The sequence below is a fragment of the Seriola lalandi genome, unplaced genomic scaffold (assembly GCF_002814215.2).
Source record: "Seriola lalandi dorsalis isolate HSWRI2012SDOR001 ecotype SW California unplaced genomic scaffold, Sedor1 jcf7180002054585, whole genome shotgun sequence".
Classification (NCBI taxonomy): Eukaryota; Metazoa; Chordata; class Actinopteri; order Carangiformes; family Carangidae; genus Seriola; species Seriola lalandi.
The window spans coordinates 4412683-4530261 of record NW_019525138.1 but is presented as its reverse complement, the minus strand read 5'-3'; the positions used below and the strand labels follow the sequence as shown (position 1 = coordinate 4530261).

Genomic DNA, 117579 nt, shown 5'->3' with positions numbered 1-117579 from the left:
CCCCCCCATACAATAGCAACACCCCCAGACTGAAAGAGACACAAAACGACTACTAACAGATTTAGAATTTGCAGATATGTTTTGCATCTCATTCTGCTCTTTTTGTCTCTCTTTGAATTCATTTTGCATCATTTTATGTTCATTTTGCATCTCTTTTCAGTTGGCTGTGTCTCTGTTGTCTTCTGTGGTCATTAGCATCTCTTTCTCATTGGTTTATGCATCTCTTTGTCATTGTTTTGAGTCTTTTTGCATCTTTTTGGAGTCATTTGGAATCTTTTTGTAGTTGTGTCTCTTTTGGAATAATTTTGAGTCTCTTTTTAGTTGTTTTCCGTCTTTTAGTGGTCATTCAAATACTTCATACTGGGCTGTTCAGTAATCCATCCATGTGTGTAACCAAGCTGTTATCATGGGGTTTGATCAGGCTGAGAGCATAATTAGAAATCTGTGTTTTGTTGAGTACCGTGGCGCTGCAGGCTGAACTGCAACTTTTTCAGCCATCACTGAGTAGCACGACTTATCCCTTTTTAAAATATCCTCCATTATATATGCATTATCTAAAATAAGCTCTTAAACGACCAAAAATGTCTGTTCTTGAAGAAAAAGAAAGAATCTTCAATCATGAACTAAGGTGCAAATTTCAGGCACCTCAGTCTGAAGAGATTCAAGCACCTACTCATCTTGTGGGCAGAATTAATAGAGACAAAATTCTCACTGAAGTACACTGTGTGCTTTGTGCATATGAAAAACCCTGTCCTCACTTCAGCTTGTTAAAAGTGTTGGCATGTATGAAAGCTGAACTGTGCCACTGAAGTAATTACAAAATTTTACAGTGCTTATTTCTAACCATTAATAAATGAATTGACTGTAAAACCCCATTATAATTGATTAACTAAATATGAATTTAAATAAAACAGAAATAAAAAGAACAGAATAATTGGTATTAATTCAGTTTCCTTGCTCTGTGTTAAGAATTTCATCACATTAAAACCTTTTTTTTCTCTCTTGTTTAACTTTAATCAACCAGGACTGAAACTTAAGTCTTACAACTTTAGTATCAAGTGACTATATTACAGCCTATTTAGTTCATTCACTTCATTTAATTCATTCATTCTAACTATTTGTCTTTAACGAAGTGCTAGTGTCAAAATGTCAACAATGATGAAAATCGTTATTTTTATAAATAAAGAGCTGAGGTAGGTTTTGGTGTTTAAGGGTGGTGAATAAATCATTGAGTTTTGAAATGTAATCCCAAAATGTATTATATCAAATGATTCTTTTTGTTGGTTCATTGACTTGTGTCTGATCGGGTCTGTTCAGAGTCGACCGCACCGCAGGAGCTCTGGCAGGCTGCACCAGCATGCTCACAGCGGCAACGCTAATACGTCAATGTAATTAAGTTTCGCAGGTATTTAAATTGAAATTTTGACCTGATGATGGCACTGGATGAAAAGTCAAGGAATCAATAAAGTATTAGAATTCATCCCGAGGGGAACGCGAACACCTGAACCTAATTTCACAGCAATCCGGCCGAGAGTTGTTCCAGATACTTCAGTCCTCCGTTAGACTCGTTCTGACTCTTTGTGCTGTTAAATGTTTTCTGAATAACATTTCTGTGAGAGAATGCTCCCGCAGCCTTGTCCTCACGTCAAGTATCCTCAACATTAACAGCTTCCTTAACAACCTGGTGCAGCTCAAGAGCTGGAAACAAAACTTGGAATGAAAAGGAAGGATCATCACGTCCTGAATTGTTTCCTAACAAGGTCACCGTGTTTGTCTACCTCTGAAATAAAATCCATGTTGCAGAGAAAAATGCATATTATAAACCATTTATAAACATCTCAGGTGTTTTCCCCCGAGCTCTTCCTTTGCCTCCTCTGACATCACTGGTGCAAAGTATCAAATATTTAATAATGATTAATAATGAATTCATACTAACAATACACCAAAAAGATATTTGGTAACAATTCTACAGAAGAATTTCATATTCAGAGCAAGTGAATCTGCCTTAAAGTTTCATAAAGTAAACACAACATCGTCCTGTGTCCTGAACTCTTTTCTACTATTGACCTTCGCTGGCACCGTCAGCTGACGGGAAGTCTTTTTTAAGCTTTTAGGCTACGCTCGAACAGAGATTATGTTAATCCTGAAGGTGAAATGAACCTCGCAGTGTCAAATTACTAGTGAGCTGCGGCTGAATTACAGCCCATCTCTCTCTCTCTCTCTCTCTCTCTCTCTCAAGTGGCTCCTCTGGATCCTGTGGGGGTTTTAGACTTTAAATTACCAAGAAACACATTTGCTTTTATCTGGTAAATTTACTTAATTGTATTTACTGTGTTGGTAGTGTTTGTGTTACCTTCAGAGCGCTGCAGTGGCCTAGATAGATACGCATCACAGACTACAGACCCCTGTGTGATAGGAATCACTGCCAGGAAGATATTTGGCGGTGATTTTATACCACACTTTAAAGGATAACTAACTTAAATCCACATTTTAAAGTCTGACTTAAATCACAAAAAGTCTGGGTAACTGCAGATTTTTGTTCCTGGGGTGTATTCAAATCTAATATTAAGTTGGTCTGGTTGGTTTTACCTCTGTTTTCACCCATGTTTGTTCATTGTCAGCAGAATTACGCAAAGAGCACTGAACTGATTTGCAGTGAACTTGGTGAAGGGACGGGACGCAGGTCAGAGAGAAACCTTTTACATCTTGAGGCAGATCCAGACACTTGACCATGAAGGTGTACAAGATCTGCGCCCTCTGAATGCCCTTCCAGTTTTGCATTACAGTTGTGATTTTATGTTTATATTTATAATTCTGATTTTGTAACATATTTTGTGTTACAGCTGAAGGATTTAGTTAATTAACCTATTTGTAAATTGACAGAAAATGAATCACCATATAAATACACACAACCGGTAAAAAAGTTTTACAATTCCTCCATTTTTTAGGTGGTACTGAAATGTACACAGTGTATTGTCTCAGTGTTTCTGTAATTAAGAGAATAGAACAAATTTTGCTTTTTAAAAAGAAGATATCTTAAATCCTAAATTCGATCTACGTTTTTTTTTTTTTTTACCCGTCCAGCAGCCAAACAGACCTGTGATGTTCTTTCTACAATGGAAATTAAATACTGTTCCCAAAGTTTGTCCCAACACTGTTGCAGAAGTTCTTAGGAATGTGTTGCACTCCAGTCCAGTTCATCCCAGACCAGTTCCACGGGGTTTAGGTCTGGAGACTGTGCTGCTCTTCCATCATGTTTTGGGTCATTATTTTGCAGTAGGATTAACCTCTGACCAACCACTCTGTCTTCCTTTGTTACTCTCCTCTTCCCCACCGCTCTGACAGCAACATACAGCCCTACTGTTTGCAGGACGGTATCGTCCTAATACTGCATCAGAGCGTGTAGTAACACAGTTTGTTCCAACACTGTCTTTACACAGACTGAGAGTTTGTGCGTCATCAACCTGTAGGAATTGTTTGCATTAACTTTAAAGGCTTCGTTTACTTCATTTGCTGCAGGAGATCTAGAAGTTAATCAATTTCTTAATCCCTGAAAAAGGTCTCTTTTGACTCACCATCTCATCCTAACAAGAGAAGACCACACAATTACCAGAAGGCAGAGGCATGATGACATGGGTTCCACCCATTGGAAGACATTAATGTCACTGAGTTACGTGGATGGTGTTATTATCAGTATAACAACACTGTGCATCTAAAGTCTTTGTTCATGCAGAAAGCCATCAGACTCGCTCAAGGTCGCTCTGTTCGTTCAGGAGCAGCTGACCCAGTACGAGATGCTGGCGTCATGGTGATGAAACGTGTGATAAAGTGTCGTAAAAGTGTCTGCAGTGGTAATGTAGCTGAAATTCCTGATCAGCTCACGGAACACAGTGGGAAACCTCTGAGATGCTAAGTCATAATTGTGGGAAACAATAGTCACGATTACAAGATCATGTTTTTTGTCTGTGTTTTTTAGTGAATGCAGTTCCTTTCTTTTCTTTGTCACATATGACAGTAAACCTATCATCTTTGAGCTGTTTGCCATATAACACAAGACATTTGAATATGTCCCATTGTTCCCTACAAAATTATAACACACTTTTCATTTCATCTCAGTGAGGCTTTGCCATTAAAAATAAGGATAAACAAATATATCTCCTAATCCCCAGTGAAAAATGAGTGTTAATATATTTAAATTACTAAATGGAAGAAAAGATACAGTATGGAGAGACATACAGTATCAACGCAGCTCCTTTCACCTCCAGATAGTGAAGAGTAAGAACCACACCAGTACCTAAACTGAGCAATATTGACATTTGTAGGTACGTTTCTTATTTGTTCAAGGTCTCATGGCTCACCTGCTAATGTGCCATCAAGCCTGCAAAGTGATTTCAGCTGCGCACTTTTACCTGGTGGATGTTTGACTGACCATGTTTGCAGATAAGAAGGAGAAAGAGTTTAACAATGTGAAGATATTTGGAAATAATTTCTCTGTTGAAGTAAATGAAACAATGACCAACATTAATTAATTAAAAAACAAAAGAAAAAGAGAGACCTAATCTGATGGTAACCCAAAAAGCTGAGAGAAATACACTGGATGATAATTATACCAGATCTAAGATGCGGTTGACCTGAACTGACCCGAGCAGAGAGAGAACAGCAACAGTGACAGCAGCATAATTATCCCCAGTTCACACTCTCTGTCTGCCTCAAAAACACATTTTTCTCCTGTAAAGATGATGACGCACATGATCCGAGCAGAGAGAAGATCCACTCAGATTCACTCAGATATGAGCTCACCACTGAAACTGGATACAATTTGGTTCTGGTCTCAGGTTTGGGTAAAAACTCGTTGGACCTCTGACATTCAACAGAGAGAAAAACAATGTTCTCACCAGGACGGAGCTAAGGGTCTGAAGCCATGACGTAGTGAGATACAGTGTTGCTTTACAGCAGCTATAATCTATATTTTTATGATAACAATGCCTCAGGGGTCACTGGGTTGCTGAATGTGCAGCTTTACAGTGACTTAGCTCATTGTTTATCCGTGCTGACCACACCTTTACTGCTCTGGTTCACTCTCACTGCTCTCATAGCGTCGTTCATAGCTGCTGCTCAGAGAAACAGCTCTAAAAAGCCACTGTCCTTTACCTGCTCAGCAGCAAACAGCAGACTGGCACAGCCAGAGAGCAGCTGGTGAACATAGTGGAGCATTTAGCAGCTAAAGAGCCAGAGATTTCCCTCAGGAGCTGGTGGAGACCAAACACAGAGCTAAAAGAGATTAGATTGATCAGGTGGAGACAAACCCCACTCCTAATGAAACATAATGTTGCTCTGTAACTGCTGGATGCGGATATAAATAACCATTTGCCAACAAATTCGAAATATGTGATCTGTGAATAATGATGATGATTCAGTGTTTCAGCTTGTTTCTGCTGCCCCCTAGTGTTAAAGGTTTAAATGAAATGCTGTAATTAGCGTAAACACAAAGTACAACTTAGTCATAAACCAAAATATTGCACAACATTGAGGGGAACATCAATGTTTGCACTAAATTTCATTAAGAAAAACACATATATTAACCTCATCGTGGTGCCAGAGGAAAACTCAGTAGGGCCCAATCTCAATGCCCCCCCTAAACCCTGAACCCTCACACGCTTGACTGACATCACCTGGTAAGTGAGCAAGTGTGACTGAGAGGCTGCAAGGGATCAACATGGTATAACGAGGAATGGGGCGGCACTTTGTGACATATCACGTTACCCTGACGACGCCAAAACATGTTACGCACAACTGGGTTTGGGACTTTTGGTTTTACATAGTTTATGTTCTCCATTCACTACTTGCTTACACAAAACGTTGGACAGGTAACTACACACAGTTGTAGCTCTGAAACACCAGTTAGCGACACGTTGATACTTAGCAACATGTAACCTTGTTTTTTCTTGTTATGCTAACGTTAGGGTTTGTTTCTTTCATGCTTGTTAACTGTTCTTCTTCTATTCTATTCTGTCTTGTGGCGGTTGTTTACCATTTTTTACGCTTCCATGCGTCTCCTGTTAATTCCCTCAGGCAAGGTCTGCAGCAAGTGTAAGGAAAATGTGCATAAAAGGCCCAAAATGTCTGAGCCCTCATGCCCTTGAGGGTTTGACAGTGGGACAGCCCTAAGCCCTCATGGATTTAACGGGAACATGCCTCAAAGTCCGTGAGGGGGGACATTGGGATTGGACCTAGGATTCAACCTCTGGGGAACATGAGTGTCTGTTCAAAATTTCACTGCAATCCATCCAATAATAGTAGAAATATTTCAGTCTGAACCAAACAGACACTGTCATGCCAAAAGTCATGTTGCTGGCATATAAAAAATATATATAAAATACAAATTTCTCCTTTTTGGGAGCTGGTTTTTTTCTCCCTCCATACAAAGCATGATACATAGTTTACAGAGAAGATAATTTGCAGTCGCCATTCAATTTCAGATGAAGAGTTTGACCTCAGAGGGAACTGTGGCACAGAGGAGATGAAGAATAGTTCGGCTCCGGAGCATAAATCTGAACCAGTTTCTTCCTTTCACAAAAAACCCACGGCCTATAAATCTGATTTGTAAAATATCCACAGAGACACTGCACATAAATACAAATCAGATTATTGATTCTTGTGACCTGGACCGAGCTTCAGAAAGTAGTTCTGACGGGCAGTGATTAAGAAATTTAAGAATGAACACAGTCCTTCATTTAACAGGCTCAAGCAGCAGCTTGTAAAGGTTTCCTCTGTGACATTATCCCATCTGTCTTTTACCATGTAAATCCTGACACATACATTTTTCACAGCGGGTGCTCTATTTGTCTTCTTGTCTCCTTTCTTCTGGCACTTCATTGTGTATTATCTGCAGCAGCCCTACTTTTGTGAACACGTTTTTTTTTTACACTTTTGTGTGTCTCTGGCTAATTTGTATGCTCATGTTAATTTCTGTATACACAATTACGTAAACAGGATTTGCCCAAGGGGAAGACGGATAGGGGATGGGGGTGTGGGGGGGGATCAAATTAAATCTTGTTTTTAATCTATTGTTTCTGGTTTTGCTGGCAGGAGCTGATGGTGACGGTGTGCACTTACTGGTGGTGTTGTATCTGACACCGTAGAACATCTCCGGACAGGGTCGTGACACCATTTGACCGGCGCTGCTCCTGGGCCAGCAGGTGCCGATGCCATCGATGGAGGTGTCACAGTAGAGTCCCGAGCCTGAAGCACGAGACACACACACACACACACACACACACACACACACACACAAAGGTCAGATGCAAACATAGATTCCTGGCATGGCTCAGGACTACATATAGCCATGGTGAGATTCTGATAATACTCCAATGATGTTGGCAGTAAATAAGCTGTTTGTGTACACGAGCTTTAATGATTACTCCAACTGCGCTTGGGTTTGCTGCGCTGAGCTGAACGTCGTCTCCCGACGCCACAGTCTATTTCCAGCATTGTTCTCCTCTTTGATGTTAGTCCTTATAATCTGAGTTCAGATCAAACTTGTCTCCCTCGTGGGGGTATTCCACAACAACCCTGCTTTGTGCTAACTGCGTAAGGGAATCAGTTTCACACATGTGAGAAGAGCAACGTGTCAGACTCACCGCTCCACTGACCTGTGGCATTGCTCAGGGTTTGGTTCCAGGAGGCGGCCAGGGACTGCACTGCAATCCAGAAGGGAGAGTTTCATCAATAACCTCAGATTTTTGTTTGCGCTGTTTAGAAGAGGCTTTGAAATCTCATTAGATTCAGCTTAACGGCGACAAAGGGTGAAGCATTAAAGGGCAACAGTAAACATTGGTGACAGACCTTTCCCCAAGCAATAACAGGATGGTAGCTGTGAATATGAAACTAGACATGCCCCCAGGGTCAGGCTATTATTTCTTTAATAACACAAGAAGATTTAGATGAAAATATCCAGAAATAAGGGTTTTCCGAGAGGCAAAGTAGAAGCTTAATTCTAATGCATTGTTTTTTTAAACCAGTGTTTTCACACCTTTTATTAGTTAGAAAATGAATTAATCCCAGTAAAAAATGAAAAGAGCAGGGATTAGTTTCAGAGAAACCACAGCACTGGTCGTTTGTTCAAACGCCTCATAATGACATACATTTACATGTTCCTAACAGGGAGGCTGTAGTAGCTGTGAGAACTGTGAATCTCATCTGTCAAGAACAAAAACAAACGTAGTGTGATGCTGTTATGAAGCCACAAATCTGGCTTCGACTCAGGAAACAGCTGTTTGCATCCTGTCTCGCAATGTTGGTTTCTCTTTACCAAATTTAATCTATGTTTCCCGAACTTTAACCGACTAGTTCTTCCTTTAAATATGGCCACGAGTTGGGCAGTAACACATGACTTAGTGACATTTTACAGTAATGTTATTACTCATAACAAGTAGTTTAAGTTTACAATGTGAAATGTAGTAATTATATTAAGTTACTAATCCCAGTAACGCTCAGTTACTTCAACTATTTTGTATTTGGCTTTTACAGCTGACATTAAAATGCAATCTGTATCGAGATGATAAACGAACTGATCCTGCCTTTGCATTTGTTTACACCTGTTATTTTTTTAACGGGTTCTCATTTACTCATTGAAATCGGATCAAAGGTCATGTTTACACCTAAGACCTGAACACAGTGTGAGCCAGACCACCAGAAGTGATCAGGCAGGTCATTTACACCTCGCGTTAATGTGTTTTGTTTTATCTGGATAAGGTGTCTGGATACAGATCGCATTTTCATACCAGGTGTAAACAGTGTCTTCTTCTCTCTGTATTTACTGTAATCTCGGTGCAGGGGCTGCAGGTGCGGGGGGTTAGGGTTAACTTCTGGCAGAAGAAAAAAGGTCATCTTAGATTTGTCCTGCAGCTGGATGATGGCTTCACTGTGAAGTCTGGACTGTACGGTTGAGATAGTTGTTGATGTTGAACGAATCTCTCTAAACTGTTGACCGTCTGTCTGAAACCATAATGTCTAATTTTCAGTTTCTGTACGATTTAGATGAAACTCTAATGGACTGGGTGACATGTTAGTGATTAACTGTCACTGTGTTCAGACTGTTTATGCTGCTACTGAGATTTCCGGGGTGTCAGTAAAATGTTATAAGCCTGTCATTCCCCATGACAACAACTAACATGTGATTTGTTAGACATAAGGGGGAGGGGTTTTGTTGTTTTTCCTACTAGTCCGGGGAGCAAGTGATAAGTCTACAAGCTCAATCCAAAGTAGGAGGCTGACAGAGAGCTAACAGAAGCTAAAGGAGAGCTAACAGTGACCTAATGGAGAGCTAACAGCAAGGTAAAGGACAGCTAACAGAGAGCCAATGGAGAGCTCACAGAGAGCTAAACAAAGAGCTAACAGAGAACTAAATGAGAGCTAACAGTGACCCGAAGGAGAGCCAACAGAGAGCTAACAGCGAAGTTAAGAGGTTTGGTCTTTTGGCGTTGGCTAATGGTAGCTGTTGTTCTGGTTGCTAACAACTTGCCAGGAAAACCAGATAATTTCTTGTAACCTTCTTACTGAAAGACGCTATGCTACAACAAATAACATGTGACATGTGAATGTGGAGGACCTGGACTTGTTTAAAGGCACAAATGCTGAGTTTTCTGACTAAAAAAGGTAATGTAACAAGTAATGTAAGTGATTACCTTCGCTGTTGAGTAATTAGTAATTAGATTTTAACTAACTAACCCAGCACTGATTACTAGTAATGGACAGTACGGCTCAGCCTGTGTAAACAGTTGTATCATGTCTCCTGTGATTTTGGAGGAGCTCTCTTTAGTCTGAGAAAATAAAGATAAGGGTTATCTTGGTTTATTCATGGAGACTCTAAATTTATAATAAAAAGTCTGAGTTAAAAACTGGGGAGATGGAGTTTCAAAAATGTGCACAGGGAGAGATGCATTACAGGATATATAGGATTCCCTTAGTTTAACCCATAAAGTGAACTAAATATCAGATAATCTCACCCTGTGCTGCCTCAGTTTCTTTGTTTCTTTTTTTTTATCTGTCTCTCACAAATATCCCAAATTTACAGAAGAACAAAGACTGCCCTTTAACCACAGTGAGGGCACACACACGGAAAACTCATGTGGGCTGTTTTTTAAAGACAGAGATAAGCAATCATTCTAACATTTAGCTCAAAGGACCTACCATATAATACAATACAAAAATATGATTTGTACAGCCATCACTACCCAGTCACAACTGGAGCTGGTTAATGTTTTAAATTTTTCATCATCTGTGACAATGAGAGTTTCAGTGTGCAGTTTCAATTTATTTTTAAATAAAAAAATATGCTCAACACAGCTGTGGTATGTCCTGTTTTGTCCTGACTGAGAATTCAGTGCCATTTTTTGACTTTTTTTTCAGGGTGGGGGTTTAAAGTAAATAATTAATGATTTAGCCAAATAATAAACACATAAAAAGATTCATTTAAATTTTTTAATTTGAATTGCATCACGTCAATTAATATTATCATTAGATAAACATTACATGAGCATAAAGTTTAGTTAAACTTTTTTTCTTTTCTTTTCTCCCTTTTTTGTATGTTTATGTTTTGTAACTGATTATTGATTGATTTAGTCATTTTCCTTCATTGTGCAATTTTCTTTCTCATTGCCTGGTTGTGGATGGGGCACGGCCCCCAACATGTTAGCATGCTTGATGTACTATACTTTGCATATGCTTCATCCCTGCAGTTATATCTAATTTTGTGTTGTTACTTCCATATTTACGCAATACATAACTGATCACAAAAGAAGGTTTAGTTAAACTTGTTCATAATGTTCCACTTGCCTGTGCAGAGAGCAGCTGTGCACACCACCTGAATTGGGCTGTGGGTTCCCAGGATGTTGTGACAGATGGGTTGAAATTGTATTTATGTGTGTGGATTGTGTGTCTAGCTTGTGGTTCATACATAATCTGGTAACATCACATAAACATAAAACATATGGATGTGGTTATGAAGATCATTTTTGATAAAGGTTGAGGGAGGTTGATGTTTCCTGGGAGAAACAACAAAACAGGATGGCGCCGGGAGATCACCTTGAAGTCCCGGAGACTCCTGGGAAAAAGGGGAGTGTTGGCAGATATGGACTTACTGGTTCCGGCTTGACAAATGTGAGCATTTGCAGCTTTTCTCTATTTTATATCATTGTAAACTGAATATTTTTGAGGTTTTGGACTGGGCTACGTCACCTTGGGTTTTTTTTTTTTTTTACCTTTCAAAGACTACATGATTAACTGATGAGTCAAACAGTTATAATCAACACATAAATCAATAAGTAAAATCATTTGTAGCCCTCCATGACACATTTCAGTGCTGGGGCTCATCACAAAGCAATGTGACAGCATATTAAATACAGAGAGCATTGTTACTACCTGAGAGCTACCTGAGACATCTTTATGAGTATTACCAGAGGCAAGTAACAAGAAGATATGTGTGTGTGTCCTCTCCGGGTGTTTAAGTTTAACCAGCTATTACTGTGCTTGTGAGGTCTGCACAGAAATGGAATAATAAGAAAAGACAGTTTGCCAATATCCACAAGGGAAAAGTTGTGATCGAGGACGAGGCTTTGGCATTTAGCGGCTACCATCATGAAATGGAAAAAGACTGAACATCAATTCAATCTCAAGTGGATCAACTTCAATTCTCAGGTTGGTTTTATAACGGGTCTTTTAAAAGCTTTGTGGTAAACATCCCGCTGACGCTGGTCATCAACTTACAGGAGAAATTCCCTGACAGCATGAGCAGAGCTTCACATGTCAGATCTGCCACAGAGGCCGATGGCAGGAAGCTCACAATGGCACACACCTGCGAACACAAGAGGAGAGACGCACGCACACACACACACACACACACACACACACACACGCACACGCACACACACGCACCCACACACACACACAGGGTCAGGATTCATCAGATTAAACATTACATCTCGTTTGCCTCGTGTTCCTTTAACTCCCTGCCGCACAGAGCAGATGAAGTTGTGCTGAATCGAACTGAAAGACTCTCGCTGCCCTTGAGCAGATGATGCATGTATTAACAACTCCCCTCGCCTAATGCGGCGCTCCTAATTTGGAGCGCTTTGTAGTCTGTAATCATCATTCTCCCTGTCAACAGTCTTGCATGTTTACAGATACAAGTATTCAATAAAATATAGAGGCAGAAGAAATTACTGATTGCCTTCTTAAAGGAGGGGTTGTAATGATGAATTCTCCACAGTGTGTGTGGTTGCCTACTTTGCATGTGTGCTGAGGGGGAGAAACATTGAATAATGCACATAATTTTAAAACTACAGCAGGCAGTTCAGGAGGCGGGATCCGTCTGTATCTGCCGGATCTCGTGTGACATTAAGTATCTCTGTTTCCACCACGATAGGGAATATGAACGCCTCTATTTAGGGTTTTTGTTAAATGACAACACAGCGAGCAGAGTTCACGGTTCACAGATGAATATTTCATCCACACACTTTGATCTCGACTGGATTTCTCTCAGCCTTTATGAGTGACATCTGGAAACCATCCAAACCTTGAAGGTTGGAACAAACATCCAGTGAGTGTGCTTCACGTTGCATGTGGAAACGCTGAACCACCGCTGCTGGGCTGGCACATAGGCAGCATCTGTCAGTGCCGTTTTATGAGGCAAGAAAGACCACAAAAGACTGTAAAATGTCATCAGTTTCGTTTCTTGTTTGGACTAAACTGGCCTTCCCTAATTGACCCCGAACACCTCAGTGCAGCTGTGCTTTCCCAGCGGACACTACTATTACCAATAAAGCCAATGTTTCACTTCCTGCTTAAATAAAACATCCTTCAGTCCATCAATAACGCAGCGTTTCATATCCGTCAGACAGAAAATGAATTTTAATTCATTAAAATTCCTCACTTTTGTGTCATCTGTCTTGAGTAAAAAGCACATTCATACCTGCTGGTCACAGCAGCGTGAAACACCAGCAGTGTACGTAGTCACATCATATAAAATGCTAGAGTGGTTCAGCTTTCAAACGAGGGTTCCTAACGGCTTGCTGCGTCTGCTTCATGCCCTGTGAATCCTGGGGCAGGTATCAGGGTACAGTAACCTACTGTACCAGCTGTCCACCTCCTTCCAGGTAATTACAGGTCAACAGCTGACAGCCACGAGGCACACTGCAGGATAACACAGACGTTCATTATTTCAGTCGTGGAGGAAGATTTCAGATGCTTCACTTGAGTAAAAAAAAAAAAAAAAATACTTAATTAAAAATAAAAGTCCAGGATTTAAAATCACAGTGACAAGAAAGCACAGAAGTGTTATCAACAGAAAAAGGATCATTATTACTGATGCATAAACGAGTGATCAGCATTTCTGTCGCAGCTGGTCGGGGTGGAGCTGCAAAAATCTCAAGTTTATAAAGAGATTTCTGCCAATAATCAACCCCAACACATTTATTTCACAGTACAGTGATATTATTCAAGGTCCTTTTAGATTATATCAACTTGTTTTTAAAATATTGTAAAAGTCTCTATCTAAGGCTTTCTGTACCTTTTGGTGCCTGAGTTGACGTGTCCACTAACTCCCCCAAGGGGATGGATCTTTTTATTATCATTATAATAAATTTACCTTTAATCAACTTCACTCGACTTCTGGTTTGTGTCCAACCAAAGACGTACCTTTACAAGAGTCAAGAGTTATGATTTATCCTGAATATTTCTACTATACACAGATTATTTTTATCATTTTTCCATAATAATTCACTGGCTTCAAAAACAGTATCACTCTCTTTTACACTCTATAGATCAAACCAGATGAACTGTCTGAAGGATTTAATCACCCATTGTAGCCAACACCCATGTTTTCAAGGTCCAGAGCTCCAAATAAATAAATATCTCAGCATTTGTTTAAAAAAAAAAAAAAAAAAAAAAAAAGGTTTTTGAAAAGTGTAGATTAAAGTTGATTTAAACAGAAAACAGATCAGTGACATTCTTACTGTTCTCAGATTACTGGAGCTGAGTTTGTGCTGAATATAAACATATTTAGCACTTTGTTTTTCACGGCATGTGAAACCAACTCAAAAGTGGCTGACAGGCCTCAGACTCAAAGACTTAATTGACTTGATAATGAATTATGTTTCAGAGGATGAAGATAAATAAAACAAATTATGCAACATAATTAATTACTATAGCTGTTAAAAGTAGTGGTGTATCTTTTCCCTCTGAAATGAACCAGATCTAATGTATAAAGTTTCATTAATTAACAGCATTGGGGAAAAAAAGAAGTACATTTACTCAAGTACTTGAGTATTTCTTCAGTGCTACTTTCGACTTCTACTCCACTGCTTAACAGATGGGAATATCGTGCTATTTATAATATAATCAATGAGATAAAGGTTGGCTCACAACCCACCCTGCAGTATAAAGTGGCTAAAATTGGCTCCATCTTTACCAGCTGCAACAATTGTACTTTTACTCAAGTAAAATATTGAATGCATGACCTAGAGTAATTCTACCCGGCGGTATTTCTTCTTTAACTTCAGATCTGACTTCTTCTTCTACCATAAAACTGAATTCAGGTCCAGCACTCAAGTTCTAGTTTGACCTGAGCAGGCATGTGATATGTGAGTTGCTGTGAGTGTGGACGCCCTGTGTGCTCTTAAATCACAACAATGTGGACGCGAATAGAAAGCGAGGGGAGGGGGGCTTCAAAAATAAAAGGGTTCAGAGGATTCTTTACTATTCTTAGTGCGACAGTTTTCCTCACACAATAGAGTAGGAGGTAGATGAAGTAATTCACCTCGGGCATCTGTAACAACATCATCCTCATGTCTCCTATGAGTGCAACAAATCCCAGGCCGTATTGTTGCCTCTGTGGGCTCTCCATGTTGAGAGATGGTATCAGATAATTGATCTCAGTGAAGCATTTTTTAGACTAGAGATTTGAACTTAAGCCTCAACTTTGTCCACTTTTCTTATCCGGGGAAGCAATGGGAAGTGGGAGTGAGAGGGAGTGCACTTGCTGCATTAACACGCTTTAATCCCCAGTGTCCCAAATCCTGGTTTTCCAGCATCTGAATCTGAGTTCCTGATAGGAAGAGGAATCATGTTGTTTTTTCTCATGCCATCTTAACCCCAGAGTCATGTTTCTGTTTACAAGTAAACACAACATTGGCAGCTTCAGCACTTCAATTAAATAATATGATGCAGATTGTTCTCAATATTCCAGTGGGAAGGTGGGGGGAAAAAACCCCCAAATCTCCCTCTGGATTACTCTCCTGCTTCAAACCTTTCAGAAGAGAGAAGGTTTATTTTTTCTTGCTTTAAATGGATGTTTTTTTTTTTTTTTTAAAAATAGCTCTGACATGGAGACAATATCCAAAACTGACATCTGGTTGGGATGATAGTGTTAAATCCCTTCACATCAAGATTATACTCAGCTGCAATCCGCGAGAATAAGAACAGATCTACTTGCTTTTGTTCCGATATCTTTAATTAAATGTCTAAGAAGATGAGGGAAAAGAAGATGAGGTCAAAGCGCAAAAGGCGCAGAACTTACCTCAAGCAGAAAGAAGCATTTGCGACGCATTTCCACTCCTTTATTTTTCACATTATTTTCATGTGTCGTTAATTTTCTTCTTCTGACTTGATGGAATCCGGGGCACACTCCACAGAGACTCTCCTCTGAGTTTTATTGTGCAAAGAAAAGTCGCTGCAACAATTTTTTTTTTTTTCTGATGGTGCCAAATATGTTGTTGTTGGAAATGTGAACAAGCAAAAGCGCGTAGCCAGAAGGAAACCAACCGGTCTCCAAGTCAGCTGTCCGGGTGATATCAGAGGTTATGTTCCATTACGGTAATTTAATCAAATAAATTAAAAAAAAGCCCGGGAGCACAAACATTTCAGCTGGCCTCCGGGTGATGAACTGTCCTCTCCGTTCAGCTCGGGTTGTCGTTGAACAGGCAGCTCTAATGAAGTCGTTCCGGTTAGTTTGTGTTACAGGACTGGAAACCGAATCCACCGCGGAGAGAGCGCACCATCAGCCGGGCACCGCCGTGTACCCTTCAAGGCTGGCCCCGAAACAAAACTCCTTTTACACGCATGGTTTACTGCGCAGGTTACCCGGAGCTACACCGTCATGTCCCCCCCCCCCACCTCCTGCTGCATATCCAGCTTCTGACTCCTGCCGTGGTGGTAGCCTATAGACCGTCTCCTCAACGCGCCGCCCACGTTGTGCCACTTTGTCGGGGAGTATCGGACGCGACTGAGGAACTACTCAGTTTCTCGTCTTGGAGTTAATTATGCATCAGCTCTCCGCTGGTCCGGATCCTAATCTTTAATCCCTTTGCAATCTAGATGTCACTGCCGCGAGGAAAGTTAAAAGACGGACCCGGGCTAAACTGATTTTGGAAGGGTGGGTGTGGATCCGTGCGCATCACTGAAGAGAAGAGAAGAGCTCTTATTAAGCAGTCCAGGAAAGGGAACCCTTTTAACATGTGCCCCAATTTACAGATGAATTAGTGCCAGAGCTCTGAGTTAACAGATTTGGCTGTGGGCTACTGACGGACAGATGGTCCTACTGTGTCAATAAAGTTAAGCATCCCTCGGGATCTTTTCAAATAACCTAAAATCCAATAGAAATGAGTTCCAAAAAACATGCTCTTTAAACAGATTTATAATTCTAATGCTTGTGTATGCAGATTAGGGCTGAAACAACCACTCAATCAATTAGTTAATCAACTGCAAATTAATTGCAAACAAAGGGATTCAAATTTAAATAAGACATAAGCTGATTAAAGGGATGAGAAAGAAATACTTACAATACATACAAAATTGTCTTTTTTATACTGGAGCTTTAAAAATCCAACTGTGTTCTTTTTGGCCACTTGGGGGCAGCAGAAGCAAAAACTAAACACGTCACATATTTTCACCTTAACAAGTTGAAATTGAATGTGAGAACGTCAACGAAGACGATAGACGACATAGAACAGTCTACCAACAACCACTGACCTTGATATTTTGTTCATCTTACAAGAACTATTTGTAAGTTTTGCTATTGCTACATAGCCAACGTTAGCATTAACAGCTATTCACTAGTCTTGAAAAAACGTTGCGAGTTCAGCATCAAATTTAATTTCTTTACTCACCAAGAGCTGTCGCCAGAGGTGGACAGAAAACACCAACGTTAACTCTTGTCTCTATTACGTCTTTTCTTCTACTGAAGTTAGCACGCCAACCAGTTACCTACAGCCCGTCTCGTCAACTTTCCCATAGCGACTCACTGTAGCCTCCAATCTGCCCTGAACAGTGCTGCTCAGAAGACCTATTATAACCTCATGTATTATAACGACAACGATGGCCGAAGCTCTTATCAAGCAACAATCACCACCACCGGCTCCCAGGAAGAAACCACATTTGGCAGCAGAGAAAACGTACAAATAGTCACTTTAAATTGTGTTGTGAAGTAACCAAAATCCAACGTCTTCCAAACTTCTCATGCAGACACCATCTTCACCAACATCATGAGGTATGGTGACCAAAACCCAATGTCTACTAAGCGTCTGTTAAATATCATGATGTCAGTTAGGCAACGTTGGGTTTGGATGTCAACCTGATTTTAATTTCCAACTAAAATTTAACATCTGTCCAACGTTAGAGTCCAATGTCTTTCTGACGATGCGTGCAACATTAGCATTAGAGTCGTGTTTCTGCTCACCTGACAAATGTAACTCCAATATTCACTCTGTTTTAACTTTGGGGGCCACTTGAACTGATGAACCTACCAGGAGCTACCAGATGAATCTGCAGCCAGCCTCAGCTTTACAGAGCTTTATAATGAGTTTCAGCTCATTGTTTATCTGTCCGGACACAACTTCACTGTTCTGGTTCACATCACTATCATAACATCATTTTTGGCTGCACAAGGCAGCTGTTTTCAGAGAAACAGCCATAAAAAAGCCACTGTCATCTACCTGCTCAGCAGCAAACAGCTGACAGACACAGTCAGAGAGCAGCTGGTGAACATAGTGGAGCATTTAGCAGCTAAAGTGCCAGAGATTTCCCTCAGGAGCTGGTGGAGACCAAACACAGAGTCAAAAGAAAGGGACAAACATGACTCAAAATGAATGATCATGTTGCTCTGTTACTGCTGGATGCATAAATAAGCAACTGTTTACAAACAAGTTCACCATATTAACTCAAAAGGTGATGATATGTCAACTTTGTCTTCATTACTTGTTTCCACTGCCCCCAAGTGGCCAAGAAGAAATCAGCCATGTAGGTTTCCTGGTTTTCCTGCTGCAGCTGAAACTGATGAGATTAAAGTAAAGTTGTAAAACCAAAACAATAAGCTGAAAGACATTAAATCACTGTAGAGCTGAGGAGAAGTGCACAGTCTGGTTATAATTCCTCATGGGTTTGTGATATAGATATATTACCTGTAGCAACCTCACGCTCTTCAAGGCTGTAAAAATCCTTAAAAGGAACGATCTTAGCCAGAAACATTACTCTGTGGTTGAACTGCTCGTTCTCATGCTCATTCACATTTCTTCAATTTAAGAGGTCACGGGCCAAAAAGGTTGAGAAACACAGGTTTAAGACATTTATCATTGAGAAATGCCAGATATTCTCTGGTTCCAGCTTCTCAGATGTGATTATTTTCAGATTGTCTCCTGTGTTTTATCTTTGTGAATTGAATATCTTTGAGTGTTGTAGTGTCGGTCGGACAAAACAAGATATCTGAGGACGTCTCCTTGGACTCTCAGAAATTGTGCATTTGTCACACGATTGCCTGACATTTTATAGGAGAAACAATTAATCAACAGATTAACGAGAATAATCATTAACTGCTGTCCTATTTGAGATTTTGCAAGGACTTAAATCTCTGTCATACTCCTGTCCCTGCACATTTGAATCCAAATGAATATTTTACACAACACATTATAATATTAGATGTTATATTATGCTCACATGCAGGAAGGAGGGATGGCAAGACTACTAACATACCACTGAGGCTTTGAGTGCACAAAATGCTTTATACACAGTGTGCTAAAGCTTTCTTTAGACCCGGTGACGTGCAAAGAGGCATTATTCAAAAGATGCTTTAATTCAAGGTGACAGTGCCCTCCCCTGAGTATGCCATCTCATGAAGTGTCAGTGGTGGCAACAAGGAGACCATAGCAAACTGGGTTATGTGGTTACAATACTGTTTCAAATTGTTGGTATAAGCCTACTCCTTGTAGGACACAGTGTACCCACAAACCATACACACACACCTGTCTATGAGACTAGCATTCAGGTGCTGAAAGATATCATGTTAATCAGCTGGACAGGTGTTATCTATGCTTTAGTGGAACCATTGGTTTTGGTCTTGATGCGGATTTTCTGAGCGGCCACCTGCGTTTATTCAAGAAGATTGTGTAAAACGGGCTTTCTAATCCCTTTTCCTGGGGCTGGATGAATTTACCATCAAGCACACTGTGATCCACCCCTCCCCCCCTTTCATCTAATCTGAAACACAATTTATCTTCAATCTAGACATGAGACATCGCCGGTGATAAGGGTCATTCCAGATGCATGGACGATGACAGAGCAGGCGTTCATTGCATGTTGGGGTGCAGTACATTTATGTAATGAACAACACTCACCCCTGTTAAGACCCAGATTAACACGGTGCTCTCTTCGGTGATGAAAATGTGTAACCTATAGACCCACCATGTAGAGATAGAGATAGCTGCATGAGAAGGAATATACCTTGGTAAAACTGTTATCATTTTCTTTCAGAGAGGAATATGTTTGAACATTATTGATTTGTCCTTTGAGTTGATTAAAAAAAAGACAAAATTCACTGGTTCGAGTTTCTCAGATGTGAGGATTTCCTGTTTTTCTTGGTCCTATCTGATACCAAATTGTTTATATTTGGGTTTTGGACTGTTGGTCAAACCAAAAAAGCAATTTTAAGACGTCCACCGCAGTGTCCACTTAAATTACTTATCCAAACGTGGACACTTATGTCAACTATTTGACCATTTATGGCAAATAATTATAGTTTAGCTTTGGTAAAAATGTCTTTTCTGTTTGAAGGAGGGCTCAAAGTCTGACCTAAATCCCATTGAAAACTATTGGAGAAAGCTGAAATCTACCACTGCAAAAAGGACTCCTGCTAACTTAAAAGAGTTTGAACACATAGCAGTAGAAGAGTAACAGAAACTACCTGCAGACATGTGCAAGTAGCTTCTAGATAGCTACAAGAAATGTTTAGAGACTATAATTGTTGCCAAAGGTTCTGCAGACAATTATTAGTGAGAGGTGCCAATAATTGTGTCTGGGGTACATTTTGTGTTTGATTTACTTCACTGTTATGCAAGTTTTTTGCAATCTTTCTCATCTACCCAACATGATGTGACCGTGGCATCTCTGGAGCTTTTTACTTCATCACACAGTGTCTTCATATTACCTAAATTACCAGTTTGCTGCAGAAGACCATTTGTTACGGTCAAGGGCTCCAGAACAAGCCAGTCATCCGAGGTTGAGTTGAGATTGTTTTGCCAACTGCTGTTCCTGAGTTCAAGAATGAAATATTAAGCTCACCTTTTTAAGGAAAACGTCTACATTTCCATGGTGACTAAGAAAACTCAATCTGCCAAGGAAGATCACGACACATGATAATCATGGTCAAAATCATAGAAAGTTTAAACATCTACAATTCATTGAAAACAGAACAACCTAATTTTGCTGATGAAGACCATTTGATACAGCCGAAACTCCCAGAACAAGCAAATAAATTGACCTGGGGTTGAGAATGTTTTACCAACTGCTGTTTCTAAGGTCAGGAGCCTACGTCTACTTTTCCATGAAAATTAGACAAACTCAACCTGCTGATGAAGACCATGTGATATAGATGAAAGCTCATAAACAAGTGAGTGAGCGGACTTGAGTTGAGATTATTTTGTCAACTGCTGTTTTCAAAATTTGATAACCTTTGAGTTAACGTGCATGAGAAGTCACTGAGAACCTTCCCCTTTTAACCGCTACCTTACTGAGCTGATGAAGACAGTGCAATATGATTGAAAGCTCCAGGATGTGCGATTAAGTGGATCATGAATCAGCTTCTGTCAAGTTCAACTTTTACGACGAACATTGTAGAGGTGCTGAGATTAATGGGAAGTCACACCTGAGCGACGAACCATCAGCAATGCAGATGAGGACCGTGTGATACAGTAGAGAGCTCAAGAACAAGTGAGTGAGCGAGCTGGGATTGCTTTGTCAAATTTTTAAAGCAATTCTAAATGCATCAGTTGTCAGTTGTCGCATAATCATAAATTCATTCATCCAATCACTGTAGCAAACTTCAAAAGCTTTTTGAGAGAGAAAACTTGTCAAGTCACTCAGTGAGATGGTGACCTAGAAAAAGGCATCGGCTTCATATCCAAGCAGTGTGAGTGTGTGTGTGTGTGTGTCTGTGTGTGTGTGTGTGTGTGTGTGTGTGTGTGTGTGTGTGTGTCAGGCATGTGCATTCATGCTGATTCTTGTTTTGCGTTTCTGCCACATCTGTGCACTGTGTCTTACTGGCACATTCAGAGCAACACATCAAGAGCTCCCCAACAATAACAAACACAAAGCGGTCTAAAACACACTGGTCTCCACAGAACAATCTGCAGGCATAGTCAGGACGGGTGTCTGAGGAACGAACAAAGGCATCATGCTGCAGAGAACAAGGAGCACTGGTTCTGCTTATGCACTGAAGGAGAACAACGTACTGTATATTTATGATGTGCATGTTTCCAACCACTACGTTTTCTCTCCTCTCACACACCGAAACGTACAGAGATATTTCATGTGGTAAACAATTTCAAGAGTCAGTCCTTGAACCAGGTTTGTGACAAAGCCAATATGAGTTATTGGTGAAGCCTTCGGAAGATGGTGTATTGATTTTATGACAGAGCTGGATGTAGTAGCACCTTCCGAACATGACACAACTCGGTGCATGCTAATAAGGTCGCATGACAAAGACGGGCTTTGTGTTTAGGTGCACCACTAACCTTTGTAAGACACGAGTAGGTTCATTTGGAGATCCATACTTCCTTTCTTTTTTTTTTAACGCATTAAGTAGCCTCATTAGCATTTCTCATCCACATGCAAAACAGCCATGACATTTACGCTCTGTACTGTAAGTGGGGAGAGGACAGGATTATTGTCCTCTGATTACAAAAAAAGAATGTAGTGGTTTTCAGCACAGGATGAAACGCACACAGCATTTAATTTCCGATACTCTTTCAGGGATTACTTCCTGACAATCATGTTTGGGGGGAAAAGTCATTTTGGTTTGTGAAATGTGTGAGTCCATTTTGCACTCCTGACACGGAGGTTGAGATGGTGGTTGTGTAAGATGATAACAGCACAGATGAAATTGCAATCTGTGCACTGGATGAGCTGTCATTGTGTTGTAACTGTGTACTGTTGTCCATGTAACCAGAAAATGATGTGGAACTGAAGGCAGTATAACAGGAGGAGAGTGTTTTACACAAGGACTAAAACAAACAGGTAGAAATACAAATTCAAATAAAATCTACAAATGAATATAAAATACAAACAAAAAAATAAGACTTGAATTAAGTTCAAATAAAACCTTAATATATACAAATGATATATCATTGAATCTAAATAAAAAATTCAAATAAAAAAAGTACAAAACAATATAGAAATGAAAATAAAAATTTAAGAAAAGCGTTTAAAATAAAAAATATTCAAAATGCAAATAAAAAGTATGAAAAATGTACACACAACACACGCAAACACAAATGCAAAAGTATGATGAAATGAAAAATAAATATGAATACAAATATTACATGAACAAAAAGGTAAAAGTGGAAAATTGTATTCTAATAAGTATAAAATAATGAGAAATTGAATACTGTTGAACAATAAAACTATGTACAACAACAAATAACTAAATAAAAGAAAATGCCCACTCACAGAAAAGACAAATGTTCCCAGTCCACGGGAAATTGAAGTGACTGCTCCCTTAATTTATCTGGACACCCAAATGTGTTATATTCATCCATTACCTTAATGAAGCCACCAACAAATGGACAACAGGATGCAGCAGGTCAGTCTCCTTGAACCTTTTCTAACAGATCTGCTTCTTTTTTTCATCCATCATCTGTCAATTACTCTTCCTATCTGTGTGGATCAATATTTTTATCCATTCATCCATCTGCTATCTATCTGTCCAAATTGTATGTCTTTTCCTGCCCTACTGTCTGTTTTCATGTTAGAAAACAAGAAAAGACGCGCTAATAACCCTTGTTCCCTCCACCGCTGCATCTAATCCAATAGACACTTGGTAGTTTAGTTGACAGTGAGCAGTAAATTGAGCACTTACTAATCATCATAATTTGGCATCATCACTGACAGATACCAAGCCGCACAATGGTACTTTTGGTGGATGCATTTACATTGAACGCGGACACACAGTTGGGTCCCTTTCCCATGGGGAAAGTGATCTCAGACTTCTGGACCCAGGAAGTGATTTCAGACAAAGTTTAAGAGCCAGCAGCCAACGGTCTCTGTGAGACTTAACAAACTGCAGTTGAAAATGATAGGAAATTATGTCATTACTTTTTTATTTATTATTTAAAGCATTTATGTGTTATCATGAATAAAAGCATTGGTAAAAATGAAAATTTGACCCGTTGGCGCTGAAGGAAAAGGCAACCGAAATTTTCAAGAAATTTCATAGCAATCTGATTGTAGAGACAGTTCCTTGCGGAACCTCATGGTGGAGCTGGATGAAAAGTCAGAGGGTCTCCAAAGTCAGAGGGATTCATTATCAGGGAACCATGAATTTTTGTACTCAATTGTGTGCCGATCCATCCAGTAGATGTTGAGATATTCCACAGGATAAGTGTGAGCTTTGACCTGCTGGTGGCGCCAAACGAAAAGTCAGGGGATCACCAAAGTCAGTAGAATTAATCATCAGCGAACCGTGAATATCAACTTCTATGGCAATTCTTTCAAATGCTGTTGAGATATGTCACTTAAAAGCCAACAATGTCAACCTCATGGTGGTGCTAGAGTAAAATTGATCGGGAACATGAATGTCGTACAGAATTTCAGAGCAATCCATCCCATAGTTGTTGCGATACTTCAATGTGGGCCAAAGTGGTGAATCAACCGGCTGGTTGACATTGCCATCCATAGAGCCAAGCTGCTAGCATGGCTAAAAGTGGGGAAAGGGCTTCACACCTGTGTTACAAAGGGATGATCAGCAGAGAAGGATGGGTGCCTTCCTACAGCAGCATCACAGAGACCATGCAGGTCCAGGACCAGTTCATGGAGAATTGATTATGTGTCGTCAGCGGTTCCGGTGGCAGGCCTTTATTTATCAAGTGGTCGTGTTCCCATGGTCCTGGCAGAGCTGCAGCAGGTGTGAAGGTCAACAAGAGAGTCATATTTTAATCAAAGACCAAGAAGCTAAAAATAAAACTCCCCCAGCGGGCACCGCACTGAGAGACTCAAGGAGATGTGAAAAGGCTCTCTAGTGTACACGTTTTAATTATCACGCATACACACTGGGGTTGTTGTTACGCATAAATGTCAGTTGGACAGGTTCTCTGCTAAGGAAGCCATTAGTGGTGAAGAATGTGCCGCAATGCACCTTGAGTCTGGGCTCGGGCCAAGACTGACAACAGGAATCACGTGCCACAAATAAGGCAACAGTCCTGAAAATAATACATTAACACCAATTACTGATAGTGTGAACCGAGGCTGGTATGTCACCTGTGTGTCTATATATAATTTGTTTGAAAATGCCTCATTTTGAGCTTCGCTGCAAATTTGAATTTTCATTATTATGCTGTTTTTGCTGATGCACCTCTACAGCACCTCCCACCACTTTCCTCTCAACTCTGTTTGTTTCTACTTCCCTATAATTTCATCCTCATTTATATGGTTGATTGCTAATTGCTAACTTCATATACTTGCTTTAATTTAATTGCTACTGCAAATTCAGGGTTTTACATCAATAAAACATACTTAAAAATTAAAGCTTTTGGAGACTAACATCTCTTAGAAAAATGAATCTAAGAATGAACAATGGGGCAGAAGTAGGTTAATAAATCCTTGTCTGATTAGTTGAACCTTGTTGAGCCCACATGTGATCACTTCATGTGATCACTTGAGAGCTGCTCTTAACGGCTACCACACTTCAATGTAAGAGGGACTGTGAGTCACTTGATCAATTGGGTCTTATTCATCTTTTTTTTTTTTACCCCTAAGCCAGCCCTTTGAGGAATTCTTATGTGGAATTCTCAGATGTTTAATAACTCATTTGCATTTAAATAGGAATTGATTAATATGGAAAGGGAAATTTTAAAACCCCCCAAAAAATGCAGAAATTGAGAAATTATATAGTAAGGAGAATTTAGTACTGCAATGATAAGTGCAGCTAAATATAGATGCATGAAAAGTGCCCACATCTCTCAACCCGTTTAAGAGCATTTGCAGTCAAAATGAATGTTACATAGCCTGAACAGCATATAGCAGAAACACTCTCAGTGGATAACAGAAGGTGAATTTCAACATGTGTATATCCACACACTCAAACTCACACCCACACACTCACTCACACTCACACTCACACACGCAGTGGGGGTCTGAAATCCAAAGCCTGGTGTCAATCATGTCTCTCCAGCTTTCATCAAAAGACTGAAGTCACACTGCAGTGACCGGAGACCACATGAAGATTAAACGTGTTGATAGAGGAGCGCTGCACCTAGCTTCAGATGATGACACATGACGTGCATTCAGAGATGACTGGAATTCAACAATCACCATGACAAAAGTCCCTGCCAGGAAATGACTCAAGCTCTCCTCTGCCCCCTGCTGGTGGATAACAAGCAAGCAAGCAGGTTGACAAGTGCAGTCACAGCATGCCAGCACCTGGAGGACTTAATAACGTCTAAACGGCCAAAAAACTTCACTCAATATGTGAAATAAAAATTTTTAAAATGGGGCTACAAGAGAAGTGCATCTCTCTCTTGCCCCCAGCCGGCCCCCACCACCTGGTATTGAGGTACATGTTCCCTTTCAAGCAGATTATTCAGTCCATCTTAATGATCTCATTAATTTCTGTGTTGACACACAAGGAGGCTCCATAAAAACAGGCAAGTTTTTCTCCTCAAAAAAAAAAAAGACATCAAACTCATTTTCACTCAGAAAACAAGACTTCAGATATGGGATCAAGTGGTCTAAAGAATTTTCTTTAAGACAGGTGTCTCAGCTGTTAAAGATTTAAACAGTGTGTTAACTGCTAGAAAACATCTCTTAAAAACAAAACCAATCGGAGAGGGAAAGTCACAGTAGCATCACAAGCTGTTTTACAACTACCAAAAACAACAGTTTAAAGGGGCCAAATGTTATTTAATTATCAAATCCTTAGAAAATATAGGTATTGCTTAATTATATTTATATAAATAAAGGTATGTGCGGGTTTTACAGTTAATAGTGTTCATGCAGTTTAGAGTGAGTGCAATCCGATTATGCTAACCAATGTGGTGATTTAAGCTAACATTTTGTAATTTGGGGTATACTGTGTTACTGTTGTGAAACTTTTAACAAGCTAATATAATTTTTTAATTGTAATAATCAGTTAATCAGATTACCCCAGACTGGGGCCTCTGAAGGTCTGGTGCTCCAAGAATCCTGCCTGCTTTGCCCAGTTGTGATCCAGCCCTACTAACTCGCATTTAAATTTTATGGTTATGATCTTAATTCGCTATTTATAGGCAGAAAAAGACAGTTGTAGTTGTGTTACATATTGGCCTAAAGTACTGGAACATAGTGAGTTATTTTCTAGATTTAATTATGTGTTGATAGATTTGTATTCTGTGTGAAATATTGTGTGGATTGTAGGGTAAATTTGCGCTCTCTAACTTCTGCATCAGTGCCACCCAACTAGGGGGGACTCTGGGCAGACAGCAGGCGTTAATGTCATTAACCTAAGGGGGTTTAAAGCTTGGCGAGACAGATGTTCTCCCACACATCCCGATGTCTGCACGGAGACAGCTCCATGGAAAACCAGCTGCATTACTGCCCAAGTGGGGATGCATGAATCACAACAGTGCCAAGCTCACACATAATAAAAGGCCTTTCACAAGCTATTCTTTATGCTCATCAGACTTGTGATAAGACTCCCTGGGTCCCTGCCAGACCTCCATGTCCACTCAGATTTGGATAGTGATATGGAAAAACAGATACAAATACATATGGTTCCCCTGCTCCATCTGGAGATTTTATCAGCTGGAGAAAATATGCAAAAGGTGGCACGGCTCATAATACACATTGTAGATAGTAGTATGTACATCGAGAGATATGTGAGGGATTCCTTAATTATTTTATTAAAATAGTTGAGATTAGACAACACATATTGCAACAAATTGTTCCTCAATTGTTTCTAAATCATCCACCTGCCCTTCAGACTGCACTCCTACTAGGTATTTCAGATGGTTGGTCCAGATATTTCAGCCATTATTAACTGCTCTGTCGACTGGTATTTTCCCCTCCTATTTTAAACATGCCACTGTTTTCCCCCTTTTAAAGAAACCCTCCTGAAATCCGTCTGTCTGGTTTCAAACTTTTGAAAAATGTCTGGTTTCCGCTTGCTACATAGTATTGAGACTGCTCTGCTCAAGGTCACCAATGACTTATCATACTCCACTTTAATCCTCCTTGACCTCAGCCGACCTACAGCAGTTGTTGCCTTTTGATGCTCAGGTGACCTTGGTGTTGCAATCTTGCTTTGGCCAACTGAGACAACCAAGATAACCGACATCAGGTCATTCGCTTCCCTCTGCAGGCTTAGAAAAAGTTATCCATGCTTTTATCTCTTCCAGATCTGGACTATTGCAACATCCACAGACTGTAGTTAATACAAAATACTGCTGCCAGGCTTTTAAAACGTACTAAGACCATATTACCCCAACCCCTGCCGTGCTGCCTTTTACTAGTTACCTGTGAGTTTTACAATTGACTTTTAAGATTCTACAGCTTGTTCTCAAAGCCTTGAATGGTCAGACTCATGCCTATACTGTATCTGGGATTTCTCACCCCCTTATAAGTCTGATTGCTGCCCGAGATTCTCCAACAGTATCTTACTAACGGTTCCCAAATCTGAACTTGTCACTAAAGGTAAGTGCGCCTTTGCTGTTCTGTAGTGCTGTAAGTATTTGTTGTAAGTATTCAACTTGTTATATTTTATGTTTTGGATCTTATTTACTTGCATTTTCTGTTTATATTATGAAACACTTTTGAACTGTTTTTGAGAGGTGCTATATAAAAAAAAGATATCTTCGTCGTTGTTACAATGTTGAATGTAGCATAGCCATATTTTGCTGTATAACTGCTCATATTACACATTCTTCACGTCTTGTCCATCTCCTCACACTGATCACTTCAGCTTGTTTTCTCAGGATCCTCTCATAGCCGATCCCGTGCACTTGGCGTCTTTACCAGAATATGATTCATGTGCTGAAGACAGTCAAACATTTGGCGTCACATGGGCCTTCGTTCTCCATCAGTTTGATTCCTGAAAGGAGCCTGTTGTGTGCTCTGAAATTGCCAGAGCGCCTGACAATAACTGTGATAAAAGTCACTGAGTCTGAGAGGGGGGTTGTTATGATGCAGTATGATTATGTTTGGCTGAGGATTGAAAAACTATGGGACAAATCCTTAAACAAACTGTCCTGTTCACTGGTTACTCATGAATTTAGCCATTGATATGGCTCTACGGAGGATATTTAACACTTAAAATGTGAGACCAAATCCACTTTTTTGAATTTGCATCTATGTATCATCTCCTGTCGATCCATCTCAGATGTTTCCTCTAACATTAAGCATCTTGATACTCTCTGCTCTTTCACAGTCAACCTGGTGCAAGCAGTGGTGGTGGGCACAAGACCTGATCCAGAATTTCTCAATAAGGAAGTAAGCGTAGATGTTTTTTGCATAGTTTAAAATGTGCCTGGAATAGGGTTGTCACGATACCAAATTTCTGTTTCGATACCGATACCAATATGTATTTCGATACTTTTCGATACTTTTTGTAAAAAATATTTCATTATATTATGTATTGCCTTAATGGGTTATTTAAATATTTAAAGAATGTCATTTAATTTTTAAAAATATATTTTTTAATGTATTTATTAACCATGGACATGTTTTAGCTCTCTGTTTGCAGGCTACTGTAGGTTTACTACTGGGCTGGGAGGGCTTTGTACTTCTTTCATTGACATTACAGTGCAGTGAACAGGTGAACAACACTATCACCTGTCGTTCTTGACTGAAGTCTCGGAACAAGTCCGCATGGTTGTCCTTTAAATGTTACGACAGGTTTGAAGTGTTGGCTCCTTCTGCGAGACACACTTTGTAGCACCGCTTGCACTGCGGTGCCTCTGGGTTCAGTGGCTCGCCTTTATCGTTCGGTTTGAACCCGAAATATTTCCACACCGAACTTCGGGCCCCATTTTAACCACAAGTTCGGGCTTTTCTGCAGCTGCCATCTCTATCTACTGTATTTTCTTCAACCCGCTCCGTCTGTCTAAGACGCGACTTGTCGTTTCTCTCTCCTCCTCAGTCTAAGCATGCGAGTGCGCGTGGGACGCGGCTTACATCCTCTCGGGCAACTACGTCACACTCGCTGGCCTCGCTGTGCTTAAAGAGACAGGCTCCAATTTACCAATTCATTTGCATTCAATAAAATGAAATAAAAGTACCGTTTGTTTTTAAATGCCGGTATAGTACCGTTTTCAAAACTCTAGTATCGCGGTACTATACTGGTACCGGTATACCGTGCAACCCTAGCCTGGAAGGGAACTTTTAATATGCAAATGAGACATCATCTAAATAAAGATGCACCAATTTACATACATTTCCAGACCGGAAAGCTGAACATTGGATGAAGCCAGGTTCAAAATTCTTGTTTCCCTTAGTTGAGATATTTCATCCAACGTTTTTACAGATGGTATTGTGGATATCTCTTTTTTTATCACGCCATAAATCAGAAAATACTGTCAACAGCCATGTTTTTAGGAAGAGAATGTTATATAAATCAGGCTATGAATGATTTATGAACCAAACCCTCTGTAGAAACCATCAGAATATAGATTGGACTAAAACTGGAAAGTTTGGTGTATGTACAGTCACTGCTTTTTCTGGCTCAGTATGAGAAATAACGTTTTTAAGAAAACAGTCTTTACAGATATATGCATTGTAAAATTCCATACATTTCTATAGGAAACCACTATTTACAATAGTGTGGATGATACAAAAGAAATGAGCATTTTTGGATCCAATAGCACTGTGCTGGAGAGACAGAGCCTTAGAACTAGAGACATAACTACAACATATACACACACACACACAGGCCGATATATCGATATCAGAATTTTTTCACTCCCTAATTTTGGGATCGGCATCTGCAAAAATACAATATTGGTCGGGCTCTACTTACAACGATACCTATGTGGATGCTAACTTTTGGTGACGAGAAATCTACAGACACAAATAGACAAAGTGTAGTAAAATAAACATATAAATGTGTAACTTATCATTTCTTTCCAATGGTCTGAAAGAAAACAGAAATAGGGTAGAATCTCAAAATTGCATGAAAAAACAATAGTTTTTCCAATAGTGTCATGCATGAAGCTTCTCTAAACTTCAGGACAAACTTGAAGACTGGATGAACCCTGCAAACACTGGACAAGCCACACATAAAGACTGTTTCCAACAGATGTTTTAGTCTTTGACAGTCAGGAAGAATCATAAAGTTTACGACTGAGTACATATCTAGCCAACACACTAAACGACTGGTCAGTAAGCTCTGGAGTTCTGGCGGGAAGACGATCACCAACTGTCATTTGTTCTTGTACCAAAACAAACATGAATGGCAATCTGAATATCTCAAGGAAGCATGAGGCAAGAAAATTGGCTATGACATACCTCTTGAGCTTTGTGAGAAAGGGTTACAGAGACTTAAGGATTGTTCTGTTAATGCGAGACTTCAGCTCAGTTGGAGGATGGGATTTTAACCCACCTCTTCTGGTCATGCCCCAAAAAGTGCAGTTCTGGGAGAAGATATTGCCATGGTACACTACAATACTTGAGAAGCAAGTCTCCCCTGACTGCAATTTTACTATACTGGTTGTTCTGAATATTGCTTGTTCCACATGGTTTTGGCCAAAAGGGTTATTTTGAGGGAATGGAAATCTTCATCCCCCTTGTTATAAAAAAAAATGGGTCAAAGATATGATTTCCTGTTTATATTCGGGTAACTAACTCTAACTGTTGCTCCAAGTTTGAACACTGTGGTTTATAATGGGGTGGGGAGCTTTATTTTAGCTGTTCTTTTTCTCTCCTTTTTTTCTTATATGTGTATTTCGCATATCAGAAAATCTCAAAATAAAGTATTCAATATTCAGAGAAAAATCTAGTTTCCAGAGTTTCCAGTTGCTTTATGTAATGTTTCCTCTATTGACTTGAGTTTTTAGAGTTCAACTTTTAGAGTACATTGAACATTTGAAGATCGTTTATTCGGATAAGGACTAAAGACTTGAATTTGCTTTCTGAAATTCTTCAAAGAGGGAAATGCAGACCACATGAATTCAGTTAGATGGTTATAAAAGTAAAAATATTTCCATACTATACATTTAGTGACATCTAAGTTACATTTTGGAATTAGTCAGTTGCTAAATACTGTTGTTGGCATTGTTTTGCCTCCACATTTAAACTTCTTATCAGTGAGTTCTCGTTTTTCAGAGTGAATAAACAACTCTCTGAACCTTTAGCATAGGAACCATCTGCTTTTAATGAATCATGCATATTCTTTATATGAAAGTAGTTAAAACGCCAGAGTGTAAGAAATACTTTCCTTACATGACATTTAGTCTGAGCTCTGATCATTTTTCGTCCATGAAATGTTTGCAATCTTCTTTCGTTCTCATAATAAATGCCATGTTTGTGATATTTGTTGCTCAACATGAGAGGTTTTCTGGAACATCAGATGAGTGCATTCGCAAAATGAAGCAATAACAATCATGTGAGGGGGGCCTGCAGGAGAAGAACAGTTGATTGTTCGAGAAGGGAGTTTCCTAAATCTCTTTCCACCTCTGCAGATTCAAGGTTGCATCCTGATCTTAGTACTGAGGATTGTCATCATGTATGGACATCACATTTATTAATTATGGCTTTAACTTCAAGTAATCCACACGTTCATCCCAATGTCTCTGTAAATCTGTCAGGGGAAGTTTTAATCTATTTTTAATATGTCCAAAGCAGCAGCTGGCAAATTTCCAAATTTCCATTTTTCTTTATGAAGCCATTAAAAAGACATTAAAAAGACAAGAATGTTAAGTAGAACAAATTAGTTTTACCCTGAAAGAGCTGTAGGTGACGAGAGGTTGTGTTTGATGCTACTTTAACTTTGAGCTCTTGAGCTACTAATTTCTTAGTTTTTTTAAATAATGTATCTCCAATAAACTGCAGTTTTAAACAGTGTGTGGGAATTCTACCTTTAATTCACATGATCACATTTTCTTACCCACCTGTCCTCCAGGTATACAGTGGATTTACCGCAGGACCTTTTTCACAGCTCATTCTGTTTCTCCACGTTGTGATTTTTATTTATTTTTATGTTATTTTTGTGTAATGTGTATATACAACATAATGAATGTCTCTCCACGCTTGCGGAGGGAACCCTCTGCTGTTGCTCTTCCTGAGGTTTCTTCTTTTTTTTCCTGTTGGAGAGTTTTTTGGGGATTTTTTTTTTATCATTATCTGAACCGAGGGGAAATACAGCGCGTTATATGTTGTAAACAAACAACCATTTGAGACAAATTTGTGAATTTGACTTGACATTGATTTAACACAGTCTTACCAGATTTATTCAACTGTTTGTCTCACAAACTGCAATCGTAAAACAGTTAAATACAATGGACTTTCATATGGGTTACTTTTTGGCCATGGATAGTCAGTATAACACAAAATATGAAATATATTTATATATAATTATCACTATTTGGTATAATATCAATGCTTTAAGGTCATTTTCATTTCATCACCTTCATCAACTATGCAAGTCCAGTTTGAAGCGAAGGGAATGGTTACTGTACCCCTTTCAATACTTTTCTGCATATTGGGTTTTATTACAAAGAAACGAAACGTTCCTGTGGAACTTTTAATTGTTATTTTCATAGGCCTACATTCAGCAGTCCTGTAAATGGGTAGATAGATACTTGATTTATCCCCTCGGGGAAATTTATGTACGTATATGGGACAATGACAAATAAAGTCCACGTCACCAAAACACAAATGTTAAGAAAGTTATTTTCTCATTCTCATTCATTATGTAAACAGATTGTAAACAGATTGTCACCGTGACCGTCAACCGTTCTCGTTCTCACTCAACAAGTTCATAAGAAGCCCAATGCAATCAAAGCACGACTGTTAGCCCATGCTAAATGGCTAATGGCGCTAGCGAAAGCCACATTTGCCGAACACATGTGTAACATCAACAACAAGTTAGCTAAGTTGTCATGGCTACTGTAAAGGTCACTAATGAAAACAGACATGTAGCCATGACGTTACTTACATAGCGAGGAGAAGAAAGGCCAGTTCCGGGACAAGCTGGAGTCTTTTAGCTGCTGGTAGAGTTCACCATCTTGGTAAAGCCAGACCAGTACTGGCTACACGGTCGGACTGGGAAATGAATCCGGCCTCGGACTTATCCTCGGGTGCCTGGCGCGAGAAGGACACCGACCGGAGCCGATAAATACTCTGACCAAGCAGGTAAACACTTGACAAACTTTATGCAGGTTTTGGTCCACCAGCCAATGGAGATTTGCGCCACTAATCCTCATAGTAAGTCCCTCTGTGCTCTGATTTTATCTCTTACTTTGTTTGAGGACTTTTAGACGAAAATGTGGTTTCTTCAGTGGAGGAAATCCTCAACGTTGGTACTACACTGTGCCATCTCACCTGTGGGAGGAGCTTGTGTGTTTTCCATAAATGTGGGAAGGGCCAAAAATTTAACAGGAGGGACTCACATGCATTAACATGCACGTGCATATGCACTAACATGCACAGTTACATACAATAACATGCAAGACTAGATACCAAAACAGAGGGGGCGTGACTTCTCCTTTGGACCCCAACACTCCACTAAATCTTTGCATAAAAAATAGTTGTTTGCTGCTAAATTATAGTTTAAAATGTATAGAACTTTTAAATCAAGACTTTATTACTTTTGCTTTCAAATTGAATAAAATAAAATAAATTATTAAATAAATCAAGACTTTAGGATAATCAATTCCATTATAAAAATTAAAGTGATGGCTAATAGATAGATAGTGCTGTGTAGCTGATATTGCTGACTCATTTCTAATGTGCTACTCGGACACAAATGTCATTATTTAAGCAAAACTTCAATACCAGTAGTCTCACTTTAAATAATCACCAATAGAGTTGGAAGCAAGGATTGTAACATTTAATTGTACCTTAAGTGTTGTCAACAATCATAACAGCAACTAAATTCTTAGACAATAATCTTCATATTTTATTCATATTTAATAAGGATAATAAACAGAAGGTATTTATAACATTTAATGAAGTAATTAATTAAATAGGCTACTTCTCCTTCACTCACCAACAAGTAAGCAAGCTCAGCCCTCTGAAGAAAGTCGACCTTGAATTTTGTAGTTTTTGTTGTTGTTGTTGTTGTTGTTGTTTTCTGTTTTTTCAAAGATCATCAATGAACACCTCAAGTACCACATGATATTATTAGTTTTGAATACATTTATAAACAGTTTTAAGTCAAGTGAAAAACAAAACAAAATGAAAATGTATTTCCTTAGGCCTCCATTATAGTGTGTTGTAAATCATTCAAGTGTTTATCCACAAGTTTCATTATGTCTGAGTTTAGCAAGATGTTTGCAAACTTTTAGTTTAGTTAGAGTCAACAACAAAAAGAAAGCAGACTCAATCTGAAAAGCTACACAGGCAGGAGGTTGGATCTCTGTAATGAATAAGAAATACCAGTGAGCTAAGTGTACAACTTTTTTTTTGAACAATAAATCTACAAACACATCACCACATTGCCAGGAATAAAAAAAAAAAACATGCAATGCAATGTGAATTTTTAATTAAATAATAAAAATGATAAATATGACTACCAGCTGCTGTTGTCGAGCGGTGAAAGTAGGCAGAGAGAAACCTGGATCGATGGGAAAATCAGTCTGGAGTCCAGCCCTCATCCCCTCTCTAAACCTCAGCTCTAATGTGAGTAACAGACCACAGTGGGAGCTTTAATCCACAACAGACTCAAACTGAGCTGCTTCAGTTTTTCAGCCACCAAGACACAAACAAGATAAACATTTTTATGCTTAAAGAAACAAATGTAGCAAAGAATAATTGTTTTATATTTAGCTTTGTCAAGATCTGCTTCAAAATAGTAAAAGTAACAATGCCATAATGAAAAATACTTGCTCTTGTTGTTTTATTGCATAATATCATCCAAATTTGTTTGTGTTGTGTATTTTCTTGTTGAGGCTTGTGTATTTTTCATTTTTCCAGGGATGGGCATTACAAATTAGCTTAGGCTACAAAAGCTGTGCTAACCCTACACAAATAAACAAAAAAACAAACAAATAAATAAAAAGCACATACAAATGCTGCATACTTTTTATTTGAGTCCAAATACAGCATTATTCAGCAAGATGAACTTGAAGTAAAAGTACTCATTACGCATATGAATATATGAACATGTGAAGTAACTGTATTATATAACTGTATAATAACTGTAGTATCTGTCACTGTAAGATAAATGTAGCGGAATAAAATGTACAATATGTCACCGTGAAATGTTTAAAATTAAAATAAAATACAGGGCTGTAGCCAGGATTTTTTAAATACTGAAGTCATGATTCCCAGTCTACAAAAAATAAATCAACAAAAAAAAACCTGTGGAACAAAGGCTTTGGATTTAATATTTCATTAATTCTGTTAACTGATAATGATACTGGCTGTAGATTATATGTCCACACATGATTTTCAAAATTTTGTTTCAATTACAGATTTTTCGTCACTACCAGAATCAATCAATCAATTTATTTGTTTTCTTGTTTAACAGCAGTCATATTGAAATATTCTTAAATCTAAATATTCTTAAAATACCCACTGCACCACGTGTCCAAAACACTTCCACTTCATCCTTTTACTCCTTTATTTAACAACTTAGTTACTTTGTAAGTACTTTCTTTGCACTGTTATAGATTAATCTGTCCAATAGCATTTCAAGTAGTTAAAACTGGCTTATTGAAACAAAGAGAGGTCACTGAATACCTAGTGTTATTTAAACCCTCAGGTAAACTTCAGAAAGAGATTTCAAGCTGAGAAAATTTAAAAACATTCAAATACATTTTTTTAATTTTATTTTTTATGGAAATCAAGTGTCCAATACCCAAATAAACTCCATTCAAGTTATTCAAATTTATCTGATCATTTGTCAAATCTACAATTTTAGGTCCAGTCCTAACTAAACGGGCAGACAGCCGCCAAGTCCAATGTCAAACAGCAGACACCAGACCTCACCAAATAAATATTAAAAGTCATAGTAAATAATCCATATATGCCCCAAAATTTAACGGGTTCGTCCCCAGCCCATGGCTCCTCCCTTCACCAGGTTTGGTGAAGGTTCAGTAGTTTTTGCATAATCCTGCTGATAAATAAACGGACACAGGTGAAAACACAAATTGGACTGATGAAATCCAGACAGCAAAACTAAAGGTTCAATGATATGAAATTGGTTTCATTTGGGTGATTTTTCTATTTGAATCCATGACCACACACAAAAATATGCTTTGAAATTCAAAAATTTAACATCAAATAGATGAAAGTAAAATATTTTAATGCTATAAATGAAGTGGCACCTTCACATTTCACATTTACTCTAATTATTATGGTTTTTCTTTGCTGCCATCTAAGCGCCACACTGGCCAGCTACATTAATTACATATCAATGCATCTATAATATAGATAGATAGATTGTTTTCTTCTGGCCCAGTATCCAATGGGCTCCACGGCCTGAATCTGGTGCATATATAGTCTATACGGCTGTCAGCCAATACCAAAGGATACAGTCGAATCTGCCCAGATGTTGAGGTATATGGGCCAGACTCGGGCCAAGCACCCAGGTATATGTTAGTCCAGAAGTTTCATTTTGCCATCTCACTATAAGACTATAGAGCAATATAATATTCTATACTATGAGAACTTTGACTTTTGATACTTAGAAATATTTCCCTGATAATTCTGTATATGACTTACTGACCTATTAAGTAAGGTACCTGAGTAAATATACTTTCCACCACTGAAATATAGGTCTAATATAAACAAATGAACAGGCCTGTTTGTTATTGAAACAGTTTATCAGGCTGTCACATAATTTTGACTTCTGACATTTTTTCCCTTTTGTAAATTGAAATGTTGTGAAATCTACTCTGAGGTGAATTGTGACAAAAGAAAGTAGATCCACTTAGATCCAGATTTGTGCAGAGTAAGAAGCTGTTCCACTTGAGATCAGCAGAGGGAAACGTAGCGCCCTTTTTCCCTCTCCACCTCAGACAATAAAAACAAGGCGAAGCCCACACAGACGGCAGCATCTCAGCCCCATTCAAAGCCTGGCACCCGAGCAATGTCTGAGGAGTGAAGGAAAACCTCGCTTTCGCCTGGGAGAAAATATGGATACATGGCCGCCGAGCTGGGACTAGAGATGTAGTTGCAAGGATGCCGGCCAACTGCATCTCTCGTTTGCTCCTGTTCGCGTCGATCTGCGCGGTTTGGGAGGCGCTGGCCAAATCTCTTCCAGATCAGGGAGCATTTGGTAAGCTCGCCATACGGGGGATGCAGCACAGCACAATGAGGAGATGGGAGTGGTTGCGTTTTTATTGGTTTTGTCGGCCAAACCGTCGATCCTTGCAGCGTTCCGCTTTGATATCGAGTTGCATAGAGGAGGTGGATTTAGGGGACGATGAGGGTTTTTTTTTTTCTTACATCGTGTCCGGTGGATAACGTTGTTTTTGATTCTGTAGATTCATAAATATCCATGAGGTGATATCACACAGAGGGCCACACCAGTGTTTAAGGGCTGCTCGTGCTCATGTGCTGCTCAGATGTGTGGTTAGACGAGCTGATCTGAGAGCTGATTGTTCCCGGGCCTTGATTATAGTCTGCTGTAATGCCAGGCCTAACTTGCTGTATAAGACCAGGCCTTCGTGTGTCATTTCTTTTTCTTTTTTGCTTTGCACATTAATGACACTGGATGGCCCCAGGTCCTGTGGATGTGTCAGTCACCGAACCAGCAGACACGTTTGAGGCCCAAAATGAATTTACATGAAGCAAAGGCAGTGATGACGCGTTAAATAATGCAGCTGCAGCAGTGTTTATGTTATGATGTGCATTTTGAAGGACATTATGTAATTACATTGTATTCTGCTTCAAGCTATTTTGAAATGCATGGATGGTCACAGACAGAGGTGGAGTGTAACTGAGTACATTTACTCAAGTACAATTTTGAGGTACTCGTACTTTACCACTGTAGTTTTCATGTCCTGTCACTATATAGGTAGATATTATACTCTTTACTCCACTACATTATCATTTATCTGAGTTACAGTTACTTTGCAGGTTAACATTTTACATATAAAACATATTATAGTATCAAACCTGTACTTCCCTTAGGGGATAAATAAAGAATCTATCTATCTATCTATCTATCTATCTATCTATCTATCTATCTATCTATCTATCTATCTATGATGCATTTTAGTTTGAACAATCCAACACTAACCAAAGTAGTCAACATTTGCTGCATATCAGTATTAATAAGTAGCACAATATACATAATCAATAACAGATTGAAAGAGACGATCCTGTATAAGGAGGGCTGTACTTTTACTGGTAATGCTGTAGCATTTAATGTACAGGATTTATTTGACAGCTACAGTTACGTTGCAGAAAAGGAAACAAAACAAACGAACACATAATCAGCTCATAAAATGCAATTTGTCATAAATTTAATCCCAGACAGTAGAAAAAGTTGGATTATCTATAACAGAAACATGATTTTTAATATATCATATAATAACATAACACTGGCAGGTTTTTCTGATGCTTCTATACTTTTACTGAAGTGACATTTTGTGTGCCAGACTTTTACTTGAGTATTTCTACATTGTGGTTTTGCTACTTTTACTTACTTTTCGAGGCCTCGCTCTTAGGTCTTTTCTTCAGACCAAACAAATGAAGTCATTATGAAAATAATTGTTAGTTGCAGCCATATTGTGCTTTTAGAAAAGCTGTGATACATGTTGACTGAACCAGCTTACTGACTAAATTCTTACAATATTTCTGTCTCCCGCCTCAGACTTTGATAAACACAGTGAGAATCAATGTTTTAAGGATCTATCTTGGAGTTTGAGGAGGGTTTATACTCCACTAAATCTCTGCTGAAGGATTGTGGGGGAGTGAAAAATTTCCCAGACTCTCATCAATGTGACACTGTGACTCTCAGTGTTTCTGTCAATAGAGCTGCTTCAAGCCACAGTGTTTTAAGTGCTGAGCCCAGATTGAGGAAATCCTCTCCCCACACACACACACACACACACACACACACACACACACAAGAGAGCCTTTATTGAAACAATTATGGTAATGTCTGACAGCATTTACACAAACAAAGGATACGGACATACACACAAGTACATGCTGCTTATTATCTGAATGCAGCCATTAGTACTGTCACTGTAAAGTTGTGCGTCGAGGGCTTTGTCGCTGGAGGCCCAGAGGGGTTAGAGGACGACAGCTCGTAGTGAGGAAGCACAACAAGCCAGCTTTTGGAGAGTCAGTGCGTATCCATGGAAACAACCCCCCAGCGTGACCCACATCCAGGCCGTCCAAGAAGCAAGATGAGAAACAAAATGTTCTGGGGTTGAAACACAGGGAAAGATGAAGGGCAGAAATAGCCACGCATTGGATTTGTGATGTGATGGGTGTGTCTGTGATGACTGCGAACATCATCACTACTGGAAATGACCGGTCTGCACCAGAGGAAGGGAGACAAAAAAAAAAAAAAATACTGCATGATGCGAATAGGACAAGTGGATGCTGCTGTTCTGAAATCAACAGGAAGTCAGTAGTTTATCGACATAGTTGGCAATAGAAATAACAGCAGCACACACAATTCACACTCTTATAACAATCCAGACATGATACACACATTTTTAGATTCTGTGGATTCAGGAAGCGTGAGTCAGGATCATTAGCTCCAGTGTCTGTCATGAGTAAACTAAACACAGGTTAAGGGGAACGACGAGGTTCATAACTCAGAACTTCATAACGTTTTTATGTTTCCTCCAGTGTCACAGTGATCCAGTGACAGTCGTCTGTACACCATGACGACACTGCAAACCGGAAGTGCTAATAAGTCATTTGGCTGCTTTTATTGGCGTCAGTTTGCCAAAATGTGAACAAATATGTAGGTTTTAAAAAAATGTATTTCAAAACAAAACGCCTGGGTCCGGTTGCACAAAATCACCCTTAAGTTTTCTATTTATGTATGACACCTAATTGGCTATTGTCTTTTGTGCAACAGTTGAACTGACTTTAAGGGATTCCTTAATTATATGACTAAGAAAAGGAGAAATCCTTAAATACTTAAGTGTACATTTTAAGGAAACTTTAAGGAGAAGACTTACGTGTGTTTTGTAAAACTGTTTTTATTTCAAGGAAAGTTTAACTCAGAGCTACAAAATCCATTAACTCCTCATTTTGTGTTGGAAACCTGAGCATCTGAAAAAAAAAACAGGACGCAGTTGTTTCAGTTTTGTCTGAGTAGGGGCCCACAGGGGCCCACAGGGGCCCACAGTGTCAGACTTTGTAAACCTCCAGCCAACAGTGACGCTGCGTGTGCTGTTGTGAGCTCGTTTTTATGCGAACATATTCCCCTGACTCTGGAGGTCATTTTTGGACAGGATCATTAAACTGTCGCATAATGATGTTGTCCTTGTGCGACAGCCGAGGGTGACTTGATGAATGGAGCCCGGCTCCAGTGTAATTACTGCCTTAACACTACAGTGTTGAGTGGAACAAGGAATCTGTGACGGGAAGGCAAATACTGCAAAAGTTTGAGCTGAGGAAAATATTTACTCTTTTTTCTACTGTTGTATTTAGTGCTAAAACCTGTCAGCGATCTGTTATATAATCTGAGCTCGGTTCATTCTTGACCTTGGAAACATTTTAGGGTCCAACAAGGTCCAACTCTTGTCGTTTTGGAAGCTTTCAGCGACATATTTTGGTCTTCGTCTGCGGATGGATGGATGGATGGATGGATGGAGGAATACTCAATTGTCATGGAGACGGTTAAGTTGAGCCGGTCCATCTGCAGAGGAAGGCCATGAGATGTGTTTGAAAGCGTATGAAATAACAAGCGAGTTGGACTTTGGACTGTAATTTATCAGGTTAAAAACCTCAAATATTGTGAGAAGATTTCTGTTTCATTTTAACCCGAGTAAATATTTATTCATTACTCGTGTATCACTGGAAACTCTGCTCTCCTCACATGTTGAAGTGTACGCTGTGGATTAATTAACTGGATGTCTACTAATTAACACAATTAGTAATAAAATATAGGATATAAATTTACAGTTACATACCAGTTCTTTTCTCTTTGTTAATTAATGGAACAAACTGAATTGCCGTTTTGTTTCACTTTATGATTCAGTCTGATTCATTGTGTTTTGCCTCTATTGGAGAAATCTGTTGATTCAAGAGTTGTTCCCTCTGCATTGATCTCTTTCCTTCTTGTCACTGTTTTTGTGGCTATTTAAGTGTCTGTCACACAAACCTGATGCCTCCATTCTCGGATGACTTGTTGTTTTTCCAACTGGTGGCACAAGCGTCACTGAGCACAACATCACAGCTACTTAAATAAACATCAGATGTTTGTGGTGATTCAGACGCCCTGACCCTGAAAAATAAGGGACCAGTAAAGTGTTGTATTATCAAATTTCTCTGTTTTATATGATTGTAGGTTTAATATTTGTGAGTCGGACTGTAGAGATTCCATGATTAATAAATTCATTAAAAATATAATAATCCTTCCACATGATGCACACAATATAAAGTGAAAAATAACTGAAAAATATCCAAACCCCAAATTAGGTCCTGTTGCACAAAAAACCATTAGTTTTTGACTTAAGTATGACACTTAAGGTTTAATGTCTCCTTAGCTGAGGGAGTTAGTTAAGGGTGTTGCTTGGAAACTCTTAAAAGGTTCATTTTCTTCATTTATTGCCTTAAACGTGGCCACGTTGCAGTTAAGATGGAGTCAGAGGTGCCTTTAGTTTAGTTAGCCTTTAACTGGTGCTTCCTTAATTATAGTCTAAGATAAGGACAAAACTCTCAAAGACTTAAGTGACCATTTTAAGGACCTTAGGGAGAAGACTTAAGGGTGTTTTGTCCAACTGTTTTTATTTTAAGGAAATCTTAACTCAGTCTTCAAATTTAAGGTGTTTTAAATTAAGATTAAGAACCAGGAAGCGTTTGACAGTTTTTGCTTGATAAATAATTTAAATGTTTAATCGTTTCTCTGTTGACGAACTAGTAATGTCAGATCCGGGTAAAATTATTTGGACCGTTTTCTCTTTATGTTCTTACAGAGGTGCAAATAAAAGTCCAGGTGTTTGACAACAGCGACCTGTCGCCACTGGCCGACGCTCAGGTGGAAGTCCACGGGAATCAAACCGTCTTAGCGTCCAGCAGAGCCGGCAGAGATGGCGTCCTGAGGGTCAGCTTCCTGTACCGCGTGGGAACATGGGTCATCATCACAGCCTCCAAACAAGACTATGTCACCAACTCTGTGCCCTGGCACTCCAGCCGCATCCCCTGTACGTCAGTTTATTTAGCATGAAATGTATTTTCACCGTGCTCTGTTTTTCCCTCTGATGATTCTGATGCTGTGTAAAATCTGCCTTGTGAAAAGTCTCACAAAGAATTTAATTTAGTTTCCTCGAAAAAAATTTTCTTCTTGAGTGAATGTCCATAAATCTGCTTAGAAACTCCTTCTTCAAACTTGCCTATTCTGTTTAATTGTTTATACAATGATATTTATTCTAATTTAATTATCCTCACTATTTTATTTCTTTTACGGTGTTGCAAGGTGCCATTGAGTGCCTTGAAAGGCATTTACAAAACATATTATATTAGTATATATATTTAGTATATACGCTGTTGCCCATAAAGTTGGAATCATTTTCTTTTCAGTTTAATTGTGGTTTCATTTTCATTGTGATATGTTTGGAAGAGATTGACTGCTAAAGTTTTGAGAAGATATACACTTTATCTGTCAAGAATAAATCACATTGGCACAATCATTTCATGGAAAGAGGTAAAAAATATTTTACTCTAACTTTATGAGCAACAGTGTGTATATAAAGTTCAACAAAATGGATCTTTTTCATTTACAGAAAACAACCAGGGGTAAAATCTACACCCACAAAAACTAGATCATAAAGCCAGAATTATCTCATTTTTTTCATTGTTTATTTTGACTTGTGCATATTACTCCATTTATTTAGATTCTTGTGTATAACCACTACAACCTACATGTATAACTCAATATTTAAAGTTATTTTTATTAAGTTTTATTTCTTAATTTCACAGAGACATGAGATATTAGCAGTGGGATGGAGGGTTTTCATGAATGTCTGAATGTTTGTTCTGTTCACTGTGTTCATTCAAAATGAACAAAGGCTAATAAACAAACATAGTTTTTTTATATTACATATATTATTATTTTATATATTCTTTATGTAATAAAACAGGAAATCAGATACAGATTATAATTCAATGTTGACCAAGTATGAAGTTGAATTTTGCCTTTGTAGGGCTGCTATATATAGTTAGGAAGTCCTGATAAAACCAGTTCTACTGCTTTTTTATCATACTTTCATATATTAAATATGGTACTAAAAAGTCTTGAATTTAACTTGCAGACACTCTCAGTCTCAGCTTTGTTGTTGCACCTGGAGATCTACTGTGCTAATTAAAATTTTTCTTTTTTTTTAGTGTATGCATCAGTCAGCCTGTACCTCCTCGTTCAGAGGCCAGGGACTCTTATTCTGTATGATGATGTCCTGCAGGTGCTGTCTGGGTCACCAGGTAACAATAACAACCACATTTGTCCATTTTTCTTTTTTCCTAAAAACCTGAACATTTCCAGATGCATAGTGTCTGCTCACTTATCCTTTCACGCCTTGAATTTATGAGGGATTATCTTCTTACTTTCACAATTTATTGAATCACAGGGGGACTATTTTATAAAATGTACATCTATTAGAAAATGATGGTGCATTTTTAGTTGCTTGGGGAGTTGAGTTTGACCCTTCAACAGTTATTCTGTCATCACGTCTTAAATTAGTCTGAGAGTGTCTGAGAGTGAAGACAGATCACCACCCCTCTCCTCTCCCCTGTGTCTCTTCAGGCCTCCGTATATTTCACTCCTTAACATTTAGATGACCCTGTGTTATTTGCTGCAGCTGTCGCCATAGCAACAGCTGCAGAAGAGTACTTTTTCTTAGTATACACCACAGTAACACCATGTTTACACATTTAAAACACATTAGGACAAAATAAATAACGGTAGCTGCAGGATTTACAGACTGGGAGCGTCTGTGGTTTCTTTTTTTCAGGAGCTCGTAACCAGCCGCTGGTGCAGCTCCAAAGGAAGTCCCTCCAGCTGCCCTCCAACTCCAACTACACTGCGCTGTCGGCTGCAATGACCACAGCCAGGAGTCAGTATGAAATCGGCGGTTTCCCGTTTCTCCTGGGCCAAGAGACCAACAGCTCAGGTAGGAGACAGAAATCACTGCTGAGAACAACACGCTTTACTGGTTTAGGCTCGTTAGTTGAAATCACATAAGAAGATGTGTAAAAGAAGTGTTGAAGCTGATGTCACCGACTTCTCCCGCTCAGGTGCAGAAACAGGTTGGACAGACTTGACAGCTTTGGCCGTGGTCAGCATTCAGCTCTTTGACAAAGATGGTGTCGCAATCCAGGTCTCGGACCCGATCCACATCTCTGTGCCGCTGCCGTCTGACACACGCAACAGGATGGCCACAAGTGTACCTGCTTGGCTGTATCAGCCTAAGACGGGTGAGGAAAACACATAAATCATAGATGCTGTGAAACAACCGTGTCCAGCAATGTAAATTATATTTGCAAAAACATATTTTTTAAATTTAGGTATGAAATTTGATTTTGATTGTAATCCACAGAGATGGAACAAGTATTCAGATCCTTTACTTAAGTAAAAGTACTAATACCACACGGTAAAAACTGTGTGGAAAATGTTACTTAAGTAAAATCAGGAAAACAATTGTCAAAATAATTAATGGACTAATTGTTTCAGCTCTGATTGTAAACACTGTCGGGCAGTTTCATTTATAATTGAGCATCATATTTTGTCAGCTCTTCATATGTTTTGTATGTAAACATCTTACTCTGTATAACAAGTAACTAAAGCTGTATGTATGTATTTAACGATCATCATTTCCGTTTCTCCAGGACTGTGGGTTAGGAACGGGACGGGCTACATCAAAAAAGATGGCACACAGTTTGTCTGGAATGTCGTGGTTCCTCAGATGGGATACTGGTTGGCTGCCTTCCCATCATCCTCAGGTGCTGTAACTCATCTCACCCTCCGTTCTCCTGTTTGGGTTGTTTATCATCTTCATTGTTGTTGCTGTGCCAGCAGATGTTCCTGGTACCGTCTTGGTACTGAAGCGCAGGTATTACTTTTAAGCCCAGAACATCATGTTGATATCGGTCCAGGGAAACGTTTTGTTTGGTAATCTTCTCATAAAGCTGCTGTGATAAAAGCACTAAATATATTTATATATTATAAAATATATTTCTTTTTTCCTGGATGAAGTTAAAACACATACCAGATAAAAACCCACTTCAAGAGATAAGGCTGGTGATATTTTACATTTTTTGTTGTCAGCAAACTCTGTTTGAAAACTAACAATGAAGTTGTCCCACTAACAAGTACTGTGTGTGTATCCGAAGCCTGATATATTTCAGCTCCATTAGCTCCACTGTTGTCCAAAAGCTAAATAGAGTCTACAGCTACAGTAGCAGCTCTGTGAGGCTGGAAGGCTATTGTTAGCATAGCAACATGCTAAAAATGTCAAGGTTAACATAATAATGTTTCCATGTTTGCAATCTTAGTTTAGCATTTTAGCCTGATAACATTTGCTAAATAGCAGCAGTAATAATATATTGGGTTCTTCACCATAGATGTCAAAATTAACAACAAAGATGAGGCTGTCCGCTGCCTTACTCTACAACTATAACCAATCTGAGGACTCATTGTGTTTAAATTTGTTTGAGTTTTTAGAAAATCTGAAGAATGATCCTTAGACGTCTTTCTACCATGAATTTTCTTGCAGGATTGGGTTTGTCTCACCCGGGCCTGAGGGACATCACCACCTACCACACCCTGTTCCTGCTCTCCATCCTGGGCTCGTTGGCCCTGCTGGTGCTCATCCTGCTCTGCGTGCTGCTCTACTACTGCAGGTGTGGGGAGCGTAGGCGCAGGTCTCTGGGTCTAGGTTTCTATCAATAGCAAAAATGACCGAATGTCAGCAGAGATTTTGGTGCTGAATGCGGGTTTAATTTTAGATCAGAGTCTTCTTTCGATATCCTGGCAGACAAAAGGTGCTTCTTTCATTTCTGACCTTTGGTGTCTCTTTACTTTTTAGACGGAAGTGTTTGAAACCTCGTCGACAACAAGGCAAACCCCACACTTCCAATCTGAACGGAGCGAAGAGAGACCAGGGTACATCTACGTCACGCCTAAACCTGATCTGCGGAGGCCATGTTGAATCTGGTCCTTCTAATGACAAATCTGACATGTCCCCATCTCGAGACTACCAGAGTTCAAGGGAGGACCTAACCAAACATGTCCCGGCTCACATGCTGCGACACGCGAAGGCAAAAAATGCCTCAGGTCCCCAACGAGGGGAAAGCTTCCCCATGAAGGTTACACGTGCCACAGAGACCAACAACTTGGACAACCCTTTGCTGCATGAAGACTACAACCGGAGCTACAGCCCCATGGAGGGCAAAGAGTCTGAATATCACCGACACCATAACGCCAATGACAATCGAGGGTACTCTTCCGATCCCCCGTCTCCGCCTCGCTTCCAAGGCTATGTGCCGAGCCAGTCTGACAAACCTCCAGATTATTCAGCAGCAGCAGCTGACAGCCTTGCCAGACCCACCTCCCTCAACACCCAACCCGGTCAAATCATCTTCTGCAGCTCCATCGACCAGATGAAGGAGAACATGTACAGGAGTATGGTGCCAACCCTGGTCATTCCAGCCCACTACATGCGCCTGCCTTCTGAGTTTTCTGGTAAAGATGGAAAGGACCAGAAGGAGCAAGACAAAGATGGTGCACAGATGGGAGGAGGCCAGCAACATCATCACCACCACTCCCAGAAACAAGGCCAACAGCAGCAACAGCAGCAGCAGCAAGGTGGATCCCAAGGTGACGACTCTGAGGAGCCAAGCTGGGCGTCCGACTCCTCCGGTGGACCTGTGACCATCCCCGTGCTCTTCAACGACTCCACCATGGCTCAGATGAACGGAGAATTACAGGCTCTGACCGAGAAGAAGCTCCTGGAGTTAGGTGTAAAACAACACCCAAGGGCATGGTTCATCTCCCTGGATGGACGAGCTAACGCCCATGTGCGCCACTCTTACATAGATGTTGGGAATGACCTCAGTGGTGGTGGTGGTGGATTTGGAGGTGGTTCCAGCAGCACTCCGCGAGACATCAACCTTGAACCCCCCCTGGAGGCTCAAGAACGAAAATCAGCAGTGAACCGGAAGGGGAAAGATGACCGCTGGGGAACGGGAGGACGGAAGGGCCATGGTGTCAGCAGCGGCGGTGGGAAGAGTTACTCCAAGCTGGCCTACCCTGACCACAGCGAACCCAGCAGCAGCGAGGGACGCCCTGTCTCACCCGAGGAGAACTCCCTCACCCCTCTTCTGGATGAAGGTCCTTCCTCCCGAGGATCCACTATCCCCAGACGAGGACGCAGTCGTGTGAACAGCAGCCGCAGCAGCAACAGCGAGAACCGCCGCGACTCCATGACCAGTCCCGAGGATGATCCAGACGACAAAGACGAGAACAAGAAGAGCCCATGGCAGAAGATTGAAGACAGGCCTCTCATGGTCTTCCACCCAAGGAAGTGAGCTTTTTTTGAACTTACGAAACACTGGGCCTTTAACAATCTTTTCAAAGGGGAATCTTTCCACATCAAACATGGGGGAAGAGTGATGTTTTGACCGGGAGAAATCACAATAGCACAACCATGCTTCACTGGTCCATTTTTCAGGCTGTTGTTTGACTTGTGTTTCTGGTGAGGTGCTCTCGCACTTTCTGATTACTCTTGTAGTCTCACTGTCAGTTAATCCCACTGGTGTCCACTGAGATGACCTATTGTAGACCTGGAGATCTGTCCAGTTTATTGTGAATCCTGTCACCTATCACATCACTGAACCATCGTCTGAGCCATTGCATCTACCGACTGTGGAAATAGCCATTTTATAGAGAAAAATATAAGAATAAAGCACTTACTAATGATTTTAGAATTGATTGATTGACAATTACCAAGTATTTGGAAGTGGATGAAATTTTTATGGGATTGATGGGGATTTAGGTGAATTAGATTTCCTTCCCATGACTTACTCTACACAAAGGCTCATATTGATGTTAGAAGATGTGTGCCTGTGTTTGTTTGACTTCTCCCCTGTCATAAACTGTAACTAGAAAAAGTTTCTTTTAAAGGAAACATCTCCCCAAAGCCTGAATATTTAGGGAACCTATCAATTGTATTGATTATTTTCTTTCTTGAGCCCCTGTGAACGGATAATGCAAACCATACCACGTCTGACGCGACTTGCATTTTGCTCCTTCAGGGATGTACTTGATTTCCTCCTCCTTCTGTACTGTGTTCATGTGTTGTAATTACTTATTCAGATAGTAATGATTTGAAAGCGTTGAGTATCATCTTCAAGTCTCTTTGTCATCCTTTCTGTCATTGATTTATCGCAGTGATCAACTGTACAATTCTGCCAAAAGTATGCATTTCTGCCTTTTTCTCCTGTTGTTGAGATATCTTTTTTTTTTGTGTGTGTAAATAGATTCCCAGACATTTGAAAGACCGTTTGGTATAGAAAGGTTGCATGCATATGAATGTATGAAATAAAGAAAAGGCAACAAAAGCCCCTGACAGTTCTTCGGGCTCTTGCGTAGACAACCCCCCTTAATCGCCAAGAAACATGGTCTAAAACAGATATGGCGCAGCAAAAACATCACTTTACTTGAAGATTTACCTATTTAATATTCTACTGAGGTCTGCAGGGGTTGTTTGTAGACAGGGCCTGTACCACTTCTCTCCTGTAAGTGCCTTCTTTCACATAGGATCGAGTGATAGGCATGCAGGTCCCTTTTTTCAAATGCAGTCAGTCGTCACCTAAACCACGCTGTCGAGATCGACAGGCACTAATAAGCACACTGCATTGTGGTAACAACAGCAACAACAACATGTCACTCTGGGGAGCATGCCTGCCAAAACTGACAACTTTTCTTGCGGCTATTACATCCTTGGATATCTTAATTTCTTATACCTATCCTCTTTTTCACCAAACTTGTAAATGGTATGATGAACTATATGAGATTTTATGTCTATACAGTATGATGTGCATGTAACATGTAGAATAGGGTGTTTTTAATGAAACCTTTTTTGAGGATGTTTGGCACTTAATGATGATGATGCACTGGCACATTGAATTGTGTTGCCAAATGAACTTGGTTATATGAAAATACAATGTTTTTTTCCCCCTTAATCCAGTTCTAACAAAATTCACTTCCGGTCGTAAATGTTTACAACAATAACATACTGACCAACACGCTCCCGCTGTTACTAGCATCACCACTGCCGGCGACGCATCAGCAACTGTGAACTTAATTATGTCATCTAGCAGATTTGTAAAAGCTCACAAGTTTCGAACACTTGAAAAAGTTTGTGTTTTGTTTTGTTTTTGTTTTTGTTTTGTTGCAGAGTAATAGGTTGATTATGAAGTGAAAATCTTGAAGGCTGTATAAAAGTCATGCTGACTTCTTGCTCCCTTTTCACCATTCGCTTGCTGTTCATAAGCCTGTGTCAGTAGCCTACAGTACAAACTGAAAATGTGATGTTAAAGTCTAAGTCTGAAGAGTAACGCAGCCATGAAACGATTCCTACTGAACTGTTGTGTCCACTGCTGTAAATGTACATTTTTTTGGGACCAGATACGGAATTACTATGAGTTGTGCAATTGTGGCTTTCCTTGCTTGTTTTTGTTTTTATACGCGAGAGATCAGTGTTTCTCAGTAGATTTTGTGAACTTGTGTTTGGACAGTTTCAGAGAGTATTCAGTCACAGCTGTTTTCACCCACCTCGAGAGACACGTTTAAACCTGCTTTGTTGGATTTTTTGATTCTTATGAAGGTCAGGAGGATTGAACTGTAGGTCTTCATCCTGTGCAGTAAATCATTTGCTTCATAAACCTGGTCAGTTGTTTGTAAACTGTAAATTGATTCTTTCTGTACATGAGACAAAATAGAAATAAATTTGTTCCCACAGTCTGTCAGCTTTTGGGATTTTATTTTGAAAGGGAGAGACTAGTTTTTCTTTTCAGAATTGAACACAAAGAAACATTTAAACAAACAATGCTATTTGTTTTATTTGTATTACACCTTTACACTGATATTGTAGCATAGCAAATTATAATTAGAGCATTAAATTAAATGTAAACAGAGACATGTTTTTCATATGATAAAAGGTCAAGTTCTCACTCTTTCTCAATCAATATGTAATTCTAGTGGTATTGAATTTTTGCAATCATGGATAAACCTCCCAAATCTCAGCCTGATTAAGAATCACTATGGCCATACTTAAGCACTTATTGTAAACTAAACCAAAGCTGACATTCCTTGCAATTTCCCATCAATACTTTTTTAAACTATCCTTTCAAAGTAGCTTCCCTAACACTAGTGATCATTTTGGGGGCTGTAACTTGTGGTGCTGTTGTTGACCTGCACTGCATTATGTTGACAGGTGTTCCTATTATTCTGTCCACTCCTTTCAAAACAAAGAGGGAGACACACCTCTTTGTATAATGTGGTGCAGTTCAACAGCAGTACAGACTATATCCTCCAAAATGAACATAAACAACTCTTTAACACAGTTTAAACAAAAACTGGAGGAGGATTTATTGAAGGACTGTTGTAGCAGACTGCATTGGTACTAAACAATTACACAAACACATACATGAACAGACTCACAGTATTTCTACACTGTGGTATTAACAGTTTTACTTTGGAATGGGTACTTCCATTTATTTACATTGGAACATTTATAATCAGACATATCAGCTCTTTAAAAAAAAGAAACAGATTAAAATAATTCTACGAACAGAAGAAAAATAATAATAAAAAAAATGAACAAATATAAATTTTCACATTTTCATCACATTTTCACTTCTGCATTAATATCCAGTACGCTGGGTAATGTGCCTTTAAAACACACACATCACCCTCTTCCACACTGCACAGTCACAGTCACATGAGGCTGCGTGTGTCATGTGATTGCTGAATTGTGAATCAAAAAATAGCTTCAGTCAGTCCTGGATATTAGGAAACTGCTTTAAATACGACACATATGTGACAGTCTGGACTTCATGCTGAAACCACCAGGTGAGAAACACGCTTCAGTTTCACAGAGGGAAAAAATAACATCCGTATAAAAGTCATTCAAACGCGTTAGCTTTACCGTTAGCCACCACCTAGCCTGCTAAGCTAATTTGACTTGTTTTGCTGTGGACTAGCTGGTTACGGTTTGTTTTGTCTTGCGACATGTTTTTGCAAACTTTTATATAGGAAGTATTATATTTATTATATATATATTATATATATATTATAGTATCGCTCAGTGTTTTCCTAGATTATCGTTGACTAATGGTGTTTTTTTGTTGCTTTGTTGTGTAGGCTGTACAAGGAGTATGCAGTGCAGTGCTCAACGTTAATAACAACTGAACTCTGCCTCTGACTCAAGTCATCTGATAAAAATGGTAAAGTAGACTGACAACAGGTGATGCAAATTAACGAAATACGCCTAAACAAGTACTGCACTTAGGTATAAATACTAAACTTTAGTATATCCATTTTATATTACTTTCTATTTCTGCTGCGCTACTTTAAAGAGGAAGATATTGTATGTTTTACTCCACTACGTTCATCTTGACAGCTATAGTTAGTTTACAAATTGAGATTTTTACATAGGAAAAAAAGCATACAGTATATAATAAGATGCTTTGTTATGGTTAATGCATCAGTTGATTGACAAAAAATAATAATAACTCAAATTTCAAGTTATGCCATAGATAGATAGATTCAGAAGGTAAACAAATAAACAGACTGAAGACAGGCCCATAGCTATACTATGTGCTAAATTTTACTATATTTCAAAAAACAGACTATAAGAAATGCCTGAAAAATTTAAACCAAATCAGAATCTGATTTCTTGCCAAGTAGGTCTTCAACATACAAGGAATTTGGTGGCTTTGGTGTGTTGGTGCATAACAATAAGCAAAATAAGAAAAGAAATATAAACAAAGATAAAACAAGCAAGCAACTACTGAAGGACTTTGAAGGACTCAGAACTTAGTTGTTTTCTTTTAACCTCTCTGAATCATCTCAAGACCCCTCAGATTCATCTTGTGATCCTTTGTAGGGGCCCGACTCCTAGGTTGAGAACCATTGGACTAAACTAAAAAACTGCATGGTAGTTAAAACTAGCTCCAGCAGTAAAATGCTGAGGAAGCATTGCTGACTCAGGATAAACAATCTGAGTCATACATAATGATACAGTAGATCAGTCACATGAGCCATTTCACTGCCAAACCAGTACTTTTACTTTGACACTTTATAATGCTTCTCTACCTTTACTTAAGTTAATACACCCCTGTGTGTGTGTGTGTGTGTGTGTGTGTGTGTGTGTGTGTGTGTGTGTGTGTGTGTGTGTGTGTATGTGTATGTACTTGCTGATTCTTCAGTGGATCATTTTCAAAGATAATCAACTCTTAACGGCATGAATTGACCCCTAAGTTAAAAAAAAAAAGTGTTGCAAGTTTTAGTTCCTGTTACGTGATGATATGAACATCATACTTTAACTTAACTTTTAACAATCTAAAGGAAGTCATTTTGCTCTTAGACTTGTAGAGATCCTTTACTTCTTTGCACATCCTCATATATGACTATACACTGATATATACAGACATACTCACATATATGTGTTTGTGTGTGTGTAAAAAAATTTATTTGTTGTCACCAAGGGAACATGTACAAGATGTAGTGCAACACATGTGCTGTAGTAGGGAGGGAGTATAAATTATATGTGCATTACTATCTGTTTGTCATTGTTTTTATTGCCCATAATACATGTGTGTTATATATCATTACTTTACTGTCGTATCTGTTCACACATCCTCAGGCTTTAAAACTCAGACCATCATGGTGCAGTGCAGTTCAACCATGCAGTCCACTTATTGCAATAGAACAAACGTAGCAGTTGCCGCAACTCGAGAGTTTAATAGTTCTCTGGATGAAATGTTTCTACTTCTGCTCTACTACATTTCAGAGACAAATACAGAACAACTGCATCATCTCGACAACTTTACTTCCTTTACAAATTAAGACTTTTACATACAAAACATGTGTATAATATGATGCTTTGTTTTCCAAATTGACAGAAAATTAATTGAAAACCATTTTGATCATTTATCAAGTAATTTTCATGCAAAAATTACAAACGTTGTTGGATTCATATTAATTGATGAGGAAAATAATCAAGAGTGCTACAAAAACTCTAATAGTAGACCAGTATGTTATTTAAACCTTATGCATAGTGACTTTTGGTGTTGTGTTATGGCCGTTGACAGCATGAAGTGCTAAACATACATAAAAGGGACATGACCTTTACAGCAAGGATCTGGGTTTGAGTGTGGAAATCCAGTTTATCAGTTGGAATGCTTGCTGAGCTGCTGCACACACAGTCCTCATCTGTGTTTTCCATCTCCACACTGATTTCATTGGTTTCTCACAAGCAGAAAGAAACATAGAAACCAACATAATAAGATGGAATTTGTGGACTGTAATTCAGGATTTTTTTAGTATATATTGTCAGACCACATTTCATCACGCTACGCCGCTCACAGCAGTCTCCTCTCTGTTTGGTGTTCAGGCGCTGCAGATGGGGATCCTGTGTCTGGCTCTGCTGGGCCTCAGCACAGCGCTGGTCTGTCCTGATGGAGGCATGTGTGAGGACAAAAACACCTGCTGCAAGGACACTGTTGGAGGATATGGATGCTGTCCTCTACCACGTGTGAGTTAACGTATGGTTATGTGATTTCTTTAAATTAAACTGTGATGCTTATTGCTGGACTTGCTGCTGATAGATGCAAGTTCAAATGACTTGTTTGCCACTTGCATGAGTACAAGCACAATTAAGTTCTTCTTATTCAATTACACAGTGGCGGACAAAGTGCTGAGATCTTTTATTAAAGAAAAGTTATCATTGCATCATGTAAAATATTCCATGACCTGCTTTCAGAATAAAAGTATTATCAGAAAAAAATGTTTTCTTTATGTTTTTTTAAAGTAAAAATACTCATGCAGCAGACCAGCTCCTGTCAGTGTTATATTATTGGATTTAAGGCTGAAACTAATAATCATTTTTATTATTGATTACTGTGTTTGTTATTTTCTTGATTAATTGTTTACTCATTGTGTAAACAATATTTAAATTTTTAAAAAATGTCCAGAGAAGCAGAGACAATGGAGTCAAAGCGATTTATTAATCATCAGAATAGTTTTCCTATAGATCCAATAATTGATTAGCTTGATCAACTGATGGTCAGAGCTCTAATTGGATTATAAATAGTGGTGCATACTTGCACTCAGGTCAGGTTACAGCAGCCAAACAGCCTGTGTGAGACACTCAGCTTGAGCTTCGCTGCTGCGGTGCATCGTCTAGAGTTTCGGCGTCTCACCCATTTTTCACGCTTGATTTTTCATGTGGTTTTCGGCAAAAGTAGACAGTGAAACAATTTGCTGATGGTCATACTGACATTGTACCAGCAACATTACATTAAACTGACACCTTTCACTATAGTTTCAGTGTCTAGGGGGCAGGGCAGGAGTTTTCTGATGCGCTGACTCAGGCATGTTAGAGATAGAATTTAATAATGTTTGAGCATCTGAAATTTCACCAAGCACTTCTATTATAGATATACCATAACCTGCATGTCAGACGAGATTAATGATGGGTTGGAGGAATTATTATAGTATTTTGAGAATTTACGGTGTGTACACAGTGATCTGTGCTCTGGTGAGTTAACTCTGAACATCATTTTCTGCTGGTTTGTGTTGTGTTCTCTTGTTTGAATCCACCTGTAGGCTGAGTGTTGTTCAGACCACCTCCACTGCTGCTACGAGGGGACGCTGTGTGATCTGGTTCACAAGAAATGTGTTAATAAGACAGTTTCTCTGCCGTGGATGACACGTCTTCCTGCCAAACAGTTCTGGCTCATCCCTCAGGTAATTCTAACAAAGGACATTGTCAAGTCAAAGACATGTTATTTTACTTTTTTATTCTTTGTTTTACTACCTCTCCAATGCTCATTAGATGTTTGTCGACTTTTATACAAGAATTAGCGGTGCATAAAGTTCTGGCAGCAACTTCAACCTCTAGTTATGCAAATGTATTCAGAGAATGTAGCTCAAATAACACATTTGATACATAGACACTATTTTCTGTAGATTGACTGATCATTTCAGCTTTGATGTTCAGTCTAATACTGAAGTGTGCTGTGTAATGAAGACTGTGGTCTCGTTGGGCCACTAGCAGTGCTTAACATTTTTAGTCTGTTCATTTTTAAAGTGTGTGTGGTTTTTCAATACAACAATACCATGTGATATAATGCAGGAAAGGAAGCTTAAATCTGTGTGTTTTTCTCTAATTCCATTTACTAAAAACATTCGTAATCCTGCCGTTGGTGTTTTTTGACTCCTGTCATTGGCATTCATGGGCTGTGATGTTGTGATGGCAGCAGCTCAGCGAGAGAGTGAAGGCAGTCATTTGTCCGGACCAGGAGTCTGAGTGTCCGGATGACACTACTTGCTGCCAGCTTCCTGACGGCTCCTGGGGCTGCTGTCCATTAGCCAAGGTGATATAAATGCTCACCCTCCCACAAATCCACACACATACCCAAAAATAATCACCTAAAACCAGAGGCTCAACACAAACCCCAAGCACTTCACACCAAGAAACACATTACACAGTCCACTAGTCAGCTTCTGATGCCGCTTGTGTGACTCCTCTGTAAAAACACTCTGGTAGATAAACTGTCATTTTGAAGATCTTGTTATTTAAGACTCTAGTTCTCTGGTTATGAGCACTTCATGGGAATTAGAAATGAACAGCTTGTTTGTTTTTAATTAGAATATACTTCTTGTTTCAGAAACTGATCAATAAATTAGCCGCAACAGTAATGGAAATAATGTTTTCATACGTAAATGAATTCCAATTGTTTCTTTGTTTTTGAGCGTCATCAAAACTTAACACTTCCTGATATTTTTCAAATCAAAAGTCTACCAACAAATGGAAGACTGCAAAATTTTTGTTGTGAAAATTCTGGAGAAAGTGTTGAGTTTCATTCATGGCAGCTTCACATCTTTGGTGATTCTTGCTGTACCGATGAATTAGCGATGTGGAAATGTACATTATAAAGAATTTAACAACACAATAGCTAAACATAGAGGAAGATTTAAGTTTTTTTTAACTGGAGAACAGGGTAAATTAGAAATAAAATTAAAGACCCTGTTTGTACAGAGGTTTTTGATTTGTTCATGTCCAAATTGTACAGTTTATTGATCCTGGTAAACTAAAATCCATATATTTATAAATGTTATGTTTATATGGTGATTTTATTTTTATAAGAAAGCAGTTATGGTTGGCTTGTCATACATTTATAATCCTTTCCCGCTATCAGCATCAGTGCTGCCGATCCCGTCTGCTTTACTTTGTACTTTTCCATCATCTGCAGGAAACTGTGTCCTCGGCTGAAGGGTGTCTCTGACTGTCAGAATGTATTCTCTTCTCTCTGCAGGCTGTGTGTTGTGAGGATAAGCGCCACTGTTGCCCTGAGGGAACAAAGTGTGATCTTGTTCACTCAAAGTGTGTCTCTGCCTCTCTGGAGTCCATCCCCATGCTGGAGAAGCTTCCTGCCAGAAAGAGGAAGAATAATGCAGGTGGGGAATTACTACTATTAAATAAACACCTTCAGACAAGCCATCCAATGGCCAAAGATCAACTTAAAAACTGTAATGTGAAACAGACATCTTGTAAATGAAGAAAAAAAGTCTCACTGATATTAATCTTTTTCTCCACAGTTATACTGCACTAATAACGAATGAATATGTTTTTCTCAGGTCTTTATGGTTCTACAGCTCCGACTGTCGGTTCAGTGTCGTGTCCTGATGGGAAAAGCAACTGTCCAAATGGTACCTCCTGTTGCCTGTCACCCAAGGGAGACTACAACTGCTGCTTTTACCCAGATGTATGTATGACTGGTACAAATACACAAGAGCTGAAAGTACTACTCGATTAAGCAGTTAGTCGGTTGTCAGAAAATGACTCAATACTTTTGATAAGTCGTTATTTCTGAAAGTCAAGCCACATATTTACATGTAATTTGATACTTTGATCATGTGCAGGCCGTATGCTGCAGCGACCATATCCACTGTTGCCCCAGCAACACAACATGTGACTTGGAGCTTGAGATCTGCAGGTCTGGTCAGATCCATGTGCCGCTGATGAAGAAGATTCCTTCTATGCCCAACAACAGTAAGCCACTCACATCCATCTTTTTCTCCACAGTTATACGCAGATGATGCTGCACTAATAACGAATGAATATGTTTCTTTTTCAGGTCTTTATGGTTCTCCAGCTCTGACTGTCGGTTCAGTGACGTGTCCTGGTGGGAAAAAGAGCTGTCCAGATGGTACCTCCTGTTGCCTGTCACCCAGTGGAGACTACAACTGCTGCTTTTACCCAGATGTATGTATGACTCTGGTGCAAATACACAAGAACTGAAAGTACTACTCAATTAAGCAGTTAGTCGGTTGTCAGAAAATGACTCAATACTTTTGATAAGTCGTTATTTCTGAAAGTCAAGCCACATATTTACATGTAATTTGATACTTTGATCATGTGCAGGCCGTATGCTGCAGCGACCATATCCACTGTTGCCCCAGCAACACAACATGTGACTTGGAGCTTGAGATCTGCAGGTCTGGTCAGATCCATGTGCCGCTGATGAAGAAGATTCCTTCTCTACCCAACGACAGTAAGCATCCATTACTTATCATCTTGTTTAAAGTAGATTTAATAAAATTCTTTTTGTTTTCAAGTTGGAAAAGAAACAAGTATTGATCATTGATCCCTGTTCTTACCTCACTTTCTGTCAGTTGATTGTCCAGACAAGAAGTCAGCCTGTCCTGATGAAACCACATGCTGCCAGATGGCCAACAGCTCCTATGGCTGCTGTCCAATGCCTTATGTGAGTAATTGCCAGTTTATGGTTCTCTGAGAACAAGTTCTTAAGATCTACTAAATTAAATGTGTTCATAGTTGTTCCGGATGGACACATTGGAAGGCATCCTTTAATTTGACTAAAGATTAAAAGAACACAGATAAAAAATCTTCTCAAAAACGGCATTTGTTGGGTATTATTTTTTAAATTTATTAATTTTATAAATGTATTGATTATTCAATTTATTTATTATTTTAAAAAATAAGTTTAGAAATACAAATAAAGCACAAAAATAAGAATAATAACATTAAAACAAACATTAAAAAAAGAAAGAAAAACCGTTCTACATTGATAACATTATCCAATTAACAGTAAACTTAATCCCAAAAGTTTTGAAAATGAAATTGAACTATGTCATGTTTAAGATATTTTTATGACAACGCTGTCTCCACAGTTCACTCAGTTCTATACCTGAAAATGATCAAACTCAAGCATTAAATAATTTAAGCAAATACACATTGCATTAATATGAAAGTTGAACATTAGAGGGAACATTTCCATTTACTTACCAGTCATTAGTGTCAGATTCTGAGTTTACCTGTTGGCTCTGCACATGAATAGATTGCTGAAGTGATAGTTCAGAGGAATTCAGCCTCAATACAGAATATACTGACCCTGAATGAGTTACTTTCCTCTCTTTGTCAAGGCTGTCTGTTGCTCAGATCACATCCACTGCTGCCCTGAAGGCACAGAGTGTGACCTAATCCACAGCACCTGTGTGTCAGCCCGGGGAGACGTCACCATGGCCTCCAAGATCCCCACTGCTGTGACAGAGGTGGTGGCAGCACAGAGCAAAGGTGAGAGTGGAGCAGTTAAAACCAGGAAGACACTGAATTGGTCTCCCCCTGACTGATCTCAGAATCAGCAGTTTGAGGGGGGTCATGACACCTGGTTAAATGCCTGAATGATGAACGATCTGGCTCACGGACAATCAGTCAGCCATATATATGGAAGCATACTTCCTTAAATGGTGTTAAGAACTCTCCTGAGTACTGTATGACAAAGTCCTCTGGGTTTACTGTAGCTGTGTGGGCTCACAGCTGAGACCGATCAGTACCACAAACATACAGACTCAACTTGACTCGGCTGCTCGCTTCCACCACCTACCACTATTGGACAGCAGACTTGAAGCTTGTTAGTGGATATTACTCCAGGTTGCTGCTGCTTGTGACTTTCAAGAGTATTGCTGCTGCAGTTCGCAGTTAATTTACAAAACTTTGTGTCAATAACTATTTTTCATGTTGATTTAAATACTTCAATCATCTCCAGGTCATTTCTTATTTCTACTGTAAATACTCAGAACGTTCTGAGTATTTACAGTATATATATATATACACATATACATACACACAGGAATAATAACACCTGAATATCCTAGCACCACTGTCGTCTTGACTGAGACTGTTCTGTGATTCAAAACTGACCTTTACTTTCTGTTCAGAATTGCACCAAGAAACAACTTCTTTTTTTTTCTTTTTTTTTTGTGAGTGTTGTTAGGGACACAGACATCTTAACTTTATTTGGAATTGTTCATTAACAAAACCAACTGATGATTCCATGTTGACGTTCACTGTGAGCTTAGCATCGTGGCGATCATCGATCGACCCAAAGATATTCAGTTTACAATGATATGAATCAGAGAAAAGAAGCAAATCATAGAACCCTGAACAGTTGAATGTTTGACATTTTTGTTTTTTAATGATTTAGGTATATTATCAAAGATTGGTCTCTGTTAGTTCAGTTTCACCACAAAATCTCTAATGAAATTGTATTTAAATGAGTGAAGTTTGGTTATGTTGACACTGATAAAAGTTTGTGTTTATCTTTCAGTCGGTGCTGTTCCGTGTAATGACTCTGTGGCCTGCGCTGACGGAAGCACCTGCTGTAAATCGCTAGAGGGAGAATGGGTCTGTTGTCCTTTACCGAAGGTATCAAGGCTCACAGTGTTTGACTCTGCAGAGCTGCACAGGGGTGCTCAACACATGTCCTGACTCTTTAGACTATAATTCATCTGTTGTCTGCAGAGCTTTGTCCTTTAGCTGTCAGTGATGCTGAAAAATCACCAGAGAGAAAAAGAAGCAGAAAATGATGAAAATAACACTTTGCCAACTGTTAAACATGGTTGTGTAAATATCCTGCCTTGGGCACACAGGAAATGCTGCACAAATACAGGAAAAATGGTTTCCACTAAATATCAGCCATTTCTGGATGCAGATTTCCTGGTTGGTTGGTTGGTTGGTTGGCTGACATCTACAACAAGAATGATGATCCAAAGCAAACCTCAAAATCCCCTGTGAACCACTTCAAGAAACACAGGCTGAAGCTTTTTGAACACCCCGCCCTCTCCTGACCTGAACATTTGAAAATCTGTGGGTAGATCTGAAATCTGCTGTGCGAGCAGATTTCAGATCATACTAAAATATCTCAGAACCTGAAAAGATCTGCAGGAAGAGGCTGAAAATTCAAAAACAGAAAGTCTCTAGAGTGTTTGCAAGCAGTGATATCTGACTACTGATTTAGTGGGGAGGCTAAACCTGTGCACAGTTACTGGTAGCTTTTCAAAATGAACAGTAACAGTACATCAACATTTAAGGAAAGGCTCATTTTAATGTCTGTTTGCTGCAGGAGTTGTATTTCACAGAATGTAATGCTGATGATTGTAGATCCTTACTCCAGCCTGTTTGCTTCACCTTCCCTGAAGGCTGTGTGCTGTGAGGACCACCTGCACTGCTGTCCCCATGGCACCGTTTGTAACCTGGCAGCGTCCACGTGTGACGATCCCGCGGGCAGCGCTGTAACGCCCTGGCTCAGCAAAGTGCCCGTCTTCCCCTTGCTGACCGACAACAGCAAGTGCGACAGATCCACGTCGTGCCCTGGAAAATCCACCTGCTGCAAGACGGCAAGTGGAGACTGGGCCTGCTGTCCTCTGCCTCAGGTGATATATAAGGACAGAGTGAGGACAGTGTTGAGGTCAAACCACACAGACACAGAGGCATTTAAAATCTTTCTTACACTGAAAATATGCATAACATAACATAACTTTTGGCAGTTTATTAGGAACACCTGGCTAAAACTAAAGCATTCCTGCAATAAATCCTCCGTCATGACATTTATAATGTTCAGAGAGATGTTGATTCATCTGTATGATCATTTTGGCTTCAGTTTCACTATGAGCTCTCTGGTTTCACTATAATCATATAGAGCGACAGTGAGTGGGGGGGGGGATAAATGAATCCGTAAACAGTTCAGTTTCCTGTAAGTCCAGTATATTTCTGAAATTAGTCCCAGTAACTGACAAATATGGAAAAAGTTAAAAATGCATGATTTATCAATTGTTTGCAAATGGCCACTCATTTACAGTGTATAGATTTTGTAATTGTGAAAAGATTCTTGTAGTTAACATTTTCATCGAAACAAATCAACATGATGATAAATGTGCAACTTAAACCATCATACAACTGCTACAGTAATAAAACTAAAGTTTAAGCCTAAACAAAAAAAAATGCAAATACATTCTACAATATTATAATAAATGGAAATTAGACAAAAAAAACAAATTTTCCTCTTTTTAAAAGTAATAAAGTAAGTAAATCTTATTTTTATAGTTTAGTTTTACTTTGTTTTTATTTTATTTTGTTCTATTTATTTGTTTTTATTTACATGTTTGCTCTTTTTATGTATTTGTACTCTGTGCTCTCACATTTGTTCATTTTCTGATTTTTTGTCTTCTCATGTCTGTAAAGCAGTTTGTGAACTTATTTTGCTACATACATTTTTATTTTATTTTATTTTATAGCTCTTTTAACCATTCTTAAAATAAGGTCCCATTTAAAACCAATACTTTCGAAGCTTTTAGTGCATCCACTTGCATATAAAACAATCATTTTCTTACACTTTTCATTCCGATACTATATAGGAAATAAAATATTAGTCACATTTTAAAAAGAGCATGAAAACAAAAGGAGATTGTAAATGGTCAATGACCTGCACTTATATAGAGCTTTTTCTAGTCTTAGAGACCACTCAAAGTGCTTTACAGTACTTGCAACAATCACCCTTTCACTCACATATTGATACACTGATGGAACAGCGATTGGTGTATGAATATGGATCAAACCACCAACCTTCTGATTAGTGGACGACCTGCTCTACCTCCTGAGCCACATGACAGTATTCAGGCATTTAACAGGGCCTGGTTTTTCAGCTGCTCAGCTTCATGATGTGTGTGTCCTCTGTGTCACCGCCAGGCCGTGTGCTGCGACGATCACCAACACTGCTGCCCTCATGGCACAATCTGCAACCTGGAGGCTGAAACTTGTGACGACCCGTCAGGTTTTTCACCTTCCCTCCCCTGGGTGGAGAAAGTCTCCGCTCTGACCTCTGAGGTTCAGGATGAGAAATGCGACAAGGAGACCATGTGTCCGGGGGGCACCACCTGCTGTAAGAAGAACTCTGGACAGTGGGCCTGCTGCCCCTTACCTAAGGTCAGTTTCTTCTTCTTCACAGTCAAAGGGCTTGTTCAGTGTGTGTGTGTGTGTGAGTGACTGTTGGTCATATGACTGGTGTATTTTGAATCACAGATTGCAGAGGATGTGTTTGTTTGGTGTGTGTTTGGTCCAGTCATGAAGAGGGAGCAGTTATTTCAGACGTCCATGGAAAAAAGTGGATGTTAGATGAGTTACAGATACAGATTTTTTTTTTTTTTTTAAACAAAAATACTCTTTAATTCCTCTTTCTTTGTCGAATACTGAACGGATTATCTTTTGGTTCTTGACTGTTGGTCAGACAAAACAAGACATTTGAAGATGTCACTTTGAATTCTGAAACACTGGGAGAGACATTTCTCACAGGTTTCTGATGTTTGACCAAATAATCAAGAAAATAATTTGTAGATTGATAATGAAAAGACGTTACAATATGATCATGCATTAAATCAAAGAATAACACAGTGCACATCTTAATGATGAGAACAGCTGTGTTTTTTGGATAAAAGGAGAGCAGGAAGATTTCAGTGCTGCATTGCATTCTTTGACTTGTATGTCATCTGTTGGAAGTCTTGTTGCGTAAAATATATAACATGTGTGGGACAGAGATCTGGCATTTACAGTCTGTGTTAAAGAGCCATTCAATCTTCTTCTCTCCAGGCTGTGTGCTGCAACGATCAAGAGCACTGCTGCCCCAAAGGCTACAAGTGTAACGTCGCTGAGCAGACCTGCGACAAGCCCGGACACCTGAGCGTGCCCTGGTTGCTGAAGATCCCGGCCCTGCAGAAGCAGCCCGTTTCCAGCCCAGCTCTGCCGGCCAGGAACATGTGTGACGCCAAGACCAGCTGCCCCAAGGAAACAACCTGCTGCTTCATGGACAGGACCCACAAATGGGGCTGCTGCCCTCTGCCAAAGGTAAGTGAGGTGATCTCTATTAGTTTTCCACCAGTGTGAGGTTGTGAAATAACCACAGAGTTATCGTTGCTGTTCTCCAGGCCGTCTGTTGTAAAGATGGAAACCACTGCTGCCCCAGCGGCCACACCTGTGAGCCTCACCGGTCCTCCTGCTCAAAGGGCCCCCGTGTCATTCCCTGGTTCACCAAAGTGAGCGCTCTGACTGAGCCAGGGTCTGTGTCGGACGTTAAATGTGACGACAAAAGCAGCTGCGCCTCAGGAACGACCTGCTGTAAACTGCCGACGGGAGAGTGGGGCTGCTGCCCGCTGGTCAAGGTCTGTACATCACTGATTCACATTTATGTTAGTTTGAGGAAAGATTGTCAATTTGAGCCTCAGTGATGAAACTGTTGGGTCTTTTAAAATTAAGTGTCTGAAGATAAGATTCAAGAAAGTTCTGTTCTTTTAATTCCTTGAAAACAGCCATATATTTTTATATTTTCTTAAGAATAAGTTGACTAAAGACTATTTTATATAAAATAAATATCAGTAACCAAATTGTTTCACAACATGGTTTTTCAGGGGAATGAAAGTTAGATATTATTTATCATAAAATTAGCATAAAGTTTTACTTTTCAATAACTAAAAACACTCAAAACAAGTGTTTTTTTGTTAAAACCCAACTTGAAAATTAACATCACCTTGTTTTATATATAATCTAAAATCAAACTGACGAACTGGATCGGATCCTAACTTTTAATTATCAAACTAATACTTATCATGCAGAGTTTAGTCTGTGTCATACGCATACAATCGCTCAGACCACATGGATGTACATGACACAAAATATACTGTTGTCAAGAAAAAAACAAAATTATTATATTATATATTATATTGTAAACAAACAACTTTCTGTTCTCCCACAATCTCTAGAAATCAAATCAACAAAAAAAGATTGTTTTCTAAAACACAATTCAAGTTCTTCATAGTCAACAAACCAGAGGAAAAAATAGTCTTTAGAGTCTGTAAATTATCATATAATGAGCAATAAAATATAAAATGAATCTCATAAATCACAAAAGAAACAAAGCCTTTCCTCTTCAGGGACACCATTAAATCTGTCTGTTTCTACAGCTGATGGTAATGATGTAGCTGAATGTAGATATGGACACACACAACTTTGACTTGTGGTTGACTTTTGCTTTGTGTAAAAATATTTTTAATGTGACAATAAGTTGTTTTCCATCCACTAACCTGAGTGGAAATACTGAAAATTCATTAAAAAAAACCTAATTGTAGTCTTGAAATGCAGGTGTAAAACACTTGAGTCACACCACTGTTACTTTGTTTATTATTATAATTATTATTGTTATTATCATTACATGAAACGGATTCTTCTTCTCTCTCCTCTTCAGGCGGTTTGCTGTGCGGACCACGAGCACTGCTGTCCTCAGGGCTACACCTGCAACATGCAAACGGGAACATGTGAGAAGAAGAAGGACGCGCTGGTCCACACCCTCCCTCAGAGCAAAGTGGTACGGTCCGAGCCGAGAGACACGGGGGACGACACGGACGTACCATGCGACAGAACGGGGGAGTTTCGCTGCCCCAAACAAGAAACATGTTGCAAGATGTCCGCCACGGAGTGGGCCTGCTGCCCCTCGCCCAGGGTACGTTCACAATCCAAACTCACACCGACACTTCACACTTTGTTGTAGGGGAATTGGTTTTGTAAGAATTACTGTGATGTAATTTGAAATGTCTCTTCTGGTTTGGTCCTGTTGAACGTGGAGAATGTGACAAGTGAACATTATGTCACATGACCCAAAGAAACTGAAGCCACTTCCTGTTTTCTGCCTTGTTGAACAAGCAGTTTCCCGCTGTTGTCACATGTACTGTTTTATTTTGTTCCACTACTCTTTCGTGTGTCAGAGAGCGACGTGTTCCTCACGCGTCTGCAGGACACTCAGATATGATTTAACTTGACTGTGAAATGAATATTAGATAGATTATACATTAGAAAATCAGCTGACAGAGTCACTACGGACAAGTTACACAGGAATCTGATCTGGATAATGTCACATTAAATCTCTTGTTTACAAATATCACTGATGCAAACAAAGCTTGTGACTGTGTATAAAAACATCCAGGAATCGATCAGTGTTTCTTACATTAGTAGATTATTCAATTATCAAAACAGATTGATCAGCTGATTAATCTTTTTTAGCCATTTTTTAAGCGTAACATACACAATATTTGGATTTTGTGCTGTTAGACAAAATGAGACATTTGAACCATATTAACACCTATTTACTTGAAAAAATAATCGTCAGATTAAACGACAATACTTTGTAGCAGCTGTAGTGCATTTGAATTTAACCGTTTTAACTACCTGCAATGATCAGAGCTTTAAACATGTAAATGAGAAATCTGGTTTTCTTAGACACGCAACCGTCTTCTAATCAGCTTTTTACAGGTGATCAGTGACAAAGACTTTAGACAGGGGAATTATCACCGTGACAACAGAGCGGCACAGTTAAAGGAAAGATCATCACACACTATAGCAATTTAAAAACAATCAAAACCAAAGTCTGACTAAAAGGGAAAGTAAGACAATGTAGTTTCATGACATTGTTTTCACTGCTGAACATTTGACAAATTCAGGAGAGCTGTGCTTTAACTGCACCTTCAGTCTAAATGTGTATCCAACACACACTTTAAAATGTCAGAAAGCCAAGTCTAGAATAACTAACACACTGATTACTGATGTATGTGTTTTTTAAATTTGGTGGTGGACATGTCGTTTTCTTGACCATTAGGATCACAGGTTGTATCTTAAAGCTGGTCAGCAACAGTTTTGAATTGACAGGACATTGATTATTTATCTGTTCATGTAGTCTTACACTTAGTAAAACACACCATGCAACTAATGTGACTGAAACCTGCAGCTTAGGAAAGCACCATCTGACTGGAAGCTGTGAGGTTTAAAAAAATATTAACACCTGCAGTTTCAGCTGATTCTTCAGTTTAAGAATCGAAATCTGCAGCGTCTCAGTAAAACAAATATTTTTTGTTTTGACAGGCAACCTGCTGCTCCGACTCAAAGCACTGCTGCCCTGTGGGATACTCCTGTGACCAGAAGTCTGGAGGCTGCACTCTGAAAACCCAGCTGACCTGGGACACTTTGCTCGCGGACAGAAAGAGAGACTTGGTCCCACGTGGACTCTAATCCCACTGAGGTGCACTGATCTTCTTCATCTTTCAGTCCATAACATCCATCTGCAGCTCGTGTTGTCTGTGGACAATAAGGGCTTTTTTTCCCAACTTCCTGTTTGTTTAGTTGGGTGATGGAAGTGTATTTACCACATAAGTATTTGCGATGGTAGGTGTGGAGGATGTTTAGTGCGAGACAGGAAGAAAAAATAAAAGGGCACGCTGCAGTTATCTCTGGCAATTAAGGGGTTTTAATCAAGTGGAAGCACTTTGGTGGGAGAGTCCTGACTGAAACTTAATGTTGTCATCTCAACAGTGAGCAGGAGTCTTTCATGTTTTGCACCTGGCACAAAATGTATCATCCTCATGCTCATGTCCTGGAAATCAATAGACTACAATGATACAACCATGAAACATAGGCAGGACATACTGCTCAGCTTCACACTGTTAATGTTATTCTATATTTTTCTTATTGTCTACAAACGCTATGAAAAACAGTCCATCTCTGAGTCCTCTCTGGCCAGCCTGTGGCATTCAGCCTTAAGCCCATTTTTTTCTCACTGAGGATGTAATTGATGAAATTCACTGGAAAATACTGGACCCATAAAATAAAGCTTTACCAAATATAGTTATAAAATTATTATTCTGCTTTTTCTGCCAGCAAATATCTGTGGCCTGGGAACTGGGAATCAGCAGCAGGACGGAGTGTGTAGGTCTGAGTCAAACTGAACTAGTGCATGTATATTTTCAGGTTGGAGCTGCATGACACGGGAGTGAGATATATCAGGCTTCTTTCCATGGGACGAGTTGACAATAAGAAAAATACAGAATACCATCAGCCCATTTTTGATTTTGTTTTTATTGGAACTGAGTATTTAACCAGTGCTGTTACATTTCTCATTAAAAAGACTTGAATGTACTTGTCGCCTTATTTTGGGCAAAATTAGCTAAAATTGGTGCATAATGTTTTTTTGTTGTTGTCCCCTCTTTATGTCCCCACTTGTTGAGGAAGCAACACTTCTCTGCTTACTGCGTCATTACATGTGCGCAAGTATGATCCACATACAGAGATGATTTAATTTAGTTGTACAGCTGTGAATTTGGTGTATGTTGATTTTTATTTAATCCTTATTTTTTCTGTGACTTAAAGCACCAGGAGTCGTGTAATTGAAATGCAAAGTACTTGTAGAAATAGTTTCTTACAGTTTAGATCTTTATTTTTCTCTTTATCACAAAAGAGCAATGACAGACCAGACAAATAACTCGTGCCTTCTATAATTTCACTGTAAGAGGTGCCAGTCTGTCGGTGTCCAGTTTCCATTCCATCATTGGAAAAGAATTAGCATGCTTTTATTTTGTGTGTTTGGACAGTTGAGTGAAGACTTCTCCAAACACAGCCAAGAAATAAGAGCCAAGTACATCTTAAGGTCATGAGGGAACAAATTCATGAGGGTATGCTCCATCGGCAGAGAACAAAAAACAGACACTGTTGTGTACTGTTGTTTGGTTTAGGGCTTTTTAACAACTCACAAGGGCATCATTTCCTACCAGGGGATGGAAAATCCTATTTAAATCCTTTTCTTCCCCCATCACTTTTATAGTTCCATGCTGATTATCTTACTGAAATCTCTCTTTAAAAAAAAAAAAACTAATCTGTTTGGCTGCCAAAGTCCAGACAAGAGAAGAGTTGTTCATGTTGGTGGTGGTTGGCACCAGATGGAGTCTGAAGGGAATACCTGCAGACATTGTTCAGGGTGGAGAAACAACTTTACATCCTTTGTTTGATATTTTAATCTGTAAAAAGACACTTCATAGAACATCAGTCATACATAAAGAATAGAAAAAACGCCACATTGTCTGTCATCTATCTTTATAACTTTGAAAAACAAAACGTTGAAATTCAGAGTTCTGAGACCAACCCCACGCCATCGTCTACAGTTTCCAGTATTTTCAGTGATACATATTGAGTCTTTGTTTTTTGTTTTCTAGCTTATGGAGAAAACTTTTCCAACCGCTGAATCCACTCTTCAATATTGTGAAAACACTGCATCTGATATCTGTAACTAGAACTGTCTGGAACGACCAGACAGGTCATGAGGTGGTTGTAATTTTGATCAAATCTAGCTTTCATGAACTAAGATTGGACACATCCTGAAATGTATTCTGTGAACATGTGCTCGCGGTCCAGTCCACATCATGTTATCACTGCTCCTTTATAGATGCTTGTCTGTGTTTATTAATGTGTTTATTTTCCCGAGGTACATTTTTGCAGCCTTTAAAAAAAGGCTTAACTTTGAGGAGAAGGGGGGCGGGTGGGATTTAACACTCGAGACTGAAATAAAGTTCTTGAAAATATCAGTTTGGTGGATGTGGTAATTAAATTCGGTGAGGTCACTCTTGAAGTTTTATCAGTTGACAGGATGTGCAGACACTCCACACAAGCCCACACACTTCCTCTGGCCTTTTCCCTTCGTATCCTCTTACCCCCACCCCCCCCCCGTCTCCCTCTTACTCGTCATCAAAAAGTTGTTATGACGACCCGACTAAACACAGGACAGTTGGCTGGAGACACAAATGCGGAGCTGGGGGTGGGTGGCGGGGGACAGTTGTAGTTGTCCCATATTTACTGCTTGGCAGGCCAGCAATGCCATGCTGATAGCAGAGCTTTATTTCATCCTCTGCCCTCTGGTGGCTGAAAACAAAAACGGAGGCTCTTCTGCTCGAATAGAGGTAGAAAACAATGGGAAACACATGGTGCTTCCGCTCTCATTGAGGTCACATACTCTCCTGTGTGGCTCCATTGTTTAGGATCTCCAGGACAGTTACGTTTATGACAGACTGCTGCCTTTGTGTACGGAGAGAGAGCAGGGAGTTGTCTGTTTCACTTTGAGTTAATCTAGGAAGTGCTTTGTCCTTATAAATGTTAAAGGAGTACAGTATATTCACTCTAGAACTGTGCCTAAGTGCTATTGTGAGATATTTGTACTTGAGTATTTCCAGGTTATGCTGCTTTATATGTGTACTCCACTACAGTTATTTAACATCTAGTCATATTATTGTGGTTCTTTCTAGTTTCCCTCTGTTTCCAGTCTTTATGATAAGTTAGCTAACCAGCTACTGGCTAGCTTCATATTTAGTGAACAGATAAAGTGCTTTGAATCCTCTCATCTAACTCTCGGTATATTTCTTAAAACGTACAAATTAAAAACACAAAACTGACCAAAAATACATTTTCCAAGCTCTAAATCTGTATGTCCCAGTGTTCATTGTTTACTTGTATGTGATTTGGGACTACAAGCTAACTAACTCCCGTCATATAAAACCAAAAACCCAGTTGACCATTAGCTAGCAGAGTAGTATGAGATGTGTGTTTGGATTCAATTAGTAAATATATTCACATTTCTTTTCTCCTGGCCATCTATACGCCTGGTTCCATGGCCCAAATCTGGCCCATATACGGCATGATTATCAGAGGCTACTTCCACATCTGGACCAATTCTGGCGTACACACCGAAAATCTTCTTACCTAAGGATAACATCAGGAATCTGCCCAGATGTGGAAGTATATGGGCAGACTTGGGCTGAGGATTCAGGCATATGTTAGACCAGAGATTTCATTCTGCTATCTGGGGTTGTTTCCATTATGCTAAACTAAGTTTATTGGCTGTCAATCTGATATCTAATTCAAACTCTTGGGAAGAGCATGAATTATCAGGAAGCACATTTCTGAAAAATGTCAAACATAAGAGATTGAGAAGAAGTTTGATTTTACTTTTGGTTTATATGAGTGTCAAGTTTTCAAACATCTCCATCGTGTTTTTCAGTCGAACTACTTCATCAATATCTGTTGCAGTGAATGAGACCTGAAGAAGCTCAACAACCCTGCTGAGGCTTTTCAGTTCTATGTATAGCAGAGTTGCCCCGCCAACAGTAGAGAGGACCGAAGTGACAAAAACCCATTGACGTGAGAGTAAACTTTCTCCTCAGCCTCACCATTGGCCATTCGCTGATCCCATTCACATGTTGCCAGGGAGAGGGACCCTCTACCCAAATCACACACACACACACACACACACACACACACACAGAGAGAGGAGAGTTCACACACTCCCTCCACTGGTATTTTGCTAATTCCCACAGGAATGTATAGATTCCAGTGATCTCTATTTGGGACAGCAGATGTGTTGGTGGAGAGGAAGCTGCAGTGATAGATTCATGTCAATCGCATCATTTAAAAACAGAACCACAATTAACAGATGTATTACACTTTTTAATGTAAATCATTAAATAAATTCGGCAAAACTTGTGGACAAATATTTGCAATCTTCACTTATTCAGTCTTGGAAGTTTTTTTGTGGTTAAAACAGGCAAACTTATTGGTTCAAATCTGACTTATTATGGCAAAGACAATGAATACACTTGATGATTAAGATCTAAATTTGGGCTAAGTAAAAAAAAAAAAAAAAAAAAAGGTTTACTACTAATACTTGCATGTGCACTCATGATTCCTGTTCTTAATATGTGCCATCGTCATTGTACTGGCACTAACATTGTACTTCATGTCTAAATTATATATACAGCTTAACATTAATTGGATTACACTTACAACTGTGCTACTGTACATGCTTAAAGTATTTTAATAACACACCTGAAAATGGAATTTGAGTTTTATTTCCAGTAACAAGGTGGATTTCAAAGCACTTGTTTCCAACTTTATTATACTATTCAGTATTTCATATGTGCTAAATACATTGCTAAATGCATGTATGTGATATAACATTATTTGTTATGTTTACATTTACTTAAGTAAACGATATAAATGCTTCTTCCACCACTGGCTGTTACACAGTTGTACAGTTTCTGTATAACTTCCTGATGTCTCAGTTTATTTTTTGTCTTAAAGTAACAATAAATGAAGCATTGAATCACCTAAAAGAGCACGACAGACAAGATCCAAGTGTCACTGAGGGCATCTACAGTATCTATCCAGAGTCCTCGGAGGCTGGTATCTGTGCGTGGGTGTTGGGTGGAGGGGGGGTGGGCCGGGGTGACAGAGGTGTAAGAGCTTATAACTCACACATGTTGGTCGACCAATCAGCATAGCCTGCGGGGGCCGAAAGCCGGTAGGTTACACTTGGATACTAATATACACAAGACAAACAGACAGAAAGAGAGTCAGGGACAGACACTTTTTATCTCTCTTTTTTATTTATTTTGAAGAGAATCACTGGATCTCACTTGAACCCGAGAGAGGAGGGGACCACCTGATTGTCCTTGCGAGGTAATGTGCTCTGTTGGTGCAGAGTTTCAGGTACAGCTGGAGCTTGAAACCTTTGTTTTACTGGGAGTGTTCACACTCAGGTCGCAGAGTTGGAAAGCGAGCGGTGCAGCATGGTCATTGTTTGCAATATGGGACCGGGGACAGAGATCTTGCATGTCCTGGAAGATTGATTGTCCTAAATATGGTGTCACCTGAGTATAAGCAGCTTTAAATCACTAGAATGTCCATTGGTCAAATATGGATCTTTTTTGTTTCTATTTAACTGCAAAAATTATAGAGAAGTTCTAGTTTTCTATTAGGTAAAATTTCCATTATCAAATAAAACAACTCCCCTTGCAGGCTTTCTTTGAGGACTTCAGGACAAGTGCTGTCTTTTATGTGTGGGAAGTTTCCATGTTTTGATCCCCCAGTAGCCGCTGTCAACATGGCGAGGGTCTGAGGAAGAGAGACTCTGACAGCTGGCCGGCCCAGTGGAAAGCATGCAGCTACTTCTCTGCGTGCCAAATCTCTGCATGCTATTTATACTCACTTTGCCAGGCTCTCTAGTGGTGTCTGTTCATTCACGCCCCGGCCACGGCAAATACCATCACATTAAAATGCTTTCCAATTACAAATTTGCTATTTCTACTATGGTTGAATTGACAAGTCTTTTTTGCACTATGGGGGGATGTAAATTACTAAAAATAATAAAAAAAAAAAAAAAAAGATTATATCCTTGTGAGCGTGGAGAAGTCTGTAATACAATCACATGACCAGTAAACTTTACAGAAACCTGGAGCTTAAAGGGCAACTTAAGACCACCTGAAATCCTCGTCTTTGCTGACCTCCAGTGGTCTAACTTCTCACCTTGTTGTAGTGATGTATAAGTGTACTCCAGTACACAGTGGCAATGAGTTAAATATCTTAACAAATATTGCAAGGATTTAAATTTGGTACCTTCCCGATCCTCAGAGGATGAACGCTGATTCCCTGACTTTTCATCTAACGCCCCCAGCTGGTCAAAGCTTTCACTAAATACCCAGCAAAACATCTCAACATCTACTCAATGGATTGGTGCCAAATTATCTACAGACGTTCATGATCCTCAGAGGATGAAACCTAAAGACTTTGGTGGTTCCCTGACCTTCCCTCTAGCACCACCAGGTGGTTCACACTTGTGGCTTTAAGTGAAATGTCTCAACAATTATATGTGACATTACATTTGGTACACAAGTTTTCTTTTTTACTTTGTCTAATACTCTGGTTCATGTTGAAATACCTGCAAAACAAGTGATATTTTCATTATTTCATTCATTATTTTCATTTCATTTATATAAATACATGCAATAATATATGTTTCACAACAGTTATAAAATACAAAACCCGTAGATGCTAAATTAAGGAGCATTAACAACAAAGCAGAAAAATGATTTTAGAACAAATACATAAAAGTACAACAAATAAAATGCATATTTAACACATAGAAATACTGGAAATGGAGTATTTTAAGAAGACAATATGGGCTCATTGAATATTTAACCCTTGATTTTACAGTATTTATATGTACTGATGTGTATCTATTATTCTAAATGTGTATGTTTGTTCTTCATGTCCTCCAGGTCTCACACAGTAGATGCACGCCTACACCGACAGAGAAATGGCCATTCCCCGGATGTTTAACTCCAACACGCCGTTCATCATCGTGACCGGAGGGTCCGAACTCTCGTTTCTTGGCAAAGAGGACGACGGCCAAGGTTGTGAGGAGGAGAAGGACTCGCTGGTCCAAGCCATCGCCCCCCATCTGAGCCGGGTGATGCAGCACGGCACCGCCAAACATGTGGTCACAGAGGGGCGTGACGTGTCTGAGGAGAATCCCTGTGTCTCCATAGTCGCACAGGCTGAGAGTAAGAGTGTAGAGCATGGATGCTGACCACACTGAGGCTGTGTAGCTTCTTTAATGGTGGTTTAATGGTGCTTCAAATTCCAGTGGAACTGCAGATACTGAGAATATCTTGCTTGATGTATTTTTAGCGTCTAAGATTAATTTGATCAGGACACATGGAATCTGGGTAAAATTATTTTGATTTTTCACTTCAACTAAAGAATTGTGTTACTGATAACAAACCTGCAAATGCAAATGATGACCCTCTACCAAAACCAGCCAGATAAACACATGGGGATTTTATTTGATTGTACTTTATCTAATAAATGTTTATCTCCCACAACACTCAGTAGTGAAACTCTACATTTGAATGTACTTGTATTTCTGCATATTTTAATTGTTCATATTTCCCTGTCCCAGGGGAAGACTTCCAGGAGTTCAGTCCAACCTGCACACAGTGTCTCTACTCAAGGTCTCAGCTGCTCAAAAAACACAGGTACCTCACAATATACAACCCACATCGCTATCTCTATGCCTCGAACTAAATAAAGTGTGGGGACGCCTGAACATTACATCCAAAGGTGATGAGCATTAATCTGCTGCTGTAACAGCCTTCACTCTGATAGACTAGAGTTTGGAGTCTGGCTGCAGGGATTTGCTCCTGTTTAGTTCATCCAGTTCATCCCTGAGGGGTTACATGGGGTTGAGGTCAGAGATCTCTGCAGGCCAGTCAACTTCTTCCCTGACTGAGACAGAATCAGCTGTTGAGATTGTTGAACCTGTGAAACCTCGATTTTGCATTTTGAACATACTGCGCATCCTCTCACTTGCAGGTCTCTCGGTGAGGAATCTGCCTTCGTGAGTGACACGGAGGACGAGGATGTGGCCGGCAAACTCCCGCTCCACCACCTGCAGAGGAAACAGCGCAGGAAAACCAGAAGCAGACAGAGCCAGGACGAAGGGGAACAACCTCCGATCATCCGCGGTCTGTGGGTGCAGGAGATCGATTGGCTGAAGTCAGCGGACGGAGAAACGATGTCATCCACTGAGATCATCCCGCCTCCTCCTCAGTTTACTGACTCAGCCTCGTGCCCCTGTAGCCATGGAGACCTGCACTCCTACATACGCGATAAATGCTGCAGCTGTGCAGATGCATGTGACTGTGTCAGAGGACTGGAGGATGTGTCCGTGTCAGAGGACCAATACAGATCAATAGAGACAGATGACACATCCAGCACTGATGACAGGGAGGACTCAGACTCTGATTGTGGTCTGGACCAGGACTCTGAATCTATCTGCACTCATGAAAGTGACTCAGACTCGTCCTACTGTGCAGAGGATGACACACGAGTTGAGGCCAGAGTGTCAAATTCGACCTTTGACCTGATGCGTGTGTCTGGTTTTACCTCCTCATCCTGTCATGCTGAGTGGGATTTGGACTCCACGGGGTGTGTGCAAAGCCTGCTGGGATTTTCAGAGTCCGCCTTCACCCCAGACACCGTGAATACGTCCCAGTGCGCCTTTGGTGTTGATGACCTGGGTGATGTTGACACAGTTTTGGACGAACTAAGAGGCAAAGTGATGCGGATGCCGAAGCCGTTTGTTTCACCGTTCTTCAAAGATCTGATCAAACAGACTCTAAGTGACTGGAAACACAACGTTCCTGTGAACGAGGGAGTCTTATTTCATCATGTAAGAGATTTGCATCTACAGTAGTTTACTTCTACTGAACACCGAACACTGATGAGTCAAACATGTCGCATTACTGGTAGCAGGCCAATCAGTTATGTCAGAAGTACGGTGGCCCTGAGAGCTCAACGCACTGCTACTTAAGAAAACATGCAAACAGACAAAAAACAAATTCAGAAAACATCTTCATTGATTTGACAACACATGAGCTGCAAATACTCGCAACACAATGGAAGTGTTTCCAGGGGACACATGTACTGTTTTGTCAGTTTGCATGTGTTTTCTTAAACACTTATTAATTCATTTAGTATCTCACTCCCTTAAAATTGTGAGACGCACAAGAGGCAGATTAAAATACGAAACTGGGCAAAAATTGAAGCTGCAGAAACCAACATGTCCTCATTCTTAAGCCCCTTGTCAGACATGCTCCGCCTCTAATCGCTCTCTTATCTGAAAAGCACCGTGGCCACTTTTAAGACAAAGGTCACGATGGCAATCATACCAAGTTGGTCTCCGCACAAGTCTGAATTGAACACTCTCAGACTGCAGCAGCACAAGGTTAAACACGCAGAGACAAATGAACGTCTTCTTCCAATCTCAGTCTTCACCTCTTATTGTGCACGATCAGTTGCATCACACCGCTAAAAGCATGTGGGCCAGACGACCTTCGAGTGCGGTCTGAGCGATCGGATCCCAAATGCTTTCTCAGTGCGTCTCGGATGCATTCACACCTGTGTTTTTGATCGGATCACCTGAGACAGATGTTAATTCCAGGTGTTAACAGGTCCTAAGAAACACCACGAAAGAGCTCGTTCTTCTCATGGCAAATCTTTTTGCCTCCCTGTGCGACTGGAGCTGGAGAGGTTATAAAAACCTCTCTCATAACCACAGTATATCAGATGAGAGCAAATAAGAACTGATGCGCGTTAGCGTCCTGTCGGTCAAAGCTTGAGCGTGTCAGACTTTATAAAGCAGGCAGCAGAATTTACTCTCTAATAACTTGACTTGACACTTAACTTTTTACTCCACTACTTTATAATGAAGAAATATAAAGAAGCATAAATATAAAACACTAGCTGCATTAGTTGACTTTTTTACTACTAAACATGACAAACACATCTGACATGTTATCAGGTTTATAGGTTTGTTATGGTGAATGAGTTGTTGTTTATTTCCTCATCCAGCGGAAACAGAGCAACATTAATGTTAATCTGAGCCCAGGGTTCCCTCTTCTTTTAGCTCTGTGTTTGGTCTCCACCAGCTCCTGAGGGAATCATCTGGCTCTTCAGCTGCTAAATGCTGCACTATGTTCAGCTCTTCCTCTCTTTCACATTACACATTGATCAGTCTTTTTATAAGAATATATTTATCAGTGAAGCTTTAAAAAAAACAAAAAAAAATACAAGTGTCTCAGCATTGTGCTTTAGATAGATGTGGCCTACTGAAGCTGCAAAGAGGATTCGATTAATTGATTATTAGATAGACGAAGCAATAAATACCAAATATTTTCTGTTTCCTGCTTCTCAAATGTGGAAATTGGATGTTTTTCTGTGTCATACATGACCGTAAACTGCATATTCTTGGTCCATGGTAAATTATTATTATTAATTTTTCACTATTTTTGGCATTTCACAGACAAAAGAATTAATTGATAAAGAATCTGCACATGTATCATTGTTAGTTTCAACCCTAACAACGTACTTGGGTATTTTTAGTTGGACAACAGGCAGTAAACATGTCTGGACATGATGAGGGATCGGGGTGTGTCCAGTGAGAAACAGGCTTTCTGATTTTTGTGTTGACTTTTGCTTTAACTGCTCTGCCTCGTTCTTCAGCCTGTTTCTCTTTCATGCTGACAATGTGTATCCTTGTGCCCTCAAGCAACTGCAGCCCAGTCGCTCTCAGTACAGGGAGGGAGAGGAGTACTGCACCCTTCACCACATCCAGAACGGCTCATACGGTGATGTGTTCAGTGTCCGGGACAAAAGGACTGGATTCGAATGTGCAGCCAAGAGGGTAAGCCAAGAAAGAGTGAGTCACTCGGCACAATCCACCCAAAGCCTTTGAAACAACCTCCTGCTCTTGAGCAGTGAAACGATGATTAAGTTAAAAGTTATTGTGTCTCAGATTCCACTGAGTCATTTCAGCAGTGAGGAGGTGAGCACGTGGAGCGCTCTGGACTCTCCTCGGGTTGTGGAGCTGTTTGGGGCTGTGAGGGAGGGGTTGAACGTCGTGCTCTTCATGGACTTGAAGCCAGGTACACTTCCATCAGTATAAAAATGATTAATAAAACCACAACTCTTTCATAATAAGAATTTAACGGTTACAGCCAATAAAATACAAAACTGTAATGTCCCTCCTCAGCTTGTTTGGCACAACTCCTGAAAGAGATGAACTCCCTACCTGAGGATCTGGCCCTGCACTACCTTCACCAGTCACTGGGGGCGCTAGAACACCTGCACCACAGAAAGGTCCTTCACCTGGACGTCAAAGGCATGTTCATGTTCATGTTTGTGTTTTAGATTAACATGCTGGGTCTGGGCTTAAATATATTTGCCAGTTCCTACATTTTGTTAATAACATTACTGTACTTATTTTATTTATTTATTTCTAATGCAGGACTTCTACTTGTATGGGGTATTTTTAAGTTTTTAAGTACTGCTACTTTTACTTAAATAAAGTATCTGAGCACTTCCTCCACCACTACACTTATTTGACACCTACATTTATTTTGTAGACTAAAATTTCACATACAAAGTAATTTTTTAAAAACATTTCTTTATTGAATTATTTGTTTAAGCAAAGGAACAACACAAGAAGTTTGCAGATACAACATATATGACAATAAATAAACAATAATGAGTAAAATTAAATAACAATCACTAAATTATAATCATAGTAATAATGATGGAAAATAGATAAGATAAAAAAGGCTACAGCCCTATATAGATGCTAAGTAAATAAAATATATTTATAAAATATAATGAATTGATATTGATTAAGTTACCAAACAGTATAAAATGATCTCCACCTCAAACAGCTGTAGTAATAAATTGCTGTTTACATGTTAATGGATTAATAATAATGACCCAATATTTTGATATATAAATAGCTGAATACTGTAATTTACTTATTTTTACTAGTATTTTCATACTGTGATATTATTATTAATACCTTTTCCTCTTTTGGTTTATATTAACCTATAGTAAAATTTGTACATGTACATATTTTAAAGATATATATGATGAAATTGTATATGGTATAAAATGTTGCATATGGTAACAATATATAATGTAATATATATAATATATTTAATTACTGCAAGTTTATTAAAACAACATACATATAAAAATGCTTATATATGTTTTTCTTATTAAATTCTTGTTAATTTTGCAAATGTCTATTTTCCCATTCTCAGACTGTTGGACTGTTTATAATATCAACATATATTGACAGGCTTTGGGATGTGTATATATTAATGTAACATATATCTACAATATAAGCATACATATATAAACATACATATCTGAATGGGCTAGACATGGATTCCAATTGTTCAAATTTTTTACATATTGTTTCATTTATATGTACATATATTTCATATTTGGAAATTTATGGTATGTACATATATTACATTTGTGTATGGGGATAGTAGATTTGATATTATCAGCAGCACGTACAGAGAGGGAGGAAGCCCAGTAAAGCCTCTAGCTGCTGGCTCTACTGTCAGCTAGCATCCGCGGTGATGGTACCTAATCCTAAACTGACACCTCACCCCTAAACCCTCAGTAATCCCCTCTGAGAGGATTGAGTGGGAGGGGGCTCGCTCAAATTAGGCCCCTCCATTGTGCTCTGTGAGCAGTTTCACTCAACCACCAAATGAAGCAGTCTCATCATATCAGATCTTCATGAGGAGGTGGGAAAATGTGTGTGTGCTTTATTTTTGGAGATTTTTACCTTGTGCTACCTCCAGACAACTGTTGAGGAGCTGGACCGACAAACCGGCAGAGGCTTTGTTCCCATGTGCCCCCGTCACTCTGACAGCCCCTGACAGCCTCCTGATTTCTCAGTCAACTGTTTCATAATGAGCTCCAAATGAAAACAAGCTGTCTCTCTCAATCCCGTGTGTTGATTTTATTCCAGTTGACAATGTGCTGCTGTCTGCAGACTGCAGAGACACATTCCTCTGTGACTTTGGTCTCTCAGAGACATTAGATGACAGCGGATGGAGCACCAAGGCTTTCAGGGGTGAGTGGACTCTGAAGAGTCAGCCATGCACTGTGACAGACGCACAGTCATCCACTCGATATTTAGTGATTCATTTAGTGATCACATTAAATTTAAATGAGCACAACACTGACTGCATAAATATAGTAATTATCATCATGATTATTGTCATATATTATTACATTTACAATAAGACTACCCTTATAAAGGATTTATAAATGGTTTATAATTAGGTTATTAAATTGGTTGTTAACACATTATAAATCATAAATAAACAATTAGAAACAAGTTGGAACAGTTTTCATGCATTGATGCAGGCTCACTATTTGGCAAGATCAAGTTAATGCTTACTACTCATTAATCTTACTAATGAGGTACCAGGTAATGACGAGTCTTGTTAAGTGTAAAACACATCACCATTTATTAATGAGTTACTAAACAGCTCATTTTACTAGTTATAAATGTTAGTAACTTATTAGTGAAATTATTGAGTAGTAAGCATTAACTTGATCTTGCCATTACTTATACCAATAGTTTACACAGAACCACAAGTATAATGTCATAAAGTCCAAAAACTGACTCAGTAATATTAGTTATATCTACTTCAAGTTTGCTAACTTTGGCTAAGCTACCGGTCACACCAGAACAATTGAGGCTGTAGCAGTGAAACTCCTGCGTGCATTGGATTGAGAAATGTTGTATGTTATAACTTATATCAACAACTTATATCAACAAGGAAGTTGTTGTTGTTTGTCTTTCAAAAGTTACACAGACTCACTTGATTTTGACTCCAGAGGTCACCACACATGAGGTTACATTTCTTGAGTTTAAATTTTGGTGGCAACTTGAGCGTTTATATTTTATTCAAACAAGATAAACATAACGGGGGGAAGTTGGATGGCTTCATTCAGTCACACCAAGGAGTTTAGATTATGGGTAATACACACAACCAATCTGAAACTGTTCATGATATTCCTCTGTAAAGACGAATGAGCCGTGCAAACAGAAACGAAAGCCACGGGACAGTAACAGGTCAACGATGCAGGGATGACAATTAATGAATTCACTGTTTGTCTGTAGGAGCTGCCTTCCCGGGCACAGAGACCCACATGGCCCCGGAGGTGGCTCGAGGGGATCAGCTCTGCGCCAAGGCAGATGTGTGGAGCAGCTGTTGTATGCTACTGCACATGCTCAACGGCTGCCACCCATGGATACGGTACTATTCCCATCCGCTGTGTCTGCAGGTAAAAAAAAAAATCTCTTCAATCTTTTATTCTAAAATCATTTTCACCATGAATTGGACGAAAATGAAGTGAGGCGTTCTCACGTTTCTTCTCATCTCTTTTCTCAGATCGTCAACGAGCCTCCGCCTCTGTGGGAGGTGCCGTCCACCTGTAACAACTTCACGGCCAAGGTGTTCAGGGCCGGACTCCGGAAGGACCCCGACAGACGAGTATCTGCAAAGGAGCTCAGGAGGAAAACCACCAAGGCCCTCAGAGCAGGTAAAACTAAGTAGTTGAACTGTACTTGTGCAACACATTGTTAAAGGTTAAACCAATAATATTCAATAAGAAAAGCATCACTGCTGCTATTGTTGCGTTGACATCTGCATCATCAAGTGAACGTTTGCTCCACAGTTGGAGGTCTGAGTCCCTGGTCTGTCAAAACCGCCTGTGAGATTCTGCATCATGGCAAGAACCAGACTGAAGACACCCCTTGCTCTTTGTCCCTGGGGAGCACCCCAAACAAACAATCAGCTGCTGCCTCAGCACCCACCATGTACTGGGTGAGCCCCTGGAGAACGACAGCAGTGGACTGCGAAGACGTAGACTCAGATCAAGACTCTGAAGTGCAGACAGATTCTTTAACTGGGGATTGGGACTCGCAGCCAAAATCACTACGGGATGAAAAAGATTGGGAAACTGGCTCCGATTCAGAAGTGGACATATACATGGGAGAGGAGGAATTCACTCAGGAGAAATGGCCAAAAAGTGACAAGGACTATGAGGGGGATTGGGAGGAAGAGGGACAAGAAGAAGAAGAGGAGGAGAAGGAGGAAGAGTGGGAGTCTTCTGTGTCCACAGAGTACCTCCGCGCTCTCAGAGGCCTTTTCCCTTTGCTGCAGAAAGGCCAGCAGACAAACGACAGTTCATGGGGATCAGAACCAGAGCTGGAATACCTCAGAGACGGTGAGTCAGACAAATAACTCGCCATAAGGACGGCTCAGTGGGCGAATACACTCCAAAATCATTTTCATTTAATTTGCTGCAGCTAGATTTTATTAGGATAATGCTGTAATAAAGTGCAGCTGAGTGAACTCTGACTGGATTACAGATATATTTCTGAGTTGCTGATAAATTTGGATTTTTTTCAGGCCTGTCTTAATATGACACTCACATGTCACATGTGCATTGAGTTATTGGTCAGTAGTTTAGAGGTTGTTATTGTTCTTCCTGTCCATACAGGCGACAAAGAGATCCATCCTCCCTGCTCAACCCTAGGTCCTAGAAATGAGGTTTTTCACCTCTAAAAGTTGGTTATGTTGTCAACAGGATTACGCAAAAACTACTGAACGGATTTACACTGTACTTGGTGAAGGTTAGAGAAAGACCTTGCCCCAGTTTATGCTTCTCATGTATCAGCATTCATTCAGGTCACATCCCAGGGGTAACCATCATTTCTGTAAAAGACAATTAACTGGCGATATTTGAAAACCAGACAGTCCTGACGGTATTTTCTGAATCGCCAAAGACCCATCTAACCTGAGGTCTGTACACCTGCCAGGTGACTCCAGGGGACTCCAGAGACGCTCATAAATGCAGCACTTCAATCATTCAGAAATTGCTCCCTCATGAACCGTAGACTGTGTAGAAATGGACGTAGACTCTTGGTCTGAAAAGTGAAGCCAATGTGCAAGTGTCTTAAACCTGCATTCTATCGAATGACCATCAGGGGGCGACTCCACTGGTTGCAAAAAGAAGTCTGATTGTGTGGAAGTCTATGGGAAAATGACCATACTTCTTACTTCATTTATTACCTCAGTAAATGTATTTCTAATGAGTTTATGATCTCAATCACTAGTTTGAAGTCTTCTTCAGTACAACATGATGTTCATTTTTCAGATGATGGTCCCATTTAGAAGAAAATAGAGAATAAAGCAGGATAGGTTTTAGGGCGTGGCTACCGTGTGATTGACACACAGACACTCTGAACCAGTGGTGATTGCTCTAAGACTGCAAGGGAAGCTCAGCTTCCCCTAAAATGTCAACAAAATAAGTGGTCATATATCTGCTGTTGTGTGTACATTTCATTGACTAAATATGCGCTAGAACGCGTTTATCTTTTTTTCAGAATCAGCTACTTATCATAGGTACCCGACACGACTTCCTTCTCATTCATCCCCGCAGCGCCACAGAGCTTTACCCAGTGTAGACGCCGAGCGTCTACTGACTTCAATGGGGAAGCAAAGAGTGGGTTGTTCCACTGCAGCGAAACTAGACGGTCATCGGATAAATGCTGGGCTTTGTCCCGCCCATCGGACGCTGATTGACAGCGAAATGAGCGAATCAGCGATCTTGAAGTATAAGCATCCACCGGAGCAGTTTTCAAGTTTTTCATACCGTTGTTCGGAGTTGATCTGGAGACGTTACTGATCCTCAGCGACTTTGTCTTTGTTAAAAACGACTAGCGTTGTGTTTGGCGACTCTCTTCTGTCACTGCGAATTTACATATAAATAAATGGACACATTTTATGATGTAGGCCGAAAATGAGCTTCCCCTCCTTATAAGACCAGCAGCCGCCACTGCTCTGAACATTGAACAACATTGGGCAAACTGTGTAGTCCTCTATCATTTCTAGGAGACAGAGTTCAACAGTCTGAGTTAAGCTGAAATTATGCTTCTGAGAAGATACTCGTAAACATCTCACAGAGAAGGGTGTTATGTGATCCCAAATCTCAACAATGCATCTGGCAGACCTCAGATCAGAACAGAGAAGAAAGTCTAAATGTTTTGCAAGTTTTACGTACAAGTATAAAAAAAAAAAACAGTCAGGTGAATGTCTGTGAACAAATTCCACACAGGTTTGTCTACATGAAGCCTTGAGACGTGTGTTTAAGGCTTTAGATAAATCCTTTTACTAGCATTTCTTTTTTCCCTGAACTGTTTTTCTTTCCTGAGTCCCAGTGGTTGTATGTGGATTTGTTTCTTGGTCAAAAGTACGATTGTTCTGATCGTAGCCTCCTGCTGGCTGCATCACACTCACTCTTTGTCTTTTTAAATCCAAAAAAAATACAGGTGATATTTACTGTCTCACCTCATTCTTTTGAAGCATATTGACACCTTTAGATGCTGAATCATCAGACTGAAGCCCAGGCAGCCATTTATTACCTTTATTACCTGGAGATAGAAATTCATAACTAAAATTTCTTCTGTTTTTGCACTAATAGAAATATGTTGTGTCTCACTAGATGTAGCTATTGGCACCATGATCCGGACCCCCTCCCCTGAACCTCGAGATGACCCCCCCTCCTGCTTCAGCTGCTCAGATACATCGCAGATAGATGCCTCAGAGAAGGTGTGCACATATGGATTCAGACACAAATATGTCTATGTGTTCATGTGGATTAAAATAAAAACAATTCTTCTTCTTCTTTTCAAGGACTCTGACCATTCATCTGATGACCTGAGCTCCGGAGTCTTTTCCTCCTGCAACAGCCAGACGGACAGACATTTGGAGTGGTTGGCCTCAGCCAATCAGCCTTCCTCATACTGCTTCGAAGGTGAGACGTCGGGAATCTGTCACTGAGATATTTTGCTGGTTTGCAAATCATTACTTCTAATGATGCTGTGACACTCGCAGGTGTTGACATCTGGATAGAGAATGTCCAGGGCGAGTGTCTAAGGATCCGTGAACGTCGACAGGTCAAAGTTGGTCATGTTGCCATAGGAATAAGTGATCAGGTAAGATACTTTGAGTTTACATGTTTCTTAACGGTCCATATAGTCTAAAGGTAGATGTCCATGTGTTGTGTGATTATAAAGCAGGTGTAGGTTCTATATTATTACTGTGAAAGTCTCAAAGCCTCAGTCCACAGAGAAATGCACACAGCCTGTATTCAGAAACTGAGCCTTAAAACCAGCCATCAGGGCTTCTGTAACTTTGTGATGTCACAACAAAGCAGTCACCAAGCCCTGCCCACCTGGACCCACCATCCAACCTTGCAGGATTTGGTTTCTCTGAGTGTTTATCTGAAATCTGCTGTATTTTTATTGGATCACTCAGAAAACAGTCAGCCAATCAGAAAAGAGGCTCAGAGCCTAAATGCCTTTAAACTGTATGGAATTGTTGTGACAGATTGTGTGTTAAATTCTTTTGTGCAGAGTTTCAGTCAAAACCATTAAACAAATTAATCATTTTTAATTGGTCCATCTAACCATTTTATGCAGCTTGTCCAGGACCAGGTCATATTCATTTAATTAATTATATCTCTAAGAATTATTTTTTACACAGCTGGGGAAAAATGTATTTAATAATCATTTCAGACCATATAATCCTGACTGGGTTTCCATCATATGTTCACATTTTGGCCAATGGTGAAATAGCTATTAAACTGCATTCTGTGTGGTTTAAAAAGTCCTCAATTTAAGAAACCTTGATTCAGCACTGCTATAAAACCTGCTACGTGTAGCACAGTCACATGATAATTTATAATGATGTTTTAGGGCTCACTCTGAGTCTGTGGTGACATCATAAGCAAAATGCCAACTTTACATGTAGGGCCAAAGTCCAGACATCCCTTCCTGTCTAGCTTCAGTTGTACTAGTTGATGATGAATGAGAATCTACCACAGCATTTAAATCTTTTCTGTTTTTAGAAAGGTTAAACTACAAAATAATTTGTCAACATACAAAAACTACAACTCACAAGATCATTTTCCACCATGACAGCATTGTTAGTCATCGTAACAGTTTCCCCTCCTTGGTGTCACACACACGCTTTCCTCTATTGTCATCCCACTTACTTTTTAGCTGTCGTCTCTCTGTCCTCACCACATGTTCATTTTCATGACTCAGGACTCGACTGTTATTCAGTCTGTGCAGCCGGTGACTTTAACAGGCCGGGGTTGTGGGAGAAGGTGTTAGTTAAAGGCCACTAACGGCAGAGATAGTTCAAGGTTCAAGGTAGAATTTACTGTTCATATACAACACTCAGTATACAGGGGGACAAACTTCAGATAAATAAAAACAAAAAAATAAGTACAAAGACAATTAAGTATTTAATATACAGTGATATAACATGTTTCAATGTTGTTTTTTTAATTTGTGTTATTTTTCAATGTGGTTTTGAATGAGGTTTTCTCACTTCTGGAACAAAGCGTGATCCATGTATCACCCACTCAGAGGTGAACCCTTACAGGCTGATTCAACTCATTCACTATTTTTGAGGAGTTAAGGCCCCAAAAAGGTCCATATAGTATAAAGGTAGATCTCCATGTTTTTCTTTGATTATAGAGCAGGTATAGGTTCTATATTAATACTGTGAAAGTATCAAAGCCTCAGTCGACAGGGAAATGCACACAGTCTTGTGATGTCACAACTATACAGTCACTGTCCTCAGCCATGCCCCAAGCCCCGCCCACTCACACCCACCGTCCAACCTTGCAGGATTTGGTTTCTCTGACTATTCACCTGAAATCTGCTATATTTTTATTGGAACACTCAGAAAACAGTCAGCCAATCAGAAGAGAGGTTCAGAGCCTCCTCTCTTCTGGTTGGATCACCAACCTGTTGTTACAAGAGCTCCAGAGAGAAGAGAGGAGATTTGAAACTACACTGAGATGGTGTTTGGTTCTTAAAACTACAAATATCAACACTTCAAATACACACAAGAAACTGTAACTTTTTCTTTCTACAAAATTAGAACGAAATCACAAGCAGACAAGAACTGCACCTGAATAAAATGAATTAGCAAAAGTTTGATATAAATCAGGAAATATCCTATTTAATGAAAATGTAAAGAACATTGTGAATCTGACAGTGCCTTCTTGCTGTGCTGCACATCTTTTACGTCTTTTAAGATATACCTTCAGAAAAACACTATATGACACAAACAGTACACTGATAAACTACACAATAGCTGACTTCCAAATTCAACAAAATCTCATCTCTCATCCAGATCTCGGGGAAGGCCTTTACTTTGGAAACCCTGGACAGGAAGCTGGTGTCTTTTGACCAGGAAATCAAAGAGTCTGGTGTATGGCTCCGCTGTGTTCCCGCTCCTGACACATGTCAGCGCTGGAGGTGGAGGGTCAGAGACGGCAAGCTGGAACTCCAGGAATGAAACAAACATTTTTGTTATTTAATTTTTTTGTATGTATTGTTTGCACTAACTTAGGTTGTGTTTGTTCTTAAATCATGTGGACTGTATTTGTAGATGTACATGTTGGAATCTACTGGGTAAAAGCTGGAAAACTGCTGCTTTTGTGAGAAATGTGAGATTAGTGACTTTTATCCTTGAATAATGTAGAACGTTATTTTAGAGATGGATTCCTCAGAATTAGGTCAAGTGTGTGCACAAGTACAAGGACTCCGATTTCGAGCAGATCTAAATATACTTACAGCTCTTAGAGCATAGGTAAACATAAGGGTACCACTTTCTACTAAGGCATCATTTGTAAATGGTTTATAAGCTTTAAGGCTTTATTAATGGTTAATAAATGATTTATTAATACTTTATTAAGAAGAACAACTTTTGGGTTCCCAGGTTGTGAAAAAATACTTATATTCTGGAGAAGCGCTGCAAGATGTCTGGACCAAAATCCATTTATAGCCTCACTATTAACATTTACAACCACAGTCTTGATGTATTATTGTGAGAACCATTAATTTTTATCTATTATTATTTATAGTTGCATGTAAGTGACAAACTTATGCAGCACTTTTCTAGGGGGTCAGTGGTCAAACAGTGCACCGGAGAGGTCTCGCTAATGGATCAAGGAGCTAAAAAAGACAAGAAAAGTCATGGTGTGCACGAGGAGGATTTGTTGTTCTTATTAATGGGGTATTACTGTAATTAATAAATGATTTATTTACCATTAATAAAGCCATTAATTATAGCTTGTAAAGCCTTTATAAATGGTGCCTTATCAGAAAGCAATACAAAAATAGATCCATATATAAATATATATTAGAGTTTGCTACCTGCCATTTCTTTAGAATGAGCAAAGCTGCTTAAAACAATTAATAATACCACATGAGCCCTCAACACTTTAATACTTGAATGTTACTGACATTTTATTTCTTAATAAAAAATTACCGTCAAAGTTAAAGAAGCTGCTCTCCTCTGCTGCCTCTGCTTGTTTTCTGGTCATTGCCTCCTCCAGTTTCCAGGTTACATAGCAGGACAGTGGTGCATCACCACACACATCATAGATTGGAAACATAGACTAGGACCAGACCTGTAGCAGGTTGTAAACATTTACAGCACTGCTTTGCCCTTGCAAAGAAGGTTTATGTGACTGTATCACGTGTGGAACCGTTTTTTATGTATTTAAATCACATGATTTAGACACTTTTGTTAGAAATATGGGATGTTGGTAATGCTTTATTTTTCAGATTTGTAAATTCTGGTTGGTTTCCAAATAAATTTCCGAATGAGTTGCCTGGAAAAAATGTTATTTAGACAGATAGAAATACAAATTATAAGTAAAATAGGGCTATTTTGTACACTTCCAGTTATTTCCAAATGCCAGCCCAGCACAACCTTGAGACTTTACTGAGAAAGATAACAGGTGAGCTGAACCAGAAAATGTGAAATATGTCTATAAACAAACATAAACTTCAGCATGTAACTGATAATAACTGAACAATAAATGAATAAAGAATTACAGTCTCAGAACTTCTCTCTATTTTCCCTGTTGTTGGTAACAAACTATTTCCAGGAAGAAGTGGACCTTTATAAAGCAATGCCAAAATGTTTTAGTTCAGAATTGAAATTATTATCAATTATTATAACAACTCACATATAAAATGTGACACTGGTCACATCTGGGAATTAGAGGTTTTTAGGAAACTGGTGGGTGCCTCCATTCAACAATTAGAAACTGACATTCAGTGGATATTTTAGAGGCTGGTTCCTGCATTTTGTTAAACTGTTTATTTAAACTCTACTTCCTTGGGCCACTTAAAATTTGAATAAAAATTCAACATTTCTGCACCAGAATTTGACAATAAAATTTAAAGAAAACACAGTTGAAAAGTAAATAAAATTGTAAATTTGAGTTATTTTGAAAGAGGAAGGACTTGAACTCATAGCCTTTGTATTTCTTATTTTGGTTAAGACCCTGTGGTTCAGTTGAGGTTAATGTTTGAGGAATGTGGAGCTCACTCAGGCGGCCCCTCCCACGGCAAATATTTAAACATGGCCCACCACCTTGTAGCAGGCCCAGCATCAATGTTCTACTGTTGTTTACTGATCACAACTTTTACTTCTCTAACTTCATAACATGGTCCTTTATGTGAGGAATAATAACATAATCAAAAGAATATTCAATGAAGAATACTTTAATACACACATGACCCCACTAGCTTGAAACCACCTTGTGTTCAGAGAGACAGTAGATCTTGTCGACTTGCTGCGGGTGTCCACCTCTACTACGCCTAACCTAGCTTAGCCTAAACCCTAACCCCGGCAATACAGGAAACATCATTTTAACAACAGGGAAGTTATTTTACATCAAACTGGGAAACTAAAGTGGGAAAGTGAGAAGTTGCCCTATTGAGCTGACTTTGTGGATGGAGGCGAGGCATTATCATGTAGTACAAACACAAACTGTTGACACAAATTAGGGAGCACGTTATTGTCTACTGTATCATCATTTTGACTGTCTTTGTGGTCACTTTGTGTCTATTTGTCATTTTGTATCTCTTTGTGGTCACTTTGTGGTTGTTTTGTGTTTGTGGTCACTTTGTGTTCATTTTGCATCATTTTGTGTCAATGTGTCTTGGGTCATGTCTCTTTGTGGTCTGCGGTCATTGTGCATCTTATTTTAATTCTTATTTTGACTCACTTTGTGTTTTGGTGTGATCATATTGCATCTGATTTTGTTTCTCTGTGGTTGTTTTATGACTCTTTATAATCATTTTGTATCTGATTTTGGTCTTTAAACTGAGTTCTCAGACTTTCAAACGAAAACTGTTAACTATAACTTAAATACTGAGGGTAGGCCTGTTCACTAACTTCAAATGACAGCCGTAGCCATTTTGTCAGGTTGGACACCAACATAACAAGAGAAACCACTAAGAGTTCAGTCATTCAGCCTGTCAGTGTTGTTATCCACTTCCCTGGGTGCCTGTGTCTGAAACTTGAATAAACTTGTGTGCGGTTCACTTCCTCGACATCTTGTGCACCGTGCGCACAGATCTGCGGACACTGTGATAGGTCAGCAGGGGAACAGAGGCGGGTTGTTAGTTACACCATTTCCTCGGTGATTGGAGCCGGTTTGATAGTGGGAAGTGCCCGTACGCCGGTGTCTCCCTGGTTGCGCAAGACGCCATTTTGGAGTGACAGTGAAAGATAACGGAAAGATCGAGAAGCTGTCTTTCTAAAGGTAAATATCCGTACAAACAGGCTGTTAGTGGTCCTAAAATGTGAGATAATGTGCGCCAACTGCTTCTCCGTGCGAACGGTCCGTTTTATTTAACGTTTAACATGACGTCACGGTGCACTCTCTTTACTGTGACGCGGCAGTTAGCTAACGGCGGCTCGGTTAGCCTGCTCGCTAACGTAGTTCCTGCTAGGTCGAAAAGCTACCGAGAGACCACCGAGTTTAAGTCTGACCGACGCTTTTCAGAACATGTCAACGTTGGATGGGTCGACAGTGTGTCGCCGTATGCTGTAAACGACGGAGTTCTTCAAACCGTTCGCGAACGGTGTCGCCCGTCAGTTAGTAGCAAGCTAACGTAAGCTACCAAGCTAACTAGCCGAAGCATCCGCCCTTAATGAAGCCATCGGTAATCTGCTTCGAGCTGTGGTAACCGGCTAAAAGAACTCATCTCCGATTGTCCACACGTCTAAAATAATCAATTCATCATAGACTGAACGCATTTACTTAACATTTAAAGGTTAACTCAAGCTGTAGCTGAATTGTCGGCCTTTTGCTAAGGTCGGGGTGTTGTTAGCATGCTAGCGAGCTCACACCTACAGTAACATTATCTGTGTTGCTGGAGCCGACAGAGTTTACCAGCTGTACCAGGCCTCTCTTATCTGGTCATCGGTCTTCTGTTCGGTTTATCGGGGTTAATAGCGTGTCTGGGTTTGCAACCAGCGATTATTTTCGCAATCAATTCAATTTCTGATTCATTTCCCAATTAGTCAATTTATGGCTTAGTTCATAATACGTTGGAATATGGTGAAAATGCCTGTTGTAACTTCCTAAAGCCCTGTTTGACGTTTTCAGATGTTCTGTTTTGTCTAACCAACAGTCCAAACCCCAAATATATTCAGTTTATTCTCATGTACAACTAAGAAAAGAATTCAATTCTGAAGATGCGGAACCATCAAATGTTTTGCGTAAAAAATAACCCAAATGAAAATTCAGTTAGTTCATATTTTTTGTGGATTGACTAACCTAGGGCTGCAACCAAGGGTAACACACGTTTGAGAGGTTGAAACCGGTAAATGTTTGGCATTTTTGCAGAAAAAATTAAGGAAACGATTTATCTTTTATCCAGTAGATGTCAATTAAAATTCTGTTGATCAGTTAATGACGAGTCGTTTCAGCTCTAAATGTAGCTGTATAGGATTTTTAGTGCATAGTCTTAAGATTTCTCTATAAATTAGGTGACGTTAACATCTTAAGCTGCAATCAAGGACTATTTCCATAATTGATTAATTTTGTTTTCTCAATTATTCAATTAATCATCATCTTTTAAGTGCCAGAAAATATCGAAAATGCTTGTTCTAAGTTTCCCTAGTCCAAAATGACATCTTCAAATGCCTGGTTTTATCTGAACAACAGTCTAAAACAAAAAGGTATTAAAATTATACTGATATAAAACAGAGAAATGCTGAGAACTCTCACATTGGATAATGTGGAACCAGCAAATATTTCGCATTCATGCTTAATAAAAACAGTAAAATGATCCTTCAATTGTCAACATAGTTGTTGATTAATTTTCTGTATATTGATTAATTGACTAATCATTGCAGCTCTGATTCAGTATACAATCAGATACAACGAAAAGCATCAAATCATCACATTTGAGAGGCTTTAACCAGCAAATGTTGGGACTCTACTCAACCATTTTATCATTTTATAATAATTTTTATCTAAATAGTTGTCATCCACCAATCGTTGCAGCTCTAAATTAATATATTTATGATTTTTAGCAGCATCTAGTGATATTTCAATATAAATTGTGTAACATTAACATCTATGTTGTGTAATTTAACACAGGGAAACGTGAGATAATGGTTGATAGTATTTGCTGGCTGGTAATGTATAGCCACAAACCTTAACCTTAATGTTTAACCATTACCCTCAGTAAACATGGCTCCCGACATATTACATTCATTGTGCTGCTTTTAGTGCAATGAGAATCTGCTTTTTACTCAACCAGGTAATATACTGCCATTACCAGCCTATTTTAGTTCATTTATTTGTGCCTTTATGAACTCCCAACAATGATGGAATAATATGTTTACTGCCAGCACACTAGCCTAACTCACAGGTGGTACTGTTATCCTGATCATTCACTCTTTCTGTCTTGTTCTGTCCTCTTGGTGTTTTCCACTCTGAAACTGAAAAACCGCAGATGTTAACACTCCTAACCGTGTTTTCTTCTCCTCTTTGACAGCTTCGTCACCATGGGGAATGTATTTGCAAGCTTATTCAAGGGCCTGTTTGGCAAAAAAGAGATGAGGATTCTCATGGTCGGGCTCGATGCTGCTGGAAAAACAACCATCCTATATAAACTGAAGCTTGGAGAGATAGTCACCACCATTCCCACCATTGGTATGAATATCCATTTATTAATCAGATTAACTTACTTTACAGTTGCATTTTTTTATGTCTTATGTCTCAACATATTTGCTGAGTACCTTTTTGAAATTTTTTGGTGCTAGTATAGATAGTTTTTGGTACAAAAACCAAAACTTTTTCTTCAGGTATCACAAAAAGTAGCCTGACTTTGAAAAATCAACATTTTTCTCTTTGAAGACCTGCTGTAGGGGACAATGTACAGCATTAAACATACATTTTACCATTTGCTGTATTGTTCCAGAGATACCTGGAAGCTAATTGTGGTACCATGGCAGTTTACAAAGTTTTTACAATTACAAACATGCACAGTGACAGAATAAAACTAAACAAACTAGACAAACAAGACACGACACATGATACCAAGTTGCACACAATAGAATACACACACACAGACACACCCCATGACAGCACCAAGGGTAGAGAATAAAGAATATTTGCATACAAAGTAAAGAGTTGAGTTGTACAAGAACTTTTCCCAGTTGAAAGTTTATGTATAAAATTGGCAGAATTTTACTGAAATCAGAAGCTATCTGATTAAAAAAAAAAAACAACAAGTACACCAGATAAAGAATCTAAACTCACCAACATTTAGGCCTTGTGAGTTTCATACTATAGACATAAGACTGCAACTAACAGTTATTTTCCTTATCAATGAATCTGTTGGTTATTTTTACAACTAACTATTTAATCGTTTGATCTATGAAATGTCATGAAATGGTGAAAAAAGCAGCAAATCCTCACATTGGAAAAGCCGAAAAAGGCAGTGCTTGGTGTTTTCGATTGAGAAAATGCTTAAATTATTTGATTGTCAAAATAGTTGATTAATTTGAACTAAAACTTTAACTTAATTTGATTTCCATTTAATTTGAATTCAGATAAATGTTAAACGGCATGGAGTGTTGTATATTGAGCTTTGTTACTCCCGGCAGGTTCAAAATGTGAACCTTTTTCTGATTCATCTGTGTTTCTCCCCCTCTGTCCAGGTTTTAATGTTGAAACTGTAGAATACAAGAACATCAGCTTCACAGTGTGGGATGTGGGCGGTCAGGACAAAATCAGGCCGCTGTGGCGCCACTACTTTCAGAACACTCAAGGTGAGTGGGACTTCTCAGCTGGCAGTGGTGTCAGTGAACATTACCGCCCATAGGTGGCCTCACTGGTGCATAAAAGATGATCTTAAAGTTAGTGAACGAGTGACTCATACACCATTGTTCAGTTCTCAAAGGGTGTAGTGTGTGATTCCCCTGCTATTTCCTGAAATATTATTCATCAGTAAATATAAGGGCACTAAAGGCTAAATGCTGCCTAGTACTTACTACTAATGCTACAGGTGAATTCACAATTGAACTTGTATTTTGATTTTAGTTTACAATGACTTGTTGCCTACACAAGTCTAATGTGGTAACTCAGTAGCTTCAGACACCTTTGGTCCTGCTTTAGCTTCTCATTGTCTCTTTGCCTGCACCAGAAAAACATCCAGCAGCAGCCACAAACATCACTGAGCATCCAAGTGTGAAATTGAATGTGTGAATCCTTTTTGGTAATGACAGTCAGATACTGCATCGTTTATCAAAAAAGGCCCAAGAGTATTCGAGAAATGGCATGTTTTACTTCAGAATATATTGGTGTTTTTCCCCAGCATGTAAAGATGCATGCTTTACATGCTTTACATGCAGCTACAGTTGCTGCATCAGCATTTGTAAACATTGACTCACCATCTAGAAGATTTCACTCCCTAAACTACAGTGTTTCAGACCCACAATAAATGAGAAGAGCCAGAAGATAAAGCATTTGACTTTTCTGTAATTTCTTGTGTCAAATACTAAACATTTTATTCATTTAATGTCTCTAAAAATCCTTCAAATGAAATAATTCAGGACAGAAAAATAACCTTTTGGTTGAACTACAAATTTGTTTTCATATTAATTTTGAGGTTCACAAGTAGCTTGTTTTGTTTAAAGGGGTCACAAGGAAAATAAACATTGGACCACTGCTCAAGAGAAAGGCGGGTGCAAAGAGCAGAGACATTTGTCAAAAAAACTTTGAAAACATGTGAAACTGTCAGTGCGCACTAGGATAGTCATTCTCTCTCTCCCTGTAAAATGTATGATTCACCAAACACTATTTGGCTCTCATCTTCAGGATCGACCTTTCCAAACTGCACAATCCAATGTCAGAGTAGCTACAAGAGCAGGAGGCAGTTTGACTGTCAGTGAAATTCTCTGTCAGTGGTACACACAGTTTACAGGGTTATTACAGTAAAAATGTTACCAGCAGACTGTTTGGTTACCACACGAACAAAGGAGAAAACCCTCTGTGGTATCAGTCCTCTTGATTTCATTGAGTATCGATGCCTATCTTGCTCACAGCAGAGAGCCTGTCTAATTTTGCAGTCAGTGGTGCTGCTTACAGATGCAGATGTGCAGCAACACAAGCAAGTGCCAACTCCTTTTCAGGCTAGGGATGTCCATGTGACCACAGCGTCAGCTCTTACAGTGATACAAAAATAACTGCTTTGCACATTTAGTGAGCTACATGGATGATGAAACATTTGCCAAATGTAGACTGAAAAACAGTGAATTGACACAAAGCCCAGGGCATCCTCAGGGCTCATTAATCTTCATGATAATCATCCTCTTACCATACGTGTGCTAAACTGTTGAATCTCTACAGACCAATCACTTCTATCAAAACTCTGCCATCAGCTATCAAAGACAAAACTCACAGCATCTGCTTTTCATAGGAGCAAGTCTTACAATGACTTGGCAGCAATTAGTAGTTATTTCAACTGCATTTAAACTCAGATACCACAAGTCAAGTGTTTGTCATCCTCTGGTTTGATGAGATTTTCACACTCTTGACCACCTGCATGTAACAAGTTACACATTCTGAGTATTTTTGAATTAGCAGGGTACCCAACTTTCTTGAGCTCACTCATCAGTGTGACCCTCAAATGTTTTGGGTTATTGATTGAGATAACAGCCATGTTAGAACCAGAGTTTGGGGCTGCACTCATCCATTACATATCATTACATGAGGCTTTGACTTTGATCAGGTCAAAGAGACTTATTAAGCAGCAGGAACAATTTAGACATGATTCATTATTAATGGAACAAAGTCTTTGAAACCAGATGATGAACGATTAGAAAGCTGAATTTCTGTGTTGCAACTAATAACAGATATGTGACAAACTGAAACAGTCATGATGTTTTACTGGTCATAACCCAGCACTGTGTCTTTGTATGCAGGGCTTATCTTTGTGGTGGACAGCAACGACAGGGAGAGAGTGAACGAGGCGAGGGAGGAGTTGTCCAGAATGCTTGCTGAGGATGAACTCAGAGATGCTGTGCTGCTTGTTTTTGCAAATAAACAGGTGAGGTCACGTTTTTGTTTCTTAGAGCATCTTCAAATGTTTGTTTTTGACATAAGACTGAGATTGAGAATCTGTTTTGTTTTAACTTGCTGCAAATAGAGATATAGTAGATGTGGAGGTATCTGTATTAGGGCTGCACATCAGCACTGATCTCCTGATTTGATTTTTGATGATTCAGCTACATCAGATAAAAACCAGTGAGAATTTATCCTGGAAACAAACATTTGTTCTACATTCAACAGTGAGCAACACTTGTTTTTTTGAATATTACATTATGTTAAACACACAGTGCAGGCTAAACATATTTCCTGGTTATAAAACTGTGGATCAAGTATTTATTATTATGGATTCATATTTATTATTTATTTTTGTGTAATCATCACGTATATTTTAAGAAATAAATATGCTTGTTGTCAGTAGATGCTTCATGTAAATAAACTGTAATGATCACTGAGAACAGACAGGACAGAAACTGAAAATCAGCCTGATATCTGCAGACAGCTGTTAGCTAGTGTTAGCTCCCCAACAGGGACAGACTGAACAAAGAAGAATCCACACACTGTTCACTCCACTTCCACAGCTTCACATCCCGCCGCTATAGAAAATATCTCTTCAGCAAACACAGACAGAGCTCAGATCAGTGAGCAGAGTCTTGTTTCAGTCTGTCCCTCTTGTAAATTTGATCTCTAGGTTTGCTACAAGATAGCCACAGTCAGCTGACCGTCCTGAGTCACGACAGTTCTTTAAACTGCAGCAGGTCCACATAGACTGTAATTACTCATATCTGCAGCTATTGTCTACTGTTACTTTTGAACTTAAAATAACCTTTTTATGCACGTTGTAACTTTGTTTTGACTAAGATATTTTACACATCGTACAGCTAAAACTGAATAATGTACAGAGAGTAACCACTGAGAAAAGACAGAACCGGTTGATCTTGGGATTTTAAGAAACCATATTGGATCAATTAAATGCAAATTTGTGATTAATCTGAACTAATCTTTGTCTTTTTGTAATCCAGCCCTAATCAGCATTTGTAATATGTCAAATATCAATTCTGCATCATGACACACTGTTTCTTCTCCTCCCAGGATCTTCCCAACGCTATGAACGCTGCAGAGATCACAGACAAGTTGGGTTTGCACGCCCTCCGCCAGCGCAGCTGGTACATCCAGGCCACCTGCGCCACCAGCGGGGATGGCTTGTACGAGGGCCTGGACTGGCTCTCCAACCAGCTGAAGAACCAGAAATGATCCATTCCACCAGTTTTGATTTTTGTTTGTTGTTTATTTTTTCTGTTTCAACACAGCGGCAGCACCGGATCCAGGCCCCTTCGCTCCCATCTAACCCACCTTTCAGCCCCAGCTCTTTCTTTCAAGAACTTCCTTCATTCCCTCCCTCCTGCTTTCTCCCCTCGTCAGTGGGGCTCTAGCCTGTGCTGCTTGTGTGTGTGTGTGTGGGCGTGCGTGCGTGCGTGCGCGTGTGTGTGTACCTTGTGTGTTCAGCGAGTGTGTGTGGGTGTGAAGGCGTCTCTGTGTATGTTGGCTGGGATTGGGAGTAACCCTGGCGTGCCTTTTACACACCTCCTGTGGAATCAGCAGTCTGGTTTTCAAGCCCCTTTCTCCATCCACCAAACTCAGCCTCTGCCCCACTCAGCCTACCCCCACTCTCAGTCTTGCACGGCCCCCTTCTCCCCACCCTTACTCTCCAGAGGAAGCATGGTTTTCATACGGCAAAGAAAGAGCAAGGGTGCAAGCTCTCCTCCCCCCTCCCTGTAGTATATATCTATGTTAACTAGAAATGTTCACCCAAGGTAGACTGAATGCTAGATGTTCATTTTAACCTCTTTTGATTTTGAAACCTCAACCCACCAGTAAGAGATTCAGTAAATTGCATCTTAACCTGTATCAGGTCGAAGCAAATCAAAAAACAGAAAAAGTAAAAAAAAAAAAAAAAAAAAAAAAAAATGAATAAACGCCCATCCTCGATCATTCTGGTGTCAATTGAAAATCATGCTGTTTGTTTTATTATTATTATATTGGAATATAACAGATTATTCTTAACAATGGTTCTCCAATGAACACTACCTTCCCCCCCCCACTAAGTGAGACCGTGAAGCACAAGGCAAGCCAACAATCTTAAAAATTAAATCTACTTTAAAATTAGAATCTGCGAGTATATGCAATTCTTGTCTTCAGATATTTTTGGTAGCTGTCATTGAATTCCTCGGATTGAATTGAGATGACCTTGAGTGTAATGAATCATTCTGACAGTGTTCCTACTTAATGTAGGTCAATACAAGGTGTTGGGCATTTCACAAACTTCAGCCGGTTAACTGAGACAGGTGTCCTGATACATTCACAAGCTTCACATGTTATTCCTTAAAGAGATGTTACATGTGTTTTTTTTTTTCTGTAACTAGTTTTAGCATTTCTATTTGTACTATGACTGCTGAACCAAATGCATTTGAGCAGTATGACAAATCCTGTATATGAAAGTAGTGTATCCTCGAGGGCCTAAACTGCGTATGATTTTGACAGATGAGGTTTTTCTCACCAACGGTTGACAGTTTTACTTTGAAACCTGAAAGCATCCAGCTGTCTAATGTTCCTAGTTGGGATGAAGGATTGGCACCAAATATGAAGGCTCTTTAACTGTGAACGGTCCAGACGTGAAGAAAGGAAACCTAGTTCGAATGTCTGGGTGTTTACAGGCTACTACTTCTTATTATAGCGCTGCATACTTCATGACTAAAAGACCAACACAACAAGTACTCTGTCAGTAGCTCGTCAGTGGGCTGGAAGGACTTGGTGGTAGACCTGTTAAGGGGAATGGGTGTGCAGTTAGCTGGCCGTGAGATTCAGCAGGCGTCCTCAGTGTTGAACCATGGGGGTTAAGCTGGCACTTCTGTCAAGAATGATTGTAAATCTGTAAGTTCCCCTGTAAACTGTTTCTGTGGGGATTTCCTGAACACATTAATAAACATGATTTGATCCAACAGTTGGTGGAGAAAGAGACTTTTCTTTTCTTTACTTTACTTCTTTCAAATATCTGCTTGAGAAGGTATGAAGTTCATTTTTAAATGACACTCCCATCAACCTCAGCTGTACGGCTGCAACTAGCGGTTATTTATGAATCTTTTTGTCTTTTAATTACTGTTTTTCAGACTAAACAAAACTGAAGACACCCCTGCCTGCACTCCAGATTCTATGGTTTTTCACAGTTTATCTTACAGACTACTTGAATAAAAAATAGTAGATTAATAATAAAGAAAATAAACCCAAACATCAGCGTATTCTGAGATCTGTGTGAAAACGTGTGTTTGCATGTTTTCCCTGCTCTGCACTGCAACACCACATACCTTCAAAAAACATGCAGGGACTAAAATATTACCTCCAGGGTACAACTGGAATCCATCTCATTAAATAATTGCTTCAATGTCTGAATTTCTGTTTTGATGTGTCCTCGTGCAACCAGAGAGTGAACAAATATTCACAGCAAGTATTTAACCCAGATTGAACCCAAGCGATGCAGGTTAAACTTTACTCAGGTCAGAGAGAAGCAAGCGCATGTGCCAAGTAAAGAAAAACAAGCTGGTCTCCAGGTAATCAGATTCAAACACTAGGTGGAGACAAATAATCATCAGTGGTACAGGTAGACGTGTACCTTTACAACCGTTGCCATGTTTTCAATAGTTAAATGTAGTTTTAGTTCCTGGTCAAAGCAAAGTTAAAAAGAAGTATAGTAGTAGTAGTATTCTATTATAGTAAAATACACACATTTTTCAAAAATTCAATTTTATTTGATTATCTGATTGGGACAGTGCCCACTGACCAACAAAGAGAAAACTAAAAGAGCCATCTGTTGTCTCCCTATAAATAGAATTAAACGACATATCTTAATGTTGTGTAATAAATCCGCTCAAAATAATATATAGATAATATGCAGTAAAAGATCATAATCATAATCAATAGTCATAATTTCCTAAAACCCAAGATGACGTGTTTAAATTTCTTAAAAACCCAAACATCAAGTTCACTCTGATGTGAGTGTTTGACCTAATTCAATTGTTTCAGTAGTAAAGTAACTAAGTACATTTACTCACGTATGTACTGCATTTAAGTAAAATGATGAGCTACTTGTATGGATTAATTTCCTGATTATTTTCTTGAATAATATTTAGTTATGATTATTTGATAGTCCAGGCCAAATTATTCAAAAACAAATCTTCACATCTGGGAAAATGGAACTGAAGTATTTGGTATGGTCATGAAAAAAGACTTAATAATGATCAATATCATTTTCTTTTGTTTCGGGCCACATTCATTTTCTAATTTATAATTTGATTAAATCTCCATTTGTTTTTCATGCGAGAATAGTGAAGTAACCAGTGACTTCAGCTGTCAGATAAATGCAGTGACTCAAAAGTACAATATTACCCTCTGAAAGATAGTGAAGTAGAAGTAGGAAGTGGCATCAAAGCAAAATACTCAAGCAAAGTACAATTACCTCGACTGTACTTTGTTATATTGCCAATAAATACTGACTCAGTATATAATGTATGGTAGTCAGTTACCACCCGCACTAAATTGTAAAGGAGAAAATGAAATGTAAAATATTACAACGGCTAATTATTCTTGTTATTTTGATATAATCAAAAGCAATTTCTGTGTGTCAGCTCTGGTGTAATCCTATATATATATATATATATATACATACACATATATATATATATATATATATACATATATATATGTATACCCCCCCCCAGTGTCCTCCACTTGACCACACATTTGTTTACATTCCTTGTTATTGTTTATTATTGCATTAAAGGACATATACAGTATATACAGTATATGATCTTGAATCTGTAGGATCTGAAGAGTTGTCTGGTTCTGAAACTGCAGGAACTTACTATTGAAGGGGGGGGGGCCCGGCCCACAGTGCGCACCTGACGCTCAGACTCATCCCTGCCTCACCTTTCTATTCAGATACTCTTGTAGTGGCTCTTTTTTTTTTGTGCCACACCTTAGAAAAACACATCACACTCAAAGCTTAGCATTAGCCTACACCTGCGGTGAAGACCATGGCTCACAGCATAAACCGGCCGAGTGACCAGTACCGGACCAGCCCAGACCGAGCACACCGGTTCCACAGTTTTAAGGAATTGCACAAAGAACAAATAGTGGAAACACTTAAACATAACGCTAATTCAATTAGATTAAGAAATAATTCTCAACTCAGAGGTGAATCAGGTGAAATACTCTTTTATTATCTTGATCATGGAGAGTATAGTTACACACAACACTCAGTATAAGTGCAAGACCTCTAAATCTTAACAAAGAAATCATCTCTCCTTTATATATTCCACGCCACTCTTTAGCAAAGCTCCAAGAACAAAACTATCACCATATCAGTCCTAATAGACCCTTTTCCCCAAAAGTTTACCAAGAGCTAATGCTCATTCGCTACAATGGACATTTGCGACAATGTCATTAGTGACAATGGACGTTAATGCCAACACATCCAGGTCGACATGATGACATTCAAACAAATGTCCCAATGTTGCTGTGATGAAAACACATCATGATCACAGTTTCTCTCACATCAATTAGAAAAAATCCCTGGATGAACTAATATTGAATTAAGTCTTAGTTGTAACCTATAGATTATATAACACCCAGCCCATCTAAGTCCAATTACATTCTGTTATAAAATAGCTGGCCTATACACTCTTAACCTTGGACATCAATCGAAGACAATGACTTGTCAGTGCTCCCATTCTTCTCTTTAATCCAAATTTGATACGTAGTAGATCCTGTAATCAGACAGCATTCAAACACAAAGACATAGGACACAGACGTTATTTGTGTATTTAGTTTTTCTAGTTTCTTTACTGTTTGTTCAGACCGAAGGCATCAAGAACGTCGAAGTGACCAGAAGTCAGTCATTTTCCATGTGAGCCAGCGCCTCAACCAGTCAGAATGTAAAAGTACTCCAACCGTGAGAACTTTTACATTTACATTTACTCATTTGGCAGATGCTTTTATGCTGAGGGCCTCACGAGCGAGGGACATCACTAAAACTTCAGTGCAGTAGGAGACCTTGACAAAAGTACTAAATAGTAAAGAGGTGCACCGATAGTGCGAGTTAGGAATGTTGGTGTGTCAAAGGACAAGATAGGAAGGAATTGCATGTAACTAGCACCACAGCATTAGCAGATAGCATTCGTTCCTTTAACAAGATTTAATGAGGTTTTTACTTGGTCAGGTTGACATGTCTGTTTGCTTTGTGGGCCCTTTAAATAAAGTTTGCAAGACCAAGCGTTTTGGACAAACTTGCTAGCTCGTCTATTTCATCTTTGTCGGAGTGCACACAGACTTCAACAGCGTTCTTAGCTGGGCAGCCAGAGCAAATTTGAGACTTTCGGTCTGAACGTTCAGTTCGTTCTCACATTGCATCAGCAAATAATCAAAAACAGGTCAATTGTTAAAAAGTGAAGGATTCCACTAGAAACTCTAGACAGTTAAAAGTACATTTCCCACATGTACCACCATGAGTGAGGTGTCACAGAAAATAAAACTATAATGAGCTCTACCTGCTCCACCTTCAGCCTGTCTTGTGGCGCCGTGATTGAGTCCAGGGTGGGGGATGCTGTGTGCCCTGTAGCTGTAACCCAGGCTCAATGTGCTTTTGTCCCAGTACCAGGCGTTGGCGCGTAGAGGAAAGAACGGGGCCATGAATGCATCCCCTCTCTGGGCTTTATGGATTTCATCACTCACAGGGTAGCTTGCATTCTTGTGGCGCTGCAACCACTCTTCAAGAAGCCTGACACACATTTATAAAGCACAGAGAATATTGTACAAAGTGTTCAATAAATCATTGTTATTGTAACATTAACTTATCTTTGTTTTCAAACCTTAAAGGATAGGTTCTGTCATGGTTTTGAGTTTGAGTCTGCTCACTCATCCTTTCATTCAATCAGTCCAGTTGTGTGTGCACATGCACTTCTTTTTCATTTCAGACCCAGTAGAATCACCTGGCCTGCTCCTCCTGCCCACTCACCTGCTCACCCATTCCCCATCCCATCATCAGCTCCTAGAATACATACCGACCTGTTTCCAGATTGTCTTTGTGCATGTACCTTATCTTTCCAGTGCTCTGTTCTTTGCCTGCCTGCACTGACCCTTGTCATGTTTTTTGGTATTTGACTTTGATTTTGCCACAGTCTGACCTTTAGTACTTTGTTGATCTGTTTGGATTAGTCTATCCTTTTTTCTCTTTACTTTAGACTCTTCACTTTTGCGTCTGCTTCCCGAGTCATGCTCCTGTGTCCCTTTTCTGAGAACCATGACAAATTCACGTTTTTTTTCGCATTTGTCTTAAAACAGTACGTGTATATGTGCACATTGAGACATTTGGTTTCATAATCAGATCAGAGATCCCTCCATAAGCAATTACGGTGGGGCGCAATATCCAAAGCCCTCACTTTGTTTAAAAACTTCATTCCAAAGTTTAATCAAAGTTAATATGAGGCTTCAGCAGTCTTAAGTTAGACAAACCAAGTGGTTATTTTTGTATTAGTGTCAAATTCCTACTTTGTGTTGCTATAATTTAAAACACTGTACATTTAGAAGATACACACTTCATCTGCAAAAGCCTCATATGAGCTTCAGATGATCATTTTTACACTGACCAAGGACTGTGGATTTTGCCCCACATCACCTGCTTCTGGAACTGCTTTGTGAAGTGGTCTCTCTCTGTGGCCAGTAGGGCAGGAGAAACAGTTACAGCAGCTAATAACCCTTTCATTGTACATATGGGCATGTCAGTATTGAATTCAAATACACTTCAAAAATATCAATCTATCCTTAACTGGGAATTTTATCACAAATTAAAATGATATGACTTACTTGTCAACGAAGCTGTGGTGTACCATGAACAGGGGGTCATTGGCTGCAGTGGGGAGGTGAGACATTGTGCCATTCAAGTAATCGTGGACCAGGTTGTGCATAGAGGACTGCAGGTGTCGGGAATCTTGAGGAATGTCAAAACCTCAGAGGGCAAAATGACACAATTTAAATTGATTTAAAATTTCTTCACCTTGTTTTTTTCTTAGTTTACATCTTACGCTTTTACTGCTTTATATTCGAGAGTTCTTGCTTGTCAAATTGTTGAAGTTCTAGTGGCAGACATTTGAACTTAAAGTCACCAGTTCTTCAATAAGAAATATAATTTAATAATGCATGTTAAGTCATTTACCCTCTAGTTTGCTCCTGAAGCTGTTCCTGGATCTGCCGTTATATGGAGGTGTGTCATAATTGTCAGTTCCCAGCATGTCATTAACATCACCCATGTTCGGCAAAGTGTCGGCAGTTTGATCCATTCCAGGTTTTCGGGTTATAGGTGCAGGTGAAGGGTCATCTGGGCGGCTGCAGATCATACCAAGACCTTCGTCAAGAACACATGCGGTCTGTGGAGAAAAGAAAGATGAGTCGGAGCAAGAGAAAGAAGACACGTGGAAAAGAATAGGAATGATATCTCACCTTCCACTTTGAGAATCGGGAGGCCTTGTCTATAAGACCATCTGGGCCAACTGCTCCAAAGTAGTCATTGTTGCAGATGTTGCAGTTGGTGTGTCTGGTCCAGTCCCAATACGGAATGTAGAAATCTTCTTTCCCTGTGAGCAATCTGATCTCCCTCTCAATAAAGAGTAGGAACACTCTGTGCCAGAATGGGAAAGCAGGACCCCGGTGCGCAGCGTCGTCCTCAGTATCAGCATACTTCTTTGCTGCATAGTAGTGCAACCATACATACAGATCATAGACAGTTGCGCTGTGAAATTTAAAGTTGCTGAACACTGTTGTGTCATTGCTGGTAAGGATCATGTAACGGTTGCTGGTGTTGTGTTTTGCGTGGTCCAGGCTTGAGAGGAAACTCTCCCTCTCAGAATCATTCATATCTGTTATCTCTTTCCTTTCCACGTGGTGCGGTTCTGTACAGTCGGGTCCTTTCCAACCCGGGAGGCACACACCACAGTCAAATCCATCATAGTTGTCAAAGCATTTACACACATAAGTATAGAAGGCGCTTGGCCAGTCCACCCTGTAGTCAAATGGTGAGAGGGTTTCTCTAGCAGGTGCTGCACAGATCCCTCGTCTTGAGTTTTGTCCACAAGGAGAACCATCTTTCCAGGGGGGACAACATGTCTTGGTGTCCAGGGCCTCCTGTGTCGTACAGGCGTGTGGAAACTGAGCCTCCACGTCTGTGAGGCTTGTCAGATAGAATAAAAAGACCAAATACAACCACTGAAACGATAGCAGCATGGTGCAGGAGATGAAGACAGATCACTGCACTACTTGAGCTCAGGATGCAGCAAACTAACCAGCTTGTTGCTGCAGCTTCCTTTTTAAAGGGCAACTGTTGTGAGACTCTTGTACTTTGACATTTATTTTGCAAATATTTGATCACGTTGCACGTAAAAATTTCAGGTTAAATATCTGTTATGTATGGAAAATTCTTGTAATGATGGCTTGTGTTGTATAAGCTGTGTCAACATAAGACCCAGAAGTTCATCTGGTTTGATCAGTGTCCTATATGTGCCAAAGATAGAGAGATAAGAAAGAGGAGAGGAAAAACTGATTTTTAGATGGAGCAGCCATTGATGACTAATGGTATAGAACAGTCCTTTAAATGAGCAGCTTCCTCTGTTGTTTTGTATGTTTAAATTTACTCATTTGGTAGATGCTTTTATCCATAGTGTTTCACAAGTGAGGCAACTTGGGGTTCAGTGTCTTTTCCAAGGACACTTCGGCATAGGAGCAGGAGGACCTGGGGATTGAACCACCAACCCTGTAATGAGTGGACAACCCATTCTACCACCTGAGCTAGAGCCACCCAGTGTGTATATCCATATATCCACTGTACGCCCTGGTCAGGCCACCAGTCCATCACAGGGGCTGACATACAGAAGTAAACATTCACGCTCACATCCACACCTTCGGGCAATTTAAAGTTGCCAATTAACTTAAGCTGCATGTGTTTGGACTGTGGGAAGAAGCTGGAGCAACCAGAGGAAACCAAAACAGGTAGAAGAAGAAGAAGAAGAAGTTGCAAATTCCACACAGAAAGGTCCTGGAAGAACCTGTGATGTGACAGTGTCAACCACTGCAAGAGGGCATGTTATTGTTGGCAGAAAAATTCTTATTGGTAGATCAGAAGGCCTGCATGTTGAATCAGCTAACATGCTAGCAAATAAAACAAGACCTCATAGTAAAAGATAAGAATTGATGGGACTGATGCCAGTGGGTAGCTGGTGTGATGTGGAACACGTGTGGTGCCCTTTGTGTTCCAGGTTACATAAGTTTGGGCTGCAGTCTAACCACTCTCTCTCTCTCTGCTCCGCTCCACAGTCCCTTCCCTTTCTTCAAATTTGGCTCAAATGTTCACTTTGACTCAAAGATGAACTGTTTAGAATTTGGTGGTCAAAGGTCAAAGGTCAACTTCAGTGTGAGCTCACAAAACACGTCTTTGGCCATAACACAGAAAATTCATGCACCAATGACACAATTTAACTCAAATTTTCAAATGATTATAAAGATTAAATTAACTAGCTGTAGTTGTGCAAACTGACAACTGTGCAGCCTCAGAACTGAGTCAGTCCGGTGATGCTGATGAGACCGGGCGAGGAGGAGGTAGCATGGAAAACACAGCTGCAGGTGTGCACACTGACGCTGCACTATGCTATGAGTGCAAAGGATATGATGCAGTTTCTAGGGGAAAGTTATAATATTGCACAATTTTGGTCTTATATTTCATATTATATTTTCTTATCTTATATTTTCTGATATTAAGGAAAATTACTGGACAAATGTTATGATTTCAACATGTAGAAATCTCGGACAAGATATACTACAATATGTGTATTATTTATGCAGTTCAACCCCCCAACCAACATCCAACCCCCACTCCGCCCCTGCCTTCCAGTAAGCCTCTTGTTTGATTTTGAGTTAATAAATAATTTGAACTGCATTAGCTCGGCCTCTGCGTCTGAATTTTGGTTATTTTATCTGTGATCTTGTTGTCAAATGTAAGACTTTGGATCACAACACAGGATGTAACTAGAAGCTTTTGTTTACCAAAAAACTCCAAAGGGCAAGGGGTTGACACACTATTTATCCAAATCACGCAGGTATCACGCAGGTATCACGCAGGTATCACGCAGGTATCACGCAGGTATCACGCGGGTATCACGCAGGAGTCTGACTGGTTGGAAAAAAAAGAGTGAAATTTGTTAAGATGATAAATGCACACAATATTTTGATCTTTTTCTTGATATTTCCTATTACGCTTAGAAGACCCAGAGTGGAAGACCTAAGAAGGTGAAGGAATGAAGGAGATCTATGAAGTATTCTGGGGCGTGGCCGTGTGGAGCTCCAAAAGTGATCACTGAATTTTTATAATGGATTCTAAAATTCTAAAAACATGAAGCCAGTGCAGAGAGGTTAGAATAGGTGTTATATGTGACCATCTGTGTGATCTTGTTATAAAGCCTGGCAGCAGTTTGTAGGCACTGTAGGGAAGATTTGGTCAGAGGGTTCAAAAGGGAATTACAATAATCTAATTGAGATGAGATAAAAACATGTATTAACATCTCCATTTCGTTCTGTGAGGAAACATGACCTAGTCAACGTCATAATGTGTGCATTAAAACTCATGGAAAGATAATGATAATGCCAAGACTAGGTTGAGAGGAGTACTTCAGTTTTATCTGCATTTAACTGTATTGTAAACACACAATGAAAACAGAAAAGAAAAGAAAGAGAGGGCTCTATTAGTAACTGAGAAGTACTGTGAATTCTGAGGGATTTCATTGAATTTCATATTGTTAGTGTTGATAAAGTTTCCATATATATTTTAAGATGTGGCAAACGAGTGTGTCAGAGCAGGAGTTTGCATGTTTTCCCTGCACTGCCGACACTACTACATTCCCTTCAGAAACATGCAGGGACTCAAATGTTGCCTCCAGGTCAGAACACTAATCGGTTTTATTGAATAATTGCTGCAATAAAAGTGTCTGCATTTTAATTTCTGCTTTGATGCGTATTCATGCGACCAGAGGGTGAACAAGATATAAATATTTAACCCAGAGTGAACCCAAGACATGCAGGTTAAACATTATTCAGGTCAGAAAAGCAAGTGCACGTGTCAAGTGCAGAAAAACAAGCTGGTCTCCAGGTAATCAGATTCAAACACTAGGTGGAGACAAATAGTCATCAGTGGTACAGGTAGAAGTGTACCTTCACTGCTGTTTCCATGTTTTCAGTGGCTAAATGTTATTTTGTAGTTACTGGTCAAAACAAAAATAAAACTAATTAATAAACTAAGTTAATTTAGCCATTTTAAGAAAGGAAAACTGCTGTGTATCATATTATTTTCATTGAAAGTAGCATTTTATAATATTAAAACAAATTTAATTTATTCAATTATTTGAAAGGGACAGTGCTCAAGAGAAAACTGTAAATGAGTTTGCCTAAAATGTTCATTTTCATCTGTTACCTCCCTATAAGTAGAATATCCGACAGTTACATTTACTCAAGTACTGGATTTAATTCTGGTGTATTTGTATTTTACTTGAGTATTTTGTGCTACTTTTGTAATCCAGCATATTTCAGAGCAAAACTTTGTACTTTTTACTCCAGTGCATTTATCTGACAGCTGTGGTTTCATTCCAAATTAAGATTTTACATTAAAAACATGATATTCTTATCTTATATAAAACCTGTTACAGAAAAGCAGGCGGTGTCACCTGTCATGTTTCAGATGTGTATGATATTTATGAATTTACCTTCTAATCTCTCAGATTATTTTATCAAAAAACTGATCAAAATAATGTGATAATATATCAGTCAGAAGCTACTTTTACCATTGATACTTAAATTACATTTTGCTGATAATACTAAGTAAACTTTTGAATACTGCTATTCCACTTGTAAAGGATCAGAGTGCTTCTTCCACCACCAGCTCTACAAAATTGCACAGTCCTTATTATTCAACAGTGGCAAAGGAAGAACTCTGATCCTTTATTTAAGCAAAACTACTAATACCACACTGAAATTCCTTCTTCAAAAATGTAAAAGACTTGGCAGCTGTTTTGGTAATTAAGTAAAATTAAGTACATAGGAGGTATAATCAGGAAAACATACTGAACATATTAAAAGTAAAAATGCTCCTGAAAAATGCTGCAGCAAAGTTCAATCAATTGATTTTTTTGGTTTGTAAAAATTACAGGGAATGTTGTTTTAATAGCCTGACCTCAAAATTATTGTTTGTTTGTTTGTTTGCATGAAAAATGAAAAAATGATGATCAAAATTGTTATGTTCTATAGTTTCAGCTGCATTTATTTGTGATTTATACTCTAAGTGTAATTGAGAAATGATATGAATGATATAACATGATGATATATATATATATATATATATATATATATATATATATATATATATATATAATGATATAACAACATCTAATTTTTCAATTATTAATAATTATTATCAAAAAAATTCTGTGTGTCAGTTCTGGTGTAATTATAAAATAATAGGACACAAAAGTACATGAACCAAGAAGCTGTACACGTATTTGAACCTACCGCCCTTTTAAACCCACATCCGGCTCCAGCGGTCGCAGTGAGGGGAGGTGGGCGGGGCCACAGTGCACACCTGACGGACAGACTCCTCCCTGCCTCCTCAGATACTGTTGTTGGCACTCAGTTGTAGTGGCACGGCATCTTGTTTTGTGTGCCACACACAAGAAAAACAAACGCACACATACACACACTCACAGCTTAGCATCACATCTGCAGTGGAGACGATGGCTGACAGCTGAAACCCGCCTAGTGACCAGACACAGTTTACAGGTAGGTTTTTACTGTTTTTTTCCGGTGATGCTAACAAGCTAGTCCAAACAGGTGCAGGCTGGATTTAACCGCGAAAATAAAGACCGTACAAACAGGTGGGGTTAGCCGATGTTAGCCGAATTTATCACTATATTAGTGCCAACCTTATAAAAGTGTGTTTTCATCGACAGAGCTTTGTTGAGGACAGGGGAGTCATGTTCTTCAGGTTCAGTACGAGGTTTGGCGCCGTGCCTACACCATCTTAGATATCATGCCTTTAAAACTACCAGAAGTAAGTTGTAATTCTCGCCCTCTCCACCTTTAGTTTACAGGTATGATAAGAGACTGAATGTGCCAGTGGAATCACAGTAATCAAACTTTTCTTAACATAAGATGTAAGGGATCTAAGGTCGACTAGTGAAATTGTATTCCTTCACACCAGGACACTGTTATTAGCACCCAGTGAGGCGGTTGGTAAGTCTGATAACAAGTGTTTTCTTCCCTCAGCAAGTGTAATATTATCTCTCAGTAGGAACCTTATCACTGGCCAACTTCCAAAAAGAAATACTACAGTACAGTGGTATTGTACTGTAGTATTTGTTATAGCTTTTTTTTTTTTTTTAAAGTCAGATTAACACAGTGCTTTTGGTATCTAATTAGAATTAATCAGTCAATTTAGAGAAAATGAATTATTTAGCAATTATATTGATAACTACTTATTCATTTAAGTTGTTTTAATTTTTTTCTTTTTAATTTCTACTTTTATTCCAACTGTTCTTTTTTTGTGGTTTGAACACAACAACATACTTGAAGGGCTTAAAGAATTTATGACAGATGCTTTTTACTGTTGTTGTTGTTTATTGTTTGTTGGGATTCCCATTGGCCTCCATGTAGAGACTGAGATCAGTACTTTTCACAATGTTCTTACACTTTATACAATTAATCAAGAAAATAAATGGCAGATTAATTGATAAACAAAAGGAATCACTAATTGAAGCCCTGAATTAAGTTGCTGGCTTAATTGATTTGTTGGCAGAAAATGTATTGGAAGCAACATGGATGATTTATCAATCATTTATTCATTTAATAAACAATCATGCTAAACTTTCACACATTTCTTCTTATCAACGGTGAGGATTTGCTGCTTTTCTCTCTTGTATATTATTGTAAATCTTAAAATATGATCATTTTAAATAATTTTGCACTTTTGTAGATTCTTGAGGTACAAATCTTACTGTTATATTATATTATATAGCTACTGCACTTCACATTAAACTATGATAATACTAGTGTTGATTAGTTAGTCATGAATTCACTGGTGACAATATTGATAATGTTCTCCCTTTATACACTTGTGCACCTGCTCACACGCAGGTCTTTAAAACTGGATCTTCAGCCTGTTGTGCAGAGATTTTAAATCAACCAACTACTACACACGCAGTTTTTGTGGTGATGTAATTGAACCGCTGTCCAGGCACTGTGTTCTTGTTTGTGGAGAAGAAAGGAAATATTCACACCCCCTCTGCCAAACAGCCAACCCCCCCACCCGCCTCCCTGCCTGATCAAAGCATTATCTCCGTCTCTAAAGCTGCAGGCTGCCAGTAGTTCTCTTCATCACATGCTACATGATCTGCATAACAATAATCACTAACCTGGTCCGCTGGACATCCTTTGCAGTAGGGTGATACTGCTGAAATATCACAATGTAAAAAAGGATATTGATCTGATATTCACAGTATGGCATGTGCGTTCAAAATGACATATAAAATAGCCAAATTGACTGTTCTGCATTACATGAGCCAAAACTATTCACTGGGACCGAACAATAACTTGAAATATAATCGAAATTTGAAATATGACCAAGTGCAGTCCAAAGCAGTTTCAACATAAACTGAAAATTGAACCTTCATGAAGGATGAAGTTCTGCAGGACTGGTGCACTCTACGGTGGCCCTGAGAGCTCAAAGCACTGCAACTGAGGAAAACACATGCAAACAGACAGAACACAAGGAAGTTCAGAAAAACATCTTCATCAGTTTGACAACACATGTGCCGCAAATACTCACAACAGAACAAGAGAAGTGTTTCCAGGGGACACAAAAGGGATGAACCCAACTGGCACGTACTATTATAATAGGTGTATAATAATAAATCCATGTGCACTTGTTGTTCATTGCTTTTAACTGCAAAAGTCACAAAGCGTTCAGCCAGGTTCATCATTTTTTAGTGTCCCCTGGAAACACCTCTGTTGTGTGTGTGTGTGTATCTGCATCTGCATCTGCAGCACATGTGTTGTCAGATTGATGAGGATGGTTTCTGAATGTGTTTGTGTTTTCTGAAGTTGCAGTACGTTGAGCCCTCAGGGCCACCGTAGTATTAGAATGCATTAGTTTTTATCTAGTTTATTAGTGGTCACAGACATGTAAAGGCCCGGGGCCCGTTCAGTAATCTATCCATGTGTTGTTAACACACTGTTAATTGTAGGGTTGGTGGTTGATTGAAGTGTCCCTGAGCAAAGCACTAATTTTATTTAATGATAATTTCTTCTGCTATAGTCACATGGTACAAACAGAGCAGGAACTTGTAGAGACAATACATAATATACAGTCACACTATTGAACTTTCATCATTCAGCAGCAGGTGAGTGTTTGAACTGGAGGGAATGTGCTTTATATTCAGATGACACACACAGCAGCAGGTGTTGTCATGAGTGTGTGTGGGTGTGGGGACATTCAGGTGTGTTTTCTCTGGCTCAGTGCCTCGTGAAGTCTATTTTGAGTAACGAAAGTATGACTCAACCGTGTGTGTTTTTAATGTTGTTATTTAAACATTAAAGTAAACACAAAGTCTGTTCTGTGTAGGCAGCACCAACACAAACTGCTGGACTTTTTAAAAATACTGAAAGTGACGTGGAACATATCAGAAACAAACAGAAGTTTAAGTTAATTTTATTGTGTCAAATCTTTACATCTCTGGGAATAATTAAGAAGAGAAATTACCAACAATCAAATATATTTATTATAGATGAAGATATGAACAGGGATGAAATGACAGGAAATTTTCTGAAATGGAAACAAAGTTCTGCTTCTAATTTGTTCTGCTGTTGCTTGGCCCTGCACACGTCAGCTACGTATCAGGTTGTCATCATTATTGTGATCATTGTTTCATTACCCAGCCCTGTTTGCACCTGATAAATACGAAAAATAAAGTAAACTACAATCACCTCCCCGTGGTTTCAGGTTATATCCCTGTTTATCCAGAGTCATATGTCATATTAATTATTCATGTTTGTGTGAAATATTGTCAAAATTACTGTGTGAAGTCTTGAGCTATGGCTATAAAGTGTTTTGTTAAATCACACTGGCCTTGACCTTTGACCTTTCAGCACCAAACTCTAATCAGTTCATCTTTGAGCCCCAGTGAACATTTGTGGTAAATTTGAAGGGATTCCCTTGAAGGGTCTTCGAGATATCGCCTTTGTAAGACCAAAACCTTGACCTTTGACCTTTGACCACCAAAATCTATTACATCTATAGTGTTACTGAAATATCAGGTCCACGAGTATGGGATGGATGGACAACCTGAAAACAATATTCCTCTGGCTCTGGAAAAGTGACGTAACACCAAAGTAAAGGTGTTCAAATAGACTAAAACTATTATTAGTTCACTTATTGATATTATTAATTATTATTTACCTTAATAATTATCATTTATTCTCTTTGTAAAGCACTTTGGTCAATGTTTGACTTGCCCTGACCTACGACTCCCTCCAGGTATCATGATGGAGGTGGCAGGTCCCTGGACAGAAGTGTTTGAGGGCTCGGAGAGAAAGGAGAAGTCCGGAGTAGCGGAGACGCTGCTGGGGAGCTCCACCCTGACTCTGGCTCCTCTGGTCGCGGACTCTCCCTGCGTTCGCCGCTCCCAGCCCATCTTCATCACCTCCAGCAGGTATGACCAACAGGGCCGCGCACAAAGGCACAGACGGCATTAGTCACTGTGGGAAGAAGCTAATTGAGTTGCTCAATATGCAGGACGCGCACACACACACACACACACACACACACACACACACACAGGGGACATGAGTCAATAGAAGTGCATGATATTGACTCAGCCTCAGGCCATAAGTCATCTGATGTTTCTGTGAAGACGAAACTGATCCCAGATACTTGAAGTAGTAAACCTGTGAGCGGGCTGGTGTTTGTTCTGCTGCTGCAGCCACTGGGTACAGTTGTGGTTTTGTTGTTTTCGTTTCTTTGTTTCTCAACAGGCCTGTGGCTACAGCTTCATTATTTAATACTATTAATGTTTAATATAACATGGCTAATTACACATAATTTACCAGAAACAACGGGTTGCCTCATAATTAATCCCGGCTTGTTTTTTTCTGATGCTTCGGTAGATTTTCTACTTGAAGTGTAATTACCAACAACAACAAAAAAAGAATTGTAATTTTCTCCCCAGTATCGACTTGAAAATGTTTGAGATTGTCAAAATCAGATACAGTTAAAAGGATACTGCTGGTGTTATTCCATTATGTTCCTTATCGTCAACAAATCCCACCAAGAGACCAACTCAGCAGTGTGTTAGTTTGTCTCTCGATACCATAACTGCCCTGTGTGAGAGACTCAGCCCCAAATCTGGTTTGCAAACCCATTTGGCTTTACACAGGCCTTAATGAATGAAATGTGTGAACTTGAGCCAAAAAAACAAAGCAGCATGATCAGAAACTGAACTAAATGACGTGTCTGTGTCTGTCTCCTCTGCTCTTAAATCACAGCAGCTCCTACACACAACAAGCAGAGCTTCATTACAGTCAGATGATCGGAGTGTGACGTGTGTTCACATGTTGCAGCGCCGGTTACGTGCGGTTGTATACGTCAAACTGTGGCACGCAAATTAAATTTAGTATTAATTTAACACTACAAATAATAAGTTACTAGATTAATGGGAAAACAAGTCAAATATCCTCTTGACATTTGCAAAGGCATGAGCAAACGCTGATCGTTCTGATGATCATCGTTCACCGATATCATCGTCCATCGGCACAACCCCTATCACCAGGCTTATCCTTTAACGGGACGATATTCCACGTTAACTGTATGATGAGATCATTGTTTTCTGCTCAGATGATTGTGTCTGGTTCTGACCTTGTTCATCACTTTTGTTTATTTCAATTACTTTTTTTTTTTCTCAGGGTGAAAGGAGTGGAGTCGTTCTCTTCCTCTGTCCCGTCCATCCCCAACCCCTTCCCAGAGCTGTGCAGCCCCTCCACGTCTCCGGTGCTCATCGGTTCATTCCCACCACCGTCAAGTGAAAAACATGTGAGTCCAAGTCCGAGACCCATACTCTAGATTTGACCTTTGATTATTCTGTCACCACAGCATTTTCATTCCTCTCATTTCACCTATGATATTCTATATTTTTTAGTTCTATGTATTTTCCAAAACCAGCGATGATGTGTATTAATCCATCACTGAAATAGTTCCCAGCTAATGCTGTATTTCCTCCTGTTTTAGTATCATTTGCTAGAAACCACAGAGCTCAGCTGTTACAGGAAACAAAGTTTAAAGTGAAACTCTTCAGTATGAATCAGTTGTGAGATCCACAGACAACAGAAGTCTGAGTGTTAGGAAACAGATTAACACATTTCTGGTCTCGTGGGATTTGCTGATGTGAGAAAAACATAGACTAACGCCAGCTTTATCCCTTAAGAAGTTTTTGTTTGGACAAATGAGAGCATCTAACTCCGTTAATCCCATCACACCTGCACAGGTACTCAGGGTCTGACAGGTGGCATCAGCAAGTGGATCCTCTAAATGTGTCTTAACCTGTTTTGTGAATACTGTAGGAGAAGGCTGGTTGTGATTGTGTGTGACAGGTGAGATGTGTTGCCATGCCTGCGCTGTCTTATTTTGACTCCCAAACACTGTCAGAGTAAACATGTCTGCTATCACAGCAGCACGTCACTGTGCCACCCCCCACCCCTGGTGTGTAATGTACAGTAATGGAAGCGAACAGGCTGACGCTTTAGTTTTTATCATTATTATCTGTTTTTTTGGTTTTTTTTATCATTAATATTATTATTTGTAGCACATCTGGACAGCTGTGGAGGTGGTTTGTGTAGCTCGTCTCTCAAACCATGAATCAACAACAAAACAAAAAAACAAAAGCCTCAACCTGGTCAAAAGTATGTGAACACCCCTGTCTACATTAAAAGTTGCTAATGTCCTAGTTTCGCAAATCCTTCTCATACTGCGGTTAATTGTAAAATTGGTGTGTACTTACAATATATGGTCAGTGGTGTGTCTTTACTTTTGTTCTGGGGCTGTTAATAACATTAAATATTCTTAAATAAGCAACAATCAAAGTATAAAATAAATTATTTATTACCTCAACTCCATCCATCACCTTTTGAAACAGCATTTTAAAATGAAAGTGATCTCCGTTCAGACGTGTGTTTTAGCTCCATATGAGAAATAATGTCTGTCCGTTGGGGCTGCGCAATTAATCGAAATGTAAATCGAAATCACAACATGGCCAAGTGTAATATCCAAATCGCAGGAGCTAATAATTTTTTTTGCAGTTGGTAGTTTAGTTGCAGAAAATACTACGAACGAGGAACAGCAAAGGTGAAGGGTAAGACCAGAGAGAAGAACTGTTCATGAAAGTAACACGAGTATGATGTGCTCATGGTGATGGAAAAAACAGATTGTTGTTTTCACGGGGGGGGG

At 39.4% G+C, this 117579-nt stretch overlaps 7 protein-coding genes across 11 annotated transcripts in view; 5 read left to right on the top strand and 2 right to left on the bottom strand.

Annotated features, from left to right (window-relative positions):
• The window catches only part of LOC111664297 (corticotropin-releasing hormone receptor 1-like), a 64674-nt gene extending 48529 nt beyond the window's left edge, over positions 1 to 16145 (bottom strand). The window contains exons 1-4 of one of the 2 annotated variants that reach the window (XM_023418825.2): positions 15575 to 16145; positions 11767 to 11854; positions 7641 to 7700; positions 7117 to 7242 (exon numbers count right to left, since the gene is read on the bottom strand). In XM_023418825.2, coding sequence (XP_023274593.1) covers positions 7117 to 7242; positions 7641 to 7700; positions 11767 to 11854; positions 15575 to 15604 — 304 coding nt within the window. In that variant the 5' untranslated portion in view covers positions 15605 to 16145. The remainder of the gene's footprint in view (positions 1 to 7116; positions 7243 to 7640; positions 7701 to 11766; positions 11855 to 15574) is intronic. The other variant, XM_023418827.2, reaches the window with a different exon arrangement.
• A 21552-nt stretch (positions 16146 to 37697) lies between these two features.
• On the top strand, positions 37698 to 50821 carry fam171a2b (family with sequence similarity 171 member A2b). The gene is made up of 8 exons (XM_023418924.2): positions 37698 to 37945; positions 42780 to 43007; positions 44188 to 44280; positions 44811 to 44969; positions 45094 to 45273; positions 45685 to 45798; positions 46572 to 46698; positions 46884 to 50821. Exons 1-8 carry the CDS (start codon positions 37849 to 37851, stop codon positions 48382 to 48384), a joined length of 2499 nt encoding a protein of 832 aa, XP_023274692.1. The 5' UTR covers positions 37698 to 37848; the 3' UTR covers positions 48385 to 50821.
• Positions 50822 to 51789: 968 nt separating this feature from the next.
• Positions 51790 to 68396, top strand: grnb (granulin b). 4 transcript variants are annotated; one of them, XM_023418879.2, is made up of 19 exons: positions 51790 to 51931; positions 52223 to 52305; positions 54477 to 54617; positions 55691 to 55831; positions 56347 to 56460; positions 57403 to 57544; positions 57725 to 57852; positions 58010 to 58139; positions 58225 to 58352; positions 58512 to 58641; positions 58763 to 58854; positions 59534 to 59684; positions 60718 to 60815; positions 61589 to 61822; positions 63135 to 63371; positions 64032 to 64286; positions 64367 to 64600; positions 65680 to 65934; positions 67347 to 68396. In XM_023418879.2, exons 2-19 carry the CDS (start codon positions 52303 to 52305, stop codon positions 67491 to 67493), a joined length of 2760 nt encoding a protein of 919 aa, XP_023274647.1. In that variant the 5' UTR covers positions 51790 to 51931; positions 52223 to 52302; the 3' UTR covers positions 67494 to 68396. The 4 variants fall into 4 exon arrangements, with proteins under 4 accessions (XP_023274647.1, XP_023274646.1, XP_087033446.1 ...); XM_023418878.2 differs by having other exon boundaries at positions 56344 to 56460; XM_087177320.1 differs by lacking the exons at positions 58225 to 58352; positions 58512 to 58641.
• Positions 68397 to 72569: 4173 nt separating this feature from the next.
• On the top strand, positions 72570 to 89425 carry map3k14b (mitogen-activated protein kinase kinase kinase 14b). The gene is made up of 15 exons (XM_023418964.2): positions 72570 to 72758; positions 74357 to 74641; positions 75040 to 75115; positions 75453 to 76311; positions 78190 to 78324; positions 78436 to 78565; positions 78673 to 78801; positions 80452 to 80556; positions 81616 to 81779; positions 81887 to 82037; positions 82173 to 82724; positions 85005 to 85111; positions 85196 to 85316; positions 85397 to 85497; positions 87713 to 89425. Exons 2-15 carry the CDS (start codon positions 74371 to 74373, stop codon positions 87875 to 87877), a joined length of 3066 nt encoding a protein of 1021 aa, XP_023274732.1. The 5' UTR covers positions 72570 to 72758; positions 74357 to 74370; the 3' UTR covers positions 87878 to 89425.
• A 1576-nt stretch (positions 89426 to 91001) lies between these two features.
• On the top strand, positions 91002 to 99951 carry arf2b (ARF GTPase 2b). The gene is made up of 5 exons (XM_023418893.2): positions 91002 to 91145; positions 93394 to 93551; positions 94562 to 94672; positions 96827 to 96951; positions 98043 to 99951. The coding sequence occupies exons 2-5, from the start codon at positions 93404 to 93406 to the stop codon at positions 98202 to 98204; spliced, it is 546 nt and encodes a 181-aa protein (XP_023274661.1). The 5' UTR covers positions 91002 to 91145; positions 93394 to 93403; the 3' UTR covers positions 98205 to 99951.
• Positions 99952 to 102202: 2251 nt separating this feature from the next.
• On the bottom strand, positions 102203 to 106346 carry LOC111664331 (tyrosinase-like). Its single transcript, XM_023418860.2, has 5 exons — positions 105498 to 106346; positions 105214 to 105424; positions 104865 to 105006; positions 103550 to 103779; positions 102203 to 102769 (listed from the first exon to the last, which is right to left on the bottom strand). The coding sequence occupies exons 1-5, from the start codon at positions 106275 to 106277 to the stop codon at positions 102687 to 102689; spliced, it is 1446 nt and encodes a 481-aa protein (XP_023274628.1). The 5' UTR covers positions 106278 to 106346; the 3' UTR covers positions 102203 to 102686.
• Positions 106347 to 110712: 4366 nt separating this feature from the next.
• Positions 110713 to 117579, top strand: part of grb7 (growth factor receptor bound protein 7) — an 18564-nt gene continuing 11697 nt past the window's right edge. The window contains exons 1-3 of the mRNA XM_023418824.2: positions 110713 to 110867; positions 114619 to 114793; positions 116043 to 116169. Coding sequence (XP_023274592.1) covers positions 114624 to 114793; positions 116043 to 116169 — 297 coding nt within the window. The 5' untranslated portion in view covers positions 110713 to 110867; positions 114619 to 114623. The remainder of the gene's footprint in view (positions 110868 to 114618; positions 114794 to 116042; positions 116170 to 117579) is intronic.

Bases quoted from the DNA above. Each gene is read 5' to 3' on its own strand.
- fam171a2b (XM_023418924.2), top strand. From the start codon at position 37,849: ATGCCGGCCAACTGCATCTCTCGTTTGCTCCTGTTCGCGTCGATCTGC. The intron at 44,970-45,093 runs GTAGGAGACAGA...TCTCCCGCTCAG, and splicing joins CCAAGAGACCAACAGCTCAG to GTGCAGAAACAGGTTGGACA. The intron at 46,699-46,883 runs GTGTGGGGAGCG...TTTACTTTTTAG, and splicing joins GTGCTGCTCTACTACTGCAG to ACGGAAGTGTTTGAAACCTC.
- grnb (XM_023418878.2), top strand. The intron at 57,545-57,724 runs GTGGGGAATTAC...TGTTTTTCTCAG, and splicing joins AAAGAGGAAGAATAATGCAG to GTCTTTATGGTTCTACAGCT. The intron at 61,823-63,134 runs GTGATATATAAG...TGTCACCGCCAG, and splicing joins CCTGCTGTCCTCTGCCTCAG to GCCGTGTGCTGCGACGATCA.
- map3k14b (XM_023418964.2), top strand. From the start codon at position 74,371: ATGCACGCCTACACCGACAGAGAAATGGCCATTCCCCGGATGTTTAAC. The intron at 76,312-78,189 runs GTAAGAGATTTG...TGTGCCCTCAAG, and splicing joins AGGGAGTCTTATTTCATCAT to CAACTGCAGCCCAGTCGCTC. The intron at 85,498-87,712 runs GTAAGATACTTT...TCTCTCATCCAG, and splicing joins CCATAGGAATAAGTGATCAG to ATCTCGGGGAAGGCCTTTAC.
- arf2b (XM_023418893.2), top strand. From the start codon at position 93,404: ATGGGGAATGTATTTGCAAGCTTATTCAAGGGCCTGTTTGGCAAAAAA. The intron at 93,552-94,561 runs GTATGAATATCC...CCCTCTGTCCAG, and splicing joins CACCACCATTCCCACCATTG to GTTTTAATGTTGAAACTGTA. The intron at 94,673-96,826 runs GTGAGTGGGACT...CTTTGTATGCAG, and splicing joins CTACTTTCAGAACACTCAAG to GGCTTATCTTTGTGGTGGAC.
- LOC111664331 (XM_023418860.2), bottom strand. From the start codon at position 106,277: ATGCTGCTATCGTTTCAGTGGTTGTATTTGGTCTTTTTATTCTATCTG. The intron at 105,425-105,497 runs GTGAGATATCAT...TTTTCTCCACAG, and splicing joins CCCGATTCTCAAAGTGGAAG to ACCGCATGTGTTCTTGACGA. The intron at 103,780-104,864 runs GTAAGTCATATC...AATGTGTGTCAG, and splicing joins CACCACAGCTTCGTTGACAA to GCTTCTTGAAGAGTGGTTGC.